Source organism: Talpa occidentalis, unplaced genomic scaffold (assembly GCF_014898055.3).
Source record: "Talpa occidentalis isolate TD23 unplaced genomic scaffold, MPIMG_talOcc4v2.1 talOcc4.4, whole genome shotgun sequence".
NCBI lineage: Eukaryota > Metazoa > Chordata > Mammalia > Eulipotyphla > Talpidae > Talpa > Talpa occidentalis.
Window position 1 is genome coordinate 88,674,911 of NW_023604295.1, and position 144,179 is coordinate 88,819,089.

Here is a 144,179-nt window from a genome sequence, read left to right on the forward strand (position 1 = left end):
TACTGACAGGACCCTGAAAAAATAGTTGATTTGTTTGCCTCTGTTTTTGTCTCCAATTAGCCTATCTGAGGGATACGCAATCCATGCTATATATGCTTTTAATGTCAGATGAGTAGTGAATGGTTTTAGGGAAGGTTAGTGAAGAGGTTCACTGTCTCTGCTTAGAGGATCTAGAAACCCTGCAACCAAAAGTCTGTCCCAATGGTGGACCCTAACTGGGACTATATTTGTGGGGGAATGGAAAGGATAGAACACTCTAAGAGGTCCTTATTAGTAGGGCTGAGTCAGGGAATGATTCAGCAAAAGAGCTTTGGTAAGATGTTGGAGATTTTAGCAAAAGGCCAGTGAGGATTCATCTGAGTTTCTTGAAAGGATTATCTGAACTTAGAGTGCTTACACAGATGTAAATCAGATGCACCATAAAATGCTCAGATGATTAACATGACATTCAGTAGGCACAATACCCTGGATATAAGCAGGGAATTAACCAGCATATAAATTTCTGTAGTGATGAGGCCTTCCCACTTGGTAGATATAGTCTTTAGAGTTTTCAAAGCGAGAAAAGAAAGGCCTAATCCTGGAACTATTTTGTGTTGCTAGAAGACAGGACAGGATTTAGGATGAACAGAAAAGAGGCACCAAGAAGAAATAGGAGAAGCAAACCATTATGGAAGAATCAGTATGCTTATTGTAAGGAAGAGGTACATTGGAAGAGCAGGTGTCCAGGCTGGAATTAAGAAAAGGAAAAAAGGAATGAGAAAGTGCATAAAAAAAAGAGGAGGCAGACAACAGTTCAGAATGAGGATTCAGGTAAGAGTCACAGAAGGGAATAGAGGTAGAGTAGAAGGCATGAAGGAGCAAGGAAGGAGGAAAGGACACAGATAGTCCAGAGTGGTGGCTCAGACGAAGAATAGGAGGCCTGGAGCTCCACTCAATCTGAATTTAAGATTAGTACACATGGTCAAAATCTTAAATGAAAATTAAGATATCCCTGTGTTTGTTTCTTTTGTCACCATATGGTAATATCAGAATTAATTCATATATAACTAGATTATAAATGGTGCCATATATATTTTTATATAATGTAGAGTAACCCAAAAGTTCTTTTTTTTTTTTTTTTTAAGATTTCTTTATTTATTTATACAAGCACTGGGTACAGTCAGAAGTGCGGGAGGGTGAGAGAATTCACCAGAGCCAGAGCGGGGAACAGAACAGGCAGACTGACGAAATACACTGCTGAAGGGAGCAGAGGGAGCAGCAGGAGAGGTCTGTTGCGCCATGTGGGACCCTCTCTGGGGGCAGGGATCGAACCGGCGATGCAGAGGCTGCGGGCAGCTTCGCAGCCCAGCGCTCAACCGCTGCGCCACCGTGGGAGGCCCCCCAAAAGTTCTTTTTGAAGAAACTGTGATCTAACATAATTTTTGGTTAATAAGAATTAATTCAAAATTTAACAGATTCAACAGAGCCCTGCCGACCTAAACATCTGTGTACAGCTCTGGTCTGAAGTTTGCACCTTGCTTTTAGGGCAGTACATGCTGCCTCCAGTGTTTTGATCACTCCTCAGTCTCTTTGTATCTCATTTGCCCTGGATATAATTTCTTCTCTATCCTCAGGAATCTTACCCTTCATAGCAGTATCTAAAATTCTCTGGGATTTTATTCTTTTCTCACTGTTTTTGTGAACTATGTGAATGTGTATTCTCTGCTTTGGTTGCCCTGTTATTGGTAAAAAGTGTCCTACTACGCAGTTACAGAACTGAGGATTTGTGGTTTCAAATCTCTGACTCTTTCCATATCTTGGCATTTAAGATACTTCTCATTTGACTCTTTCACACTGTCCTCAGGTTGACCTGGAGTTTTTTTTTTTTTTCTTTTTTTTAAAAGAATTATTTATTTATTTATACAAGCACTGGGTACAGTCAGAAGCGCGGGAGGGTGAGAGAATTCACCAGAGTCAGAGTGGAGAGCAGAGCAGGCACAGTGACTAAGTACACTGCTGAGGGGAGCAGCGGGCAGCAGGAGAGGTCTGCGCACCATGTGGGACCCTCACCTGGCAGCCAGGGATCGAACCAGCACTGCAGAGGCTGCGGGCAGCTTTGCAACCCAGTGCTCAAGTGCTGCGCCACCGGGGAGGCCCTGACCTGGAGTTTGTTGGGCAATTTGATCCTAGGTAAATATTCCTTTCTGCATAAATTTTAAAAAATATTCAAAAAAATAATGAGTCAATCTAAACTCCAAATATGTTCATGAAGAATAAATCATGACATCTTTTCCTAACATTTTGGCAGAGTCTCAACTTCAATATTAAGTTGATCTCACTAAAAAAGCAATAGTAATCATCAGGTTATCAATATCTTTTAACAAAATAAGATGGGGAAAATCACAATGTAACTTGATGAAGTTAAAATGAAAATGAGACTTAGAACAGGTAATTCACACTAGTTAATAAATACATAAGGTAGAGGCTATCTAAATACAATTATCTACCAGAAATCTTATCAACTGTAACTTATCAAATGGTTCCTCAAGTTTGAAATACATCATCACTTAGATTAGCATGACAATTGAAATAACAAGTCTCATAAAACTAACTTGGAGGGATTTAAAATAAGGTAAGTTTGCACTATAATTTGGAAGGAGAATTTATTTTTTAGAGGTGATTATAAAAATAGCAAAGGGCCTTTGGTGTTAATGACTAGCATTATATAGTGAACTTAAAAAAACATAAGAGGGAATTATAATAGAAGGTATATGTAACCAAATTAATTCACAAAATAACTCTATTCTCGGGAGTGTACGTGTATTAGGCTGACTTGTGGAGATTCTGCCCAGTTCATCAGGCCTCTTTGAATGGCTCCCTTCTCGGACACTCCTCTCACCAGTTATTTTATGCATCATCCCAACCCTTTGACAGCTGTTTATTGAGCCAAAAGAATACCTTGGCCTGCTTTTGTGAACACTAGGAGCAATGAAATCCTCTACAGAGAATGAGGCAACTGTCCACAGGGAGCAGAAATGCTACAGCACTTTCTTCAGAACGCTTGTATCCCTGCTCTTGCATATGACAGCTGAATCCTGACAGTAAATTTCCCTTTTCTGATTAAATTTAGTAAACATTCAATGCTGCTGAGCCTGTGGTGAGATATATTTATACATAATTGGCAGTATTATAAACTGGTGCAAATCTTAAGAAATATTTGACAAAATGTATTAAAAATATTAAAAATATTCGTATCTGTGTATTTAATTGTACCACTTCTAGGAGTGAATCATGAGGAATTTATCAGGTTCATGTACTTGTAGGTTCATTTAAATGCAATTTATGATACTGAGAAGTCAGAATAAAACTAAATATTCTAATTTGGACTAGTTAAACATAACAAGATATGACTGTGTTTTGTAATGCTATGTAATCATTAAAATGTCTTAGGAAAATATTTAATGGTATAACAAACCATTATACTATCACATAAAGTGAAAAATGAAAATAATATTCACATTATGATCCCAATATCATGATTTATCTTTGTACTTATGTGTAATGAATATTAAAAATGTAGACCACCCAAATGCAAAAAATTGCTACTTTTCAGCAGAGGAACTAAACATGACCTTTTAATGCTCTCCTATGCCTTTTCAATTTCCTATAATGATCATGTATATAAATGGATATGTCCTATTAAAATTATGTATAAAATGATGTATTATTTTAGTGGACGGAATACGTTTTTTTTCTTTGTCATACATAAATTTTGGAAAACGCAAAGCTATGTGATTATTCCATGTTATATAGTGGATTAAAATGTGTTCTTTGTGGCAGGATACAAAATCTATCACCAACAGTATTAAACTACCAATTGTATCTCAATTTAAATGGAAAAATGTTTATACTTAATCACTGTTATCTCACTTTAAAATTAAACCAGCATCTATTTTAAGAAATGGAGAGTAAGTACATTATAATGAAATTATTTATTTTAATGTAAATATAACTGTTTTAATCAACAGTTTAGAGATATACACATTATGTATGTAGGTAGACTATATACTTTCTAAAACAGTAAAGTATACTTATACGGTCTCTTTCACCACAAAACATATATACTTCTCAAATATGATGAGGAAGACACAACTACCTAGGGACAGAGTAACAACTTTGCTAGTAATTTAACCTTTATACGTGACTTTAGTAAGATCCCTATACAAATAAACCAGTTAGCTGGCAATTTTTGGCAATGTGAATTTGTAAGACACTGGGTGAATTTCACAAAAGGTTGAAATTTGACAACTGCTCAGTGGGTCTTTGAACAAAACATGTGATTGCAAGTGGACCACTGCTGCTAATGGCTACATAGGCATGAAGCTTTACTGTCCTTTGGGAACTAGGCAGCATGATCTTGCACTCTGATCTCCTGTGGCAGCACTAAAGGTATGTAATATATTCTAAATATCTGCATGTGGAGATCAAAAAGAAAAGAACAAGAAAAGACTGGGGAGACTGCATTTCTGCCCATAAAACTTTCCAAAAGAACACATTCATTCAACTTTTGACATCCTCCTTGGAGCAGCCATCATGCATGTAATGCAAAATGAGACAAATGTACCTTTGCTTAGTTTTATTGCAAAGGGAAAGAAAAGCTTTTGTTTAAAGATTTAGAAAAATAGGTAGAGACCACATAATCCATTTTCTTCTTAAATTTGGGGAAAAAGTAGCTAACATTCACTTCATAGTGAAGTGCTGTAGAGGAATGTTTTTCTTGTTCCTTGTTTCATAAGATAAATTCTTAGACAGGTTTGAAGTCTGTCACTCAATCTCAAAGCGTGGGGCTGGCTTCTTGGAGGATGAGCTTCCATTATCTGAGGGGCGGTAGGAAAGTGTGCTCATTTTTGTTGATAGGTTTGAGTGGGATTTGGCCTTTGGAGGAATGTATTTCAGAAGCTGAAGAAAATATTTTTTAAACTTTTTCCCCAAAAAACCATAAAAAAGAGGATTCAGGCAATTGTTAAAATAAGCTATGCAAATTGTGATGGGCATGGCCGTGTCGACAATATCTGCAATTTTGCAGTCATGTATGATGCCCAGCTGAATCAAGACATCCAGGAAAGTGAATATTTGGTGGGGAACCCAGGAAAAGAAAAAGAAAAGCACAATTGCCATAATTATCTTGAAAATATCATCATTTCTTGGCTTGTTCTTCTGAATTTCATAAGCCTTCTTGAGGGCCTTCCAAATAAGTGTATAACTTGTAAGAATGATCAGAAAAGGAAACAAGAAACCCAGAATATTCTTGGTTAGGCCCAGTCCAATGGGGAGGGTTGAATTTTGGAATTCGTAATGGAAAGCACAAACTGTAATATTGGTATTCTCAATGAAAAATACATTTCGATGGATTATAGTTGGCAAACTAGCCAAAGCTGCCAGCAGCCAAATAATGATGCAGGTGACTTTGGCTACAAGCATTGTGCGACGAAGACGGGACTTCATGGGGTGAACAATAGCCAAGTAGCGGTCTATACTAAGGCATGTGAGTAGAAACACACTGGCATAGAGGTTGAAACTGACACTGGCTGAGGCAATCTTACATAGGTAATTGCCGAAAGGCCAGCGGTATTCCATTGCAGTGTATACAGCCCATAGAGGCAATGTCAGTAAAAAGCATAAGTCAGCCAGTGCTAAATTTAAAAGAAAAACACTGGCCACGGTTTTCAGCTTCATGTAAAAGTAAATGACAATCACCACTAAGCTGTTTCCAAATATTCCCACCACAAAGATGATACTGTATAAAGTAGGGATCATGACAAATATGTAGTTGTGTCTTCCAGCTTTGGGGCAGTCATCTTGGATTCTTTTAATGCCATCTTCAGTGGAAGAGTTGAGAATCATTTTGATCTCCTGGGTTAATTAGTATCAGACACTATGCCACATACACCTGGGGAAATAAAAAGGAAGAGAAAAATTAACTTCCAGTTGCAAACAAATCATTTTAATTCTCAATTCAAACAGTAAATTTTAGTCTTAGGAAAAAAGCTAACTCATATTTTGTGGAGTAAAACTGAGAACTCACAAAGTCTAAGATTATACATTTACATTAAATTTTAGAACATACTATTTTCTAGGAAAGATAAATATTCCCCAGACAAGTGGAATCAACGATATGTTAAAAAAAACTTACCTAGATCTTTTGTATTTTTTTACTGCAAACAAATCCTAGCTTCTGAATTGATTTAAAAAGTAACTTAATAATGAATTATTTGACAAAGTAAAACTCTTAAAAAATGAGCAGACATTAATAAAAGCAGTGAGGACTCTGAGGTTAGCAGGAAAGGCAGAGGGAAAAAGGGACAAGAAGATATAAAAGATGATGGAAGGAAAAAAGATCTTACACTGTTAACGAATTCTGTAGGTTATTTGGAAAATGTTGATTCAAGTTATGTTTTGTATATTTCATTAATTTCCCATTAAGAACCTGTCATATATATTTGTCATCATATCCTACTCTGAATTTAAATCTCAGAAAACAAAACCAAATTAAGTCAGTCATTCAGAAAAGAGGAGTTTTCCTTAGGTTAAAAAAAAGGCTAATTAGTCTTTAACATCAAAAGTGTGACATATCTATATCTTATTCTTTAAACTATTTTTTTCATCTCACAATCTTTACTTAAGTAAAATTATTAGTATCCTCCCTCAAGTGGTCAGATTAGCTGCCTGTAGCTTACTGAGCAATTGGCCATTGTGGGAAATGATTTAAGATGGATAGGAGAGAGGGCAGGCCTGACTTAGGGAACAGCATTCTCTCCGTGGTTTTCCAGGCTGCTGCAGGCTGTAACCACTTACTCTAAGTTCCAATTGGGCAAAAAGGCTTGTCTCTGTTTTGTGGCTCTTAGCTATTTTTGGAGTTAACTGTGAGATCAACTTTTTTTTTTCCCTACTCTTACGGACTTTGTTTTCTTTTTTATGTTGAAAAATTAAAAAAAAAACATAAATGTATAGAGAAAAATATAACACCTGCTTTTACAACTAGAAATTAACAAGTATTCAAGTTCTTTTTGTTAAAGATTTTAAAATCATTTTTATGATTTACCCATCATTTATGTAACTAATGTTAGGAGCACAACTTCACATGCACACATGCTTCACTCACCCACCACCAAAGCTCCAGTGCCAAAACACGACTCCCTGTTCCTCCCCACTACATTTTTCAGAGTTTAAAAATCGTTTTTGTTGTGTTTTGTCAGTTTGTTTTCTTTAGCTATTTATATTCCACAACTGAGTGAAACCATCTGGTACGTGTCTTTCACTTTCTGATTTATTTCGCTTAGCATAATCACCTCTAGATTCATCCATTTTTCCCCCCAAACCACTATTTCATTTTTTAAAATCAGTGAGTAGTATCCCATAGAGTATATTCCACAATTTCTTTATCCAGTAATTTGTTGATGGGCATTTAAGTTGGTTCCGTGACTTGGCTATTGTGAAAAATGTTTCTGTAAACATAGGTGGGCATAAATCTCTTCTTATTAGAATTTTAATATTCTTTGGGTAAATACCTAGCAGTGGTACTACTGGATCATATTGTATTTCCATTTTTATTTCATTTGCGTAAAGAGATGAACTATTTGTATAATAGGCATGTTAAATAACTAGATTAGTTCAAGATTATCAACAGAAGATATCTTTTGCAAAGGCTCAAAACAGCAACAATTCTTCAGGAATTTAGGACTTATAAGGAATTTAGGACTTATAAGATGCTCAGAAATGCACTCCACAAAGGCTTCTACAAATAATTGCTCCAATATTTCACATAATTAACAATAAAGCTATTCTTTTATGTGATTTTAAAAAATCAACACTTCCTAAGTGTTCATCAGTAAACTCTTAGGAAGGAGGATGAAAATGCTGCGAAGGGAATACCTCAGGGCGTGGCACAGGCTGACTCTGAGGTTAAAGTCAGCAGTGGGCACAGGCAAGAATGGTCCAACTAAGGAAAGGTGTTTAGCAAAGACCCTATTTCAGGGTCCCAGCAGGAACATGGCTATGCATTCCACTGTAGCAATGTGTCTTGAGGAAAAAGAGGGACAGGAATATATGGTCTGCCCAGCAAAGCTGTGTTTACAGCTGGATAAACACATGCACTTAAGGAAGAGTCCATCTTGCCGCAAAATGGTGCTGGGAAGTCATTCGAGGAGCGAGCTTTTAAGAGAACTGGGGGGAAGAAAGGGTTTGTCATGTGGTCTATTTGTTCCCCCCAAGAAGGTAGTTATTCTCCTAATTCATTGTCTACTCTTTTTGTATTCAGTTTGTATGAATCTAATCACTTTCTTCTTTTTTTTTCATTCAGGGAATATTAGCATTCATAAACAGGTATCATCCTCCCCAAAGATCATATGCTTTGTGGAGCCCCTGACTTTTCTGGATAATTGGCTATTCCATTTTCTGTGCTGCTTTGCTTGACATTTTGGATGTGAATTTTGACACTACACTATAATGGTCTGTTGATCCATCTTCTTCACTGGTTTATTCATCAGTTGTTTGAGTGTAAAGGCTGTTTTAAATCATTTTGTTAACTAGGGGTGCCTCCAGAACATTATAGGGAGAAGATGATTAATGATGAAAAAGAAAGTAAGTGAACAAGTAATTGAGTGACTAGCATATAAATTATGAACTATGAGTATAGGGTATTGAGACTAATTTATCTGGGGCTACCAAAATAAATTTACATAATAATCCCCAAATAATCTCATAGACTACACTCAGTGTCAATCTGGGCTTCCTCATGGACAGGAAGCCAAAATCAAACCAAATGCAAACAAAGCCAAAAAGACAAAAAATATCCTTGGTACTTTCAGTATTCTTTGGTATATAAAACAGAAAAAGATGAAAAGAAGGAATTATATAATAGGAACTGTGGCTAGACTCTCAAGGAGGTGTCACCTATTTCTCCCTCAACTTGAAGGATTTCCCTACACTTTGCTGTTCTTTCAATTTATTTTACTATTGTTACTTAAATTATGCCAATTTAGAAGCATGAATTAATTTAGGTAAACAAATGCTTTCTATTAAAAATTTAATACCTCAAAAAAGTTTATGGGCTAACAGTCATTTATGCCTTAATATAGATTAATTTACTTATTTGCTCTTTTTGTAATATCTAAATGAGATCAGTTGGATTTTGCCTAGGAAAAAATTGGAAATGTCAAGGTTAAATAATCTCAGAGATTAAAAAGGGTCTGGTGAACTCTGTAACTGAAAACTAGAACAGAGGTAAATATTTGCTCAGCTTGGATGCAAGGGCACTAAAAGATAGGGCAAAATTAACTTTATACATTAAGATCTCTTGGGTGCCTGAGACCAGGGAAGAAAGTCTCTTCTCTTTTATCTTTCTTTTCTCAACCCTACTTTGAAGGGCACATAATTCAGATTGGTTCCATCAATCCTGTTTCTAGAGTGAACAGAATTTTATTGTATTGTTTGGAACTATTATTTGTAATAAAATGCTGTGGGGAAAAGTCTGCATTTGAAAGGACTCATTTATAAACATAGTTTTTCAAAACTCTAAGATTTTTTTATTTTTGTGTAGAAGAACTGGGGTGTAGGCCATAGATTTGGGGGTGTGAGGATTCACCAGAGATAGAGTAGGGGGTAGAACACAGGAGGATTTACTGAAATACACTGCTGAGGGGGGCATTAGGTGAGACAGGAGAGGTCTCCTATGCCATGTGGGTTAGCTCCCTGGCCAGGGACATGGAATTCAAGCGGTAGTGGTGATAGCACTGAGACTTAGCGCTGAGATTTAACCCCAAGACCACCTGGGAGGGCCGTAAACATAGTTTTAATCTCCAACTCCTTCACAAGTTGAGGTTCCCATCAATTTATGTTGATGAATAATTAATATATAGAAGGCTGCTCAAACCACTAATGGAGCATCTCTGGAATTTTAGTCACATATTTATTATTATTCTAATGAGTGTATCACTTGAGCTTGATATTGCATATACTAATTAAAAGAACATTTTACATAAATGCTTATATAAGTAATGTTCAATAATTCTTATCTAGTAAAGACACACACTCTCTCATACTTGTGTGTGGAGGGAAGCGGGAGAGGAATTTTAGGTAATAAAAACCGGGGCAAGCATAGGGAAATATAAATGTAAATTGTGACTTCAACAGGCAGTCGTCTATCCATCTTTGCTGACCATATTCCTGTGTTGAGTTCTGGGATGAAAACGGAATGAAGTCACATCCTTCTTTTTTTTTTATTAAAGATTTATTTTTATTTATTTATACAAGCACTGGGTACAGTCAGAAGCGCGAGAGGGTGAGAGAATTCACCAGAGCCAGAGCGGGGAGCAGAGCAGGCAGAAGGACCGAAGTACACTGCTGAGGGGAGCAGCGGGCGGCAGGAGAGGTCTGCGCACCATGTGCGATCCTCCTCCAGTGGCCGGGGAGCAGCCAGGGATTGAACCTGTGCTGCAGAGGCTGTGGGCAGCTTCGCAACCCAGCGCTCAACCGCTGCACCACCGGGGAGGCTACATCTTTTTTTTTTTTTTTTTTTTTGAGGCATCTGAATCTAGATAGGTGGAGGAAGGGACAGGAGCTTAAAGACAGAACACCACCACCACTGCAGTGAATATACTGACACAGTAGAGGCTGTGGAATGGTCATGTCAGTGACGTCATTGACCCGGCATGGTGGTGGCAGATAAGGGAATGAATAAGGATACTTCTCAAGAAGATGACACCAAGACTTTGAAGATGTGTGGGGAACAGAGTGGTCAGAACTAAAAAGCTACTAATTAGTCAGCCACTGTGTCATCGATTGAACTTTTCTTACAAATGCCAACAGTATCAATTCTGGGAAACTACTCTTGTAAATTTAAAGATTGTTGCTCAACTCTTCTGGATAAGACAAAGGGTCTAAACATGCACTGGACAGGCGTTCGAGAGGCCGTACTGGCATGCAAGGAAAATTCTTCTCTAGTCTGCACCATTGCCACTGGTAGGCTTCCCTAAATTATAAACTTGGTTCATAGGAAATATGGAAATGAGCGCTTGTGATTGGTGACTTCCTTAGATGATAAGTGAGTGGGAAGGAGAGGGGTTCTTTTCTCTTTAAAGCTGAAAAAAGATTTTCAGTTAGGTTCTTAAGGAAAGAGAGATGTGACTACTAAGAACACCTAACTGTGAGCCCCAGAAAGGAGCTACATTTTAGTTTTATTCTGCTTCTTCTCCCAACAAGGTCAGAGGTGGTAGAATACTGAAATATTTCTAGGTCTATTTCTAGGTCTCATCAAAGCTATTACCTTTATCCCATAGTTTGTATAAATTCCATGGCACCATTTAATTGTGAATGAGAGAAGATGGAATTTCCAGTCAATATCCTTGTAAAGAAACCTTCCTTTACCATGTACAAATCTGGGTGGCTCTGAGTAAGTCACCCCATTTCTCTAAATATGAGTCTCAGTTTCCTCATCTATGACAAAAGGGGTCAAAGATTCTTATTGCACATGAATGTTGTTGAAACTAAATGAGATAATGTGAAAACACTGGGCCTATCTTTCCAATATTAAGTGTTTAATAAATGTTTCATTTGAAACATTCTTTACTATTATTTTTTAATTCAAAGCAAGCTCTGACTCAGTCATCAATCAAAAAAGAGAGATTAAAGGGTTTATCAATATTAAGCAATTTCTCTTGTGATAAAAGGATAAAAATAACAAGCTGTTGTTCAAGGTATGAGTAAAAAATATTCATCAGCAGCTGAATAATTTTACCATTAGTCAGGTGGGAACTTTCAGTCAGATGCAAACACAGGGTTGGCTCATGGTGACCATACTACATTTATCAACTGCTTGCTTCTGTAGGAGTTACCCTGCATTCTTTGAAAATTTCCATGGTTCTTAAACACAAGTCTAAGAAAGAAAAAAAGATTTTCTTTTTTTCTTTTTAAATTCTAATAGTATTTCCCCATGACTTTTGATTAGAATATTAATACCTTTTTAAGCTTTTAGGCAAGCCAAAACCAATCTAATTAAATTGTTCATTACAAGCTTTTTAATGAGTTTGCAATCTGCAGGAAAAAAAAAATTACCCCACAGTTGCCTATGATAATAAAGAGAGAACTAAAAGACTAAATAATTATATTTTAGAATAATTTTCTCTCCATGGGTAATCATTCTCAAATATCAAAAAGAGTAGGCCGTGTTTATAAGTCATTTGCTTGTAGTACGGGACAGCTCAATAAACCATCCTGTTCAAAAGTCATTCTTTTTTTCATCCTATTTTACAATTTTGACTTTAGAAATCAACTGTTTCTTTGTATTTTTCCCCTAGTAATGAACAAGATATTCTATAGGGAACACTTGTTAGAATGCATTTGTGAATTCTTTGAATCATAGTTGTCACTCAAATTTTTAGAATTTCCACTTCTTTCTTTTTCACATCCACTTTTTTTTAAACTTTAATTCTAATTTTATAGGTGTCTATTTTTGCTTTAGCTCTTTAAATATTCTGAATAGCTATATTTTAAGAGCTCTTATCCAATTGCTTTCATGTTTTCAGTTTTTCAGGTTTAAATTCTATTTGTTTCATCTGTGGATGTTCTTTCTTAGTGTTTTCTTTCATTGTGGGTTTTGCATTCTTTCACTATGAATTCATCTGCAGTAGGAATGAACTTCCTCAGGAGGCCCAAGTGTCTGGATAGTGACATTCTGTGAAGTTTCTGCTTGGGCATACAATACTCACTCTGAAAACGTTTTTAATTCCAATTCTTGGCCTAATTTACAATCCCATACTTTGCCTGCAGGTGCTGTAATTAAGGATCACCACCCATTTTCAAATTTTAGTTGTTCTATAGTTTTCTAGTCTTTGGTCACAGTAGACAATAATTTTCCAGTTCCTGCTTTAACAGAAAACCCAGTTTCAACTGCCCTCAGAACATGAGTTCAATGGTCTTGACTTCATCACAGCTGTGTAGCTGGTACTGGTTTTTCTCTGGCACATGTAGTCTCAATTCATATTGAAAGCTGTGATCTGATAATTTGATGTGTTCAAAGAAAGAAGGAGAATTTCCATAGCTGCTTAATCCACTGTCTTTGTCTTGACTGGAAGTTGTTTGGCACATTGTCTTTTTTTTTTTTTTTAAGATTTATTTATTTATGCATACAAGAACTGGGGCATAGGCCAGAGGTGTGTGTGTGGGGGTGAGAGGATTCACCGAAGACAGAGTTAGGAACAGAACAGGCAGACTGACTGAAATACACTGCTGAGGGGAGCAGTGGGCAAGTCAGTAGAGGTCTGCTGTGCCATGTGGGTTTCTCCTTGGCCGAGGATCGAACTTGTGCTGCAGTGGCTGCGGCAAGCTTCATAGGATGTGTCCCAACACCTTGCGCCAACAGGGAGGCCCTGAGCACATTATTTGGAGATAATAGTTCAGTTGTGTGGATCCTATAAGCTTTGGATTATAGTCCTGCCCCATCATGCCTACTGATAAAGCATGCAAGCCTTTCTGGGTGGCACTCCTCTTCATATGGGTGGTCGTGGGAGCCTGACAGAAGGGAGCATGGCAGAGAGCCTGGCATCCTGGGGCAAGGGACCAGGACTGCTTGAATTCACATACTCATAAGAATGCCATGCTCCTGGCTAGCAAGCTGGTGTAACTCCTCTATGCCAAATACTTTCCTTGGAGATGATTTTGCTCATCTATGTAATTCTTGGATGAACATTTCTCTTAATACAAACATTTTATTTCAGCCATACTAATTAAGTATTTGAGAGTAAATCTCCTCAAGCTTAATGAATGGCTACATGATTTGTCTAAGTGGTAAATACTGGTTTATAACCCTCTCCTCAAGTCAATATCATCTACTGTGGCTGCCCTCGCAAGAAATGAAAACAGAGCAAGTTACTTTTTTTATTCTTGCACATACCAATTATAACCCACTGTGGTGATGGTAGTTAACTATTCTGTCATCTTCAAAGTAGCACAACAACCTAAAGCACTCAGCTTTATGAAGGGAAATTCAGAAGTTCCTTCTAAGTTAGAGTATATAGTTCACGGAAAATACAATGTTAATTTAAAATTTTAGCATCTTGGGAATTATTCAATACTTTATTTTTTTTAACATTTATTTATACAAGCACTGGGGTACAGTCAGAAGCGCAGGAGGGTGAGAGAATTCTAGAGCCAGAGCGGGGAGCAGAACAGGCAGAATGATGAAGTACACTGCTGAGGGGAGCAGTGGGCGCAGCAGGAGAGGTCTGCGCACCATGTGGGACCCTCACCTGCAGCCAGGGATCGAAGGGTGCTGCAGAGGCTGAGGGCAGCTTCGCAGCCCAGCGCTCAATCGCTGCGCCACTGGGGAGGCCCATATTCAATACTTTAAAGTGTAGCAATAGGGATTCCTTGGTGGTGCAATGGGTTGAAACACAATCTATGATGCTGCCTGCAGCCACTGCAGCACGAGTTTGATCCCTGGCCAGGGAGAAACCCACATGGCACAGCAGACCTCTCCTGACTCACCCGCTGCTCCACTCAGCTGTGTATTTCAGTCTGTCTGTTCTGCTCCCCACTCTGTCTCTGGTGAGTCCTCTCACTCCTAACACCTCTGGCCTGTACCCCAGTTCTTGTATGAATAAATCTTAAAAAAAAAGTGTAGCAATAAATTATGGTTAAATTTCTGTCCATTTCAGAAATGCCTACTTATCATAACTGTTTAAATAACTCAAATGTGATGAATATCCCAAGTTCTCCCCCAACTCTCTTCATTCTTCTATTCTTTTCTCTCAGTTCTCTATCCCAAACTCTTGAATTTTTATGGTATGATTTTTTTTTAATTTCAAAAAGAGAAACAGGCAAGGATAAAATATATGTGAGTATGTGTTATTACACATGTTATTACATGTTTAAAAAAGCTTCCTTCACATGTTGGTGTTAACAGAAAATCTTCTTGTTATGTTAATATAGAGAGGACCATGAAAAGGTTCTAATGAGTCTGGAAAGAATAGGGTTCCAGAGACCAGGAAAAAGGAAAATAAAACTTAACTTGGAAAAAAAGCTAGTATATAAATGAACGCTGGCCATTTGTCATTCCCAAATTCTTTAAACTTACGGACTCAAAGAATTTCGCCAAGGGAATCATTACAAAGGGTCAGCTTCTTGACTATCAAGAAGAAAGAATCAGTTTTTAATAATATGGCTTTAGTGACTGTTCACAAGCTCTTCTCTTTCAACAGATGAAAAAGACAGTACCTATGTGGGCATCTCAGTCAACAGCTACTTTAAACAACTTGTGTGTAAAACTCCAGTTTTCATACATGATATAATACCAAATTTCTCCTTTGAGACTTCCAATCAGCAGCGTGAACTGCTTATCTCTTTTCAAATTCCACTTTAAGGAGTATTAAGTAGGTTGTTGGGCAGGAGAGGAAGTGTTAATTACTTTATACCTTTGAGAAATTATGATACTATGATGGAATATGTAAGTTTTATTTTAGAGATTACTGGGTACATGACAGTGTTAAGGTTTTTAACATTATACAAACCACATAATTAAAATTTTAAATGAAGCTAGAAAGATTGCATACTCAATATATTATACATGTTTCCCTAAGTTTCCAGTGTCTGATAGGACTATTCTTTGAATGATAGTCTTCAAATTAGTCTTGACAATGTAAAGGGGACTGCCCTCTATTTTTACTTTCCTACTCAGGCTAAGTGCTCTTGTGTTACATTATTTCTCTAGGCTTTTGTGTCTTCAGTGAGTGGGTACATGCTTAATAAAATTTCTTAAGGGGGCCTCCCTGGTGGTGCAAGGGGTTAAGACGCAGCCTATGAAGCTATGTGAGTCACTGAAGCATAAGTTCGATCCCCGGCCAGGGAGGAGACCCACATGGTGCAGCAGACCTCTCCTGACTCATCCGCTGCACCCCTCAGCAGTGTATTTCAGCTGGTCTGACTGTTCTGTTCCCCACTGTATCTGGTGAATCCTCTCACCCCCCACACCTCTGGACTGTACTCCAGTTCTTGTATGCACAAATAAATAAATATTTTAAAAAATCTCTTAAGATATTGAAATTTCAAAATCTTTCTTTAGACTGAGATTATCATTTGAAGGCAATAATGACAAGAAACAAGAAAAAATGATGTGACATATTAAATCATTAAACCAGCCAAATGATTTTATCTATGGATACATACATTATTAATGCCACAATTATTTAACGTTCTATAACTAAATACAAGAAATATTTTTACTAAAAACAAATGAAAAAAATTTTACCTTTCACTGAAGATGAATAAAGAAATCCCACATAAAATTATGATGTTATAGTTACAGGTATTCTTTCCACACTTCTTAGATAATCTACCTACTCAAAGAATTATTTCCCCAACATAGCATTTGGATAGCTGGTTCTGACTTTAGGTCAATGAGGTCACATTTTTGCACTTAGTCCCTACCTAGATTAGCTGATTTTACTTCATTTACAGTCAAAGACTGTAAGTCTGTCAGGCAACCCCTGTGTAATTCATTGGCTATACCAGGTGAGAGGGTAAAGAGAGATTGATTCATAACTACACATCAAAATTAAGACAAGCAAGCCCTGAAGTTATTGAGTCAAGATTACATCATCTTATGAAAAAGGTGGCAAAATATGTTGTTGTTACTATAACTCATACAAAAGGAAGCTATTCTCAGATTTTTTGTTAGGAAAATGCATCTTTTTAATTTAGCAATTAATGAATGTGGTTCAGGTGCCCATGTAAATACACAGAAGTGAGAGTAGCGCAATATAAAAGAACTTCACAGTAACATATTATTTAGTATATTTTGAAGCATTACATTAGTTATTGCTTTTTTTAATTTATTTTTTTATTTATTTATACAAACACTGGGTACAGTCAGAAGCGAGGGAGGGTGAGAGAATTCACCAGAGCAGAGCCGGGAACAGAACAGGCAGACTGATGAAATACACTGCTGAGGGGAGGAGTGGGCGCCACAGGAGAGGTATGTCACGCCATGTGGGACCCTCACCGGTGGCTGGGGATCGAACTGGCGCTGTGGAGGCTGTGGGCAGCTTCGCAGCCCAGCGCTCAACCGCTGCGCCACCAGGGGAGGCCCATATTAGTTATTGTTTTGAAGAGTTAAAAGCACTTTGGTTCCAGCAAAATGAATTCTGTAAGGGTAATGTTTGATTTTACCATAGTTACAGTTTTATCTATAGTTCTATCTGCTTTATATATCCTTAATTTTTTTATTGCATTTAAATTTTGTAAAAACTGAAAGACAGGAGAAAGTCTGGCAGAGAAAGTATCGTTCCAAAGGCCTGTCCAAGAATCTACTCTGTCACTAACAAGAGACACAATTATGCACAAGTTAATCTCTTTGTTATCACTTAAATATTACAAAAAATCAGAATGGGAACACCAACACCTATACTTACCTGTATTTCACTCTTAAAAGTAAATAGTGAGGTCGCTGACGATGTAAAAATACTTTGACAATCTATCCTTTCTATAATGTAAGGATGAATGAAATTAATTTAATGAAAGAAAATCCAGTACTTTAAAAAGATTAGTAGAGTTTATAATTCTCAAATTCAGCAGAAAGTGTTTTAATTATTCTAATGTTTTTACCTTAAGTATTATAATGATGAATTCATTTAATGCAGAAAGAAAGGTAAAATGGTAGATTGCATAGCTTCTACATTTAATACTTATAGCAGCAAATATTTGGGGATGATGTGGGGCCCTCAGTCCAAATCTATTCTCTATTTTCTGAATCTTTAGGTCAATGCCATTAAAAAAAATCTTAAAAAAAATCTAATATGAACCACATATAAATTTTAATTTCCCAAATAGTTAAATAAAAAGAAAAATAAAAAAAATATTTAAAATAGTTAAATAAAAAGAAAAATAGATAAAATAGATAAAATTATTATGATTTATTTCATTATAATAAAATCATTATCTTTTATTTATATAAATATAGGGCCTCCCCAGTGGTAAAGCAGGTTGAGCACAGCACTGTGAGGCTGTCCGCAGCCTCTGCAGCATGGGTTTGATTCCCAGCTGGCCAGGGAGATACCCACATGGCATGGCAGACCTCTCTCTCCTGACTCGCCAATTGTTCCCCCTCAGCAGTGTTTTTGGTCCGCCTGCCTGTTCTGCTTCCCACTCTGTCTCTGTTGAATTTTCTCACCCTCCTGTGCCTCTGGCCTGTACCCCAGTTCTTGTATAGATAAATCTTAAAAAAATATATAAATATATATAATTATTTCCAATATATCTAAAATTCTGTAATTTCAGCATGCAGTCAATATAAAAACTATCAAGATACTACATATTCTTATTGTGTGTGTCCTGTCTTCAAAATTCAGAGTCTGGATTGTTTCCAGCACATTTCACATGAAACCAGCCACACTTCAAGTGCTCAGTCACCACTTAGGGCTGACCATGAAACTGGACAGTGCAGCATGAGGTGCATTCTTCACCTAAGTTGCCTCCTAATGCTTCTAGCAATGGTTCTGAAAATGTAGTGCTGGAAAAGCAGCATCAGCATCGTCTGGGAACTCCTTTGGAATGCAAACTCTGGCTACATATCAGCCCTACCTAATCAGGACCATCATGGATAGGGTCCAGTAGGTTATGGTTTAATAAGCCCGCCAAGTGATTCTGATGCACAGTGATGTTTGAAAACTACTACCTTAATTGCATGTTAATTTGCAACTCTGGTTTATATACTGATAATCATGATTCATAAACAAGCCAACTCCAACAAAGTGCCTTCAGCTAAAATTTTATCATTTGGCTTCTAAGGCATTAAAACCTGAGCATCACAAACTCCCAATCACAGCCTGAGAATTCCTCATTAAATTGTGTATTTCTTTTAAATAGTCAGAACTGTTGTAGTGAAGAGGCACCCAATAGGATGTCATGTAGTAAAATACCCATTGTACCCATTTAAAGATATCTCCACCTGTTTAACTGGGATGGAGTGGGTGATACCCACTCTATAAGATCAAAGAACTAAGATCTACCTGCAAGAAAACACACTGAACTCAGGTGAAACCAGAGTTAAGGTACTGTGAGAACACGACAGTGCTGGGAACCAAAAGTGTCAACCTGATGTAGTTCTTATGAATTATGGGGTCTTCAGCTTTTCACTTAACCAATAATTCATTTACATCATCTGGGAAATGATGATAATGATGCTGACAGTACAGATAAAGTAAAAAATACTTATCTGGTCTAGCAATACTTGTTAAGAAGATCAAATGAGTGATCATGTGTGAGGAGATACTATGAGTTCTTATAGCTCTGAGAATTTTGTTAATGTTATTAAATTCACACTATGATGGAAATGACTAACTGTCCCCTGTAAACAAATGTGGATAAGAGGGATTTGGTGCCCCAAGTAGAAGCTAAAGTGCTAGGAAGAGATGGAAAGGCTCAGAGAGGGAGGCTAAAGTCACTGCTGACAAGAAGCCTGAACTGGACAGTTTTGTCAACTCTAATCCTTCTCTTGAATACCCATGTAATTACAAAACATAAACTACAGTGACTCTACACCACTATTTTAATGGAAAGTTTAGAGCATTCTATTATTGTTTACCACTCCCTTCATTTCTTATGTGGGTTTACTTGTATTTTCTAATAAAAAAGCCTGGGATAAAAAGTGCAAATTCTAGACCAATATAAGGTAAACAACACTTTGCCAACTGAAAAATACAATGAGATACTGGTGACTGCTGCTTCCTGTGAAAACTTCATTAGCAATAAATGAGTTACCAGATGTCACACATCAGATTTGAAATTAAAATATATTCCCAGTATTTGTGTGCATCTGAGCAGGAAGAAAAAATGAACTCTTTCCAGGAAACCTACATAGGATAATGCACCACTTTTGCTTTTGATTGTTTGCCTCTCTTCTAAATGTAAAATAAAATGCAACCTTTGGGTTGTAAAGTGGAAATACAGCATTTCTGCATAGACTCTCCGGCAAAGTGGCACATTCCTCATGCAGCAGGACTCTTTAATGACATGGCAGTATTTTTGAACATTCTGTGCCACACCAAGACCATCATCTTCTTTTGTTTTTAACATTGCCATAACACTTTCTCCTTTTCTCATTTTATTTTCAGCAAGCGATTTCAGCTTTTATTACCGACCACAAAACTGTTCAAGTCTGCACCGACAACTTCAATTCCATTCTCTCTGAACTTGCTTTAACAACAACCCTGTTAGTGCTTCTTTTTCTTCATGAGATATTAAATCTCTCCTCTTGTTCTTCAGCTAGCTGAGTTGATTCTGCTCTTTTCCTCAAATTTACAAGCCTCCAATCAGAATGCAATTGTGGTTAGGGAGGAAACCCACAGTAGGAAATAGGACAACACAATTTCCCTTGAACTAGCAGAAATTTCAGTGATAAGCCAGTATGATAGAAATATCTAATACCCTCTAGTTTTTATAAACAAATATTTTTGGCTGAAGAAGGCCTATGTTCTTTTGCAGTTTCAAAATCTCTAGTTTCTTGGTTCTAGCTGAAGACCACTGCTATTTGAAACTATTTACTTTTTTCTCCCTAATTTATTTTTGTTCTTATCACCCAAGAGATTAGTGAAGCTTATACATTAAATTAAGAGGGTGAAAGTGAATTAAGCTTCTTCTTGGAGTTATATTTACACAAAACTTCTTCATACACAGAAAGAAGTGCCCCCCACCCAGCACTTAAAAGTTTATTTCTGGTTAATTATTCATCAGAGGCTGGGGATGCAGGAACTACTTACTGCCCTTTGACCTTCACATAAAGAACACAGCATCCTTGAAATGATTAGCTATATCAGTGAAGGAAAATGTCAATTTAAACTTTTTGGAGGAAGAGGGATAGGAATCAAAGGGAGGGTGGGAAGATCACAAGGGACTGTGGTGATGGTGCAGGGGTGAATTGGTGGAGAGAATTCTATGGGACTACACCTGAGGGGGAAAAAAGCAAACAAAGTTTAAAAATGAACAGTGGTGTAAAAAATATATATAATATATATATATACATTTAAAAATAAATAAACTTTTAGGCTACATAATTTCAGTACACAGTAACATACCAGTGTTCAACTAAGCTTATTTAATATACAATTGTCTTGTATTCCTTTGTGATCCTGCTACTCTCTGATCCACAAAGAGGACTTACAGTAGTGACAATATTAAGAAGCATAACCTTTATGATTACTTGAATGCTTACTATGTGACAAGTGTTGTGCTAATTGATTTTATCTGTTATGGACTCAATTGTGCCCTCCTTCCTTCCTGCTCCCATTTATGAAGTACTAACTCACAAAGTGACTGCAATTGCCTTTGAAGAGGTAATTAATGTTAATTGAGCTAATAAGGTTGTATCCTAATCCAATATGCCAGGTATGGTATACTCATAAGAAGAGGAGACATAGAAATGTGCTCAAACAGAGGAAAAAATCATGCAAGCTTTGTTGTCTGCAACTCAGGTGGAGAGGTTTCACTGGTAACCAACTCTGCTAGCACCTTGATCTTCAACTTCCAGTCTCCAGAATTATGAAAAAAAAATCTGTTGTTTAAGCTACCCTGTGTGAGGTATTTTCTATGGCAGTCCTAGCAAACCTATTTGAGGTCTATGAGTGATGGGAACATGATTCCTAGGTTCTTCAGGTGAGGAAACAGATGATCACATTTTTGACATCCTAAAGTTTTAAGGTTCACTTTTTTTTCTATTTGTGAGGTCATTGGTATCTCTTCATACTCTAGTTTAGTACTTCTAAATTGGAGGTAATTTTACCTTCCAGGACATTAGGCAATGCCTAGAGATATTTTTTGTTCTATCAACAGGGGGAAAGAAGGATATTACTAGCATCTAGTGGGTAGAGACCAGAGATAATGTTTACTGTCTGACAATGCACAGCACAGGCCCCCATAATGAAGAATCATTTAGACTAAGATGTCAACAGTACAGCTGTTGAGAAACCTTGTTCTAGTCGCCCTCCCCCCGCCCCTTTCTTTTAACATCCCTTGATAATCTATAGTTCTTATCTCTGTAGATTACGTTAAGGGCATACTATATTTTATTGGTGATGTAGTTTCATGTATTATATTCATATCTTTGCAGGAAAACTATAGATCCCTTGTAATATTATACTATAGATCCCTTGAAAAATAAAATATTGTTAATCTGAGGTCATGATGAGCACTTAGTGGAGTTCTGAAATGGTGAATAGACTAAATATCTGTTTCTCAGATTATTCTAGAAAAAAGCATTTTCCCAGAACTCCAGGATCCTGCCCAAGGGCTCTGAAAGAGAGAATTGAACTTAGATTCATTATAGGTCCTTCAGGGATCTGATGGCTATTGTGATGGGTTCAATGTTGTATCTGGACAGAGGAAGCCACCATGTCTGAAAGTCAAACCCTGCCCTCTGCTGGTATCATAGACATTGCTGGGAATATGACAGAAGGCCAGAGAATCAATCTACTTCTTAGGATCTGGAGTCACTTTGCAGTATTTGAATGTCAGTTCAACTCTGCATTTACATTAGACTTTTTCTACCTATGGAACATCACATTAACTGTCACCTGTCATCAAAGCTCTCACTAGAATTAAACCAAATAGAGAAAAGTGAGAAAGAGAAAAACAAAGGACAGTCTCTGCAAGTTTAGAAACCAAAGTGTTTCAATTACTTAATTTTAGCCTCTGTTACTTGCCTCCTCTGCCCAACTGATTTGCTGATCCATAAAGGCACTGTGTAGTTACTTTTGTAGCCAAAGACCATTTCTGGAAAAAGGTTTTGTGTAGGAGAAATATTATTAGAGTTCTATGGCCCAAATTTTAATTGTTTATTTGTTCCTGTGACATTTTCCCTACAAATTTCTTATAAATTAGTTCTAGAAGAAAAAGAAAAGTATCATTATATTTGAAATACCAGCTATCTATGAAAAAAAAAAAAAAACAACAACTAGATTCCCCCCTTATAGGAACTTAATTGTCTCACTAGGAAAGCACCATTGTGCTTCTTATCACAGACTGCAGACTTTTCTATATACTGATGCCAAATGGGTAACATTTTAGTGGGACATTTGAAGTCCTGATATGCAACTGCATGGAAGACACACAAGGTCATTTAGAAGGTCTTTTCATCAGGAACATCAGAGTTTTCAAAAGATTCAGGCAGACTTTCCTGGGTAATGGAATAAAACAGAATTATTTTTTTAAAAGCCCATAAAGTATAAAAATAAGCAATCTGATGGAAACACTCAAAATTAGGAGTGAAAGATAAGGTAAATGCTAAAACCAAATCTTGATATTTAACACCAAAAGCAATGAGTAAGAAAGGAACATAATAGGATAAATTGAAGAGTAGAAACTAGTTGATTGTAGGATTTAGCAGGTGAAAAGAAGACGTAGAACAACTCTAGCCTAGAATTGGGGGTGAAGAATTTGGGGGGCTTTTTCTTTTCCTCTTTAAAAAAAATAAGACCTTAAGTAAATCATTAAAGTTTCACTGAATTTAGGTCTCATAAAAGTGATACTATAAAGCCTCTATTTGTCCTCGGAAGATACATAAGATTATCTATTTAAAATTGTTTCTTCAAAAGTCAGTATATTATAGCCATTCAGTATGAATAGTCTACATACAATAAAAAAGAGCTTAATATATGGCTGAAGTAAAAAGTTAATCTATATATCCATTACTTAGAATCTTAAGAGGGAACATTAATTAACATTAGCAGAGTTTGTTGACTGCCAGGCATCACAGGAAAAAACAAACCATAAACTTTGCAGTCACAAAGGTCAATTAGATCCCAGCTCCACCTCTGATTAATCTTGTAACTGACTGATTAAGTCATCCTCTTTGAACTTTAGTCTCCTCACCATTAAAAGGGGATAAAAACTGTATACTGATAAAAACGGATAAACTGTATACTGTTTGTATGAGGGTTAAATAAAATATGGGGCAAAACCTGGGTTGCTATATATTGGCCACTCAATAAATGTTATCATTATTCATATTCTCAACATATTGTCAAGTGTCCCCACACCAATACTAAGTAAATTATCACATAAAATTTTACTTTACATGTGTCTCTTGTCACACTGTCACACAAGGTCAAGAAACAAATTGGAATGACATTAGGGACCCTGTCAGTGCCACACAGTATGGTAATATGATTGTTACTAATCTCATCAAGCTTTCCACGAAGGATCAATTTTTAAGAAGTGAAAGTATGAGCATCTAAAGGGAAGATGCCTTTAAGAAAACCTTAAATTAGAGAAGGAAAACAATTATACTATAGACTTTTACTTGATGAGTCATATCTCAATTAATAGCAAAAATTTACTTCAAAATGCAGGGTTCGGGGAAATAAACAACTACTCTGCCAACCATTCTAGTATTCATTTAAGTCTCTTCCTTGAATTATCTAACTTAATGTGGTAATTGCTGTTTTTTAATATGATTTTATGAGATTCACATCCTAATAATTATACAACACTGTATTGTTTCTGGTAATAACCTTTTTGGTATTACTTTATTACTATATAAAATAATGGAAAAACAAATTAGGCTAAATATTTTTGCACTCAGAATAGAGCAAGCAGATTTGTGAAGTTCATTAGAACTTTGTGAAAATAACACAATACGCTAATAATTTTGTACATCTTCACGGAAGAGAAAAGTCTTTAAAATCTATATCAGTCTATTTTAGAAGGAATAGTAATGCACATGTATACTGACTGTATTCAGTCCATGATCAACTTAATCATTCTCTAGACTTTAAGCTATATTTATGTTTATGTTACACCATAAAAGATGTTCCTTACATAAAAAGTCTGTAGTTATGGACTTTCAAGTTAGGTTCGGAGAGTAACTTTATCTTACTGTGGATCAAACAGTCACAGAAACTGCTACTATAGAAGGAAATTTATCAGTCAAATTTATTACCTTTCTTCAGAGACATACAGGAATTAATGTTTGTCCTTTATCTTGTAAACATACACAATTACTATATTGTTACTGGTGCTTTTATTGTTGGGTTATCCAAGTCAAGTCTATCTTACTCTATAATGTAGTTGAGCTATTATTCTCTACAGTCTCTGTTGTTTATTGAAACAACGTAAGTCAGAGATTCACAACATTTAATTGCTGAAATGCTTCCTAGAAATTACATGCTCAGAGTTCACATATTCAAATACGGAGAGAGACTTGGAGTAAGAGAGTTGGGTGAAGACAGCATGGTGGTGAATGGAGGGCACTTCCTCCTTTCTCAGAGGAGATGGGTGAGGGGTTTGGGAATGGAAAGAGAGTCATTTCTTAGCTACAATTAATTGCATTAGTTATGATTACAGGGAGACACAGGACTTGATTTTTTAGGTAAGCTGGAAATTTCAAATTTTATATGAGATACCTACTTTGAAATGTTTTTAACTAATGCAAATGAAAACAAAACACTGTGTGTTATTAAACAGAACTTTTCTGCAAATCAAATCTGGTCCAAGGGCTGCCAATTTATGGCTTAGGATCCATGCCAATGACTTAATTTTACAACTGAGAAAACAGATTCCAAGTCACTACCAGATGCTGCAGATTCCCTTTCTTATGTTTTTATATTACACTAAATGCTTGAAGCACACCTTTGTTAGATATCTCTCCCCTCCCCACCCATTTCCAAGTTCAACAATAATCCATGACCTAGAAGTCAGAAACAGTGAAAAAATTCAGAGGTGGTAGGGAGGTGCTTCTGTTCACTGCTGCCCTCAGAGAGTCTGACTGTGGTTCACAGAGCATGAGATTAGCCTCTCTGAGACTAAGAGCTGTCTCAGAACAGCAGCCTGGACCTCACCTCCCTGCTTCATTGTTCCTGCCTCATTGTTCCATATGACCTAGCAATTCCAACTTTGAGTGATGAGATAAGACCTCCACTTCTATCTCTGTTTTCTGTTTGACTTTGAAAGGAGCTGCTCAAGTTCTAGCTTCCATTTTATTTTTTTTTTAATGTGAAGAGACCACATTTTTTGCTTTTTCAAATTACCGAGTTTTCAATGTCAAACAGAAAACAGAGATAAGTCCTCCACTTCTATCTCTGTTTTCTGTTTGACTTTGAAAACTCGGTAATTTGAAAAAGCAAAAAATTTGGTCTCTTCACATAAAGAAAATTAAAATGGAAGCTAGAACTTAAGCAGCTTCTTTCAAAGTCAAACAGAAAACAGAGATAGAAGTGGAGGTCTTATCTCATCACTCAAAGCAAAGATAGTCAAGGAAAAGATAAACACCTGGGATTACATCAAACTGAAAAGCTTTTGTACAGCAAAAGAGACATTAACCAAAACAGAGAGATACCCTACTGATTGGGAAAAAAATCTTTGCACCCTAGTCAACTGATAAGGGACTGATCACAAAAATATACAAAGTACTCACACAACTCAATAAAAACAAAATAAACAATCCGGTCAATAACTGGGCAGAAGAACTTAAAAGACATTTCTCCAAAGAGGAATTGCAACTGGCCAACAGGCATATGAAAAAATGTTCCCAATCCCTTATAATCAGGGAAATGTAAATTAAAACCACACTGAGATACCACCTTACACCAGTAAGAATGGCACATATCAAAAAAAAAAAAAAATAACAACAACAACAAAAAAAAAAAACAAGCAACAACAAATGTTGGCGAGGATGTGGTGAAAAAGGAATTCTCCTACACTGCTGGTGGGAGTGCTAACTGGTCCAACCACTATGGAAAGCTGTCTGGAGTTCCTCAGTCTACTAAAAATGGAGCTACCATATAACCCAGCAATTCCACTCCTAGGGATCTACCCAAAGGACACAAAAACACTGATTCAAAGGAACACCTGTACACCTATGTTTACTGCAGCACTAATGATGTAAAAAAATTAATCAAAAAAAAATAAATACTTTGTATTTTATATGTACTATAAAGGAATTCTTAGAATAAAGAAAGCTAGAGAAAAGAAAATGATAGTAAAATCATAAGGAAGAGAAAGTACGTTTACAGTATTATGTTTATCCAGATGGTAAGTTTATATCTATTTATAAAAGATCTGCATGCAAATTGGCCTGTGAAGTCAAACCTATGTCACTTAAGGGTCAGGTCATACAAGGATTAATCAAAGAAGTCATATAGAGGGGAACATGTTATAGTCCATAAAATTAGGCAAAGGTATACCCAAACACTAAGTGGACTTTTAAAAATGAGCCAGAAAGAAAAAGAAAAATACTGGATGGTCTCACTCATAGCAGGAATTTAGAAAACCTAAATAAGGGACCAGGAAAAAGACTAATTATAATAAAGTAAAAATCAAAATCAACAAGCAACTATAAACCAGAGACACACTACGGGGAGGAGGAGAAGGAGGAGAAGGGAGTAGGATCAAAACAAGGGGGCTGGGAATTGTATGGGGACTATAACCAAGATGAAAATGCAGACATTGTGCAAAAATGAAAAATGATGTAAAATATATATATAATATATAAAATAAAATATAAAATATATATAATAAAAAATAATAAAAAAATGAGCCTGCACTGGTTGAACTTCCTTTCTAGCAGGAATCATCTGAGAACTTTCTCTTCCCCTACAGAGATATTTGCCTCATGACAACCAATGACCCTGACTTTACCCTCTGGGCCTGCTGGTCAAGGGCTATATACCAAAGAACTATTTGCCTTGTCTCAGAACCCACCAGACAAACACATTTGCCAAAGCTAAATCTCAAGTTTGTAGTACCATCAGTAGATCTATGTGATTTGTGGTTTAAAATAATTTTTTCTTATTTATACCTTAATTTATAATAATCATTTTTGCCAAATTCCCATGAGGCAGAATACATAAAACTATTAATTGAAAACACCTGCCTAAAACTATAAGTATATGGAAACTCACCAGCTTAGAATCAATACATTAGCATTTGAAAAGAAAGCAATTTTCAAAGGAAAGATATCATTCTTTTGACATATTAAAATTTCAATTGAAGTTGTTACGTGAGTGAAAAATAAAATTTGATGTATTTTTATTGCATGTTTATTTTGGCCAAACCAGTACGAGGCAGCTAGATTAATTACTTTTATACTGTTAAGTACTGTACATAGTTAATTATTTCATCTAGTCGTGTCTGAGCCAAACCTGTGAATTACTGTTCATGCAGGGCAATGATGATAATTTATGTACTTCCTCCCTGCCACAGCTTGTTAATATATTATTTTTGATTTGAAACTAGATGTTAAAAGTTTGCAAAAGGCTTTCAAAGACTGCTACATGACATATGTTCTAAAATTATAGATTTCAAAATTAAGGTTGAGAATATGCTATAATAGGAGGTTATTTAAATGATGAAATTATAATAGATTTCATTTTAAAAATGTTTTCTCATGTTTTACTCTGATCTGTTTACTCTTATGGTTTCAGTTTGTGCTTTTTATTCTGTCTGATTTTAATAAGGGGACATTACTTTGGTCCTTACTAGTTTTCAACTTGTAGAAAACATGAACTTATCCCAGTCTTCCGATATGTCTTCCAATATTTAATTGTGGCTACAAGAGTTGAGGTATTTACAACCATCATGAAGTCACCAAGCTAAGAAGATGACATTGAAACCCTTTTTAAAATGTAAAATCACATGACAAAACTTGAATGTTAGGGTCCCAGTCATATTTGTACAAATTCAAATGAAAGAAAATTTTAGATCTTTTATATATTCCAGAAACATATTTTAACAAATGCACTAAAGGGAAAAAAATGAAATCAGTAAAACAAAATGAATCATAAAAATGGAGTGATGGGATAGCCTCTGGCTGATCTCTGTGTAGACAAGGAGGAACAGGATTAGCAAAGCAATTTCAGACCCCACCCCAGCCCTACTGATGCAGAATCCACATTTTAACAAGATTCTGCAGAGGTTTGTGTACCCATTCAAGTTAGAGTAGTGCTAGTCTAGAAGGGGGTTTTGCAATCGCTTTTGCTTATACATGGATCTAGTAATTTGCTCCTCATGTTTACTGAAAACTGCCCCTATCACGGAGCACTCCACTGGGGTGTGTCTGTCCCTGGAGAGAACCTGAACCAGGACAGGCAATCTACCGCTATGTGAGGGTCTCTTGCATTTTTCACAGGGATTCTTTGCAATACAGAGGAAGAAGAGTCCCAAGAAGGCAAAACTTTTTATCAAGGGAAAGAAAATCTATTTTACATCACACAAATATCTGTCAACTCCATTCATACAACAGCGGAACGGGATGCAAATCTTTTAGAAGAAAAACAATACAGATCCAGAAGTGGTGCTGGGACTTTGGTTGGGAGGGTCCTGGCTTGTTTGAGAAGAATTGATGGAAAGTTTCTCACTTTTCCTCTAAGCACATTCTTAATTTTTTTTTTATTTTGTATGAAAAATGTGAATTTGGCACTGTGATTAGTTATAACTAGCATTTTTTTTTCCTCCTTTGCCAAACAATTTCCTTTCCTTGCAGAGGTTTTCAAACTGTTCAACCACTAGAGGTCTGTATTACCTATATTAAAACATATCCAACTGACTGAGATTTTCAGTTTTCAATTTCAATACCCACTACTATGTTCTAAGATTTAAAAACTGTAAATACATAACACAGAGACTAAGAATCAAACACTTCAGGAAAGAAAGGAGAAAAGATAATAGGAATGCTTCCAATAAGAAGAGAACTGTGTCACCCCTATTCCTTCTGTAAGACAGTTCAGCACATGTTCATGTTCTGAAATTTTGAAATCAATGGCCATTCATAAAACAGAGGAACAAAAATAGATTTTTTCCCCAATGTATTTTAAGATCTTTGTGTCTTGAATTTTTAAAGCGTTTCCTATTGCCACAAAAGTTTAGTTTAACTTCCAGTTTAGTTCATTAAAACACCAATTTTACTACTTATATGAGGGTTTTTAAATGACCTTTTTTGCTCATCCAAGATTAAGTTTAAAAAATAATATTTTGGGGGCCTCCCTGGTGGTGCAAGGGGTAAAGCACCACATTATAGAGCAATCTGCAGCCTCTGCAGCATGAGTTCGATCCCTGGCCGGCCAGGGAGCAACCCACATGGCAAGGCAGACCTCTCCTGTCTCACCCACTGCTCCCCTCAGCAGTGTATTTCAGTCAGTCTGCCTGTTCTATCCCTCACTCTGTCTCTGGTGAGTCCTCTCACCCCCGGCATCTCTGGCCTGTACCCCAGCTCTTGTATGGATAAATAAAAAATCTTTAAAAAAGGTGATGTTGAACATTTTTTCATATGCCTGTTGGCCATTTGCATTTCTTCAGAGAAATTTCTTTTTAGCTCTTCTGCCCATTTTTTGACTGGATTGTTTTTTTTGTTTTTGTTGAGTCTCATCAGCTCTTTGTAGATTTTTGTGATCATTCCTTTATTGTTAGTGTTGGGAAATGCAAATCAAAACTACAATGAGATACTATCTTACACCAGTGAGAATGGCACATATTAAAAAAACTAGCCACAACAAATGTTGGCGAGGTTGTGGAGAAAAAGGAACTCTCCAGCATTGCTGGTGGGAGTGCAAAATGGTCCAACCAGTATGGAGAGCTGTGTGGAGATTTCTTGACCTACTAAATATAGAGCTTCCATATGATCCAGCAATTCCACTTCTAGGTATTTACCCAAATGACACAGAAACATTAATTCCAAAGGGCACCTGCATCCTTATGTTTATAGCAGCACTGTTTACAATAGCTCAGCTATGGAAACAACCCAAATGCCCAAAAATAGGTGACTGGATCAAGAAGATGTGGTATATATACACAATGGAATATTACTCAGTAATCAAAAAAGATAAACACATGCAGTTTGCAGCAACATGGATGGAGCAGGAAGGGATCATGCTCAGCGAAATGTCAGAAAGAAAAAGAAAAATACCTGATGGTCTCACTCATAGCAGGAATTTAGAAAACCTAAATAAGAGACCAGGAAAAAGACTAATCAATACAAAGTAAAAATCAAAATCAACAAGCAACTATAAACCAGAGACACACTACGTGGGTGGCGGGGGAGAGAGAGAGGCGGGGAAAGGAAGGACTAGAGTCAAAATAAGGGGGGGTGCAATTGTATGGGGAATATAACCAAAATGAAAATGTATACATTGTGCAAAGATGAAAACAGATGTAAGAATTATGTAAAATAAAATATTTAAATTAAAAAAATCTTTAAAAAAAAAGAAATACATTAAAATATTTTTTTTTCAGGTTTACTTTATAGGGCTCTGTTGCAATTTTATAAACTATATGCAACTGGGCTTGCCTGGTTAAAGCTATATTAGAGTTGATGATTATTAGTGGTATCTACTAAATTTGGTCCTACAAGTTGTCACTATGTTCCCTGTTTACCTGAGGATTTTCACTAAAGCAGTCCACTGGGGTCTGCAACCTGAGAGTTGCTATGTAGGCTCTGATCCTCCCAGAAGTCTAACAATGAGGTGTCCTGTTTGGATCCCTGATTAATAATGATGGGACGGGAAGAGGATGGATAAATCAGGTAGGGGGGATCAACTATATGGTGGAGAATATAATTAGACTTTCAATGGTGAACTTAAAGAAATATATATACACACACATTAATTTTTAATGATGCACGTTTAAAACTTACAAAATGTCATAATGCAATGTTACTTCAATCAAAAATTAAATTCAAAAAAGAAAAAAAAATGTAGTGATGAAACATTTTCATAGTATTAGGAGCAGGCATCCTAAAGCACTACGTCCTCATATATTCACATATTTAAATGGAATGGTTGAAAAGACATAAAAGCTGTAATTTACTGTATTGCACCAGGGGTTTGGGATTCTGATGCTAGATTTTCATAGATTCTAATTACTTCTGCATTTGGAGTAAATGGCTACATTTGTTGCCAGGCAAGGTGTAGTCTACAGCTCCCTTCTTTTAAAAGGCATCATTGCATAATGTTCCTGTCCTATATGCCTCCAAAAGCATAAGCAGATCTAGTGTGGCTTCTCTGTGCCTGTCACCTTATTAAAACACAACAATTTGCAAGTGTTATTTAGCAGATAAGCTGGCTTCATTTCAAAGGCTAATATTTAACAGGGGAAAATAACCTATCCTGATCCTTTTAAAAAGTGTTTTCTATGAATTTGCAGGCAAATAGCCTAGTGTTTTATATAGATCTCAAAGCTTGAATTCAAGGATAATTTCAGTAATGTCTTACCCTGCTTGTCTCTATAATCCAAATATAAATTCAACAGCAGAAGAAAGCTAATTCCACACTAAGAAAACAGCACCATATTTGTAATACAGACCACATTATTTAAAGTAGTTAAATTTTTCTTCATTTCTTATTGCATTTCTACATAAGGCTAGTGGCATATAAATTAACAATTTTCTCACCGATATGTGACAGAAAAAAAAAAAAAAACTGCTTTATCCAATCCTGAACATTCTAGCCAGAGATATTGTTTCTTCTACTAATATTCAAAATGACAGTAGCTTATACTTGTACCCAATATCAGTATAAGACTGTAATTGAATATCAGCAATGTTCCCTTGTGTGTGTGTGTGTGTGTGTGTGTGTGTGTGTGTATATATATATATATATATATATATATATATATGTAAAAAATGCTAATAATGCTGCAGTTAAATAAACAGCAACAGGAAGATCCTGGACTAGGAAAATCTGATGGCTTACAGATGGGAGAGAAATTACCAGAAACCAGGGTTTTGGATTCAGCCCCAAATTCCAAATCTGATCTTGGCATTGGTTAGCTAGTAAGAGAATCTAGCCTATAGAGTTTGTGTATATTTGGTAATATAATTAGGTAAGAAAACATAGATAAAGCAATTTACTTGATATCTGACCCAAGAAGTGTTCAATTATGCGGTAGGGTCCCAACTGATGATGCTGGAAGACTGGGGGTGCCTTGGTGTGTGTCTGCATACATGTGAAGGGGTATGATCCTATACCTTTGAATTTTATAGTGTTGCCAAACAGTGTTATCACAGCAACAACAAAAGAAACAGATGTTAACTAGTATTTTCTTTATATCTACATAAAACAGCAATATAATAGAATGATAAGAATCACAGTTACAGAAAAGTAGTGCTGTGAGAAGTAAGATTCTGTGGAAGAAGCCATACCTAAATTGGGAGAGTTTCACCAATGATTCATATCTGGATTTGAGAAATTTTTATTTTTGTGTCTAAGTGAGAAGATTCTGCTTTTTTTTTTTTTTAAAGATTTATTTATTCATGCATACAAGAACCGGGGTACATGCCAGATGTGTGGAAGGGTGAGAGGATTCACCAGAGACAGACCGGGCAATGGAACAGGCAGACTGACTGAAATACACTGCTGAGGGGAGCAGCAGGTGAGCCAGGAGAGGTCTGCTGCACCACGTGGGTATCTCCCCACAGGCCAAGAAGAACCCATGCTGTAGAGGCTGCAGACAGCTTCACAGCGCTGCGCTCAACCACCTGTGCCACCAGGGAGGCTCAGGAGATTCTGCTTTTTTAGATTTTTTTTTTTTCTGACCAGGAAGATGACTTACATTTGTGACCCTATCAGATTAAGAAGACAAGGTACTGCATTGAAATAGGAATCAACCAAAGACAGAAATTATTTTCAGAGCAGTTAAAATACTGAAGTTAAGAATCTGTCTAACCTGACTTGAGCCTGAGGAAACTAGTACCCATGCTACCATCTGATATTTTGTTTGAGAAATTTACTATTCCAAGAAACTAGTTTTGGAACAGAAGACCCAGTTTGCTGGGGGCACCTGGAGGAAGAGTTAATTCTGTTGCAGGAATGCAACGATTTGTTGAACAAGTATGTAAAACAAAAGAAACAAAAGAAAAAAACAAGAGGGGGCGGAGCAACATGGCGGTGAGGAGACGCTGCGAGTAAGATCTCCCATTAAAAAAAGTGAATAGGGAGGAAAAGCGGCAGGTCCCAGTGAGAAGTGGGACACGGAAGATAAACGGGTGACGCCAGCGAACTGCCCGAAGAAGAAAGTGGCCATAAAAGAGGACTAGAAGGGAGGGAAGCGCAGAACCCTGCTCCCCTCCCCCGCCCACAGAGGCGGCACTCTCCGACCAGCAGAGAGGAGGAAACAACACACCAAAATGGCCCACAAGAACAAAGGACGCAGCAAGCGGGACTGTGAGTGGAAAGGAACTATTGCAGCCACCACACCCCGGGAACGGGAGCTGAGGCGAACCCTGCAGGATCCGCCGCAGCGGTGAGCGAACGGCTCCCGGCGCCATTAGAGAAGAACAAAGACCCCGGGAGACCCGCACACAGCCCAGGCTGCCGGTAAGCTGGCGCTGAAATGCAGCGCGCTAGGGGAGCTTGAAAAGCAAGTGCAGACCGGGATCGCAGCTGCCCAGGTCCCCGCGCCTGCGACCTAGGCTTGCGGGGAGACGCGCGGAGGTCCTCACTGAGGTGAAGGTCCCTCCCTGAGTGAGCAGGAACCAGGTGCCCAGGAACGGGAGCTGTGCAAAAGGCGCCATTCCCGCGCCACTGAACTGGGCTACAGCCCGAGTCCTGGAACTGAGGGCTTCGAACTGAGACCCGGGGCACGAAAATTCGGGGCGTGGGTTCTCCACAACGGTGGGGCACAAGGCAGACACAGCACCCCAAAGCTGTTGAGGTGTACCCTACCATTCCCGCTCTGTTCTCTGTCCCACGGGGTGGGGGGAGGCGAAAAACAGCCCCCCAAGGACAATAGGAGAGATCTCTGGCGCCACCTAGCGACCAGGAAAAAAAATTCACTAACACCCTATAAAACAGGACATTTCTTAAGACTGCTTGAAAAGGGCAGAAGGTTTCTGGCGGACCCAGTGGCCAGCCGGGAAGTTATTCCACGCCAGGCCCCTTCCGACCATCAGTCTGAGCCCACAGAGGGAGCAGGCACCCACGTCCGGGGCAGACCGGGTGCGCAGAAGAGTGTGCCTGAAACCGGAGGCGCAGGGACTGCATCCCGCTTCGCCATTTGAGAACAGGGACATTTCTTCAGTAAAAACTGCCTAAAACCAGCAGAAAGCTCCCCCAGAAGACAGAGATGGCTCCTGGAAGAGCCAGAGGGGAGCGGAGAAGTTCACCCAAGATGTCAGTCAGTCCGAGCAACACAGTGTCCCAATGCATACGACAAATTAGAAAACAGACAGTAGGGAGTAGAAGAACCACACGCAACCTAAAAACTCCTCAGGAAAGAAGCACACCACAAAAAGAAAACCACTCCCCAGATTGCAACGACAGCAACTTGGAAGAACTTCTGAGCCTTCCAGAAAGAGAATTTAAAATTGCCATGATTAAAAAAGTGATAGATCAGAAGAAGGAAATTGAGTCCCTAAAGAGGGAAGTAAGAGAAATGCAGGAGATCAAAGAATTAATGGAGGAACTAAAGAACTCTGGGAAAAGCAATGAAAGCAGAATAGATGAAATGGAAGAACGAATAAGTAATCTTGAAGACACAGAAATAAAAAGAACCAAAACAGAAAAGGAAAGAGAAGTACGAAGGAAAAAGAATGAAGAAAGACTTCGGGAACTATCTGACTCCATGAGGAAAGGAAATATAAGAGTTATAGGAATTCCAGAAGGAGAGGAGAGAGATGTAGGAACAGAGAAAATATTCATGGATATAATTGAAGAGAACTTCCCAAATGAGAAGAAGGAGCTGAAAATTGATATACAAGAAGCAAGAAGAACACCAAACTTCCACGACGAAAGGAAAAACACAGCAAGACACATAATAGTAAAGCTCCCAAGAATCCAGGACAAGGAAAAAATAATGAAGCTGACAAGAGGGAAGAAACAGATAACATTCAAAGGAAAACCAATCAGGCTGACATCAGACTTCTCTGAAGAAACACTACGGGCAAGGAGAGAGTGGAGGGACATAGTCAACAGACTCCAAGAAAACAGATGCCAACCAAGAATACTCTATCCCGCAAAGCTCTCTTTCCTCCATGAAGAAAGAATATGGACCTTCCCAGACAAAGAGAAACTCCGGAATTTCATTGCGACTAAACCCCCACTCCAAAAAATACTACAAGGAATCCTAAAGCCAGAACCTCAGAGGGACGAATAACAACGAAAGAAGACCAAAAAAAAAAAAAAAGTTATTAAAAGAATAAATAAATAAAATCAAAGGAAAGACAAACATAATGGCAAATACAGATGCTAACATATCAATATTAACTCTAAATGTAAATGGACTAAACTCTTCAATAAAAAGACACAGAGTTGCAGCCTGGATTAAGAAACAAAACCCAACCTTTTGCTGTCTCCAGGAAACACATTTAGCTACAAAAGATAAAAATAGGCTCAAAGTCAAAGGATGGAAAACAATCCTACAAGCAAATGGGCCAAAAAAGAAAGCAGGAACAGCTATACTTATATCAGATAAAACAGACTTCAAACTCAAAAAAATAAAAAGAGACCCCAATGGTCACTACATTATGATTAAGGGGACAATACTTCAAGAAGAAATAACACTCATTAACATATACTCACCAAACGAAAGAGCACCAAAATATATCAGACAACTGTTGTCCTCTCTGAAAACAGACATCAGAGAAAACACATATGTAGTGGGAGACTTCAACACACCACTATCAACAATGGATAGATCAACAAGACAAAAAATAAGTAAAGAAACTAAAGCTCTAAATAAGGACCTAGAGCATTTGGGCTTAACAGACATCTATAGAACACTAAACCCAAAAAAAACGGAGTACACATTTTTCTCAAGCGCACACGGATCATTCTCCAGGATCGATCACATACTGGGGCACAAGACAAACATCAACAGATACACCAAGATTGAAATCATACCAACCATCTTTTCTGACCACGAAGGCATCAAACTAGAAATAAACCATAAAAAGAAGGCAAGGAACTATCCTACCTCATGGAGATTAAAAGCCACACTACTGGAAGACCACTGGACTAACGAGGAGATCAAAGAAGAAATTAAAAAATTCTTTGAATTGAATGACAAGGAGGACACCAATATCCTAAATGTATGGGATGCAGCAAAAGCAGTAATAAGAGGAAAATATATAGCAATAGAAGCTCACATCAAAAAACAAGAAAGAACTCAAAGAAACAACCTAATCTCGAAGCTCAAAGATCTAGAAAAAGAACAACAAAAAAACCCCAGAACCAGTAGAAGAAAAGAAATAATAAAAACCAAAGCAGAAATAAATGAAATTGAAACTAAAAAAACAATCCAAAAGATCAATGAAACCAAGAGCTGGTTCTTTGAAAAAATAAATAAAATAGACAAACCCCTAGCCAGGCTCACAAAGGAAAAAAGGGAGAAAGCACAAATACACAGAATCATAAATGAAAGAGGAGAAATCACAACGGACACAGCAGAAATCAAAAGAATAATCAGTAACTACTATGAACAGTTATATGGAAACAAGTTCAACAATCTAGAGGAGATGGACAAATTCCTACAACTCTACAATCACCCAAAGCTAGATAAAGAAGAAATAGAACACCTAAACAGACCAATTACAAGCAGCGAAATTGAAATGGTAATTAAAAACCTCCCCAAAAACAAAAGCCCAGGACCTGATGGATTTACAAATGAATTCTACCAAACATTCAGAGACGAATTAGTGCCTATCCTTCACAAACTCTTCCAAAAAATTGAGAAGGAAGGGACAATACCAAACACGTTCTATGAAGCCAATATTACACTAATACCAAAACCGAATAAGGACAACACAAAAAAGGAAAACTATAGGCCAATCTCCCTAATGAACACTGATGCAAAAATCCTCAATAAAATTTTAGCTATCAGAATCCAACAATGTATCCATAAGATAATTCACCACGACCAAGTTGGATTCATTCCAGGGGCACAAGGATGGTTTAACATCCGAAAATCAATCAACGTTATCCAACACATCAACAAAAAGAAATATAAAAACCATATGATAATATCAATAGATGCTGAGAAAGCTTTCGACAAAGTGCAACACCCATTCATGATAAAAGCCCTTGAAGTTCTTGGGATACAAGGAACATACCTCAACATCATAAAGGCCATCTATGACAAGCCAACAGCCAGTATCATTCTCAATGGTGAAAAGCTGAAAGCAATTCCATTAAGATCTGGAACAAGACAAGGATGTCCACTCTCACCACTGCTTTTCAATATAATACTGGAAGTCCTAGCCAGAGCAATAAGACAAGAGAAAGACATCCAAGGAATCCAAATAGGAAAAGAAGAAGTCAAACTATCACTATTTGCAGATGATATGATAATATACATAGAGAACCCCAAAATCTCCACAGAAAAACTAATTCAACTCATCAATCAATTCAGTAAAGTGGCAGGATACAAAATCAACACGCAAAAGTCAGTAGCCTTCCTATACACAAACAATAAATCTGAAGAAGAAGAAATCAAAAAACCACCCCTTTTATTATCGAAACAAAAAAAATCAAATATTTGGGAATAAATCTAACAAAAGAGGTAAAGGACCTATACAAAGAAAACTATAAAACACTGTTAAAAGAAATAGAAGAAGACACAAAGAAATGGAAAGACATCCCCTGCTCATGGATTGGAAGAATAAACATTATTAAAATGGCCATCCTACCAAAAGCAATATACAGATTCAATGCTATTCCAATCAAAATCTCAATGGCATTCTTCAAAGAAATAGAACAATTATTGATGAAATTCATATGGAATCACCAAAAACCCGAATAGCCAAAGCTCTACTGAAAAAAAAAGAAGGAAATGGAGGCATCACACTCCCAGACTTCAAACTATACTACAAAGCCATAATCATCAAAACTGCATGGTATTGGAACAAGAACAGACATACAGACCAATGGAATCGAATAGAAAATCCAGAAATAAACCCACAGATTTATGGTCAACTAATCTTTGACAAAGGAGCAAAGACTATGCATTGGAGCAAAGAAAGTTTGTTCAATAAATGGTGCTGGGAAAACTGGGTCGCTACATGCAAAAGAATGAAGCTTGACCACTACCTCACACCATACACAAAAATCAACTCAAAATGGATTAAAGAACTAGACATAAGACCTGAAACCATAAAATACATAGAAGGAAATATAGGCGAAACACTACGGGATTTGCACATCAAAGACATCTTTACAGACACATCACCCAAAGCAGTGATAGTGAAGAGAAAGATAAACAGCTGGGACTACATCAAATTAAAGAGCTTCTGCACAGCAAAAGAGACAATAACAAAAACAAAGAGAAACCCCACCAACTGGGAGAACATTTTTGCACCCAACACTAATGATAAAGGACTGATCACAAAAATCTGCAAAGAGCTGATGAGACTCAGCAACAACAAAGAAAATAATCCAGTCAAAAAATGGGCAGAAGAGCTAAAAAGAAACTTCTCTGAAGAGGAAATGCAAATGGCCAACAGACATATGAAAAAATGTTCAACATCACTTGTCATCAGGGAAATGCAAATCAAAACTACCATGAGATACCATCTCACACCAGTGAGAATGGCACATATTAAAAAAAACTAGCAACAACAAATGTTGGCGAGGATGTGGAGAAAAAGGAACTCTTCTGCACTGTTGGTGGGAGTGCAAACTGGTCCAACCACTATGGAGAGCTGTGTGGAGATTTCTGGACCTACTAAACATAGAGCTTCCATATGATCCAGCAATTCCACTCCTAGGTATTTACCCAAAGGACACAGAAACATCAATTCCAAAGAGCACCTGCACTCCTATGTTTATAGCAGCACTGTTTACAATAGCTAAGCTTTGGAAACAACCCAAATGCCCAAAAATAGATGACTGGATCAAGAAGATGTGGTACATATATACCATGGAATATTACTCAGCATTCAAAAAAGATAAACACATGCAATTTGCAGCAACATGGATGGCACTGGAAGGGATCATGCTCAGCGAAATAAGCCAAAAAGAAAAAGATAAATACCGGAGGGTCTCACTCATAGCAGGAATCTAGAAAACTTAAATAAGGGACCAGGAAAATGAATATAAGAAAGTGAAAATCAAAATCAACAAAAAACTATGAACCAGAGACACTTTTTGGGGGGTGGGGGGCGGGAGGGGAAGGATTGGGGTCAGAATGGGGCGTTTGCAATTGTATGGGGGAATATAAAATAAAATTTAATATTTTAAAAAAAAAAAAAAAAAAAAAAAAAAAAAAAAAAAAAAAATCTGTCTAACCTTAGCAAACTGAAGAAGTGTGATCATGCTTAAAATGCTGTTTTCAATCCTTTAATTAATCCACCCCTAGTGATGGAGAAAAGTTTATTTTCCCTAAAATACTATATAGTGTATCACCATTCAGAGGAAAAATCTGTGGGAGTTGGGTTGAAGGGAGCTATGACTAACAGTTCTTTATTAGGGACAGAATGGTGATTAAACTACAGGTATTATTTTAACTCAATTTGTCTTCCCAATACCAGTGGAATTTAGAATGAAAACTGCTTATTTTATTTTTGAAAGATTTATTTATTTTTATACAAGAGCTGTGGTACAGGCCAGAGGTGCGGAAGGGTGAGAGGATTCACCAGAGACAGAGCAGGGAGCAGAACAGGCAGATAACAGAAATACACTGCTGAGGGGAGCAGCGGGTGCACAGGAGAGGTCTGCTGCACCATGTGGGATTCTCCCTGGCTGGCTGGGAGGGAATCCACACTGCAGAGGCTGTGGACAATTTCACAGCGCAGTGCTCAATCCACTGCGCCACAGGGGAGCCCTGAAATTGCTGTATTTTAAATGACACTGAAGAGAACCACGATCAGATTCTGAAGACAACTGAAAGGTTTAACTCACAGAAGAAGGGCTAGGCTTTGGCTGTTTGGCCTTTATGCTGCAATTTCCAAGGACATACACCAGAGTTACAAAAGAGGCACAAACTTCCTGATATCAGAGGCACTTGTCTGGGCAGAAGTTTGTATCAAGTCAAACCAGCTTTCATGTTTTTATGTGAGAAAAAGAAAACCCTCATTTAGAGTAATGTGTATTCTCAAAATGTTCCAGTTCCTTACACGGCAGATTGTACAGGATGCCAGTGACATAAGTGGTACTGGGAATAAATTCCTATATAATTATAAATAACTCTTTATACTAGTAACCAGTCCTAGGCCTGAAATTATACCAGAAGTAGTTCTCTTTAGGTTCTGTTTCAGTTTAGAGAGCTTGTCATCCACCGGCAATTAAGGACTGAACCCCATGTCTTTCTGTCAACTCAGCATGACCCCATTTCAGGGGACTCCTTTTTAGTTTTATGAGACCAGGGCTTTTAGGAGGTAAGTGTGGTTCCATTGTGGTGTTAGGGGAGAAGAAAAGGAGTACCACTGAGTCGTGCTATAGAGGAGGACAAGAATCCCCTGGTGGAGAACTCAGAAAGGGGCACCTGCCACACTGTGGGTCATCTCTTCTCTAGCTTTGCTCAGACCAACCTGGTTCTCTGAATAGAATCCAGTTCAATTTGCTGATAAAGCCTTTTGACATGACACAGTTTGGGGTTAAGAGCCATTGTGGCATAGCTATTACTATATTGTTATTGTTGTCATCTGGGTTAAAAGTGTTCCGGAGTCAAGTTGGCATACTTGTTGTTTAGAACTAGTCATAAGGTCTCTTAAGCTCAGGGGAATGTGATTAACTTAGAATAAATGCCATCATATATAAGGGTCATAAAGCCATACGTTTTTATACATGATATCTATTTTTAGTGAATTACTCAAATGTAAACCAAGTTTTCTAAAGTCTAATTTTTTAATATTAAAATGTTTCCAATGAATAACAGTATCTAATTACTGATTAATTTAACCAAGTTTAGAATGACTTAGAAAACACTGAAACATGGGCCTCCCTACTGGTAGAGGGTTTATGTCTCAGCACTATCAAGCTATTGCCAGCCAATATGGCATGACTTCAATTCTTGGCCAGGGAGCTAACCCACATGGCACAGCAGACCTCTCCTGTCTCACCTGCTGCTCCCCTCAGCAGTATATTTCAGTCAGTCTGCCTGTTCCCTACTCTGTCTCTGGTGAATCCTCTCAACCCCCCCACACCTCTGGCCTGTGCCCCAGTACTTATATGCATAAATAAATAAATCTTTAAAAACAAAAACAATAAAATCTTATTTGACAAAAGCAGTGAGAATAACTAAGGATAATGACATTTGTTTTATTGGAAATCAAGTTATTTTCAAAACCTTTCAGGCCATGAAATTTCTCAGTCATTGGGTAATGCTTTTCTAAGATAAAGGAAGCTGCTTTTTTTTTTTTTTTTTCTTATTCTGCTCATGATTACGTCTCATTTCTTATTCTTGGGGAAGTCTCTAGTGAAGGTGTATAGACAATCAGAACATTAGGGGGAAGCATAATATTATAGATGCTTGTTTTTCCTTGGTCCCATCTGCTGGAAATAGTCACTAAGTCCTTGGTCAAAGCTGATATGAAGGGAACTATACAAAAATCAAATTAGCAGGAGAGAAACTATTAGTCTTCATTTCCTTATTTTCAACCTGCAAACACAGATTGTTAAATATGCTTATTCCCTAACTCTCTTGGGAAATCTTGAAGAACAGCAATACCAGGAAAAAGCATTGGTATTATATGAAAACAATACCAATAAAAATAATACAAAGTTAGGATTAGTCCTTCTTATTCAGAGAATCAATGTTTAGACTTGGTTGAATTTGAAACTTTTCATTAAAATATTTTATTCCTAGTTATATATAGATAGATGCCCATATATAATCCTAAAAGTATCTGTTTAAAATTTTCATTTTGTTGGACTAGAAGATTAAATAGTTTAAATGGAATAATACAAATGAGATTATTTTGCATTCAGTAGTTCTCTAGCACAGTGAAGTACTGATATTCTTTAACTAAAAATAGTCTACTAGCAATTTTGTGCTTCCCTAACTCTCTATTATTACTTGAGAAATTCTATTTTCAGGTCCAGAGTCATGGGATTATAGGTCAGTGATAAGCAAAGTGGTTCTGAAGTATACCAAAGGTGCCGAACAAGGCAGCTGGTTGTCCAGGAGAAACTAATGGCAAACACAGATTTCTAATGACTAGAGTTTGAGTTGCAGCTACAGAATCGGCCATTAGGAACTGACTCATGAGCCTGACATCTTTTTAAAATTCTAATTTTGAAACATGTCACCATATGGTGAAACATTTAAGTCCTTAAACCACTTAATTTTTTATTATATTTCTCTCTTTTTTTAAGATTTATTTATGCATAGAAGAACTGGGGTACAAGCCAAAGGTGTGGGGAGGTTCACCAGAGACAGAATGGGGTGCAGAACAGGCAGTTATATTGAAATACACTGCTGAGGGGGGCAGCAGGCGAGACAGGAGATGTCTGTCGCACCACGTGGGTAGCTCCCGGGCCGCCTGGGGATCGAACTCATGCTGCAGAGACTGCAGATAGCTTCATAGTGCTGTGACTTAATACCTTGTGCCCCCAAAGAGGTCCCTGTTATATTTTCTCTTTCTTTAAAGTTTTGTTAATTGAAGTAACATTGTATTATAACAGTATGTAGGTTTGGAGTATGTATCATTATAAATCAATTTCTGTATGTAATATATAATGTTCACTACTAAAAGTTCATTTAGCATCCACACTAAATATCTCATTTCTGCAATTTCTAGTTTCTTCTATGTCAATTCAGATGTTAATACTTGATGTCTTTTGTTACCCATTCTTCCTTTGTAAATTCTGAGGATACTGACCTATTAGCTGAGTCTTGAATATAAATATACCAGTATATATTGTCTGGTACAGTCTCATGGCCTTTGGTTACGTGTGCCTTTTGCAGAGAGCAAGTTTCCCCCAATGTCCACATAGTTCTTTCCTTATTACCAAGGAGACTGTCTCTACAAACCATTTTAAAACCATGCTCTCCCCTTCCACTGCTTCCACAATCAATTTCCATTCTATATGTTAGCCAACATATTATAATTTTACTTTATTGTTTTTCTGTCTACATGAACTAGGATATATGTTCTATGAGCCAGGAATGTTGGTCTGCCTTGCTCACTTTGTCCTCTGTGCTGGGAACAGTGACAGGCTGTAGGTGTCCAATTTTTATTATATATATGAATCACATCAGAATCTATTGCAACTTGCAACCCTAAATAGGAATATGTTGTGCTTAATTTCCTTCACATTCAGATGGATTCAGACTCTGTTTCTTTTATATTCCTATTTTAGTCAGAGGAAAAATATCCTTTAGGATTACTCCATGCCTGCACAATAACAAACTTATCAGTTCTGATAGCTTCAAACTAAAATTCTACCAGACTGCTTAAATAGATGTGTAAAGTATACCCAATACAAGTATTAGGGAGTGGCAGGGTCTGTAAAAAACAGGAGAGTCACATACTACCCTGAAGATATTCCAATTTGGAAAAGGCATTTAAAACAGCTCTTTCTGAAGAAAACCTGTCTACCCATGGTTTCAAAGCCACTCTATGACTACCAGTTTGTGACCAATAGGATCATGAAGACAAATTCTATTGAATAAGTTATGCTGTTTTTTTTCCTACCTCTTTTCAACTATGTATACTCAAGATTGGGTATGAGTGTTCTATATTAAGACAGAAATACTCCACTGATCAAATCTAATTACATTTACTTCCCAAATAATTGTATATTATCTTCCCCTCTTGTGAGAGAAATGGCCCCTCTTGGGTCCTCAGCATCTGATTATTGCAAACCTAATTGATTTGCGACATTTCATTAATAAAGTTAACTAAAACTAATTATACATATTGAATAAAAGTTTCCTGTGAAATGAATTTTTCTATTTAGCTTAAGGGTTCTTAATTGTTAGAATGAATTGGTGAAGAGGATTACAGAATTACTTTCTCCTGATAAAATCAGTATGGACAGATTGAGTGACTCCACAGAACGAAAAAAATGAAATTGATTCAATATGAAAGTTAAAGATATCAAAACAACCATCTTAGAAGATAAAATCATAAAATAGATTACTAGATCTCTTCATTTTAAGATGTCAAATAAAATCTGTTAAACTTGTCATATATCTCATGGGATCTAACATAAAATACTAATTTATTGACATTCACTATTTTACTCATAGTATAAGTGCTGCTTCAATGGGACATAGTGTTTATTATTCTTTAATTCAAATTGTATGTTTTCTCTAATTCAACCATTTAACTAAATCCAAATTCCATCAGAAATACAAGGGAGACCCTACTGCTACTTCATTGCCCCAAACCAATCTGATGCATTATGAGTCATCGGGTCATTTCCATGGTTCCTTATTTGTTCATTTGTGTATAGATAATTATGCTTTATGTGAAACAAAAAACTACCATTTATTAATGATTTATAGTTGAATCAAGTGTGGCTATCCCATTATATAATTTAAAAATTGTATTAGTTCTTATTGAACTAATGATGGTTTATAATACTTTCATACGATTTCAACGTATAGGGTCACATCTCTTCAAATGTATTTTATCACACCATATCTACCACCAAAGCACCCAAAATTCTTTACAATAGTATCACCTACCCCATTGTTACTCTCATCCAATCCCCCATTCTCAAATGTCCCCATCCACTACTCTGGTAGCCTCAGTTCTGCCAGAATTATATTTCTAAGGCTTGTTTTGGTATAGTTTCTTCTGATTCTTTGCTTTGCTTCTTTATAGTCTATTTAAAGATTGATTTATTTATTTATTTATACAAGCACTGGGTATAGTTAGAAGCACGGGAGGGTGAGAGAATGCACCAGAGCCAGAGCGGGGAACAGAACAGGCAGACTGACGAAATACATTGCTGAGGGGAGCAGCGGGCGCATCAGGAGAGGTCTGTGCGCCATGTGGGACCCTCGCTGGTGGCCCGGGATCGAACCAGCACTGCAGAAGCTGCGGGCTGCTTCGCAGCCCAGTGCTCAACTGTTGCGCCACCAGGGGAGGCCCCTCATTTTTTTATTTGCATTTCTCTGATGACAATTTTTCATAAGCATTTTTTTCCTGTGGCTTTTGACTGACTGTATTTTTTTGAGAAATAGCTAGTTAGTTCTTCCACCCATTTTCTAGTTGAGTTGTTTTGTTGCTGTTGAGTTACATGAGTACTGAGTAGATCTTGGATAGTAACCATTGTTAGTTACATGATGTGTGAATTTTTCTCCCATTCAGAAGGGTGTTTTTTTGTTTTAATGACAACATCTTTATGTAGAAGATTTTTGATTTGATGTAGCCCCATTTTTTGGTTTTGTTTTTTCTTTTGTTTCTCTTATCCTAGTTCAGTCCCTAAAGACATCTTTGGAGCCAATGTTGAAGTGTGTTTTGCCTATGTTTTCTTCTATGTATTTTATGAAGTCAGATCTTAATACTAATATTTAATCTATTTTGAACTGACTTTTGTGTTTGATGTGCAAGTGGCTGGCCAGTTTTTCCAACGCCATCTCTTGAAGAGATGTTCATTTCTCCATTTCACACTCTGGATTTCTTTTCAAATTAACTATCCATGTAAGTATGGGTTTATTTTTGGCCCTCAATTGGTTCAAGTATACCATACTCTTTTGACTACTCTAAATTTGTAGTACAGCTTGAAGCCTGGGATCACGATACCTCCATTTTTCCTTTTTTTGGTCAGGATTTCTTTGGCTATTTGGGGTCTTTTATGAGTTTACATAAATTTCAGTATGTTTGCTCTGTTTCTTTGAAGAATGCATGAAAATTTTGGTAGGGATTGCACTGAATCTGAATATGGATTTGGGCAAGAAGGTCATTCTAACAATGTTAATTCTTCCAATCTATGAGCAGAAAATTATCTTTCAATTTCTTTGTATCTTCTATTTTTTTAAACAGTGTCTTATAGTTTTCATTTTACAGTTCCTTCACCTCTTTTTTACATTTATTTCTAGGTATTTAGTTCTCACTGATGTGATTATAAATGGAATTGTTTTCATATAGGAGCACAACAGATTTTGTATATTGTGAACAATGTTTTTTTGGAGTCAATTGTTTATGGGGGGAAAAACACAACAACCCACAAATGGATAAACTTTACTCTTCTTTTTTTTCATTGGTAAGACTCTAAACTTCATATTCTACAATTCAAAACTCATCTGAACTTTGATTTGATTATATGTTTTTATTGAAAATGATATGATAAAAATGTGTAAAGGGATACTGGCTGAACATTTATATGCCTTTCTCAATTCTAGTTACATTGTCATTTTAAATCCTTGATGGTTCAATGACTGAAAGACAAATTTGTTTTCATTTTTTGCCTGTGTAACACACAACCATTAGTCAAATGTAATTGAAGCAGTAGATATAAGAGACTGGAAACTAACTGAGATTGGCATTTTACTAATGGGATCATACTGGTGGAAAAATGGTGACCATGAACTTTAAAAATATCAGGTAAAAAAGTAATTGCAATAAAGTAAAAATCAAAATCAACAGGCAACTATAAAACAAAGACATTCTGCAGGGGGTGGGCAGAAGGGAACAGGATCAAAACAAGGGTGGGAAGGCACAAGGGACCAAGGTGATGGTTCACGGGGGAATGGGTGGTGGGTGGTGGGAATTTCATGGGGACTATAACCAGGATGGAAATGCATACATTGTACAAAAATGAAAAATAATGTAAAATATATAAATAATAAAAATTAAAAAATAAATAAAAAGATAAAGATCTTTGAACAAAAAAGAATATATTATAACAGGGTGATTAAAATAATTAAAAATTAGAAATGGATTATCTATTTTTGGTACTACATTACTTTGCAAATGAGAATGGGGACTACTAATATTTTGTGCATTTCTATAAAAAGTGAGAAAAAAGAAATAATATTTATTTCTGCCTGGCACCGCAATTAAAAAAACAAACAAACAGTTGTAATCACTGTAGGAAAAAAATGAGAAATATCTATCATTGAAGGAAAAAATAAAATCTCACAGAATATAAAGAAGCAAACACAAGCTCTGAGAAATGACCCTACATCATCTTTTTTAGTTTTGCTTAGTTTGAGATGTCAATGATGAAGATAAAAAGTCAGTGGTCATTTTTATCAAACTGTAATTATGTGTACCTCTTCATGATTTATTATAAGAAAATAAGAGGGCCTCCCTGGTGGTGTAGGGGTTAAAGACACAGCCACAGCACTATCAAGTCACTGCAGCACAAGTTTGATCCCTGAGTTTGATCCCTGGCAGCCCAGGGAGCTAACCCACATGAATTTTTAGTTCCACGTACTTGTAACTACTCTATATTTAAATTAAAAAGCCACAGTTGCAAATGGCTAACATATTGGCTAGTACAGGTTTACAGATTGTAAGCCATTGAATACAGTCTTTATTACTTTAAATGTTATAATTGGGTTTTCCCCCTGTGTCATAAGTAGATTTCAGCCTAAATTATTTTGGTCTTACAAAACAAAAATGCTATTTATATTTTACTGGTTTAAATCAATGTGAGGACAGAGTTTGGTAGTCCTAAATTTATAACAGCTTTTTATTTTAGGTAATTTTTTAAAAGGTATATTAAAATGCCTTCTGAACATACTTTTCATATCTCAATATAGTGTCTTTGGATTGGGATGGGATGTTGGAGATTGTTTACAGGAAACTAAAGGTAAAGCTGTTTGTAAATGGCAGAATTGATATAGCATCAGTTCTTAAAAAATAATTTCTTAGAATTAAGCATATTTTGGCCTCCCCTGGTGACGCAGTGGTTGAGCACTGGGCTGAGAAGCTGCCCGCAGCCTCTGCAGCGCTGGTTCGATCTCCGGCCACGGGCGAGGGTACCACATGGCGCGACAGACCTCTCCTGCCGGGCCTGCTGCTCCCCTTCAGTAGTGTATTTCATCACTCTGTTCTGTTTCTCGCTCTGGTGAATTCTCTTGCCCTCCTGCACTTCTGACTGTACCCAGTGCTTGCATAAATAAAATAAATAAATCTTAAAAAAAAGAATTAAGCATATTTTGCTTATTCATCTGAAACTTAAAGGCTTGAAAAAGTTAAAAGTTTTACACTGTTTTCTTCAGTGATATGTTATTTGTAAGCAAATTGTCAAAGTTATTTTGAAAGCTTTGCTACTCATGTGTGAAAGTTACTCAGAAACAAAGGGCTTTCAGAATACAGGAGAGGCTGTTGTAAAAATCATTTACACCAGGAAACCCCTGGATTAGCGTCTTGTTTCTTGTGCTATAAACATATTACAGACATAAGCAGCTTCTTTCTGTTCAGTCCTCTTTGGATATAAATTAAACTTTCCAGTCTTAAAATCTTCCTGACTAGGACATATATATTTAATGTAACTTTTTCAGAGCTGGAATTTTACTGAAAACACACACACAGTTCAGCTTCTTTAGCTTAACTACACCTAAAACACCTAAAAAGCACCCTTAAAGATTCCTAGTCACAGAGTTCCATTGAATGTTACTATTTTAGTCACCAAGTTAAGGCCATCCTAAATCGTTTCCTAACACTACCACGGAGTGCCTGCCAGCAAGTGTTTCCTACTTGCATTGGAATAAAGAAGAATAATTGTCACCTTTAGATGTGTATGCCTGCCACCACTTAGGTTATGTGTCTTCTACCTTGATACAATGCAGTCACAACATATTTAGGATGGGACAAGCTATTCTTTTCATTCTGTATGGACAGACTAGGGAGTGTTTCCCCTGTTAATTTGGAAAGCTGAGGGTTTGTTTGTTAAGATGAATTTTTGCCAGTAGAGAATAATCTTGTAAGCTGGGTAAATCTAAGAGTTTTTATAAACAATCTCCAACAGGAAAACTGACAGAGTGGGGCCAATAGAGCAGTCCGTGGCTGCCCAGGCTGCTTGCAGGTTCTGAGTATAATGTCCCATTGTGTGACTCCAGAGGACCTGTGCCTACTAAGACTGAATGGGGCTTAAAGGGTGCATCAATGTCATGTTGTCCTTTTCCCTAGGAGAAAGGGAGACATTTGTAAGAGTGATACTGAGATGCGTGGGTTTTCAGGAGGGGAGCAGGTCAACTTTTAAGGTTTATGTGCTTCTGAAACTGAGGGCTGGGGTATTACAGAACCCAACTCCTCATTTGGTGACTCATGAGGAATCACAAACATTTTCATGAAACTCTATATAGTAAGGAGAATATTGCTCAGAGAATCACCTGTGGCCATAAGATCTTGGCAAAAGGTTGCAAATCTTTCACAACATTTATCATCAACATATAACTAACTACCTTGGTAGTTAAAACATTGCTTACATTTAATATAAATATATATGTTCTTAAACTGTTGGAGGGAATTTCATTCTTTTATGCTTCCTGTGTTTCTCTCACTAGACAATGGTGTGCGTAGCTTGTGTTACCTCCACTGTTGACACATTAGAGATAAATACTGACAGATACTATGCCATACATGTAAGACATTTACCTGCATGCAGACCTTCTGGGATGGCTTCAGGGACTTATTCAGATAAAACCTCAGCTGTTTGAGATCTACTTATCATGTATCAAATCTGAAAAGCAAATAGATTGTGATTCAGTGAATATGGTCACATTTTAATTTACAGGGAAAACATTAAAATCATATTTTAAGAGTGTTTATAGAGGGAACGGAACCATTTGTTCCATATAAAGAACATACTTTTCCTCATAGAATTAGTTGTGCTAAGTGACTGTCAAGGGAGCCCTTCCTCTTCCTGTTCACAGTCAGTGTCTCCCCACACCCTTGTAGACACAACCGTAGAGAAGGAGAAAATGAGCAATCTTTTAGGAGCACAACCTCCCACTTCAACATGCACACTTGCTTCATTCACTTGCCACCAAAGCTCCAGTCACCCTACACTATCACATTAGCACCTCTCTCCAACCTTAACCACAGTTTTCAGAGTCTAAAAAATTATTTTTATTACATTTTGCCAGTTTGCTGTCTTTTTTTATTTATATTCCACAGCTGAATGAAAACATCTGGCACTTGTCTTTCACTTTCAGATTTTTCACCTCAAGAAACATCCATTTATTCCCCAAAAGACAGTATTTCATCTTTTAAATGGGTGAGTAACACAGGTGTATATATCACAATTTCTTTACCCAGTCATCTGTTGATGGGCACCTTAGGCTGGTTCCATGTGTTGGCCATCGAGAATAACTGCCATGAACACAGAGGAGCACAAATCTCTTCATGTTAGTGTTATCATAGTCTTTTATCAATATTTTTCATTATATATTTGGAGGATTTTTTTAAAGTGAGAAATGTTTTAAAGTTGAAGAGTTATTCAGGAAGATTGTGGTTACTTTTAAAAACAACAACAGTATACCCCAACTGTACTATGTACTCTGTATTGCTATACAGAAGAATTTGTACATCAGAAAGATTTATTTTTGGCCTTATTTCTTGTTGGTTTTGTCGTTATAGAAAATAAGTTTTCCATAAGAAGATTTCTCTATAAAATATCATTGTGATTTGAATTCTGTGGACCATTGTGGGTTACAGTATACCTTATGGGAAAAAAATAAATTAGAGAGAAGGTCACATTTGCCAATATTATTTTCCATAAAATTAATAGTTTTTCTTTAAGTGCTGAAATCTAGAGTGAGTCAGCAGGAAAGCAACAGAATTCCAAGACAAAGTAAGAAGTATAAAAGCAATAAAGGGTTCATTATAGGACAATTTAAAATCACATGCAAAAAAAAATAAAAAGAAAAAAGTCACTTAATGGCTAATGACAGATGAATAGATTACATATTAGATTAGATGTGAAATATTTATGTGATATAATACTACTCAACTATAAGGTGATGAAATCTTGCCATTTATGACAACATAGATGATACTGGAGGGGATTATAAGTGAAATATGTCAGAAGGAGAAAGACAAATATCCAATGATTTCATTCATATGTAGAATGCAAAGAAACAAAGCAAAGGCACAGAAGAAACCAAACCAAACCAAATCCTAGAAATCTGACTGCAGGCATAGGGGGTAGGCAGGGTAGGGTTAAAAAGGTAGGGGGTCCTGGGCCTCCCTGTTGGCGCAGGGGGTTAAGCACCACACAATGAGACAGTCTGCAGCCTCTGCAGCATGAGTTAGATTCCTGGCCGGCCAGGGAGGAACCCACAGGGCGAAGCGGACCTCTCTGTCTCCCCCGCTGCTCCCCTCAGCAGTGTGTTTCGGTCAGTCTGCCTATTCTGTTCCCCACTCTGTCTCTGGTGAATCTTCTCACCCCCCCCCTTTGGCCTGTGCCCCAGCTCTTGTATGCATAAATAAATAAATCTTTATAATAAAAAAAGGTGGGGGTCCAATGAACTATAATGGAGGATTAGGGGTATTTTGGTGTGGTTTTATAATATATATTTGAAGATGTGTAAACTGATATCCTAAAACATATAGTGTTTTAAGCCAGTCACCTCAATAAAAATAATTTAATTTAAAAATTAATTTCTCTTATGAATATTAAAAATAAATATTATGATAGGTTAAAAAAGTCACCCTATGAATTGGAGGACAAACACCATATTTCACTCTTATGTGAATTATAAAGAAACAAAACCAACAAAACAAAACAACAAAATGTCCAAATTCTTAGATATGGAGAACAGAAAAATGGCTACTAGAGGGAGAGGGACTTGAGGGGGTAGGTGAAATGGAGAAAAGGGGTCAATAATACAGTGTGGATGGAAACTAGACTTTTGGTGGTGACTATTAGGTAGTGTATACAGATGTTAAATTATACAATGTAAAAAAATATACCCCAAACATACATAATGTTATAAACTAATGACATTTAAATATAAAATTATTTTAATAAGTCATTTGTTATCTCAGCCTTGATCATAATAACCCTCAAAGGCTTTTAATATTTGTTATATAATTTTCCTTGTCTTTCCCATCTGTTTCAATTATGCTGGTTTTAAAATATATGTTGGTTACTTTACTCAGAAATCCATGCTTATATAAATTATTTTCATTAGAACATCAATAAAGTCTTCTTGGTGGCCAAAGGGTTAAGTCTCAGTGCTATCACCACTACAGCCTGGGTTCGAATCCTGGCCAGGGAGCCAATCCACATATTAAGCAACAGACCTCTCCTGTCTTGCTCACTGCTTCCCTCAGCAGTGCATTTCAGTAAACTGCCTGTTCTGCTCCCCACTCTGTGTCTGGTGAATCCTCTCACTCCCTGTACCTCTGGCCTATACCCCAGTTCTTCTATGCAAAAAAAGAACATAAATATAAATAACTTAAAACCTAGTGGCACTTTCATAAGAATCTATCAAACACACACACACACTGACTCATACTCATGATCTATGTCTATTTCACTTATAATTATCTTTCCTTGCCAGTAAATATATATATTAAATATGTACTTACATATTGTATTTTAAACATATATTTATAGAAATATATAATGACTATATAATGTTCCATCATATGGCTTAGCCTAATAGGAATTTAAAAGAAATAGGATAGATTTGTGCTTCTCTACTGATAACCTGGTAGATCTCATGCCTGAATACATTCAAGAAATCATTGTGTGGGAATCACATCCCATTCTTTTTCATGATTGATAAAGTAGTAGCAATTAACTGTGTGAAGGTTAACGGCTGGGAGATATCATGGTATGATATTTTTGTAAAGTGACATCATCTGAATGGAAAGAGTATTAGATTACCAGAGCTGTGTTAATGGAACATCCCTGTTCTAGGAGCACAGCACATAGATTTAGAAGCATATAAAATGCATTTGAATTGGATAAACAGAAGAGTTTGAATCAAAAACTGAAGAAAAGTGATGATACAATTGTAAGTGTATGATGATTACTAGAAGAAATACTGTGAGATTTTAAAAACTATTTAGCGAAATATTTAGCCAGATTATATGTAACCCCAGCAACAAAACATGTTGGCTAAGTGAGATCACAGGATTCTAAAGGATTGTACAAGAATCACTGGTACGTTACCAGTTATTCGCACTAGAAAAGTTTGCCTGTAATGTTCAGGGCGTTTCCTGGGCACTGCTTCCCCTCCCCAGCCCCACTTCTTGGCATTACAGCATTGTGGTTTGATTTTGTCCTACCCTGTAACAACATGTTAGACCATGTACTGTCAGTGTGCCTCTACATTTTAAAGTTCTAGACTGAAGTAGCTGGTGAAATTCCTTTATCACTGAGAAAATCAGGACCCCTCAGTTCTCATCATCACAAGGAACCCATACTTGCCTTAGTCTTTTGAGTAACATCGTGAACTTTTGTCCAAAAACAGACATTTGGCTGGATCCAGCTTTCAGAAAAGCTGCGTGTATTGGAGAAATTGCTCAGGGACTGAATCACTGGGGGCAAGACACTGATTTAAAATAAATCATGACTTGTTACTCAACTAACTGGTTAATAATTACATTTGATGATAATTTTTAAAAGATTTATTTATTTATTTATTTATTTATTTATTTATTTATTTAGCACTGGGTACAATCAGAAGCGCGGGAGGGTGAGAGAATTCACCAGAGCCAGAGCAGGGAGAAGAATAGGCAGAAGGACAGAAGCACGCTGCTGAGGGGAGCAGCGGGCGGCAGGAGAGGTCTGCGCACCATGTGGGACCCTCGTCTGATGGCCAGGGATCGAACCGGCACTGCAGAGGCTGCGGGCAGCTTCACAATCCAGTGCTCAACTGCTACGCCACTGGGGAGGCCCTTGATAATTTTTTAAGTCACATTTTTAGATAAATAAGAGTTTCTATTAAAAGCTGAAGAATGATCTATTATTTGAGTTGATGTACTAAAATGGAATGGTTTGTTGAATTTAAGCATCAGATCACCAAAAATAAAAACAGTAAATTTAGGTAAGTTTTGGGGAAAACAGCTATCAAACCTAAAGTTTAAAATAATCGGCTATCATAGTTTCAGTACTTACTTTCCAACTAAAGAAGGAATTTCTAAAATTTTTCATTATTTTGTGTAATAAAAAATAAAACAATAACAGGGGCAAATGTTATAACAAAATTGGAAAACACTTTGATTTTTCTATGAGATGAACAGAAATTGATTTCAAATTGTAACTTTCAACAAGTTCTCCAATAATTATTTGACCTAAAAAGCAGGTGGTAGGGTGCAGAACAGAGAGCGTGGGGCTGGCAGCAAAGAGTATGGGAATCAGATCCTGTGTTTAAATCTTGGCTCCACCTGTGACCACTTTTGGTAACTCTACCAGTTAATAGCTACTTAATTTGTCATTACTCAAGCTGTAAAATGAGGATAAGACAGTGATTATTCACAGGGATGTTGTGAAGATTAATGAAGCACAATATTTTAAGGCTGAACACTGTGCTCAGCACATTATATGTGCTCAATAAATGTAAGCATTATTGAAAATTTTAGATAACTAGAAATCCAAGAAATCAACTTCCAGACATAGGTACCATGCACTTCTGTTCTCCCAATTTTAATTTAAGTTTGAATCTGCTGTGATTTTGTTAAATACATGTTCTTATTAGCCCATTGGATTTGGATGGGAGCTGCGAGTCTGTATTTCTAACAAGTTTACAGGTGATGCTCATGGTGCTGTGCTCTATGGACCTTGGCACCTAAGGTAACTGTGAATGGTTGCTCCCAATTTGTAACACAGGGATTCTCAATAGGGGGAATAGGGGAAGAGAGTGGAAAACAAATGCAGACAATATATATAGATTTAAAATGCTTTCTGGATAATAGTAATTCAAAGATATATACGGATGCTTATATTCATTGCAAAATATTTTTAGTAGTCAAGATATGGAAACAGGGCCTCCCTGGTGGCACAAGGATTAAAGACAGCCCAATCAAACTACTGCCAACCACTACCACACAATTCGATCTCCCCCTGGCCAGGGAGCAACCCACATGGCACAGCAGACCCCTCCTGCCTTGCTCACTGATCCCCTCAGCAGTGTTATTTCAGTACATCTGTCTGTTCTGTTCCCCTCTCTGTCTCTGGTGAATCCTCTCACCTCCCACACCTCTGGCTTACACCCCAGTTCTTGTATGCATAAGTAAATAAATCTTTAAAAAAAGATACGGAAACAACCTAAGTTTCTTTCTTTTTTTTTTTTTTAAAGATTTATTTATTCATTTACACAAGAACCAGAGTACAGGCCAGATGCGTGGGAGGGTGAGAGGATTCACCAGAGACAGAGCGGGGAGCAGAACAGGCAGACTGATGAAATACACTGCTGAGGGGAGCAGCAAGCGAGACAGGAGAGGTCTGCCTCACCATGTGGGACCCTTGCCGGCCGGCCGGGATCGAACCAGCACTGCAGAGACTATGGACAGCTTCACAGCACGGCGCTCAACCTCCTGTGCCACCAGGGGAGGCCCGAAACAACCTAAGTTTTTATTGATGGATGAATAAAGAAGAAGTAGTGTATATGTACAATGGAATACTATTCAGCTATAAAAAAGATGGGATTCTGCCATTTTCTACAATATGGATGAACTTAATGGGCATTATGCTAAGTGAAATAAGTCAGACACAGTGAGATATACTGTATGGTTTTGTGCATATGTGGAAAATAAAGAAACAAAACAAATGAGAAAATAAAATCAAACCTTGGTTACCAGAGGGGAAAGAGAGTGAACAAAATGGATTAATTATACGGTGATGGATGGAAACTAGACTTTTGGTGGTGTTCATGTTGTAATTATACGGATTTTGAATTATAATGTTGTATACCTGAAGCCTACATGATATTTTAAACCAATGTTACCTCAATAAAAATTAAAATATGTGGGAATCCCTGGTGGTGCAAGGGTTAGTTAAGATGTACCCTATGAAGCTATCAGCAGCTACAGCACGAGTTTGATCCCCAGCCAGGGAGATACCCACATGGCGCAGCAGACCTCTCCTGGCTCGCCTGCTGCTCCCCTCAGCTGTGTATTTCAGTCAATCTGCCTGTTCTGTTCCCCACTCTCTCTGGTGAATCATCTCACTCTCACACCTCTTGTCTGTACCCCAGTTCTTGTATGCATAAATAAATAACATCTTTAAAAAATTAAAATATGCTTGTCAGATGATTATTATAATATGCTTGCTTTACTGCCTACAGAATGCCTTAAGAATTACTGATATTACTGATATTTCGACCTTTTATTCTTTTTCATTTTTTCTTTTCTAACTTTCCCCTCACCAATACTGCTTTAAAAAATGGAATTAATAGCTAGTTACCCAATTAGTAAGACTAAAGCATCAATTTTATGTCATTTTCTTGTGTTTGATATGTTTAAATGAGACTAGAAAACTGACTTCTTTCTAACACTTCTCTTCTAAAACACAGATTTGAAAATATATTTAGCATTTTGCATAACTTTAGCTGAAAATAAATGAGCAACAAATAATTAAGAAAGTGATCTTTGGAGCATATAGTAATAGAATATAAGGAAGCAGTGATAACCATCAAAGGAGTTATCCCTTAGGGAGGGAAAAATCATGGTTATTGTATAAGTAGCTAGAATCAAAAAATGTGGTCACATTAGATATTCCACCTGGCTGAAACAGTAGGTCTGAAGGACAGTTGTTTTTAAGTGTCTCCCTACCCCCAGTGGCATTGACAAGATTAGGAGAGGCCCATAACTAAATATGTGCTTAGCTTGATCAACATGTCGCTAGGACAAAGACCATTTTTACATTTTGCTATACCCTCAGGGCCTAATACCATAAAGATATATAGTATTCTCTTCATAAATATCTTCTGTTACTGAAAAATTTCAGATATAATTCTTCATTTTCCAAGGTGGATAAAAAGTTATGATTAATATAAAATAAGAAATAGCTAAAGAAAATGTAGTGAGCAAATCAGCAATCATTAACTTTCTCTAAGAGCGCATAATCATATGTGTATCCTTCAATATTCTTAATTTTAAGTTAACCATTGAAAGCACTAAATTCATTGATCTAAATAAGATTTAAATAACATTTGGTAAGAACAAAACAGATTCTATATGTATAAAATAAGTAGTCACATAAAAGTTAATCTGACTTAAATGATAATTAATTCTATGATTTAAAATTTTAAGGAAACCTAGAATTAGGACTTCAACTCTGAAGGCACAATGTCATTATGATAAACAAAACATACCCAGTTCTCATACTTTCCAAACTTGTAAATGATAGAAAAGTAAACATAAGCCTAGCAATGCAATTTAAAATATTTTTGGGATAAGGAAAAAACTCTGATAACCAGCACATTGCACCTATTTAGGAACAAAACAAAAACTCTTCTAAATTGAGCTAAAACAATAATAAATTACGTAAAATAGTCACACAGCATTTACAGCAATTAGTGAATTCTTTGTTAACAAGTTACTTTCAAAGACAGTTTTGGTCTGCATACTCAATGGAATTTTCTCCCTGTGTCTATATGCTATGAAAAGAAATAATCAAAATCAACAGTAAATCTTTTAATGTTAATATGGCAACAATAACTAGCAAGATTCATTTGTATGACTGTTCTAAATAAACACTTTGTTTCTGTTTCCACTTGTCAATTTTATCATGAAAGTATATTTCAAAATGCTAATTTGCTAGCTGGCAAATTTATAACTTAATTTTTTTTTACTGTAATTGAAATATATTTTAGAGCTTTAATAGAACAATGACGATGACTAGCTAAATCAGTTAATATTACCTTAAATCTCTTTAGATACTCCTTGATTTAAGATTACTATATATTAAGTCATTGACAAGGTAATTTTTGGTAGAAAAATTAATAAAATAGAAAATGTAAATAAATAGATAAATTTAGGTTGGAAATGGAGCAAAATTTATAGTGGTTTATGGGACCTTTACTATTCAGATTTAATAAGAATCTACAAAAAACACAAACCACTGACTGGGCAATCCAATGACTGGGCAATTTTGAAAGAGAAATCTTTGAACATTTTGAAGAAAAATACTAGCAGTTTCCAATGACTGTGGGTTTAAATGCTGATTTGTCCAGTTTGTTAGATAATATGAGAGAAACGAGTTCCTAACTCAACCTTGGATATTTTGTTCCTCTGGCTCCATATTTATTTATTGCCAGTGTTTCTATAAGGCAGTTTTTTAATCTTTAAAATACTTGGATTACTTCAAATTGCTAAATAAAATTCTTAATTTGCTAGCCTACTGTGAGACTCTGGCATTCCCCAGGGATTATTGCACATCCTGCATTTAAATTATGAATTTCATATTCCTTCTCAGCTAAGTATTTTATCTGGGCATTGGGCAAGTAGTAGATAAAATTTCCTTTCATTATTTTTCGCTAGCACAGGGCTAGAGTAGCAATGACAACATAGTCGTGTTGGTAATAACAGCAGTGATAAGCAGAAGCAGCAAATTCATGTACACACATACATACACACAATTTATCCCAAACTGGAAAAAAAAAAAGAACAAAACTAAAAGGAAACTAAAAGGAGAAAAAACCGCACAATCCATCAAGTATCTCTCCTGTTTTGAACACTAGACCAAGGTTAGGGAGACTGAGAAGTAAGATTTAAGTTCAGAGCTCTCTGGACAGGCCACATTGCCAAAGCAACAGTGAGAGAAGACATTTTTTAAATCTCAAGGAAGACAAGTCTTCTGTTGGAATCAGTGGAACCAGTGGAAGAAAATCAGTTTTCTTCTGAGCTGGAAGATGGAGCACTGGATTTAGTTTAAGGTCAAAGAAGAGCTGAATCAGAAATCAAGGCCTCATGATGGGAACAAAGAACAATGAAATCAGAAAAAAAGGTGGGGGGGATAAAGTAAATAACAGACCTGACAACACTCATCATGAAACTTTAGCAAATATAGAGACCTAACAATTAGGGGCCACTACTGAGCCTTTTTGGGGGATGGGTACTTGGAGTCACCACTGGAAAATCCAGTGACAATTTAAGAGAGAAGTTATTTATACAGCTTTGAGGCCCTCAAACTTTGGCTAAAAAGGATAATTATTTATACTTTTATTTTTAAAATAATAACCAGGAAATAAGAGGAATCTAAGAATTTTATCACTAGAGGGACTACTGGAACCTGAGGGTCAGAGTTATTAAATAATTCTCCTAGTAGCACACAGCTAGTTAAGTGGGAGTCTCCATTCCCTGTTCCCTGTGCTACCCTTCCCTGAAATATCTGCCAGGATGGGTGGAAGGGTGGTAGAATCCACCACAGCCAGAAGGATAGAGTACACATTTGGGTAGCCTTAGCAGCTGGGGATACACCCCAAGAGACAAGGGAACATGCAGATTCTTTTTGAAAAAAGACTTCAAAGGGGTTTACTGTGTATGCTACAAGGCATGAATGCCTGGGGATCAGGGCTTTCAGTGGTAACTACCAAGAGAATTTTGTTGGGAATGAGGCAGCTCTAGAGGGGGGTACAAGATGCTCAATAAATTTATAAAACAGAACAGCTGGGTGTCAGCTTTCTGGTTTTCCTCTCTAATTTTCTCTTCCCCAAATTACACTGGAAATAAATGTAGACCAGTTCCAAATGTTCCCAGGGAAAAGTTAACACCCAAAGTTCCATGAAGAGAGCGCTCTAGGGAGCCAATTGTGGATATGGGATACTTATGAGACCACCAGCAAAAAAAAGATTAGGTAAAGAGACCCCAGTTGGGTTCAAGAATCAGGTCACAATTGCCCAAAGGCAATGAGGCAGAAGGTACTTGAGAAAGTTGAGAATTTCACGGGAGAGACTGCAATTGGCACTGTGAAAAGATTGAGGTGGCCATTTAAGAGAACTGGAGAATGGGGTGCTAGACAGAGAAGTGGGGGGAAGGAACAGGCTTAGGTTCAGATTCGTCTTGGAGGCAGAAGAGCTTCTAAAATCCGGACTCTGTTACAAATGTGCGCTAGGCCAGACTGTGGGGATTAGAGTGTGAGCTACTCCAACTTCTCTCCTCCCCAATTTGACTAATCATAGGGCACCTGGGAACACCTGAGTGTGCAGTGACCTCAGGCAGTTTGCAGAGAGAGGTGGGAAGAGAAGGGTGGTACTGAGACTTCGCCTAGAAAACAGCAGGGAAGGTACAGGACACTCTTCATCTCTGATGACACAACTTTTAAAAGAATGCCAGAGTCAACAAGCTTCCCACTGTGGTTATGATGTAAAGGTAAGGTTAGGTTGAAAAGAAAAGCGTTAGCTAAAAGTCTTTGGGAAAAGTTCACTTAACTGCATCCAATTTCTGCAGATTTCCCGCTTATACTAGAGTTAGGTCAAGTAGGAATTAAATTTTGGGGGACGCTGTCAAAGAGTCAAAATTGTTCCTTCCTACTCCAAAAATCCCTCACCTGATTTTGGGCAGCTCCACGAGGGCGCGGTTCAAAACTGTGCTCCCTCCCTCCGTCCCCCGGAAACCAACTACTGGAAGAGTAGGGCGACCGCAGTGAGGACACCTTGATCTGAAAATGACCGCCACTGTCATCGCTGCTCCCCAGCCTTACTGTACAGAGCACTCACCCGCGTCCTGGGCGCCGCGCCCACCTTGGGCGTGAGTCGACGAAGCTGGTGCAGGAGCCGGACGTGCTCGGCCCTGGCGTCCAGGCTTTGCGCCCTCACTGCCGGGGTTTATTAATCAGGCTGTTTCCCATCGATGGTGATGCCCGTTAGCCCATTCCGCCGCTGGGGCCCATTTGTTGAGCGCTGGAATCATCGGCAGTGAGGCTGCTCGGCTTTTATACGGAGGGGCGTTGCTGCTTCGTGGCTGCTAGGGACGAGGTGCCGTTTTGCATTCCCTCCTCCTCCGCCCCGCCCCTGGAGACCCTCTCGACCCAACCCCCGCCCTCTCCAGATGCTGACGGAAACGGGGTGATAGCACAGTCATCTCCAGTGTCACCTACCACATCTGTGCGCATCTGGTCTGGAACTCCTAGTCCCAAGGGCTAGTGAAAGGAAAGAGAACTTGGGGGTGGCGGTTGCGGAGCAGCAGTACACGCCAGACATTCTACATTTTTTTTTTTTTTAACTTGGAAAACTTCTAAGGGCAAATCAGGGAACTTTCTTTTTCCTTTAACTGAAATTTAGATCGTACCCTTGTGGATTATAGATTCCCATAGATTAATTTCAGAACTACAGAGTTAAAGGGTGAACATTGGCTTTCTCCTGTTCGACATGACTCAGAACTGCTTTTTTTAAAATATAAAAATAGAAAAAGTTTAAAAATAAAATGTGACCCAATGTTTCAGGAAAAATTAATAAAAATTCCTTACAATCTCTCCGCAAAAACACAAGATTACTTCCAAAATTATGGTATGAGGTTAATGTTTACTGATAGTAAAACAACAGCAAAAAAAAAAAAAAATGCGGGCAAATGTCTCATGAACATAGACAGAAATCCTCAATAAAATATTAGCAGATCAGATCCAGTAATATATAAAAAGGACTATACCTTTTTATGATCCTTGACCAGGTGGGATTTGTCGCGGGAATGCAAAGTTAGTTTGCAAAAATAAATTGATGTAATACACCATAATAATAGAATAAAAGGAAAAATCCCTCACAGAATTGTCCAATAAATTAGTAAAAGCATTTGACAATCTCCAACACCCTTTCATAATTAAAAACTGTCAACAAATTAAGACAAGGAACTTCCTCAAACTGTAAAGTGTATCTGTGAACTACTAACATCATACTTGCTAGTGAACGGTGAAGTGGTTTTGCATCTGAGATCAAGAACAAGGAAAGTATGTTGGCTTTACACACTGCTATTCAACATTGTACAGGACAGTTGGACAAGGAAGAAATAAAATGCATGGATTAGAAATGAAGTGAAGAAAACATGGTATTGTACTTAAAAATATTCTAAATCAATCAATTAAAGTTGATTGGAACTAATAAACAAGTTCAATAAGGTTTCAGGATATAAAATCAATATACAAAATAAGTTATAGTTCCATACACTAACAATAAACAATATGAAAAAATGAAATTAAGGAAAAAACTTTATGTAATACAGCAAAAGAATAAAACACTCAGGAATACATTTGATAAAAAGTCTTTCAAAGCTTGTATCCTCAAAATTAGGAAACTTTGCTGAAAGAAATTAAATTCAACCTAATAAATTGAATGATATCCCATGTTTATAAATTGGAATTGTTAAATTGGTAATAATGCCATACAAATTAAGCTGATTCCTTATCAAAATCCAAACAAGATTTTTTTTAGAAATTAACAAGATAATCCTAAAATCTTTATGAAAATATGAAGGACCCAGAAGAAACAAAACAATCCTGAAATAGAACATAGTGGGAGGAATCTTAGTTCCTGATTTAAACATTTATTACAAAGCTATAAAATATGCAAGTCAGTATATGTTACCGGCATAAGATGTGAATATATATATAATATATATGTGCAATAGAATTGTGTCCAGAAATTAAAAGAGCACATATGATCAACTGATTTTTGACAAGGATACCAAGATAATTCAATGGGGAATGGGTAGTCTGTTCAACAACGATATAGGAACAAATGAATATATATGTAAAATAAAGAAGTAGAACTCCATATAATATAATATAATATAATATAATATAATATAATATAATATAATATAATATAATATAATATAATATAATATACAAAAGTTAATTTGAAATGGATCTGAGACCTACGTGTCAGAGACAAGATTATAAAACAACAAAGAACAGAGAAGTAAGTCTTTGTGACTTTGGGTTAAGCAGTATCATATATGAGATGGGAACTTGTATTTAGAACATATAAAGAACTTTTTCCAATCAATAATAAAAGCACAAATAACACAATTAAAAGGGGAAAAAGAATCTGAATTGATATTTCTGCAAAGAAGACTGACAAGTGACCGATAAGCACATGAAAACACTCAGGATCATTTAGTTCTCAGGGAATTGCAAATCAAAAATACAATGAGATATGTCATACCTACCAGGATACTTTTAACAAAAAGTCAGAATAACAAGAATCAACATTGATGTTGAGAAACTTGAGGTTTTATACATTGTTCGTGGGGCTGTAAAAATGGTGCTGGTACTTTGGCAGTTTCTCAAAATGTTTTAAGCCCAAAGTTACTCTATGGTTACATATTTTCCAAACTATCACAAAATTAAAGATACCAACTTTACTGCAATGAAATAAAATATCCAGAAAGCATAAGTTCATAGGAGGACCTGGTGGGAGTGCAAAGCTGAGGAAGTAATGGTTATGTGCTAACCTAGGCGGGAGATAGTATCTTCTTTCCCTCTAGATTGTGTCTGAAGGCCAAGGCCCTGCCTACATTCACACTGTTGGGTGTCTGGCACTTGGTAAGAATCTCCACAAATGCAAACACATTACTTTCACATAGGACTCACTTTGACTATATATGACCAACATATATTGGAAGAAAAATATGAGATGGGTCTTGAAGGATGGATAGGAATTTTTAACTAGAGTCTGGGAGAATAGCATATAGAAAAGTACTTTGGCAAAACATACTTTGTATGGGAAAGAGTGTAGCTAGAATTTTTTAGACTGTATTATGAATAAAAGCTATAAGTTGTTGATACTTACTATATACATCTGTCACCTCTTAAGCATTTCATATCTATTAACTTGCTATGATTAATCATAATCACAGAAACCTATATATGAATAGGTGCATTTTTATCCCCATTTTATGGATGGGGAAGCTAAGGTACAGATGTTAAACAAGTTGCCCAAGGTAACATGATTTGTAAGAGCCAGAGAAAAATGTCAGGTTCTCTAGCATCAGAGCTTAAGCATTTTCTACACTAAGAGGGAATATTCTTAGAAAGATCCAAAACAATAGGCTAAGCTTGAATAGTGTCCAGAAATTAGTAGACGCACTTGAATTTATTTGCTATTAAGGTAGGGTTGACATTTAGGATATGTCAGAGTATAGAGATGCCAGAGACAATTATAAGTACACCAGACTGGAAGTAACAAGATCTACTGTGTTAGGGCAGATGCGATGCCAAAACAGAATAGAGAGAGATTACAGCAATAACTGGGAGCTTTGGTTGGGGGGAGGGAGAGATAATCGAACAGTTATGAAAGATATTTCATCAAGTTTAATGTTTTAACCCTGCACAGATGTCAATTATAATTGGGAGAGAGATGGCCTCTTCTGGACAGCTTATTCTTGACTATTTATTTTAGGAACACCTGATTCAGTTGAAATCATTGGAACAGATATTAATGAGTTTTTGGTGCTTTAAATGATGTCTTTATAAGACTAAGGTGACTGAGAAGTAAATACGAAAGTTGTCCTGTGGGAGAGAGAACACCAGGATCAGATGAACCACCTGAAATAGGAAGCTATGAAGACTGCAGGAGTGGGCCTTTCCAGGAGTTTGGCAGTAAAGAGAAAGCAATGAAATCAAGCAGAGATTTTGACCTTCAGTTAACATTTGGGAAAATGTAGGCAGAGGGGGAAACACCAGATGGGGCCACAGTACAACAAGGGAATTATGCCAGAGATATGAGCAGAACAGAGAACTAATGGTATGGTGGGCGAGTTGCCCTACGTGGGGTAGGCAGCATGTGTAGGCAGTGCTTTGGGTAAAAGAGGAAAGGTGAAGGCACAGGGATGGTCAAGGACTTTTTGTAGGACTCACTGATTTTCAACTCTTGGCATATTCCATTTGCAATAGATACCACTTTCTTTAATGCACAACCAATTACCCTTTCTACTATGCTTGTCAGCAATCAAGAACTCACACTGCCAAGCGTGTTTTTTTTTTTTTTTTAACATCACTTCGGTGTATATAGATTTTAGTTCTCTCTCCTGGGTTATTTACTTAGCAAACATTTATCGAGGTATTTGTAGTTGACTCTATGCTAAGTGATTGGAAAATAGAGATCAAAGCACTCAAAGCAATTCTTTTTCCTACTGTTTCAGAGGAAGTTTGGGGAGGAGGTAGCCTTGTTTGCAGGTAATTCTGATGCAATCTGGAAATGCTGGGGTAGTCCATGTGAAAGGATTATAAGACTCAAGAGGTGCATCATAACAACTAACTCTCCAATATAGTGTAAAACTTGCCCTAGGCATTAATTTATTTGTTTACTTTGTTTTGAAATTGAAACCTCTCTGATTTGCTTCACAGCAACATAGATATTTAGAACCATTTATTACAAGAACTCTGTAGAAAAGACAGAATTGGGTGACAAACAAATTACAGATTCTGCGAGTGAAATTAGGAAATGTTCTGTGATTACTATTTACTATTTAAGATTTAAGAATGCTTCATGTTTTAAAATCACTTATTATTATAAATTGTTAACCATAAATCATAACTGTACTAAATTCCATCTTAGATATAGAAGTGATCAATTTTGAGGACTGGAAATTTCTTAGGGCTGTTTTGGATGAAACCTCTCAAAAGGGTGGGATTAGCTTTTAGGGATATTATATCATCTGAAACAAACAGATGAGAGGGAAAAATTTCCAAGGAATTCATGGCATTGTTATTATTATAATTATTTGACTGAATAATGGTATGTTTAAACTTTTGGATTTTTTTAAACTATAATAACACATGGATCCCATGTAAAAGGGTATGTTGTAGAGTCATGACTAGAGAGAGATTTGAAGCCCAACTTCAAATATATGGAAAACACACACAGAAAAAAAAAATAGATACATATTCACTAAAATGCAGAGTAATTTTTTGAATGTAGGGATTATGGGTAATTTTATAGTTTTTTTTCATCCTTGTCTATATTACTGAAATTTTATATAAAAATCAGCAGACTGAACAAGAAGGCAGAGAACTTAGCACAGCAATTGTTCAGAGAGCAAGGAACATCGGGTGGCATCTCTTGTGGACAGTTTTTGCTGACATTAAATTGAAGGACAAATGCTTCAACTCTGTGAATGTGCCCATATCTGTACTTTAGAATGTTCCTATGATTCAAAATATGCAATTTGTTCTCCCACAGTTTGTAGTAATTCAGTACCTAGTAACTACATGAGAAAGGGTGTTAAAACACGTAAATATTCACTGTGTTTATTTATGTTTCTAAGTGGAGGTCCATACTAATGACTGTAGAGCTGCTGCGGGAATCAAGCTAGGCTTTCAGATGGACACTATGGCAGGCATTAACCTAGCCCATTACTGCACATACTTCGTTTATTGCCTCAGAAAGAGTGCTGGTTAGAATGATTCCATTAGAGTCTTATGCATATGATCAACTGAATTCATTGAGATACCCACAGACATTGTAGATTGGAATTCATGCTTAAAATGAAATGAAACATTTTCTGTATTTCTCTTGTTCTAAAATTTTTCTTAAAGAATGTCATTAAGCTTCATAAACTTTAAATTTACAGAGAGCTTCATTTTTTTTTTTTTTTTGAGAGCTTCATTTTGATTCTTATGTCTCTCTCCCTTAAATAGTTTCACTCCAATATCTAGATTCTCTCAGTCAGGCCTTCCTTGCATAGCTCTTTGTTTTTTTATTTTCATCCTTTACTCTATGCTGATTCATTTTGGGACTACTTCGTAAACTGGGACATTTCAAAAATTGTCCTCAAATATGCATATCAAATGCCATTTAAAATTTTTTTTTTGCTCACAGCTGCCCAAAGTTATCATTCTCTCCTTTGAACTTTATGTCCTCTCTTGAAAATATGAATTAGCATAATTTTATAGGAATAGATATTTCCTAGGAGTTCAGAAACCTGGAGTTCATTTTCAGTTCATTCTCTCAAGAGGCATAATGACCAAGTAGCTGACATCTAGATCTTTCCTCAAAATAAGGGTTTTTTTCAAAGGGCAGTTAACCAGTTATGTGAACTTGGGCAAGTTATTTAATCCTATGGGTAGTTATAGCACCTAATTCAATGTGAATTAGTATTAAATGAATTTACATATGTAAAACAAATAGAACAGTGCTTCCTCTGTAGCTAGTGCTCAAAAAATGGTAGCTTTTTAATAAAACTTAACCCTAGTGATTCTAGATATCTGTATTTTCCAGATATGGGTATTCTAAGAAATTTTGCTAATGAGTTAGGGGTCTATCTTATTTAAAATACTTTACCAAAATTGATATCCCTGCTTTAAATAGTTTTATATGGCAATAAAATAACATTGTTGAAATTATCAAATGGGACATGTCAAGAATAGCCTCATTAAGTAAAATCAAGTATTACACGCAATGTGTTATAATGAGGGTCTATGTCTCAGGTGATTTATTTTAACATGAAATAATTTCATTTTCTTAAAAAAATCAAGGTAATTCTATTCATGAAAAAATTTTATAGGTGATAAGAAAGAGTGAAAAATAGTCCACACAGCAAAATTATTTAGTCATACTGTGTATTTTAACTTTTAATAATCATTGAATAAATACAGCATGCTCTGCACCAAGAAACTGACAAAATTGTATCAGTTTCTTAAAGATTTAACTGTACGAGGCTGTTTGACATAATAAAAGTTAAGAAATGAATTATCTTGGAAGAACAAGGTAGTTATTCAGAATGGCAAAGAGAATCTATTTTGACCCATATAAAGACTCATCTGTAGTTCATCTATAGATTTTAGGTTAAACATTCTAGAAAATTGGATGACGTGCAAAATTGTGTTTGAAATTAACTGAGAAATGGTTAGACGGCCCCGGTTATAGTTAAATTTCAATTTTGTCTTCAGGATGTAATCCAAATATTTTCCGTCACATTTCTTCTTTTGGTTCAGTTTTTGTGGATGACCCCTTACTTACTGTCAGGTAGTTTATTCACACAGTCATGTGGCCTCTTACCCTTGGCCAAGGTCATGTCAGGCTGTCCACTTAGCAGAGGTTTTGCTGGCACCCAGCTGTAGGGTAAAGAAAATGTCAGGCTTTTCTGCTTCCGCCATCAGGATAGATGATGGATCCTTGTCCTGAATGCATGCCTGATGGCGGGCACCTGGATAGGGTGTGGGCATAGGTAGATGGGATTCAGCTGAGTTAAGACTGTGCTTTTAAGGGCGCGTCACGGGGGGACCCAGCAGCCCCAGCCAGCAGCAGCAGAACCTGAAGGAAAGCCGACGCAGAAGCAGAGAACGCCAGAGAGCCCAGATAGAGTGAAGACTTGCTGGGGCTGGAGGCCTGCCAGCTCCAAGCCCCCCAGCCAGCACCCCTGCCTGCCATATGCCTGGTGAACCCAAATAAAAACCTGCAAAACTACTGAGACTCTGACTCCTCCTTTACCCGGTCTGCATGGGATCAGAAACCTGCCTTGTGCCTGTCCTGCCCTTTACAATTGGCGTATGTCGGCAAGATCCATGCAGACGGGTATTGGAGCCCTCCGAAGACCTGAGAGGACTAAGGAGAACAGACTTTGCCTGTGACGACGCTGGAGGCACCATGGCGGTATAGAAGATGGATACGTCCACAGCTACAGGATGAGACCTGGCGTGAAGGAGACGCCCGAAAGGACCAGCACGACACCGGAAAGGACCAGCCACGACACCGGATAGGGCAGCCAACGACACCGGAAAGGACCAGCCAATGACCCTGAGGCAGCAGGCCATTGCTGAAGCAGGGAGAGGCAATGGACTGATAGACTGATGACTGATGATTTTGGACTGATAATCCGCCAGAGGCGGGACCTTAGCAGTTATGTTTATTTTTTGAGAATCTGGGGGTGGCCAGTGGGCTAGATGGCCAAAAGCAGCTGTGTATGCCAGTGGCAGGTGGAGGAGAAAGCCAACTAAGGTGGCAAAGCTGGTACTGATGCTAAGTTGAGAAGCCCTAAAGCGGCTGTTAAGCAGCCTGGGTATGCTTAGCCCTGTGAGTCTCGTAAAATCACCTATGGGTGATGCCCTGCTATTCTTGAGTGAGGGTGAGGAGCTGAGGAGCCCGTCCTTGGGGGACGGGTGGGGAATGTGGCTTGGGGTGGAGCCCAAGCCAAATGCAAAGTTTGGATCCCCAACCCATGTGCTTGTGCAGTGGTTGGCTTGAGAGCAGGGGTCTGTGAGTCGCATGGATGGATATGAAGGCCGAGTGTTGGAGCGACTGCAGACAGAAACCTGAGGGTTGGCGATTACCCTCAACAGAATGAAATCGCCAATCCCAGAGCTAGTGCTCCTGGGGTGGATGCTGTGTGTGCCTTGTAGCCGAGACTACAGCCAGAGAAGGCCAGGAAGCCTGACGGCTCCTGGTGTGATATAGTAGATGCCGTGAGTGATTCCCTCCCTCATATGAGCAGTGCCTTCGGCAGCAGATTTGGTGGTCATCTGCTGGTACCAATAATTGTCTTTTGCACTTGGTTGGTGCCCTGCCTGGACTTATTGTGTTCTGTTGTATTTTGTTATATTGTTTTTGTTATTTGTTGTATTTGCTTTTGTGGGCCATGGCTGCATTGTTTGTTTTTAGAAAATTGTATATATGTATAGACTGTATGGCAGAAAACCCTAGGGGGTGGACTGTAGGGTAAAGAAAATGTCAGGCTTTTCTGCCCTTCCGCCATCAGGATAGATGATGGATCCTTGTCCTGAATGCATGCCTGATGGCGGGCACCTGGATAGGGTGTGGGATAGGTAGATGGGATTCAGCTGAGTTAAGACTGTGCTTTTAAGGGCGGCGTCACGGGGGACGCCAGCAGCCCCAGCCAGCAGCAGCAGAACCTGAAGGAGAAGCCGAAGCAGAAGCAGAGAACGCAGAGAGCCCAGATAGAGTGAAGACTTGCTGGGGGCTGGGAGGCCTGCCAGCCTCCCAGCCCCCCAGCCAGCACCCCTGCCTGCCATATGCCTGGTGAACCCCAAATAAAAAACCTGCAAAACTACTGAGGACTTGACTCCTCCTTTACCGGTCTGCATGGGATCAGAAAACCTGCACCGTGTTCAAGTCTGACTTTACACCAGCCAATTTGTGAGTGCTTCTGTTGACCAGCACCTTGCTGTTGAGCAGCATGGTTTCTGGGCAGAGCAAAGTGTCCTCCCTTCTCAGTGAATGGCATGTCTTTGATAGAGGGGATCTGAGTTGATCTGAGCTCCATTAGGTTAGAGACAGATCTCAATGAGTGAGCTTTCTCAGGTCCATTTAGAATCTTTAACTTGACTCTGAAGTGCAAGTATTTCCTTACACGTATATGAATTAGCTTTTAAAAAGTAAAACTTAATACTTTCACCTATAGCACTGATTCCTAATAGCTCTCATCTTGTCAGGATTTCATCTAGTTTTCATGGTGAAGACATTCACAAAGACAGACTGCATAAACAGTCTATATTTGACAGGTTTGAAACCACTATTGGCAAGTTTTGATCGATTGTTGGGAGATGGGTTAAGAGTGCTGAAGTAATACAATTACCATTGATATGTACCACTTGGGAACACGGTTCCCAAGCAGCTATCTCCCAAATAGCAAGTTTTTCTAATTAAATGCTGTCTTTTCTAGTGTATCAATCAATGTTAATTTTATATTTATCTTTATAGGATTATTTTAATTTAAAATTCATTTTCACATGGTTATTGGTGTAATTTTTTAAATATATATATAATTTAAATTTATTTATTTATACAAGCACTGGGCACAGTCAGAAGCGAGGGAGGGTGAGAGAATTCACCAGAGCCAGAGCGGGGAGCAGAACAGGCATATTGATGAAATACACTCTGAGGGGAGCAGTGGGTGCGGCAGGAGAGGTCCACGTGCCATGTGGGCCCCTAGACCTGGCCGGGGATCGAACCAGCGCTGTGGAGGCTGCGGGCAGCTTCACAGCCCAGCGCTCAACTGCTGCGCCACCAGGGGAGGCCTTATTGGTATAATTTTAAATAAATAAATTCAGCTTTGTTTGACTCTGCTTGTACTCACAGCTTTTGTCTGTTGGTATTCTATAATCTTTCAACATGAATTTATGCACAAGTTGCTCATTAAACTCTTGCCTAAGTATTTAAGTATTTCCTGATAAGTTCTTTTATTATTTATCCTTATTCTTTCATAATGTTGATGTTAAATGCCTGTTAATTTCCTGACTCCTTCAGATATCTTAAAAATTAGAATGATTATTGTTCAATTATTTTCTTGAATCTTTCTGCTATCCATCTATCCTATACTATTCTATGCATTTTTCTACTACTTGAAGAGCTACAGAATAAAATATATTATTCACATAAAGTTAGTCTTATTGTAGGATAATAGTCTCAAATAATTCTTAGCAAGGAGATCTACATTTCCCTAAAATGTGTTTTCAATATATTGAAATAAGAAACAAAAATAAAGGATAAAAAATAAGCATTAACAATTGAATGTTGTTTTTGTTTTGGAAATCATTTGGCTTTTACTGAATGAAAAAATGTAAAAGTCCAACTATTGAAATTAAATATTTAGAAATGCTAATCAAGAATTTTATTTCTATTATTTACGCAAGAGCAGCGTACATTGTCCTCTCTTGTTTTTGGATGAAACATGGTTTGCAACACTGCTTATGATTTTAAAGTATAGGATTACACACTTAAATGTATTTTATTAAAAAATACCCACCTCAAGTCACCTGTGTCCTCCACCACAGTCCATTGTGCCTCTACCCACTTGGCTCTCTCCTTTCTGCTCCCTCCCTGTTAGCCTCAATTCCAGAGCCAAATTTCTAAGTTTTGTTATTGGCTGGTTTTGTCTGACAATTCTTTTGTTTCTCCATATTACACATATATGTGAAGCTGTCTGGTATCCATCTTTCTACATATGAGTTAACTCACTTAGCATCATCCCCTCCAGTTCCATCCATGTTATCACAAAGGGTCAAAGAGTTCACCTCTTTTTATCAATTACTAGTACTGCATTCCAATATACGGTATATATATCACATATTCTTAATAAATTCATCCATCTCTGGAGATGTAGGTGGTTTCTATAAAATGGCTATTGTAAGTAGTGCAGCAATGAACAAAGGAGTGTATTTATCCCTTTGAATTAGTGTTATTGCATACTTTGGATAGATCACTAAGACTAAAACTGCTGGATTATATGGTAGATCTATTTTCAATATTTTGAGAACTATTCATACTCTTTCCATAATGACTGGACCAAGATACTTTCCTCCACAAAGTGTACAAGAGCTATTAATCTCTCCACATTCTTGCCAACACCTACTTTTTCTGGTCTTTGTGATATGGGTCATACCCATTTGATATGGGTATCCCCCTGTGTTTTGACATGCATGTACTTGATGATAAATTATGATGAGCATTTTTTTTTTCATCTGACTGTTGGGCATCTGTATGTCTTCTTTGTAAAAGTGTCTATATAGCTCTTTTGACTTTTTTTTTTGGTGGGACCCTCGCTGGCGGCCAGGGAACGAACCCGCGCTGCAGAGCCTGCTGCGGGCAGCCTCGCAGCCCAGCGCTCAACCGCTGCACCACTAGGGGAGGCCCTCTTTTGACCATTTTTAAAAATTGGGTTATTTATTTTCATTTTGTTGAATATATGAATTATTTGTAGAATTGGATATAAGCCCCATGTCACATATATGGTGTACAATTAATATCTTCCATTCAGTTGAGAGTCTTTTTTTTTTTTTTTTTACTGATAGTATTTCACTGTGTAGATTTTTAGTTTGATGCATTCCCATTTGTTTATAGTCTCTCTTTCTCTCTCTTTTTTTTTTTACTGTTAGAAATCAATCCATAAAGATATCACTAGAGCCAATGTTATGGAGTGTTTTGTTTGTTTGATTATTTATGTTTTCAAGCACACAATTCTCTAATCCTTTTAAAATTAATTTTTGTTTATGTTGTACAATAGTTACCTAGTTTCATTCTTTTTTTTTAAATATTTATTTGTTTGTTTATTTATTTATTTATACAAGCACTGGGTAGAGTCAGAAGCGCGGGAGGCTGAGAGAATTCACCAGAGCCAAAGCGGGGAGCACGGAAGTACACTGCTGAGGGCGGCAGCGGCCGTGGCAGAAGAGGTCTGTGCACCATGTGAGACCCTCACCAGAGGTCGGGGATCGAACCAGCACTGCAGAGGCTGTGGAAACTTCGCAGCCCAGCGCTCAACCGCTGTGGCACCAGGGGAGGGCCCCTAGTTTCATTCTTTTAGCTTGGGTTGTCCAGTTTGCCCAACACCATTTGTGGAAGAGTTTTTCCTCTCCCTAAGGTACAGTTTTAGACATTTTGTTGTACATTAATGATCCGTATCATTGTGGGTTTAATTGTGGACTCTTTATTCTACTGGTGTGTGTGTGTGTGTGTGTGTGTGTCTGTTTTTCTTCTAGTACCATGCAATTCTGATTACAATAGTTTTGTAATATAATTGGAAGTCTGGGAGTGTAATTCTTCCTTTTATTTTTTTAGGACATCAATGCTGGTCATGTGCAACAGAGGAAATGTGGAGGAAAGTGTGAGTTGGGAAGGGGAATCCACTGGTGTGAGAACTGCAGTTCATGACAGTTCTAGGGAAGAACTGACGATTGCTTTGGATCTAATCATATACAGGTGAGTATGTTAGTGAGAGTGCTGGAGTGAGTCAGGCAGACAGGGTGCAAGTGAGGAAGACAAAGCTCAGACAAGCACAATTCCCACCACTCACTTCTTGTGGGGCTGAGTGGACAGGGGGCTTGAGTAGATAAAGGGGAGTGATGTTAAAAAGTACTGGGAAGCTATAGTAAACCCAACCCAAAGACTGTAGACCTATGGATCTGAAATCCAGATAGGAGGACTATCAGTGGTTCCACAGCCAGGAGCCATTCCCATATACAACCATTTAATTAGTGACAGATGCCCCCAAGACCCTCCTCTCTCACACAGAAAACCCAGGTACAGATTATTTCTCTGTGGCTTACAGTAACATCTACTAAAAAAGGGAAAATGCTGAATCTTTAATAGTTAGAAAGCAAATTAAGTGAAGATTGAAATATACAAGTGGCAACTTGGGTCCTCAGAGGAATACTGTACCAGAGAAAGAACAAAACCCAATAGTAAAGACATAGAAGATATTTCTTACTATCAGATATAGTGTTCAAAATTTCCAAGAAAAAGAAATTCAATTCAAATGGAAGAAACTACAGAAAAGATGATAAAACACAAGAAAACTCAGAAGAAAAATGAATGCCCTGTGAAATAAAATAACAAACACAATATTGAAATCGAAGCTTTAAATACAAAAATGAGGGAGAGATAGGATGTTAAAACATCAGTAGAGGAGATTAAAAAAAATTCTGGAGAAAGCTATGGAAGTAGAATAGATCAAAAGAAAGAATGAAACAGTGATCTTGAAGATGATAATGCACAATGAATCCAGGTGGAGGAAGAAAGAGATATTTGGGGAAAAAAAGAAAAAAAAAACAATGCAAATGGCCAACAGACATATGAAAAAATGTTCAACATCACTTGTAATCAGGGAAATGCAAATCAAAACTACCATGAGATACCATCTTACACCAGTGAGAATGGCACATATTAAAAAAACTAGCAACAGCAAATATTGGCGAGGTTGTGGAGAAAAAGGAACTCTTCTACACTGTTGGTGGGAGTGCAAACTGGTCCAACCACTATGGAGAGCTGTGTGGAGATTTCTGGACCTACTAAACATAGAGCTTCCATATGATCCAGCAATTCCACTCCTGGGTATTTACCCAAAGGACACAGAAACATCAATTCCAAAGAACATCTGCACCCCTATGTTTATAGCAGCACTATTTACAATAGCTAAGCTTTGGAAACAGCCCAAATGCCCAAAAATAGATGACTGGATCAAGAAGATGTGGTACATATATACCACGGAATATTACTCACCATTCAAAAAAGATAAGCACATGCAATTTGCAGCAACATGGATGGCGCTGGAAGGGATCATGCTCAGCGAAATGAGCCAAAAAGAAAAAGAAAAATACTGGATGGTCTCACTCATAGCAGGAATCTAGAAAACTTAAATAAGGGACCAGGAAAATGAATAACTATAAGAAAGTGAAAATCAAAATCAACAAAAAACTATGAACCAGAGACACTTTTTGGGGGGTGGGGGGCGGGAGGGGAGGGATTGGGGTCAGAATGGGGGGTTTGCAATTGTATGGGGAATATAAAAATAAAATTTATTATTAAAAAATAAAAAAAAGAAATAAAAAGAAAATTTGAGTACTAAAAAAAAAAAAAAAGAATTATTTCACTCCATGATGAAAGTCAATATAAGAAAAAAAAGAGTATCCCAGAAGAGAAACAGAGAAAAGAGATGAAAAACTTATTTAAAGAAACAAAGAGGAAAACACAAATAATGATAAATAAAATAAAAAAAAATGAAAGAGGAGACGTTGCCACAGAAACTTCAGAATTTCAGAGGATAATAAGTGACTACTATGAATATTTTTATGCTATAAGTTAAATAACCCAGATGAGATTGACAGACTCTTAGAGTTATATAATCATCTGAGGCCAAATAGAGAAGAAATAGAAAACCTGAACAGATGAATTACAAGTAAAGAAATTAAAAGAGTAGTAAAAAATCTGCCAAAAAATGAGTCTGAGGCCAAATGATTTCACTAGTGAGTTCTACCAAATTTTCAAAGAGGAACTAATACCTATTCTTCTCAAACTTTTCCAAAAAAATTGAGGAAGATGGAATGCTCCAGAACACATTCCATGAGGCCAACATTATCCTGTTACCAAAAGCAGACATGGACATCACAAAGAAAGAAAACTATAGACAAATATCCCTGATGAGCCAAGATGTAAAAATCCACAACACATTTTAGCCTACCTAATTCAACAATACATGAAAATGATCCTACATCATGACCAACTGAAAATTAATTCTGGGATGCAGGAGTGGTTCAACATATACATATTAATTAATATAATTCACAATATCAACAAAAGGAAAGAAAAAAATCATATGGTTTTATCAATAAATGCAGCAGAAGCTTTTGTCAAGATTCAACACCCACTTATGATCTTATGATAAAAACATGATTGAAATGGGCATAAAAGGGCAATGTCTCAATATATTTTTTTTTTTTTAAAGATTTATTTATTTATTTTTTATTTTTTATTTATTTATACAAGCACTGGATACAGTCAGAAGCGCGGGAGGGTGAGAGAATTCACCAGCGCCAGAGCGGGGAGCAGAGCAGGCAGAAGGACCGAAGTACACTGCTGAGGGGAGCAGCGGGCGGCAGGAGAGGTCTGCGCGCCATGTGGGACCCTCCTCCGGTGGCCGGGGAGCAGCCGGGGATCGAACCGGCGTCGCAGAGGCTGCGGGCAGCTTCGCAACCCAGCGCTCAACCGTTGCGCCACCGGGGAGGCCCGATGTCTCAATATATTAAAGGATGTCTATGATAACCCTACAGCTAGCATTACACACAATGGTGAGAAACTGAAAACTTTCCTCTAAGATCAGCTGTATAACAAGGATGTTCAGGCTCACCACTACTATGCAGCATATAATTGGAAGTCTCAGCTAGAACAATTAGATAAGAGAAAGATATAAAAGGAATCCAAATTGGGAAAGTTACAAATTACATCATTATATTTATAGAAAACCCTAAAGACTCTATCAAAAAAATTAGTAAATTTATAGGCTACAAAATCAATATACAAACATTGGTTGCACTCCTATTTGTAAATAATGAACTAGAAGAGACATCAATCAAGAAAACAGTCACATTTACATTAGCATTAAAGATATTAAATACCTAGGAATACATGTAACAAAGATGAAAAATCTATTCAACAAAACTACCAGCCATTGTTAAAAGAAATAGAATGCACAAGGAAATGGAAAGATATTCTATGATCCTATGTTCGTGGGTTGGAAGAATTAACATAATTAATATATCCATCTTACTCAAAGCAATTTGCAGATTCAATGCAGTCCTAATCATAATTCCAATGTACTGCTTCAAATAAATAGAGCAAACATTATTGAAACTGATATGGAGCCACAAAAGTCCCTGAAAAGTCAAAGAAACTTTGACAAAAAGGAAGGGAAATGGACGTATCATACTTCTACACTTCAAGCCATCTTACAAGTTCACAGTAATCAAAACAATATGACATTAGAATAAAAACTAACATACAAATCAATGAAATAGAATTGAGAACCCAGAAATAAACCCACGTTTATGTGGATAGTTAATACATGCCAGAGGCACCAAGCCGTACACAATGGAGAAAGGAAAATCTTCAACAGATGATATTAGGAAACCTGTAGAGTCACATTAGACAAATGAAACTAGTCCACTGTCTCATGCTACACACAAAAATCAACTCAAATACATTAAAGACTTAGATGTAAAACATGCAACCATAAAATACGTAGAAGAAAACATTGGAAACACAGTCCACAACATTGGCTTCTTCTGTGATGTCTTTAGGGATTTAACTCCAATGGTAAGGAATATAAAAACAAAAATAAACCAATGAAATACCATATCACTCCGGTGATAATCCCATATTAAAAAAAAAACATAAAAAACAAATATTTGTGAGTGTATTATACTGTTGGTAGGAAGCAGACTGGTCCAGCCCTTATGGAAAACAGCATGAAGGTTTTGCAACATATTTAAAATAGATACACCATATAATCCAGTAATTCTACATCTTGGCATGTTTTCAAAGAAACATTATCTAGAAATGACCGCAGTATTGAGACCACTACTGGGAGGATGGTTGAGGAGGTGGGAGCAAAGTGGTGAGGGTTTCTTGTGGCATATGATAAATGGATGAGGGTGATCTGATGTGAGTGGGTTGTGGTAATACACATCTGAGAATTTTGACCCTTTCTCTGAATCATATACAATGATGTAATTTCATTTTACCTCAAATAAATAAAAATATAAAAATCAAATCAAATCTCCTTTTGTAATAGGCTGGGGAGTATTTAGAAGTTGAGAGAAGTGTCAAGAGTTTCTTCACCAGTTTAGATGGTCACTGGTATGTGGAATAGAAAATAACTCAATTAATAGTTGATAAAAACAAATTGAAAACTAACTCTTGATAGCTGGCTTTAGAACTGAAAAACCAACGAGGAGGGGGTAGAGGAGAAGAACAAAAAAGGAAGGGCACAATGGTTTATGGTGGTGGAATACGGGTAAGTTCATGGTGGGTACACTAGGGTAAAATTTGATGGGGGTATCCCAATATTACCTCAGTTAAAATAAATTATTAAAAATAATAGCATTTACATGTAATCAAAAGACTAAATTATGATGATTCCTTAGGGGAAAGTTAATAGTTAAAAGCTATTTTTTGTTTGCTTTATGAGTTAGACAATTTGGCAATTTTTGAGGAAGGAAGGATGCAAAGTGAGTTGGCAGGTTTAGAAGAGGAGAGTTCATTGCCATAATAAGATCCTATGAAAGGTATGAAGGCATGGGGTGTAGTAAACAGGGGGGCAGAATATCTTTGATTCTCTTTGCCCTTTAGTTGAAGTTTGGACTAAGCCATCATTTCAAAATGGTCCCTGTTTTGGAAGTTGTGTCTAAAATGGCTTATTAGATGTCTAAGGGGAAGTTTATTTGATTCTTAAAATAATCCTAACAGTTGAGTCTGGTAAAACAAGCCATGTTTTACAGATGAAGAATTTGAGGATCAAGAGTTAAATGTATCGGGCCTCCCTGGTGGCGCAACGGTTGAACACCGGATTGCGAAGCTGCCCGCAGCCTCTGCAGCGCAGTTTCGATCCCTGGATGCTCCCGGACCACCAGAGGAGGGTCCTGCATGGTGCGCATAACTCTCCTGCTGCTCGCTGCTCCCCTCAGCAGTGTGCTTTGGTCCTTCTGCCTGCTCTGCTCCCCTCTCTGGCTCTGGTGAATTCCCTCACCCTCCCGTGCTTCTGACTGTACCCAGTGCTTGTATAAATAAATAAATAAAAATAAATAAATAAATAAATAAATCTTAAAAAAAAAAGTTAAATGTATCAAAGACATGAAACTAAGAGATGGCAGATTAGAACCTAGACACTAATTCTTATTTCAATTCCCTTTTCACTGTATTCTGTTCTTTTTCTACTTCTTCATAAGTTTGCAACATGCAAGAAAGTTTTGGGGTGATATTTTAAAAAGATTTGAAGAGAGTATTAGTCTATTGTATTTAGAGGTCTTTTGATTTAAGGACTTATGTCAAAATGGGTCATATCCTTTTTGATTTCTATTCTGGAAGTCTGAAGTAAATATTTATTGATGTCTTTTATAATTAAGTTTTATTTTTGGCTTCTTGTTGTTAAGACCTTTTAGAAAACTCAAATTATAGCCTTTAGCTACATAACTGTATATATATCCATAGGGACCTGCTCTAATGATGACATCTGAAAGACGATTGATTTGGCGTGGCTGTCCTTCAGTCTTGTCTTGACACTATACAATCAGCAAGTAGATGCTTTCTTTCTTTTTTTTTTTTTAAGATTTATTTATTTATTTATACAAGCACTGGGTATGGTCAGAAGCGCGGGAGGGTGAGAGAATTCACCAGAGCCAGAGCAGGGAACAGAACAGGCAGAATGATGAAATACACGGCTGAGGGGATCAGCGGGTGAGACAGGAGAGGTCTGCGTGCCATGTGGGACCCTTGCCCGGAGGTTGGGGATCAAACCAGCGCTGAAGAGGCTGCGGGCATTTGCAGCCCAGCGCTCAACTGCTGCGCCACCAGGGGAGGCCTGGTGCTTTCTTTCTTTTTTCTTTTTTTTTACGATTTATTTATTTATTCATACAAGCATTGGTACAGTCAGAAGTGCGGGAGGGTGAGAGGATTCACCAGAACCAGAGTGGGGAACAGAACAGGCAGACAGACAAAATACACTGCTGAGGGGGAGCCGCGGTAACAGGAGAGGTCTGCACTCCATGTGGGACCCTTGCCCGGAGGCTGGGGATTGAACCAGCGCTGCAGAGGCTGCGGCAGCCTCGCAGCCCAGCATTCAACTGCTGCGTCACCAGGGGAGGCCCATCAGCTGCTTTATTTCTGAGGGTGAAAAAACTTTCCCCTAGCTTAGGTGTGTCTGTAAGTAGTTGAAAACTAATTGTGATAGCTAATTTATGCTGAAAATATTAATAACCACATCAAAAGTTTCATATTTTCTGCTTTCAAAATAATTAAGGAGGGCATCCCTGGTGGCGCAAGGGGTTAAGACACAATCTATGAAGCTATCAGCAGCCACTGCAGCACGAGTTCGATCCCCGGCCAGGGAGAAACCCACATGGCACAGCAGCCCTCTTCTGACTCACCCACTGCTCCTCTCAGCAGTGTACTTCGGTCAATCTGCCTGTTCTGTTCCCCACTCTCTCTCTGGTGAATCCTCTCACCCCCACACCTCTGCCTATACCGCAGCTCTTGTATGCATAAATAAATAAATCTTTAAAAAAATAATTAAGGAATATTGTGTAACTATAACTAAAAATAGTGGAAGATCACACACAGTAATGCTTAAAAACTAAACTATACATGTAATTTGAATTTGAGCAAGTCCTGAATCTTTTCAGAAAAGTTTGGAGGCAATGCTACCTAACCTAACAAAAAGGAGTTTCCTTTGGGCACTTTATTCCCTCCTCCTCCCAGTGCAACAAATTCTAATCCCTTTGATTATATGAGACCTTAATAATAATGAGGATCCAGTGAATGTCATTTAAAAGGAAAAGGATCAAGAATAAAAATGTAGTTAGTACATAAACAAACATTTCATAGCATGAGGAAAATATGTTGGGAAAAGAAAATGGACAGGGCCTCCCCGGTGGCGCAGCGGTTGAGCGCTGGGTCGCAAAGCTGCCCGCAGCCTCTGCAGCGCTGGTTCGATCCCCGGCTGCTCCCCGACCACCGGAGGAGGGTCCCGCATGGTGTGCAGACCTCTCCTGCCGCCCGCTGCTCCCCTCAGCAGTGTACTTCGGTCCTTCTGCCTGCTCTGCTCCCCACTCTGGCTCTGGTGAATTCTCTCACCCTCCCGCTCTTCTGACTGTACCCAGTAAAAAAAAAAAAAAAAAAAAAAAAAAAAAAATGGACAGAGGAAGAAAGTGTTAGTACCATTTCAGAACTTCATTATTTAAAAATGGAAGAAAAGTTAAAAGAAAAGTGGTGAAAAATTTAGTACTCCATTCCCCTAAATTGTTATTTATATATTTCATATTACATATGATAGATGACATCTCCAATATGACTGTATGTGAAAGAAAAAGTGTCGAGTTATATAGAATTTTCCTAAATGTTGAGAAACCATAATAAAATGTTATATCAAGACCAGATTTCTCTTTGAATAAATGATTTCACAACTCTAATTAGGAATCTATTTTAAGTTACATTTAATCCCAGAAGTCTTTCCTCTGTTTCCCTAGATTTGCTTTAATTTCACTTCTCTGTCCTATTCCTGAGGACAGCCCTCTCAGCATTAGCCTTGACCTTTACCCTGAAAAATTCCTTAGTCCAAAGTCACCCAGAATCCAACTGTAATTCTTTTCTTTTGAGATCAAACTCTACAGTTATATTTCTATGCTGTATTTCCTTCCAAAAACAGATGTTTGTACATGTGTTCTGGGACAAATTGTCCTCACCCACAGAGCTATACCTAAGATGTCTTTTCTAAAGAAGTTGCAGAAACACAATGTTTTGAATTTGTCCTTCCAATTTATTATATCCTGTGAGGGTTATAATTAAAGATAAGAAATAAAAGGAAATTGTTCCAAAGCACAAATTCCTGGAAATGAATTAGTGTCTAATTATCAAGAAGGTGCCTCATTGTAAAACTCAAAAAATTCAAGTACAAGAAACTCAGGTAATGATTAAAAAAATTTCATAGTGAAATGTTACATACATGTAGAAAATATAAAATGTACTATAGTAAATTATTATAAAGCAACTATCCATGTAAACACCATCTCCCAAAATTTGTATGTTGAAGGCCTACCCCTGTAGGACTGTATTTGTAGACAGGGCCTGTAAATATGTAGAAGAAGGTTAAGTCAGGTCTTAGGGTCTTCACCCTATAGAACTGGTGTCCTTAGAAGAAGAAAGGACACGATCTTTCTCCCAACCCACAAGCACACAAGGAGAAGACCAAGTGGGGACACAATGGGATGGAAGACCTCCAAATGACAGGAAGACAGACTCAGTCCATACTGATGGCACCTTAATCTTCCAGAACTGTCAGAAAACAAATGTCTGCTGTATAAGTATGTGGTATTTTGTTATAGTAGCCTAAGTGACAAATACACCATCAAAGTCAAACAATACAACATTATTACAATGTCAGAATCTATACCTCTATCAATTAAAAAAAAGCTATCTGAATTTTTGATATTTCCATTGGCATATTGAATTTTTTCTGCCTATTTATATTACATACACACACACTCACATTTCTCAAGGGTATAGACCAGATTTGATTAGCTTGATCACAAGGACTATTATAATAATAAATTCCAAGTATACATTATTTTAGAGATGTAATTTCATACTACTGTTATTCACTGCAAAAGACATGATCATATCTTTTTAAATAAACTTTAAATTAACCACCTTGTATAGCTTCACAACAACCACTTTTTTTAGAGAGTACATTTAAATGCTTTTTCTTTTCATATTCCTGTGTTTGGTGAAATCCAGAAGCACATTGCTTACTTTCCCAATTCTGTCTTAAATGTAAAGGACATTTACAGTGCTTATTTGCTAACTTAGATATATTGTTATGCTAAGTAATCTTTATTTCAACCCTATAGCTCCTAAATCCATCCTCTATCTTTCTGTATCTTGCTCTATTCTTTGGGAAATTGACTACTGTTGAAGGCATCACATGGCCTCTGGTTGGGTTTAGCCAATGGAAGAGTGGTTGGGTTTCTGGTTCTCGAATCTTGTTGGTGTGGCTAATAGGTGGCAAAGGTAAGAGATCTGAGGGGCTTGAGGGTGTGGTGCTCTTCCTGGCTTCCTCCCTGATATGGCATTGAGTCTCTGGCAGTAGATATCAGCCTTCACGTATCTGGTTCCAACTGGGAGTTTCATTCTTCTGGGCTGTGTTGCTTCTCAGTGGATTCTTCTGAGTGATTTCCACCCCTGGTGACTTTAATGGTAATAGTTTCCTGCAGCTGCTCGTAGCACCTTACCAAGTACCTTGTTTGTTTTCTGTAAAGTTTTGCGAACATCTTGACTGGTTTTCTGAAGTAGATTTTTTGCTTCCTGGAACCTGACTGATACCTGGATTTTGAATTTCAACAAAAAAGAAATGGCAAGCGTTTCTTTGAACATATGACTACTCAAATCTTCTGAATAGTTGTTATATTTTAAGTATGCTGCTAAAAATAAAAACATCAATCTAAGTATGAAAAAGAGATATTCAATACTGACTATTTGAAAATTAGGCGATATGCATGAAAGTGAATTGAAATATGTATTATATTAATTAATCTAGGATCATAAATTAGAGCCCAGATGCTTTTCTATAAGATGGTGACTAGTTAAATTTATGTTTTTCTAAATCTGTTATACTCAGGAGTTTCTTGCATACCCCGCTTTTATAAGTGTGCTAAACAGATTCTTTCTGTAAAACCAATTAAACTATTTTTCTTTACTTATTTTGTTGCGATCTCTCCAGAGAGTACACTATATTTTCAATTGAGGTAACAAGGCTGAATTGCTGAAAGAACTAGGAATTTCAACATTCCAATTACCTATTTCTACTTCTATTTTTCCAATGTTGAAGTTTGGAAGAAGAAAATATGCATAACATTTTCAGAATTCTGACATCATCAAGCTCAGAACTGCATCTAGTCCTAGCCAAGCTTGTGTAGGCATTGTGCCTATTTGCTAACTCTAAGCTTGGTATGAAGTACTAAATCTACACTGCGGAAACACCTATATTTGCTAATCTACTTTGGTCTTGGGTATTTTGATTTAGACATTCCAGTCGAAATGACTAAAGGAGTATATAATAAAAAAATCAATTGTAGTTTAATTTGAGCACAATACAATAACTGCATCTCCTTAGGACATTTTGTGTTGCTTCTCGATGTACAAACATGAAATAATTAAGTAGTAATACCCGAAGACTCACATCTATACAGGCAACAAAAAAGCAAACATAAGGATCAGCACATTCAACTGACCCCAATACTGTATTAATGTGACATAGATATAAATAGTAAAGATTTAATCTGGTGAAATATTTTAGTTGGCTTCCTTTGAATATGTACACCTGAGTATGCATCTCAATTAATATAAGAAATTTTCGCCTTGGTATGTTATTTCCAAATAAAAGAATAATATAATATTGCTCACAGTATTCCCATTGTTCAGAACAATGCCTGGCACTGATAGATGCTCAATAAAGATCATATATTGTTGTAGAGAAAGCCAAATGGCCTCCATTCATTCATTAGAGAGATCCATTTTGATTCTTCACACCTGCCAAGTATTCATTAGTATATTATCTTGATTTGATTTTCTAATAATCCTGTTGCTTATGACTTTAGTGTTTTTTATGCAACATGAAACAGATTGTAAAGATGAACTCCTATGGAACATGTTGTGTTTTAGTCTCATTCCAAACCACCAAGATGCTGTTTGTATTACTTAATAGCATCTGAAATCAGTATGAGACTAATGTACGGTTAATTTTACAACTGTCCTGTCTTAGCACAAAAAATAAGGGTTTTAAATAAAAGAACAAGTTTAAATGTAATTTGCATCAACACATTATTGTAACATTTATACCTAGGGAAAAGGAAAGAATGCAATGAGTTTTAATGCATATTTCAGTACAAGTAGACACTCATCATTATTGGACTGTGCAGTGTTTTTGCAGGTTTTTTTTTTTAAGATGTTATTTTATGTATACAAGAACCCAGGTACAGGCCAGATGTGTGGGAGGGTCAGATGATTCACCAGAGACAGAGCAGGGAACAGAACAGGCAGACTGACGAAATACACTGCTGAGGGGAGCAGTGGGGGAGACAGGAGAGGTCTGCTTGCCATGTGGGTTGCTCCGAGGCTGGTGGGGATCTAACCAGCACTGCAGAGGCTGCAGACAGCTTCACAGTGCTGCACTCAACCGCCTGCGCCACCAGGGAGGCCTCTGTTTTTGCAGTTTTAAAAATTATTTTTCCTTTTTCATTAACTTAACTTTTAATTGACTAAAGTTTGTAAATAAGTGAAGTTTCTGAGACTTTAGAATAAATTTATAGTTATGCATAGATGTATGTATACATGCATATTAATGTATATATACATATATACAGTGTATACATACATACATGTATACATGCATATATGTATGATGTATATATTAATATATAATGCTTATATCATATCTGTATATATGTGTGTGTGTTATATATGTATATGTAATAAAAATAATAGTTACAGACTCTAGCTTATGACTCTTAGCTATAATTAAGTGAACGTGTTCAATATATGGAAAAATACTACAGGAAAACAGCACCATGGAAAAATAAAACAGTGCTCTGAAAAGACACCAAAGCAAAAATTGAGTATAAGCAACATTGGCAGGAGCCAAAGAGGAGCAGGTTTAGCTGTACCCAATCAACATTTTTGGGTGAATTGATTGAAGTTCTCGGGGTGCTTTTGAAATGCTTAACAAGATATTATGTGTATGAAACATCTAGCTTGGTGTCTGGAACATAGAAAGAGCCAAATGCATTATTAGCAACATTCATTTCCCCTCTCCTAGGGAGACAATACACCATCTATGTTACACTGTAATTCACCCATGCATTCTTTAAAGCCTCCCTGTTGAATGAAATTTGTATAGCTTTCTCTCTTGCCATAGACACAGGGAAGTACATGGAAAATATCCTATAAAGAAATACTGATTTATCATAATTCCTAGAGTTGTAGAGCACTGTCAAGAATTTGAAGGATCCTCTATTTGTGTAGACAAGGATATTGAAGCCTAGACCCATTTAATAATTCATCCAGATTCACTTGTTATGATAAAACCAGGACCAGAAGCCAAATCTTCTAACTCCCCAGCGAATGCTCTATTATTTAGTATATCAAATAATGAAATTAATTGATCAAATTAGATCAGAAAAAGAACTATTTTTATAATATAGGCTTCATTTCTCAACCTGATATTCCTATGAATTATTAGAGAACAAATGTCTTTCATACCTGCAAAAACTGAGTGTTAAGTTTAAAAAATAAATTCTGGATATTTTAATGGATATTGTGATTTGACAAAATAGCAAAATATTTTACTTTTGCTGTGCATTTTACAGGCTGATCATTTTAATCTATAGGAAACAGAGTATAGAAGGAATAAAAATTGAGGGAAAATGAGATTTCTTATCCTGGATTTATCAAGTTATTGGAAAAAGTATATAACTTCTCTGAGGCACGGAAACTTGGTTTTGGTGAGAAAATCATGTGATAGATTTTTGTAATTTGCAAAGCATCACATAATACAAAGTATTATCATTACATGGTAGAACATAGTATTTAAGAATGATGATCCACACCTTCTCATAGTGTTTTGGCCACTTATTGGCAAGTTACCTCTCTAAGGCCTAATTTCCTCATGAAAAAAATGAATATAATAATAGCACTTACTTCAGAGATTTTGTAGAATATTAACTCAGTTAATTTACATGAAAGTCACATAATACTGCTATTTTTTCTACTATTGATAACAACATTAAAATTCTTTCATATTATGAGATCAGTATTTTTACATTATATAATTAACAATATGATATAATAAGGGTAATTATTAAGAAATGAATATATTAAATTATTAAAAATGACCCATCCATTAAAATGTATAAAATACTAATAAAATTAAGCCAAGAGGAAGTCCTTGGAGTCACTTAGGATGAACATGGCTATTTAAAAATCAGGTAATTAATATCCTTAGAATTCTTCTCGTTTCTTGCCTTAACTGGCCATTATAACTTTGTCTTAATGATAATTCCTTATTGTATTCTCAGCTGTACACCATGTCCCATAATGATAGGAGGAAAAATTGACAGATTTTGGCTTTAGTCCAGGATTCAGATAAAGCAATTAAATATGTGAAGATTAGTAAAGCAGATTGTACTTTGCATGTGAAAAAGAAGGAAATGCAAATCAATAATCAACAGGTAGACAGGATTTTAAATAGATCTGTAAGATTTGTAATTATTGGCTAAATTCCTTTCCAAAGTTTAACACATTTATTTGACTTTTTGCATATAAAACATAATTTGAATAGGCAGAAAGAAATTCCATTTGCAAATGGAAAAATATGAAAAATACAGACGGACTTTTCAGTTAAGAATAGATTCTTTAATTTGGGAGAAATTCAATAATTGGTTGAGATATTTTCAATGAGCAATCATAACATTTTTATTTTTAATTGCTTCATTATCATTCACTAATTATGAAATAACACAGGGTTGGGCAAACAAGGGGAAGTGACCTGAGCACACAAGAGGCCTTACAGAAAAACATTTATTTCAGGAAACTAACAGCAAGTGAACACTTACAGGTTATTTAACCACCACTCTGGGGAAACACGGGTATCAGCAGTACCACATGCCAGTGCCAGCCTCTGAGAGGGAATCCTTGGACTGGGAACTTTTATTCTGAATTATCAGAGGAAGACTAGCCCTCACTCTGCCGTGATTAGAGTTGGATGGATACCCCTTAAAGATGGAAAAGCGCCTTCACATTTTTTCAGTGGTATAGGAGATAGATATATTAACTGCAAGCACGACTTTGCTACTATCTTTACTTGGGAGTTAAATATGATTTCAAGACATATATAGGGCCTCCCTGGTGGCACAAGGGGTTAGGGCGCAGCCTATGTAGCTGTCCGCAGCCTCTGTGGCACAAGTTCGATCCCCGGCCAGCCAGGGAGCAACTCACATGGGGCAACAGACCTCTCCTGACTAGCCTGCTGCTCCCCTCAGCAGTGTAGTTCGGCCAATCTGCCTGTTTTGTTCCCCGCTCTGTCTCTGGTGAATCCTCTCACCGCTGCGCCTCTGGCCTGTACCCCAGCTCTTGTATGTATAAAATAAATAAATCTTAAAAAAATAAAGGCATATATAAGTGCCATGTTGGGACAACGTGTGGCTTTGTGATATACCAATTTGGTCAAACTTAACTTCATTTCTCACATTCCCTTTACTACATGTTTCCTACTGGCCTGGGCCACAGGAGGTTTTTTTGTATGTGTAAGATTCGGAGAATGAAAAAGCAGCAACTTCCATAATGTTTTTACACCCAGAAAGTCGGTGAAGGTACTATTGCAGCTCACTCAAGTCCTCAGTTGCTGGGGCAGGAGTGGAGTGGAGATAACTGACCTGTAGCTGCTTCATTTTCCTCTGAATCCTCTTATTCCTGGACCAGGGACATATTTAGTTCCATGATGAAGAGTACCAGCTTTCTTTTGTAAGACATGAATGTCACGAAAGTCAGAGGTAGTAAAAGCCTGATTAGGCTGCAGCATGTCTTTGTGGATTTCAGTCTGTCCTTGTCTAGTTTCAGCCTGGAATTACAACTTATGCTCTTTTTCTTCCAGTTTACATCAACCTTCTTAATTACTTGCCTCAATATCAGTGTGAAGAAGCTTTCAAAAATACTTACACCAGCTCCTGCAATTCTATGTATAATAATTCATTCATAAATTAAAGCTATCTATCTACCTATCTATATCTTTAAGTGGTTTCTATTTCTCTTATTGAATTCTAATTAATTAATAATTTGGGGCTAAGAGTGAGATACACTTTGGAAGAATTTTGCTCCATGTGAGAGTCAGAGAAATGGTTTGAATGGAGGGAAAGTGAGATGTAAAACAAATATTTAATCAAGAATGTTCCAAAAAGTGAGTCACTAGTTTGGGTGGGCACAAGACAATACTTCTTGGAAAGGGCCATCAATATAGAAGCTGTTCCTGACATATCTATATTTAGACATGTGAAATCAGTGGAGTGCTGCATTCCTAAGAGAGAATAACATTTGTAAAGCCACAGAATGGTTCCTACTTTTCCTTTTATATTTTCTGCTATATATCTAGTCACACAAACTAGTGGGAATTATCTTTAATATGTTCTTCTCCATCAAGAGAAATGAAATGATCATGCTCAGAGGGGGAGGGACAGCAAACATTTCAGATCAAAGGGAATGAGTACAGAAAGATCAATAATTGCAGCCGTCAATGCACTCAGTCTACCACTCCTCATACATAATGTAATTAAGCCAGATTGATTATGCCATCTCAAGCTCTCTAAAACTTATTTCCTCCTTTTTGGTTCCTTATAACTATCTTTGGTTTAATCCACCTTTATCTTTCAACTGGGATATTGCAATACCTCTTCTACTGGGTTGAATAATGAGCCTTCCAAATTGATGCTCAACCCAAACCTCAGAATGTAATCTTATTTGGAAAGAGTATCTTTTATGGATAGAATCAAGTTAATCAAGTGAATTCTTACCACACTAGGATGGCCCACAATCCAGTGATTGATGTCTTTAGAAGAGAGAAATTGACAGAGACACAGACAAGACAATGCCAATGAAGACAGACACGATGGAGAGGAATACTATGTGAAGATGAGGCAGAAGTTGAAATTATGCATTTATAATCCAAGGAATATCAAGGTATGCTGATAATCACCAGAAGCTAGGATAAGACAAGGAAGAATCCCCTCCTAGAGTCTATCTCTGATATCTTGATTTTGAACTGCTAGTCTTAAGAAATATGAAAGAATACATTTCTGTTCTTTAAACATGGCTATTATATGGTAATTTGTCATGGCAACCCTAGGAAACAAACATAGTTCCCAAACTACTGTACTTCCCTCCAGTTTTACCCTAGAGTTGATGCTAATCCATATTTTGGTTTATCTAAAATGGAAATTGAAAAGATACAAATCTTTTCAAGGGACCCCCTCCACTTCAACATTTCTTTGGAGACTTTAGGGTAAACTATAATACCCTTAGTATGACATGGAAAGACCTTCATAATTAGTTTTCTGCAAGCCTCTCCACTTACAACCTTGTCCACACTTATGCAAATACTCTAAGACCAGTCATTCTTCAAATTATTACAAGTTTATAACATACTCTCAACTCCTAATCAATTTTAAAGACTCAGTTCAGGAAGTCCCTTACAACTTTCCTTTATTCCAGGATTTTTATACCTTTTAAAATGGAACATTTCATATTATACTTTAATTGTCCAATCACTTCTCTTTCTCCCAAACCAAATATTAGGCATTTTGGCAATTGAATATTCTTTGAATATTGTACTAGTTCAATAAGTAATTTTGTTTGAAGGTACATGAATAGATGGATGGGATTAAATGGGAAATAGAATATAATTTGGTTTGACTGAGGAATCAGAAATTTTCCTTGGGAACTGAGAGATAAGTCAAAGCAGAACATCTAAATGTGGCAATAATACCTTGCTGGTGCTATATTTAAATTCATGTTAATTAATATATGCAGCTTGTCAGCACTTAAAATTCAAAGAAAAAGAAATTTTTTTCTTTTGTTCTGATTAATTTGTTCATTTTTTGATATGGTCTGTTTGAAACTAATTCATATCATTTCAATTTTCTCATGTCTTTGGAAATTGGACTGTAGTATTTTCTGGGAACTAGGACATTATTGGAAAGTTATCAGTAAAATTTAGCCACCTACGATGCTAGTAATTCATATAATTTATTCATAAAACCATAAGGTATGAGTTTATGTGTAAGGTTTCAGAGATTTCAATGAAGGAAAATTCCTTAGAATACAGATCATTACTTGTATAGCAGCAGAAAACCCTGGCTTGATTAAACATAATAAATGAAGGAAAATGAAGAAATAAAGGCCATTATCAAAATTTTCTCCCTTGTTGATTTCTTAGGATTCTCTCTTGCAATGTCATCACTCATCATATAGATCAAATGGTGTTTCATAAAATTAAAGTAAATGGCAATATTCAAAGACTATGTTTTGCTGTATCTATTCTTTCATCCATCTAGTCATCTGTCTAGCCATTCATCTTGCTTGCTTGTTAGTTATCTGCAAGTATTTATTAAATACCTGCTATATGATGGGCTTTGCTTGAGGAGCTTTATTGACTTTATCTTTTTTAATATTTATAAAAACTTACTACCAATTCATTTATTGATGGGGAAAGTGAGGCTGAAAGTGGCCAATAATTTGTCTAAGTTTCTACTTTTTAAGCACTTGAGCTAGGATCAAATTCTGGTATATCTGATTCCAGACTCTGCATGTAAAATTTATTATCTCTCTCGATAATTGTTTTCTGGAACGGAAGGAGTGGAGCAAAGGGTAACAGAGGGAGACCAGCTATTGTTTGAAAGGACTGACTTTCTTTACAAATTTTGTAGTTGGAGACTCAGCATTGGAAGGGATGGAATAACTGTAGTTTGCATTATGCCTTTGTATTAATTAGAAAAAAGTACTTCTTCCAAGCCAGAGCACATTGATCAGAGATCAAAGCTCACACACTCCATTCTCACTTCCATTCACCCTCTGGCTAGCTGTCTTTTTTCAGGGTATAACCAGCACAACCATTTGTGGTGGCCCTGAAAGCATGTACGGAGAGCTTATAGGGGTTGAATGCAGGGATACTGGCAGAAGACTTCCCTTGCTGCCTTCAACCACCCAAAGTTTGTACTCTCACCTCCAACTCTTCTGCTTTCTATATACAAGGAGATAAAAATATATTATAAATTTAAGACAAAAAATTAGTTAATTTCCCCCATATTGCAAAGAAAAGAAGTACTTAGTTCAAAATACTGGGCTAGGCTTGTATCGGGCTGCAAACCATCTTACTTATTGTGTATTCTCAGCATAAATTCTGCTCTACATAGTATTTTCAGGTACAAAGTATTTTATACTAAATAGTATTAAGATGATACTAATAAATTATGAATGGAGAAACAAAAAAGAATCTAAAAATATAATAAAACCCAGCAGAGCAAAAAATGACATGTAAGAAATACACGATGTTGTTACTAAGTTAAATACTGGAATAAAACAGTAAAAATAAAGTGGATGCTTTGGACATGGGTGCTTGTAGGGTAAGGAAAAAATGTCAGGCTTTTCTGCCGTCCTGTCATCAGGATAGATGATGGATCCTTGCAGTCCTGAATGCATGCCTGATGGCGGGCACCTGGAGTAGGGTGTGGGCAGATGTAGATACGATTCACCTGGGCTAAGACTGGGCTTTTAAGGGCAGCGTCACGAGGACACCAGTAGAAGCCAGAAGAGAAGCAGAAGCCAAGAATGAGCAGAAGCCAAGAGAGAAGCAGAGAACGCTGCAGAACCCAGATAGAGTGAAGACCTGCTGGGGCCTGGGAGACCTACCAGCCTCCTAGCCCCCTAGCACCCCTGCTTGCCGTGTGCCTGGTAATCCCAATAAAAACCTGCAAAACCACTGAGGACTCTGATTCCTCCTTTACCCGGTCTGCTGGATCAGAAAACCTGCACTGTGCTCTTCCTGCCTCTACAGTTTAGTAGCAGGAAGACACAGGGCAGGATCTCTATGATCCCATGCAGACGGGTAAAGAAGAGTTCTGGAGCCCTTGGTGGCTTTTTCAGGCTTTTATTGGGATTTTACCAGGTACACGGCAAGCAGGGATGCGGGGGGCCAGGAGGCTGGCAGGCCTCCCAGGCCCTGGCAAAACTTCACACTTTCTGGGCACTCTGGCATTCTCTCGTGGCCTCTGCTGGTCCTCTTCTGGTGGTTCACACTCCACTGGCATCCCTGTGACGGCGACCTTATAAGCCCGGTCTTAGCCCAGGTGTGCCCACCTTTGCATGCCCACATCCTACTCCAGGTGCCTGCCATCAGGCATGCACTCAGGACCACAGGGTTCCATCACCCATCCTAATGGCGGGAGGGCAGAAAAGCCTGATACCATTTACCTTACCCTACAGTCCACCCCCGCAGGGTTTTCTGCCATACAATCTACATATATACAATTTTCTTAGCAAACATAAACAATGCAGCCATGGCCCACAAAAGCGAATGAAGTACATAACAAAATGACTAAACTCAATTTTCCTAGGAGCAGAAAGACAGAGAAGTTATCGGTACTAGCAATGGGAGATTCCTCCCATCTGGTAATATACATGCTAATTTGGCATCTGAGGACAATATTGTCGCTGGCATCAGTGGCCTTCCAGGTCGTGAGTACCACACTCGCTTTGCCAGTGAAGAGGCATCAGTGGGTTCTACACGCAGCAGTTGTGGAGAGCTCATAATGGGCCACAGAGTTATTACAAATGTCCCCTTGAGGATTGCCCACTGATCTGCCACCCCAGGGTGGGTAACACGCATCCGTGGTGGCCACTACGCAGTCACCCATGGTGTTATCTGTAAATCGGTCTCCAGGCCATGACCCCAAGGGGCTATCAGAGCCACCCACCGCATGTGGGGAGCCTTCACTGTCCAGGGCCATTCCCAGTCCACAGTCTGCCCTGGGTCCACTCCAGTTGGGGCTGGCAATAGGATGTTGCCCTGCTGTCCAAGTCATGGTTTTAATAAGATGTCTGAAGTCTTTCTTTGTAATTGGATGGGAGCAGCGGCACGATGCAGCAATGCCTCCACTGGAGCCAGGCCGCCTTTCCTGCTCCTCTCATTTAATGTCTGCAACACCTCCCATAGACCTCCCTTGCTTCAGCAGGCCATTATACCTCTCTATAATCCCTGCAGCTTCGGGATTATAGGGAGTGTGAAACTTCCATTCAACACCCATGTTCTTGGCCCACTTCTGCACCCGGGCTCCTGTAAAATGAGTCCCTTGATGGCTCTCCACTACCAGCAGACGTCCATATGCAGCACATAGGTGTGCCAGTGCTGCCAAAACTGCCTTTTGGTCCGCATGTGGAGCAGGGTAAGCTGGTAGCAGTGTCCACACAGGTGACCGCATATTGTTGTCCATCGGAGCGAGGTAGTGGTCCAATGATATCAATCTGCCAGCGTGTCAGGGGTACCTGCTCCCGCAACACCTGGCCTGTGGATCCAAAAGGTCTCTGGGGGTAAGTCCTGGAACATACTACACATGTTTCACAAACAGTCTGAATTTCTTTTAAAGTTACAGGTAGACCCCAGGCACACATCGTGGCCCACATTGTCTTCTGCCCTGCATGGAGCAAGCATCTGTGTAGGCACTGCACAACATCCTGCCCTGGAGCAGTTTCAAGCCATGGAACCTGGGCTAGGGTATCTGCCTCATCGTTGCCTGGTGAGGCTAATGGGGCATGTCCTGTGACATGATAAACAGTCACCTGCTTCTGATGCCTCAGATCCCATAGATCTTTCCATAGGGCCTGGCCCCACAATGGCCGATGCATAACTGTCCAGTCATTTAGATTCCACGTGGAAATCCACAGTGTCAGGCCCCTGTACACAGCCCAACTGTCAGTATAGATTACTAGAGGGGAAGGCTCATGGGCCACTACCATCCATACTGCTCGCAGTTCAGCCCATTGGCTGCTCTGTCCTGTCCCGGTTTCAAACCAAATAGTGTCTGTTTCTGGGTGTATAGCCATCGCTGTCCAAGAGGCTGGCTGGCCCTGGCTGGAGCCATCCATATACCAGGCCTCTGCTGGAATTGGTGCTCAACCCTCCTTGCAGGAACTAGCTTCAGGTTCGGCTTCTAAACAGGCTTCTGAAGTTGGTTCCATACTAACATATGCCACAGGACCAATAACCTCCTGCAACTCTGCCCTTAAGGGGCTAGTTGACAGGGTGCAGCGCTGTTCTAAGTATGCCCCCCACTTTGCCAAAGTGGGCGTTTGAGCAGTACCACTATGGGGCTTTGTTGTCCAGTCCCGTACCCATCCAGCTATTGGGTAAGTGGTTCTCACTGAGACTGGGGCTGTGGCAGTTATACTTTCAGTGGCTAGTAAGGCTGTATACACCACAGCTAACTGTTTCTCAATTAAGGAATACCTAACCTCAGCCCCCTTCCAGAGTTGGGACCAGAACCCTATAGGCTGTCGTAGCCTCTCTGATTTCTGCCAGAGTCCCCACCCGAACCCTTCCTGAGTAACATGCACATCGAGCTCACAGGGCTGGGCTGGGTCAAAAACCTGCAAGGCCTGAGCAGTCTTTATAGTTCGTTTGGCCGTGGCAAATGCTGTGTCTGCCTCAGCTGACAAATCCCACCTGGCCCCCTTATATATCAACATATACAAGGGTCGTAGGAGCTGAGGTATAAATGCCCTCCAGTAACCCAGCAGACCCAGAAAGGCTTGCAGCTGCTTCACTGTGGTTGGAGTGAGGTAAGCTAGAACTTTGTCTATCACAGCTTGAGGGATAACCTTTGTCTTACCCAACCAAACAACTCCCAGGAACTTAACTGACAGTCCAGGCCCCTGCAGTTTGCTTTCGTTGATTGCCCAGCCGCATGTTTTCAGGTGTGTTAATAAGAAAGGTACTGCCTTTTCCAGATCTGTAAGAGAGTCACTTGTCAATAAAATATCATCAATATAATGGTATAAACACACTGAAGATGGCCTTTCCCACCGGGCCAGATCTGCTGCCACCAGCCCATGACACAGTAGGGCTGTGCAGGTATCCCTGTGGCAGCACAGTGAATGTCCATTGCCGGCCTTCCCAGGTGAAGACGAACTGGTCTTGACTTCCTGGGGCTATATCTATGGGGGGCGGGGGGAGGGAAGCATTTGCCAGATCGGCTACAAAATGATACATTCCCAGCTCATGGCTCAGACGATCCATCAAATCTGCCACTGAAGGCACTGCAGCATGCAAGGGGGGAACTACCTTATTCCACTCACGGTAATCTATTGTCATGCACCAAGAGCCATCGGGCTTCTTCACTGGCCACACAGGCGAATTGTAGGGGCTGTGGGCAATACACACAATGCCCGCTTTCTCCAGCTCTGATATTGTGCCTGTAATTTCTTTGTAGCCTCCGGGCAACCGATATTGCTTGGTATTAGTCACTCGCCTAGGGACTGGCAGTTGTAGGGGCGGATGCTTAGCGTGTCCTCTCACCACTGCCTTTACCACACACACTCTAAGGCGAAACTCTCCGACTGTGGTTTCTAGACTTAAGCCACGTAGTACATCCACCCCCAGGATGTACTCCGGGATGGGCGATACATATACTTTATACTCTTTCAGGGGTAATCACCCAATCCCCAGAGATAGTCTCACTGCTGTCACCTTGACACTCTGGCCTCTATAGCCATCAATATAACAAGTAGACCCATGAAATCTTTCTGGATTTCCATAGAGCAGAGTACATTCTGCTCCTGTATCCACTGGAGCTAAAACCCTTTGTACATTAGTCGGGGACCAGTGGATGGCAAGCTCCATATGTGGCCTCTGGTCCCTTCCTGTTCCCAGTGGACGGGTTCCTTGGCCCTCACCCTATTCAAAAGATATCAGGCCATCACCTGAGGACAGGGTTGGCAGCAAGTGGTCTTCCAGGAGCAGGGCGCGCGCCTGAGGCCTGGAGTTTCCAGGTCACCCCTGAGCAGCAGTCCTTCTCATGGGTGTGAACCTCTGGTCTTCTCGCAGCTGCTGCCATAATTCCAATAAATATGCATTGGGCTGTGCGTCTATTTTAGTGCCATCTATACCTGCTCTTATTAAATCCATCCACATTTGATTACGGGTGACTTTTATAGTTTCTGTGATGCCAACAGGCTTCCTTGCCCTCCTTGGCATTCCTTTTGACCTTTCAGAAACTACCCGTATTCCTTTCTGAGAGCGCCGGCTCTCAACTTCTCCCAAGCTGGCTATCATTGTGGTGACGTCAGGTATCTGACGTCCCACATAGGGTGCTAGAACTGCCATGAGGGATCGAAATGAGGATGAGGGGCATTCTTTAATACCAAGTCTCTCATCCCTGCTGTGAAACACTCGTCATCAGGACCACGCATATTCACATTAAACACGGCCTGCCGCATCCCCAATTCCCGAAGTACCTGCACCAGCTCGGCGTACGTCTGCCATCCGCTCACTGTCTCCGGCACGTCTCCCGCATCAGCCCAGACTGTCCGTACGGCAGCCATTATCCACTCCAGGAGGGTGTGGTCGCCCCGGCCATACTGCTGGCTGTTCTGCAGCCTCTGTCGCAAGGATGGGTGTGAAGTCACAGAGGCCAGTCTCTCCATCTCTTGTGCCGTGCAAATAATCCCATCCACCCCCAGGTCCCATAAACGTAGCAGCCAGGCTGCCAAGGGTTCCCCTGGTTTCTGGCGGAACTGTTTGCCCAAGTCCACCAGTTCCGCCTGGGTGTATGGCCGATAGGTAGTAAATTCCGTCATCTGTGGTGGTCCCGCAGCCTGACCCCCTGGGGCCATGGGTTGCTGCCGCTTCATTTCTGAGTCACCCCCGGGCGGGCCCGGAGTATGGGACCAGCCTCCTCCTCCTCTCCAGAGGCGTCCGGCATCTCCGGGGTGGCAGGTTGGTTTGCCATTGCAGGTTGAGGCTCAGGCAAAGGGCCAGCCTCCCTCTCCTCCTGTCCTGAGGAGAGGTCTGGCATCTCTGGAGTCGCAGGTTGGTTTGCCACCACCGGCTGCAATTCGGGCAAAGGGCCAGCCTCCCTCTCCTTCCTTCCTGAGACGGAGTCTGGCATCTCCGGAAGGGTGGGTTGGTTTCTCCGAACTTCTTCCTCCAGAATCCTCAAATGTTGTTGCAGTATCCGCATCTCTTCTCACATCTCTTTTCGCATCTCATCGTGTATGTGCTGGATTCTAGATTGTTCTTTCCGCCTGGACTCTCGCAGAGCTGTGAGAAACACCCACCCCACGGCTCCTGCCGCCTCGCGGGCACTGCATCCACTCAGGGTTTCTTCTATTTCATACAGGGCCTGCTCCAACTGCCCTGGGGATCCATCTACCTCTGGCCATTCCTGGGGAGGTGCCCACTGGGCGAGGAGGTCGGCCACCGAGTACCAACTGCTCGTGGCAGGCCACCCGGCAATCCCTCCCCAGGTTCCAAAGGGTTTTGTCTGCGTAGAGCCGTCCTGCTTTGAACCATCCTGCCGTCTACGCCAGTTGTAAAGAAACCAACCCATTCCGGGCAGGTTTATGAACGGTTCGAGCAGCCACATGCTCTTCGCTGTGGTTTACTAGTCACCGTTCTCCTCCGTACACTCCACTCCTCCACCCTTAACACCGCTCTACCACCACACCACACTCTGCTGCACCACCCTTATAAATCAGTCTCTTAGCTCAGGTGTACCCACCTACACATGCCCTCGCCCTACTCCAGGTGCCCGCCATCAGGCATGCACTCAGGACCGCAGGGTTCCGTCATCCATCCTAATGGTGGGAGGGCAGAAAAGCCTGATACCTTTTACCTTACCCTACACTCATGATGAGAAATGTCAGTTTCTGTCAGGAAGGCAGAAGATGAAATGTTCAATCAAGAAGCTGAGGTCGCAGGACACTTTGTTTATGACTCCAGAGAGGTTCCAAAGGGGACAGAGGGAAGATCTGAGGGGAAGAGTGAATCTGAGGGTAGGAGCCCAGAGAAATGTAGGGACTAACAAGGAAAGCTGTGAGAGATGAGGGCTTTTGGTGCGCTTCAGTTTTCCACCCAGTTGTTTCTTGGTTTCTGAAGAGAGGAGAGGAGTAGCAGTCCTCTTGAAAAGGGTCAGTTGTTCATGAGATCAACCACTTGCCCTGGAAACTCCTTGGGTGATGAAGTTGGTACAAGGAACTTGCTGCTCTTATATGCAGTATTGTTTTAAGTTTTTCCCTGGAGATTTATACTTTCTACCTAATGGAATGTGGAAGATAAATCAAGGTAAATACAAGCAAGAATAGCTAATTCTTGATATATGAGTGAATTTCAACCATGTGTAATAGTCCACGGGAAGGCAAATTAACTTTGTAGGTTAATCTTGGACTAAAAATACATCATCTGAACAGAAAATGAAAGAGGGGCAGTAATTCCCCTACCTGGGTATTTCCACTCCTGGGGTTGAAGGAATTGAACATGTGTGTCAGGTAGGTAAAAAGTATCAGGCTTTTCTGCCCTCCCGCCATAGGATAGATGAGGGAACCCTGTGGTCCTGAATGCATGCCTGATGGCGGGCACCTGGAGTAGGGCGTGGGCATATGTAGATGAGATTCACCTGGGCTGAGACTGTGCTTTTTTTTTTTAAGGGCGGCGTCATGGGCACGCCAGTAGAAGCCAAAAGAAAAGCCGAAAGAGAAGCCGAGAAGCAGCAGAACGAACAGAAGAGCATAGAGAATGTGAGAGAAGGTCGGAGAGCCCAGAATGAAGACTTGCTGGGGGCTGGGAAGCCTGCCAGGCCCCAGCCCCCCAGCGCCCCTGCCTGCCAAGTACCCGCTAAATCCCAATAAAAACCCTGCAAAAACCACTGAGGACCATGACTCCTCCTTTACCCGGTCTGCTGGATCCTAGAAAACCTGCTCTGTGGTATTTCTGACCCTACAATGCGCAAGTAAGATGATGTGACACTGGGATAAGACTGTGGACTTGGTATTGAAATGTAGAAAAGTGACCAGATCTGGCTGTGAAGAGTAAGGAGAAGGGCTTCCCTGGGAGTTTTACCTTGAGTTGTCTGAATTGAAAATGATTTGGGGAAGGACTATGAGGGAAGTTCTGTTGACAAGATGTAGATTGAATGGGAATAAAAGCATTTCCTTTTTTTTATAATGTATATTTTTTTAAGATTTATTTATTTATTTATACAAGCACTGGGTACAGTCAGAAGCGCGGGAGGGTGAGAGAATTCACCAGAGCCAGAGTGGGGAGCAGAGCAGGCAGAAGGACCGAAGTACACTGCTGAGGGGAGCAGCGGGCGGCAGGAGAGGTCTGTGCGCTATGTGGGACCCTCCTCCGGTGGCCGGGGAGCAGCCGGGGATCAAACTGGCGCTGCAGAGGCTGCGGGCAGCTTTGCAACCCAGCGCTCAACTGCTGCACCACTGGGGAGGCCCTAAAAGCATTTCTGAAATACTAATGTTACCCACAAAATTTGCTATTTCTGAGTACAATGGAGACGAGGGATGAGGTGCTCAGTCATTGTTATGGTTCACCTGCTAGAGAAGGGAGCAAGGGCACTGTATCAGAAAAGCAAATGCAGTACTCTTCAGGGAGAAGTACTCCTGGGTGTCTGGAAATAGTGGAAAAAGCAGAAGTCACTCTGGGAACATAAATCAAGTAACATGGTTGGATGCCAGATGGTGAATCTAATCCAGGGTTCTGAATTTTATCCCTGAAATTTATACTGGTGTTTTTGTTGTTGTTTTCTGTAATGCTTTTGATATTTTATTTTTATTAAAAATTTTTTTTTGAAGTGCCAGACATTTACATCAATGTTAGTGTTTTGGAAGTATAAATTCTCCCTCTTCACGTGTAGTCTCTGTTAATACCTATAACCAAAGCACCCAAAGCACCATAGTCCTTTGTGCTCTCTCCCCACCCTTTTCTTGCCCTACTCCTATTTTCCTCTGAGTGAGTCAGTTCTATGGCTGGCTTTCAAGAGTTGGTTATAATGTTTGTCTTTGGCTGACCCTTTATTTGGTTTCTGTATATTCCACATCTAAGCCACACCATCCAGTATTGATGTTTTCCCTTCCGGCTTTTTTTCTTAGCATAATCCCTTCCAACCTCTTGCAGCTTATGACATGAATTTATCTTTTTGATCACTGAGTAGTATTCCATTATATATTATAATATATATACACACACACATATAATCTGGGGGATTGCTGTTGCTTGGGGCAGGTCGAGGGGGGAGACTTTGGCTGGGGGCTTGTATTGCCTTCCATGACCTAAGCCCAAGGTCCAGGGTCTTTTTGGTGGGACTGGAGTTGCTGGTCCCCATCAGGACTTGGCTGGGTGATTGAGCCATCTTCCACCCACTGGGGCTGGGGTCTGGTATTCCTGCCAGTGGAACTTGTTTGTGACTTTTAAAGAAATTATGAAGTGGCATTCAGTGTGTTTGCTTATAAACCTATGGAGCTGGCAGGATTCTAGGTCTCTAGAATCAGAGCAAAATATGGAACACCTTCTCAATATTCTCAAGCAACAATTTGGTCACTATTATTTCCAAAACCCAGAGAGTTTCTTATGTTGAGTGCCCCTTCCAGTGAAATTATCATTATCCTAACAGTCTCAACTCACTTCTGCTATCACACACACAAAAAAAAAAATGGTATTGTAACGGGCATTTGAGAATCTATCAAAAATGTTTTGGGTAGTTTAGCAAGCCAATAAGGAGGGAGAAATGCAACATAGCTATGCAAGAGCAGGGAAAAATTATGGATAATATAAAGCTTGGACAAAGTAAATTTGAAAGGAAAGAATGTATCAGAAATTACTCACTTTTCCAGGCAAATTGATAATTTTGATAATTTTGAAAGTTTGGAGGGGCCTCCCCTGTGGTGCAGCGGGTTGAATGCAGCACTGTGAAGCTGCCCTCAGCCTCAGAAGCATGGGTTTGATTCCCCACTGGCCAGGGAGAGACCCACATGGTGCTGCAGACCTCTCCTGTCTTGCTGGCTGCTCCCTGCTGTTCCTCTTAGCAGTGTTTTGGGTTCGTCTGCCTGTTCTGCTCCATGCTCTGTCTCTGGTGAATTCTCTCACCTTCCTGTGCCTCTGGCCTGTACCCCAGTGAATAAATAAATAAATCTTAAAAAAAAATTTGAAGTATGGAAATGAGAATTTGAAAATTAGCAGCCTGAACATTTCCCCTTGAATACTTGAAAAAAGGCCCAACATATTCAACTATTCTTCACCACCATTGATTGCAAGCTTCTTAAATAGACCAACTGTGTCTATTGATTTTTATAGCAACCCAGAGTAGTCATCATTAATCAGTATTTAATAATTAAAATGAATTGAATTAGAGAAAAATATAGTGGCAAATTTAAATAAAGAACAACACATTGTTTTGTTTAGTGTTGTAACAATATTAAACACATGTAAGATATATTCTGAAGGAAATTGATTATTCAGTTTTTAATGTTAAGATTGTATTTCTCTATTATTATGTGTTTGTGATGTTACAGCATACTCTTAGGTCTTGCTAAAAAAGATGAACTTAATCTGAAATGTTTTTCTTAGCTTGGGTCCTGTAAGATTTTCAGATTATTCATGGGAAAAGGTGTGGTGTGTGGTGTTGGCCTATGGGACACAAGAAAGAACAGGGAGTGTTAAGGGAAGAGCAATCTGAACCCTTACCTGTATTCACATAGTTTGAGAAAAGAATTTACTAAAAGGGATTATCTAAATACTTCTTTATTTATTTTGGAATTTCAGGCATATAGTGTTAATCATAGCACTCATCTTGTCATAGTATATACAGTAATCTATACAAGCTCTACCTTTTGTTTAATTGCTTTCTCTCTCTCTTTTTTAAAGATTTATTTATTTATACAAACAAGAACTGGGGTGCAGGCCAGAGGTGCGGGCAGTGAGAGGATTCACCAGAGAGAGTGGGAGCAGAACAGGCAGATCCACTGAAATACACTGCTGAGGGGAGCAGCGGATGAGACAGGAGAGGTCTGCTGAGCCATGTGGGTTGCTTCCTGGCTGGCCTGGGATCGAACTCATGCTGCAGTTGCTGGCAGTAGCTTGTTAGTGCTGTCTTTAACCCCTGCACCACCAGGGAGGCCCCTCTTTTTCTCTTTTATACCTATTCCTCACAAATGCATTGAATCTGATATACTTCATTTTATTTATATGTGTTCTTGCGAATGAGTATTGTTGTTGACATTCATGTATGTTTAATTTATTTAATTTGTGTCTTGGGTTGAGTTCCCTGGAAACAGAGCCTGAGATGGGAATTCTTTTTCAAGTGAATTACCAAAGGAACATCCTCAGAAAATGGGGAGGGGAGGTAGTAGGACAGGACTATGCAATGATATTGTTAAGTGTAGATTAGTGTCAGCCTGATTCCATAAGGAAGATCTGGTAGGAGGTATATTTTTATTTTGAAGACAATAATCCAGCATGACTCAGATCCCTGGATATCTGAAAACATATTGAAGATCAAATGCTAGAGAGGATGTGGTGCAACAGGAACTCTTACCATACTATCCAGCAATGATAATGCTTGGTAATTACCCAAGTGAGCTGAAAACTTAGGTCCATACAAAAACTGCACGCAGGTATTTATATCAGTTTTACTCAAAGTTGCCAAGAGTTGGAAGCAACTAAGATGTCTTTCAGGGGGTGATGGAATATTATTCAGGTGATGGAATATTATTCATCACTAAAAAACGAATGAGCTATCAAAACATGAGGGAAACGTAGATGCATTTTGCTAAGTAAGAGAAGGCATTGGGAAAGACTAGAGACTATGTGACTTCATCTATGTAACATTCTGATAAAGACAAATCTATGGAGACAGTAAAAAGATCAACAGTTGCTAAGGTTTGGGGGAGGGGAAGGCAGCAATGAATAGACAGAACACAAATGATTATTCAGGCACTAAAAATACTCTGTATGGTTTCATAATGATGGATACATGTTATATTACAGTTTTCCTAACCCATTGAATGATACCAAAGTGAAACCTAATGGAAACTATGGACTTTGGGTGATTATGATGTGTTGGTATAGGTATATCGGTTGTAAAAAATATACCACTCTAGTGGGGGGTATTCATTTGAGGAATACATCTCTGGGGACAGGCTTTATATGGGAAATCTCTTAACCTCCACAAGTTTTCCAAGGACCCTAAAATACTTTAAAAATATAAAGTCTTCATTAAAAAAATCTGAATGCTAATCTGCATTCGTTAACAAAGACAAAATTTAGAAATATGGATTCTTCTAGAGGGAAAGTAATTTTCTGAGACGGTGCTTAGTTCAGTAATTCCTACTTTCAAGGAGTTTGCAATCCAAATTATGGAGTCAATATCTAAACATATGGGAAGTTTACTGAAATCTGTTAAAGAGATTACTTACTACAGTTCACCATAAATGACTTTTCTGAATATTTTTGAGTTTACCAACATTGTTGTGGGTTAAGAAATGAGATCTTCAAAATCTGCTTTTAAGATTAATGCTACTTCTAGCACTATGTCCCACCTATAAAACGTGAGCCCTCTGCAAGATATAAATTATTTTCTCTTTCAATTTCGGTAGCTTTAATTAGAAGAACCACACATAATCACTTTGTAGGAATTGCATGTAACATCTGAAATAGAGTGGGTTAATAATGAGAATATAAGAGATCAACCTATTATGCTAACAGGTAAATATTATACAATCAGCATGGAAAATACAAACTGAATTTTCGCTGTTGTAGGGGTATGCTTCCCCAATATTAGTCATATTCTTTTAGTTCTCTGGAGATACTATTTCCAGGGAAATATTTAGAGGAATATATAGGAGGTAATTTCCATTTTGCTTAAATGATGCACCAGGGATTTTTTAAATCTAAGCTGGAATTGATTAAATTTGCTTTATTTACAGTCTCTCCAAGTAACTTTCTTTAAGTCACCATTCTCTTATTCTTCTCCCACCTCAAATTCTTCCTTAATTACAAAAAGGCAAACAAAATGCTTCCAAATGAAAATTTTTTTCTTAATTATGTTTTGTAATATATGCTATTGTTTTAATGTGAATTACTTTTATTAGTAGTAATGTTCAAATTTTTCACATTTTTTGCATTTTATAGCTTTTTTGTAAATTTCTTAAATTGGATCCATGTGTCATATATGCTGCAAATTAATTTATTTTTTTAAATTGAGGCACCATTGGTTTACAATACAATATATGATTTAGGGGAATAGATTCATATCAACTCAGATCTATGTTATTACACCAAACTCACCACCAATGGGCCCATATTTAGCTTACCACCACCCCCATTTTTAGCACCCCCACATTTCCCCTCTATATAGCCTCAATTATGTAGTTAAAACTTGAACTGTCTCAATGTACTTCTTTTTCTTATGTTTTTTTTAATTGATCAGATTTCTCAGAGTCATATGTATGTGCATGTAGTAAATACAAATATATGATATAATGTATAAATTTGTAGGAAACGACACTATAAAGAGTGTTCCAAATTTCCATCCTCAAAATTATATGCATCTAAAAATTATAATTTAACTTTTTCTAAAACCAATATCCTTAATGAAAATGAAGTTAAACCATGTTCTATCACAATATCTGTTGTATTTGATGTTCTGTTGCACCAGGAAAACTTGATCCATGTTTTATCCTTTGTTAGAATTCCTTTTCTCCTCTTCCCTTTCTTCCCATGTGTCCTTTAATTCTTTCTCTTTCTTTCTTTCTTTCTTTCTTTCTTTCTTTCTTTCTTTCTTTCTTTCTTTCTTTCTTTCTTTCTTTCTTTCTTTCTTTCTTTCTTTCTTTCTTTCTTTCTTTCTTTCTTTCTTTCTTTCTTTCTTTCTTTCTTTCCATGTGAAAGCTCTTTAATAGAATGATTGCACATAGAGAGGGAAAAAGCCAAAGGATATAGTTTCACAATGAAACACCTAAATTTACCCGCCCTGTCGTGGGTAAATAACCAGACAAACAGGGTTAGTCCGGGCAGGGTCATTGAAGCCCACGGCATCTTCTGGTGGAGAGCCATAGGAAAGGGACCAAAGGGGCCAGGCAATTCTGGAACAGAAAGAGCAAAGTGAAGTACAAATCAAGATAAAGGTTGCCATTGTCAGCCTGTCCACATATCTGTCACTCAAGTGTCCCTTTACGTGTCACTGTGTTTTGACTCCATGTCTCTTCCATGTTCCCCCAAGCCCCTGCAGCAAGTCAAAACTGAAGAGCAAGTGGGCCTTCTTCACATGTCTCTCTGTTCTGTGTGCCTTTCCAAGACTTCACCCCTGAACCCAGCTGCATTCCATGTTAAATAGCTTCATCTGGCCACTCCACTTCACCCCCTCATTAGGTGGGGCAGCAAACATGAAACCTCCCACTTTTATGCAAATAAATTTGTTCCAATCCCCCTTTTTCATTTCTACCCACTATTTCTATGGTGGTGAAGATCTGTGGGTATATTCTCAGGAGTCAATCTTTCAAGATTCCAGTGTGTTTGAAAGAAGTAACTATCTGTCATAAGGTATTGTTCATGGATGACCAGTGTGGTAAAGTTTCTATTTCTGCAAAATATTTGATAATCCAAGCCAAAAGGAAAAAAAAAATACCACAAAACCTGGAGACATTAGTCAAGCACAGTATATCAGAAAAACACAGCAAGGGAAAAATATTACAACTGGTTTTATTTGTTTAAAATCATGTTCTCTCCACCTTGATCTCAAATCTTTTTTAAAAAAAAATAATTTAATTTAATTTTATGTAATTTTTATGTCATTTTTCATCTTTGAACAATGTATGCATTTTCATTTTGGTTATATTCCCCATATAATTCCCACCCCCCCTTATTTTGACCCTAATCCTTCCTCTCCTCACCGCCCCTTTTCCTCTCCCCTCCCCAGTAGTGTATCTCTGGTCTACAGTTGCTTGTTGATTTTGATTTTTTCTTTATTATAATTAGTCTTTTCCCTTTCTGGCTTATTTTGCTGAGCATGATCCCTTCCAGTTCCATCCATGTTGCTGCAAATTGCATGAGTTTATCTTTTTTGATTGCTGAGTCCAATAGTAGAGCAAAGTGCTTTAGCAAACTAAATCTACTTTCAATCATTTTATCTACTGTGCATAAACTCAGAGGGAAGAATAACCAAACATGATTTTGTTGATTTTCTTTAGAAATCTCTGTAAGTTTCTTCAAGTGCTTTCCTAACAGCCGTACAATCTGTGCAGGCTTCAGGGAAAAAACCACAGTCTTACCAGACTCTGCCCAGCATTTCCTAATCTCAAGGCTCCCAGGGTTTTCTCTGGGGTTTACCAGTTCTCCCAATGGAGGCATGCTTCTCCACCTTGGTGGGAGTTCTCCCCCTACCCATAAACAAAGTGGAAGGTTTTTTATTGGCAATTTCAATCAAAGCTACAAAATGAAACATGTTTCCAATCTCTAGTTTAAGGAGAGACAGATAAAATTCCCTATTGATAGACACAAATAAAATTCCCAAAGATAGACACATTGTCATGAGAGTAAGAATTCTTATTACCATTTTTTGTCATATTATGATGGTATCAAGGAGAGTGAAAATGTAAACAGGAGTTAGTTTTGCTAACAAAAAAGCAACACTGTTGCAGATCCTGGTAAGCCAAAAGAACAAAATTTTCCTTGAATCAAAACAACACACAAGTGCTAAAAGTATTCTGTCAAATCAAAACTTATCAAAAATTATGTTCATCTCCATTACTCCATTCAGTCTTATTCCTCACATTCTTTAAACCCGGTTCAATTGCCAGCTCATCCAAGAAAGCCCCTGATGCAGACACTGGGCCAACTTGTTCCTCTTTGTATCCCAGGCACTTTGTTTCCCCCACCCCCACACTGGACCATGAGCTCAAGACCCTTGGGGACTTTATGTCTAATGAAATGCTCTTCATACCCTCTGTCAAAGACTAGACTTTCAAAATTCATTGTGTTGTTTTGTGAAATTTATTGCCTTAAATAGCTCCCAGGAATTTTTTCAAAGTGAGCAAGTATCGCTCATGACATCATAGAAATAATTTGGAAAATGAATGTTTTAAAAATATAAAGGCTTGAGAAGCTATAGGAAACACTAGCTTTCACGTGATTTGTTTTTCCCTTTGAGACTGTGAAATTTAGGAAGCCACAAATTCTGTTGTTTTTTCCTAAGCTGTGTTTATGAAATGCTGTGTTTAACACAGATATTTTTCTGAGATAGATAAATTCCATATGGGTTCACCCATCTAAGCACAAAACACTTGACCCTCATTTTATTTCAGTCTGTTTCTAATCAATTTAAATGTACCACCAACCTTACTCTCACATATTTCAATATTCATTCTATTTCTTCAGCCACCCCTTCCCCTCATATAACCCTCAGAGGATGAGCAATTATTTGAGAAAATGAAATCAAGTAAATAAGCTCTATTAAAAGAGAAACCAAGTAGCCAGCCATATTAAAGATATGCTGGGTTTGTGTGCCTGGGTGAAACAATAAATATTTATTGTGAAGCTTTTTTTATGAGCATTTCAGTGCCCATCTGTGGTATTAATGGCTTATCAAGCAAACCTATGCATTAAGAGAAACTGTTTTCATTTAGATAAATGAAAGCAGAGGCAAAGGAAAATGATGCAAGGTTCACCTTGTAAAAGTCACAAATTAGATACAAAGCATTGCCACAGGCAAATTAGACTTCAATAGAATAAAGCTGGCAGCCATAAACATGAGGTAATAGGCTTATCAAATGAGGTTTTGTATTTTTTTATAATGTACATTTTATGGGGACCAGTGTAAAACCAGTCACTAGAATAAAATATAATTTAAAAAGAAAAATTCAATGAGATATTCTCTTTTGAAACTGGGAAACATCTTGTCTCAAATTTGCACCAAAAGGACAGAGAAAAGTTTGTAAATAGGGTCTCAATTCATAATGCCTTATGGTAATTCAGTGTCTCATATTCTGCTCTCAGGTATCACCCTCCAACCCTGCCTCAATAAAAAATTAAGAATATGAAAAACTAACATCAACATTTAGGTTATAAAGTGATATGTATTTGACTTAAAAATAGTTATTGTTTTGGTCATTACATTATTCTGTAATTGCATGTATCACCATTTATGTAATACTATGTTCCAGGCCCTTTTCTAGGTGCTTTTATAGGCTTTAGTTCTTTCAGTGCTGCCAAAATTTCCAGCAAAAATGGGATGTCTTTTACAATTCATTCATATGAAACTATATATACTATATGTCATAGTATGTAACTATAAAGTTCTTATGTTGAGCTATTGGTCTTGACTAAGGAAATCAGACCTTGTCCCCACAACAAGATCTGTGATTCCCTTAAACTTCCAAATTTAGAAATCTATAGTTCATGTGGTTTTCTTGTTTTCTCCTTTGAAAGCCTATGTTGCTACTGCTCATTCAGTGACCAATTAGTAGCACACACCAGATTCCTTCCCTTCATTGCTGTCTCCAATATTACAATGTTCATAGATTCTGTTTTTGACTCACCATGGGTCAGATTAATTTACAATAAAGTTCTAATTGGGTAGCAGCCTAGCATATAGTTACAAATCATATTTTATGTATCACTACTCTGCTAGCTTTAGAGTACAGAAACATGACTAATGTGTTTGTTGTAAAGTTGACACATTTATAAACAGAATTCTAAAATATTGTGACATGTGCTAACATGAAATTATGTACAATCCTAAGGAAGTGCATGCAGGAATGAAGTCCACTGGCTTACCACTTCAGGAACTGGGTTTTTAAAGACTAGCATGAGTTGACAAAGGGCCAGTTGACAAAGCATGAGTTGACAAGGACAAAGGGCCAGAAAGGAGAGGAAATAGGCACAAAAGGAAGGCATTATAAACAGAAGGATTGGTGTGCATAAACACTTGAAAGCATAAAGCCTGGTGGGGTGGGGGAGGCTCTCTACCCAATAAGGCAGGTGCCAGCAGCAACTCCAAAGTGTCTCACTCCCTTTTCATGGCATACCCTAAAATGACCACTCAGCTCTACCCACTTCTCAGAATCCTCCTCACTCAGGTTGTCAGGGGCAAAGATCAGACCATTGCATGGTGCTGGTTTTGTGCCCTCTGGCTTGGGCTTGCTGGACTGTCAGGGAGTGAAGTTAAGCCTCTCATCTGCATGGAACTGCTTCAACAATTCTGCTGTCAAAATTTAAGACTATGTTTCTCTTGTATTCAGCTCTCAAAAGAGGGAAGAGGAAATGAAGAGAGAATACTTTTATTCTTCAAATAGCGTAGAAGAAACACATCTCATTTTTGTTGACAGTCCATTGGCAAGAACTAGTCACATTGGCTCCACCTAGATGTAAGGAGCACTAAGAAATGTGGTCCCTGGTTGAGCAGCTACTTCTAAACAGCAACTCACATTATGGAGGGGAGGGATACAAAATGTCGCAGACAATAGGAATAACTTGTCCCTTTAGCCATGTTGACTTCTTACTGATCAGTTAAATTAAAGGCTGAAATTAGAACTGAAAAAGGATGGCAAATTGGTGGAGGAAACATAGATGGTAGAAGGATGGTTGCCTTTCCACTCATTCTGAAGACTAATTTTTCCAGAGAAAGTATGGATTCATTTAAGGGTCACATCAATGCATCTTGAATCAATCTTCCTTCAAGGAATCCACATTTGCTTTGACAAATTCGGGACTTTAAGAAGGGTTAAAGGGCCCCCCTGGTGGCACAGGTGGTTGAGTGCTGCACTGTGACGCTGTCAGCAGCCTCTGCAAGTGCCCTTTGGATCCCCGCTGACCGTGGAGCAACCCACATGGTGAGGAGGCAGACCTCTCCTGTCTCACCTGCTGCTCCCTTCAGCAGTGTATTTCCATCCATCTGCCTGTTCTGTCCCCCGCTCTGTCTCTTATGAATCCTCTCACCCTCCCACACGTCTGGCCTATACCCAGGTTCTTATATAAATAAATAAAATATTAATAAAAAATAGGAAGGGTTAAGCTGTAATCATCTTTTCCTCAAATGAGATTACAATTGTTGACTAAGCTGAGTACTCATTTAATAGAGATATCAAATAATTTATATTCATTTTACTTATTCACTGATGGAGATCTCAGATTTTTCTGTTTAAGATCAGGATTTATTGTGAGTGACATCACCTGTTCTACAATGATTTTAAGAATATCAGACTATAAGTTAAATGTTAAAAAATTCAGTTTATATGAAAAGCATATTGCATTTATTCATGCATTGATTAATTTATTTGACATTTTCTGAATCTTATTATATATCAGGCATATTATTTGAAGAGGAGTAAGTATCTCTCTGTATCAATTGAAAGTAAATCTCAACTCTTTCTCTATCAACATACAGCATATTCATAGTATCAACAATGACTCATTAGGGTACTGATATTTAACCTGTAGGATCTGCCATTCTCTCTCACTCCCACTTGGCATGAGAAAAAGTGCCAACACTCCAGTCACAGATGTCTATATGTGCAGACTGAGAAAGTATTATAGATAACTCAGATGTAACACTCTATATTGTGTCCCACTGATAATTATTGATTCTGAGATTCAGTAATCACCTCACAAAGGCTGAATGGGTCTCACAGGAGTAAGCTAAGATAATCAGTAGTTAGAATACAAGGGCTCTAGGAAAGAGAAAAGGCACAGGCAATACAGTGTTGTAACGGACAGCTATTTCTCACTACACTAAAATTTTCTTTAAAAGAAATTATACACCAACTCTATCTAAACTACCCAACTGTGCAATAGCTACCTGATTACTAAAGACAGCTTTTTGACAGACAATATCTATGTATTTTTGCACCTGAATTCAAAAGAAAAAAATACATACACTAATATGTAAATTTAAGATAAAAATATACAAGGACAAAGTTTAAGAACTTGATGTTCTTAGCTGTTTCATGATGCTAATGCACTTGAGGTACTGTTGAATAAAAAGATCCAATTACAATGGGCGTTGGAAATGTTCAACCAAATAGGTCCCTGGTGAGTCTCAGGTCCTTTGAAAAGCATGCATTATGCAATCATTGAGAACTGTTTGCATGGAATCAAGTACCTAGTTTGCTTATACTTTGCTACATAAAACTCCCTCACATTATTTAGGTGGATTAATAACCATTACAGTTTCTAGCTTTATTAGAGGCAGAGGCTTATCTTGAATTCTTATAGAAGGAAACATTTGCTGCTATTGTGGGTAGATATCAATTGTCAATTCAGGTACCACAGGCCTTGAATCATTTCTTTTACCTTCTGTCACTTTGAGGTCAGTTTCTTATTATGAATGAGAAGCTGTCATTGCCCTTCAAGGAAATGAAATAAAACTAGAATAACCTTCCTGCTTCCACTGCCTGCATTCACAGCCTAGTATTTCAGCATCTGAAGAGTTTATTTTTGGATGTCATTAAATATAGCTAGTGATCCTTTAAATGAAATGAATTAAATGGCAAATGGCTTACTATCTTCTACCCTTCAGTTTAGTCACCTGAAAAAATTCACAATTCAAAATATGATTGATAAGGTAACCCTAGCTCATCTCTATTTCTATTATTTCTTGGGGGTGATAATGTTGTAGTGTACGTTGATGGGAGTATCTTTCATCAATATCTTCTCATAGTAGAAAAGAAATTCTCTCGCCAGTGTTCTTACTCGAGGTTTGGAAGATGCTGTGATTGCTGATATTTTACTGGGCAAGCAAAAAAAGCAATTTTCTCCTAATATATATTTTGGTAATGGAGAATTCCCTCTCTTTAAGAATTTTCATAGCCATGTAATATTTTGAAAAATTTATTTGTTAATTCTGATAATTTCTTACAAATAGCTCTATATGCAGAGCCTTCCCGGTAGCGCAGCGGATTGAGCGCAGGGGTGTGAAGCTGTCCGCAGCCTCTGCAGCATGGGTACTATTCCCAGCTGGCCAGGGAAATTCCCACATGGCGGGGCAGACCTCTCCTGTTTCATCCGCTGCTCCCCTCAGCAGTGCTTTTAATCCTTCTGCCTGTTCTGCACCCTGCTCTGGTTCTGGTGAATTCTCTCACTCTCCCGTGCCTGTCTCTGGCCTGTATCCCAGTGCTTGTATAAATAAATAAATCTTAAAACAACAACAACAATAACAACAACAAAACCTATAGCTCTATATGCAAAAGTTAAAAATATAGCTCTGACAGTAACTATATATGTGGTTGTGTAAGTATATGTTTTATAAATATAATAAAATTTTTGAGTGTATCAATTATTTACTAGAGGATCATTTTAAGGCTAAAGAACATGAGCTCACACCATTCTTATTTCAAAACTGAAGTCTTTTCTTCTGTAATGAGGTTCTGAATTGGTTGTACACTTGAGCAAATATGGATCTAAATGTCATTAAAGGGAAACACGTAAAATAGCAGGAATGCTTTACCTTTTAAGAGACAAATTTGTTTAATTTGTTTAATTAAAACAAATTTATTTAATTTGTTTGCAGTGAATATCATCTGTAAGTTTACAGTATAAATGTGGATATGACGTATGTGAATTGAAACAAAACAAAGGTCTGTTCCCAATCGCTCAGAAAGTGAGAGTTTACAACTGGGGCTTCTCATAATTTGTGTAAAAATAAATCATAATCTAATGATTGCAATCCTTTTTCTCATTGTTCTCTCCTCCCCCCTTCATGTTCTATAATGTATAGAAATCAACATAATTAGTAACTCTCCCCTCAAAGGATAATAAGCTGTTAACTAGATTTCTTATGTAAACTTGCTATATGGTTTAAGAGATGAAAAGGAAAAAATTTCTAGTTTATCTTTCTTCTTGAAATTTCCCTAGTTATGTGAGATCAACAGAATAGAATTGCAGTTAGGGCATCTGTTGCAAAATAAAATAGTGTATTTTATTAATGAAAATGAATAGACTGTGAAAATTCTGCATCTAAGAATGTTTTTGAAACTGTCATCTACAGTAATAGGGGAGAAATATGTGAATATATTTATAATATAAGCATTTTGGGGGCCTCCCTGGTGGTGCAAGGGGTTAAGCATAAGCACAAAGTTGAAGCAATCTGCAGCTACTGCAGCAGATTTTGATCCCTGGCCAGCAAGGTGACCCACATGGCGCAGTAGACCTCTCCTGTCTTGCCCATTGCTCTCCCCTCAGCAGTGTATTTCAGTCAGTCTGCCTGTTCTGTTCCCCACTCTGTCTCTGGTGAGCCTTCTCACCCCCTGCACCTCTGGCCTCTGCCCCTGTTCTTTTTTTTAAAGATTTATTTATTTATGCATAAAAGAACTGGGGTAGGGGTCAGAGGTGTAGGGGGTGAGAGGATTCACCAGAGACAGAGGGGGAAAAAGAAAAGGCAGATCGACTGAAATACACTGTTGAGGGGAGCTGTGGGGGATTCAGGAGAGGTCTGCTGTGCCATATGGGTAGCTCCCTAGCCTAGCCAGGGATTGAATTCATGCTGCAGTGGCTGCGGATATCTTCAGAGGTTGTGTCCCAACGCCTTGCACCACCAGGGAGGCCCTGTACCCCAGTTCTGGTATGCATAAATAAGTAAATCTTTATAAAAAATAAGCATTTTGCCAGAGAAATACTGATTATGTAAGTATGGGACACCCCATCTCTGCTCCACCCTCTCTAATAATAGAACAATTAGTTGGCTTATGTTTCAGATAAATAAAGCATAAGCAGATAGTTTAGCCTAAATGATTAGAGGAGAGGAGGGTTTGCATGTAGAAACACATGTTCACAGGATCTGATGATAGGAATGTACAACTGTAAGAATTTTTGGAGAGTAATTTGTTGATAAGAATTGAGTTTATAATACTATTTGACCCAAAGTTCCAATAGTAGGAACTTTGCTTTTCTTTCCAGAAAAGAGAAGAATGTGCAAAATAGAATGTATAAAAATAATTATTCATCATAATAATAAAAGTCCTCCCAAACTGGGAACTATATATCCAGAGACAATAAATCAGATGAAAAAGTAACTGAAACTAATTTGGTAGGCTGGGTGTAGGACAGTAGGGAGTAGCTGCAAATAGGGAATCTGATAAATCATACAGGCAGTTCTGGTGGATAGTTGCTATGTGGAGATATTGGCTGAAGGCTGTTAGAGTTTTTTATTTATCAAAATAAACTGAAAATACATATTCTTTGCAAGACATTTTCTGAGTTGTTCAAACTATATGTAGGAAAAAATCAAATACAGTTGTGATGACTGAGTCATGGGCTACTAGTATATAATATCTATCTATCTATCTATCTATCTATCTATCTATCTATTTATTTATTTATTTTAAAAGATTTATTTATTTACTTATACAAGAACCAGACAATATGCATGGGAGGGTGAGAGGATTCACTAGAGACAGAGCGGGGAACAGAACAGGCAGACTGACGAAATACACTGCTGAGGGGAGCAGAGGGTAAGTCAGGAGAGGTCTGCCACACCATGTGGGACCCTCGCTGGCCGGCTGGGTTTGAACCGGCGCTGCAGAGGCTGCGGACAGCCTCAGAGTGTGGCGCTCAACTGCCTGCACCACCAGGGGAGGCCCACTAGTATATAATATTTAAAACATATATGTGTGTGTGAGTGTGTGCGTGCGTATCTCTACCAAATGCCATTTTTTTTAAGATTTATTTATTTATGCATACAAGAACTGGGGTACAGGCCAGAGGTGCAGGGGGTGAGAAAGAGACAGAGTGGGGAACAGAACAGGTGGATCTACTGAAATACACTGCTGAGGGGAACAGCGAGTGAGACAGGAGAGGTCTGCTGTGCCATGTGGGTAGCTCCCTGGTCAGCCAGGGATCAAACTGTGCCGCAGAGGGTTTGCATAGTTTTACAGTGCTGTGTTTAATCCCTTGCGCCACCAGGAAGGCCCCCAAATACCATTTCTATATTTGATGTTATATTGTGTCTTTATTGACCTATAAAGATGCTCCAGAAGTTGCAAAATATCATGTGTAATATGAGCCTATATTTTGCAAATATGAAAACATGCTGGTCCTGGAATAATGTTGTTTCATTCAGCAGCATATCATTATAATGCTGGTGAGGAAAAAAATCCTGGATATTGAACCAGGAGTTGCTTTTTTTACATCTAATTTGCTAGGAAACTATTGATGATATTAAGTGAAGACTTAATACATACACATTTATTGGAGTCTGGTAAGATGGCAGCAGTGAAGATACTTCAGACTCTTCCTCCCTATAGTCACAACTAAATTGCAGCACAGCAAAGACAATAATCCCTAAAAGAAAAATGTATCGCTATAGTATATATCAGGAACAACAGTCCAGTGGAAAGAAGTAGGGAAATGTTTAATTGAACTGTGTTTATGGTGATGTTGGGACAGGACAACCCATGGCAGGGAGGAACTGCTATATGAAAGCCCCTACAGTTGTTAACTCAGGGGCTTATTCCCACGTCAGGGACTCTGGACACTTGGTGTGATACTGGATAAGGGTGTGCTGAGAGTTGGCATCCAAGACAGAGAATGCACTACTAGAGAACTATGGAGCAGGGGTACAGAACGATGATTATTAGCTTGAGCCTGAATCTCCTAATAAAGAACAATTGGAGCCTCCACAGTGTTGCAGGGTAGGAGAACAGGGCCAGTTACCTGTGTGTCCTCAGTTTATGACTTGCAATGTGAGCTGACATAATCAAGATATGTGAAAGAGCCCACCCAGGGATAAAATTAAGACAACAAATGAACACTTTCATTAACCAAAGCATAAGCATTTGGTATTAACAGCACAAACACCCCAGCATCAGTTTCTGTACAGGAAAAGAAGGGAGGACAACTCCTGGCTTGGGACTCTGTTTCAACTATAATCCATGTCCTGCACTATATGTGTCACTCAAATAGAGCCTATAGGTGGAGGCTGACACAACACTATTTGAAACATTTAAACTGAGGCACTGGCCTGGATGAGGAAATCACTATGGATCTGCATCACAACTCTGGTGCCCACAGTACAATAGGAAGCTTGAATCCCTGATACTGGAATTGCACATAGTTTTAACAACTCAGAAAGTGTCTTACTGCCCTGGTTAATTTTTACCTATTATCCCTATTGGTACCAATTCTCTAATCACCTCAATAGGTGCAAAGATAGTGGCCTGAGGGTTTATCAGTATTACAACCAATGAACAGGAAGAAGCAGACGGCAAGTGCTGGAACAAGCAAACTCTGAGAGTAGTCTTAACTTAGCAAAATTCTGCAATATGCTTAAAGAGGAGTTCAGGGTAACAGTTATAATACTGCTCATTGAAATAAAAAAAAACACAATAGGTGATCTAAGATAGTAACAAAATGAAAACTCATAAAATATGAGTGAGTTACAATAGGAACTGCTGGATCTAACAAAATCACTATCGCTGAATTGAAAAATACAATAGAAGGCCCAGCAAACACAAACAACAGAGAGAATAAATGAGCTTGACAGTACAATGTCAGAGAACACAGAAAAAGAACAGGAAAGAAAAAGGAATAAGGAAGTTGAAAATAGTGTAAGAACAATTTGGGATAACCTAACAACCATAACATACCATAACAACCATATCATAGGGATCTCAGAAAGATAAGAGAGAAAGAATGGTACAGCCAATTTATTTAAAAAAATAATGTCAAGAACCATCTTAGTCTGGAAAATAAACCAGATGTCATGTTCAGAGAGGCCCAAGAGTCCCAACAAAATTACCAAAAGACACAAAACAAGCTACATAATTAACCAGTTGAACATTAATGACAAAGACAGTATACTAAAAATAATCAAGAGATTATTTACTTGTACTATCTTTTTAGTATAAGCAAGAAGGGAATGCCATGGGATATTTATAGTACTTAAGGAAAAAGATTTCCAGCTTAAAATAATTTTCCCTGCAAAGTTAACATTGACAACAAAAGGAAGGGTAAGGAGCTTCACTAAAAAGCAAAAACTAATAAATAAATAAATAAATAAATAAATAAATAAAAAAATGATTATCAGCATTGAGCTGCATGGGAATCAAGTATTTAGTTAGTTATTGTGAAGCAACAGAACAAGCATAGAGGTAACAGGCACCTAATTTATATAACATGGATGATAAATAGAGTAACAATATGGCCTACCAGAATGAGTTTGAAACCAAACTGTTCAATGGGGTCACACAAATAGTCCACCCACCTCAGCATAACACATAAGACAATGGAAATGGAATTTAAACAAAAATAAAAAAGGAAGTCCTCAAAACATAAAAAGTCAAGACAAAAACAAACAAAAAAGAAAGTGGCAATGAATACCTGTGTCTCAATAATCAACTCAAATGTAAATGTCCTAAATTTATGTGAAGAGTGTAGAGTGGCTAAATGGATTTCAAGACAAAGTCCAGCTCAGCAGTTTATAAGAAACCATTTTGCCAAAAAAGCAAGAACAGACTAAGAGTAAAATTGGAAGATTTGCTACAAACAAATGCACATCAAAAGAGACAGGAACAGCTATGCTTATATCAGATCAAACAGGCTTTCAATTAAGAAATCTAATAAGAAGGATTACATATAATTCAAGGACCAATAGAACAAGAATGACCAGTATGATAATGGAATAGAAATTAACACAATAAATACACAGAACAAAGAAAGAGGAGAACCCCAAAATAAACCTGTAGTTATATGGACAGTTAACTCATATGTATAATGTTTACATGTAAATATATATATACATATATACATATATACATATATATGCATATATATGTATAAATGAATGATAGAGTACCAGGATATACAAGACAATGACTAACAGAACTAAACACAGATATTCATAGATATTCACAACAGCACAATAATGCTAGGGTTTTAATACCTCACTTATATCTATGGACAGATCAACAAGACCGAGAAAAAATAGAACAATCACCTTAAATGAGGAGGTAGGTCAGATAGCTTTAGCATATAGAACAAAATAACCCCAAATTGCTGCATGTGCACTTTTTTCATGTGCACATGAGCATCTTCAAGAATAGACCAGATTGGGACACCAGTCAATTACCAATATAATTACAAATATAAAAATTATACCAAGTATTCTCACTAGAAATCAAGTATAAAAAACACTAAAATATATAAATAAATTGAGATTGAACAATGCTGCTTAATAGTTATTTGGTAAAAGAAGAAATTAAAACAAATACATCTCGATACTAAGGAGAATGAGGTTACATGCTACCAGAATTTATGGGATGTAGCAAAAGTGTTCTTAATGAATACAACTGCATTTCATATGAAATAACAAAATAATTTGTTGAAATAACAACAAATTTCAAATAGGCAAAGCCACCTTGACAAAAAAAGAAAGCAAATGAAGGTATCACACTTCCAAACTTCAGATTATGTCATAAAGCCATAATAATTAAAACAGTCTGGTACTGGAACAAAAACAGACACATTGATTAATGGAATAGAATTGAGAGCCCACAAATAAACCTATACCTGTATGGACAGTTAATCTATGACAAAGGGGACAAGAATATACAATGGAACAAGGAAAATCTCTTCAATAAATGGTGTTGGGAAAACTGGTGAGCTACATGCAAAAGACCACTAGCTCAAACTATACACAATAATCAATTCAACATGGATCAAAGACTTTGGTGAAGGACTTGAAGCCATAAAATACATAGAAGAAAACAGCCAAAAACAGTTCATGACATCAGCTTCAGTTATATCTTTAGGTGTTCATCCGTAACAGCAATGAAAACAAAAGAGAACATAAACAACTGGGACTACTAAAAAGCTTCTGCACAGTGAAAGAAACCATAACTAAAATGAAAAGTCACTCTACTGAGCAGGAGAAAATATTTTCAACATACATCTAACAAGGCACTGATATCAAGGATCTGCAAAGAACTCAAAACTCAACATAAAGTAAACAAATAACCCAATCAAAAAATGGGCAGAAGAACTAAAACAGATACTTCTTCAAAAAAACATACAGATAGAAAATAGGTACATGAAAAATTTGCTCATCATCACTTACCATCAGGGAAATGCAAATCAAGATCACAATAGGATATCAGTTATACCTGTGACAATGGCCGCTACTGAAAAGACCAAAAAACAAGTACTGGCATGGATGTGGAGGAAAAGGAATTCTCCTACACTGCTGGTGGGAATAAAGATTGATCTAGCCTTTAAGGATAACATTGTGGAAGTACCTCAAAAGATTAAAAATGAATATACCATACAACCCAGGAATTTCACTTTTCAGAATCTACTTGAAAAAGTCAAAAATACTAATTTGAAAAGAGACTTGCATTCCCTTGTTTCTTCTGGTGCTAATTACAATAGCCAAATTATGGAAAAATCTATACTGCTCAAAAACAGATGAGTGGACCAAAAACATGTTTTGTTTTTTTTTAAGATTTATTTATCTATGCATACAAGAGCTGGGGTGCAGGCCAGAGGTGCGGGGTGGGGGGTGAAAGGATTCACCAGAGACAGAGCTGGGTACAGGACAGGCAGACTGACTGAAATACACTGCTGAAGGGACCAGCGGGTGAGTCAGGAGAGGTCTGCTGTACCATGTGGGATGCTCCCTGGCTGGCTGGGGGATTGAACTTGTGCTGCAGAGGCTGTATGTGGATAGCTTCATAGGTTGCATCTTGACCCCTTGCAACACCAGGGAGGCCCTCAAAATATGTGGTTTTATACACTATGTAACAATCAAAAAAGATCATAAAACATAAACATGCCATTTGCAGCAATATGTAAGCGAAATACTTAAGAAGATGAATAATAAATTCTGATGTTGTCACTAATATGTGGACTATCAAGAAACAAAACTAATGATCAGAAAAAGAAAAGTATAAAAACTATCTCTTGTAAGCTGACTATAGAACTGAAATATCCTGTAAAAGGATATAAGTATAATATGATGATATCAAATAGATGCAGAGAAATTATTTGATAATATTCAGCATACATTTACAATAAACACTCTAAACAAAACAGTGGTTAAAAAAGCCTACTTCAATATAATAAAGGTTATATGAACCAACAACCAATAAATACTTAATATTTTCCCCTTACTATCAGGATTAAGACAAGGGTGCCTATCACTACTTCTGTTTAATTTAGTATTAGATGTTTTGGCCAGAGCTATGAGATTAAAAACTGAAAATAAAACAGAAATCCAAATCAGAAATGAAGAAGTAAAATTGTCACTATTTGTAGAAAATATGATATTATATATAGAAAACCCTAAAGATGCTACTAAAAAACCAGAAACAGATAAACGCATAAAAGTGAACGTTGATAGATAAGCTCAACATACCAAAATTCATAGATTCTTCAAATTCAGATGAGAAGCACAGTAATTCAAGAAAATAACTCCATTTATAATTGCTTTGAAGGAAATTAAATATCTCAGAATTGGCCTAATAAATGATTAAAAGGACCTAGATAATGAAAACTGCACAATATTACCAAAAGAATTAGTGACATAAGGGTATGGAAGGACAGCAAATGCTTATGCATGGGGAGAATCTATATAATCAAAATTACTGAAATGATAATTTACAAATATCATGCAATCACTATCAAAATATCAAGACATTTTTTCAGATAAATTGAGTAAATTTATTGAAATTTATATGGAACTACATAAGGCCTTTAATTGCATCTGTAGAAAATCTCACAAGAAATATTAAAAACAATTCAAATATATAATAGAGCAATCACTTGAAAAATGAAGATGGATTTATGTGATACAATGTGGCAATGACATAAAATGATATTGGGAACGCAAAACATAAAAGATGAAATAGAAAAAGAAGAAGTAGAAAAAATATGTAAGTAAGTGGTATCTGTCATTCAATATATAGAAACAAAAGATAATGATCTTTGGCACTGTATTAAAAGGAAAGTGCTGTTAAGTAGCCATATGCTGGAAAATATACAGGAGGAAAAGAATCTCTGAGTGTTGGTAGAAAAAGTAATAAAAGTTTTGCATAGGTTTTTCCTAGTCATAAGCCCCCTAAACAACTTTTAGAGGCACTAATATAAGATATAGGCTTACGTATAGGGAATTATGAAGGGTTTTAAAAAATCCTTCACTGGGATTATCTATAGAAAGTTACCTGAATTTTCTTTTACTTTACAAGTAGAGAGTTGATAAAGTTTAGAAAAACAGTGTAATACCAAAATGATAAAAATGAAAGATATTTTGAAAATGAAAAAGGAGATACCTAAAAGAAGTACCACACAATTAAGGCTAAGAAAATGTTTAGGTCACAATTTTGTGCTTTTCAAAGTCTCTCTCTTTTTATCCATCATTTTTTCAATTTTTTTTTCAGTTTTTTTTTTTTTACACTAATTTGAGTGTTGCACTCTCCGAACAGAACAAAACTGGTGCTGAATAAATGGACTCTTAAAACTGTATCCTTAAGCGCCTCCCCTGTAGCTCAGTGGTTGAGCACTGTGTTTCGAAGCTGCCCTCAGCCTCTGCAGCACCGGTTTGATCCCCTGCCCTGGGCGAGGGTCCCACATGGCGCGACAGACCTCTCCTGCCGCCTGCTGCTCCCCTCAGCAGTGTACTTCATCCATCTGCTCTGGCTCTAGTGAATTCTCTCACCCTCCCGCACTTCTGACTGTGCCCAGTGATTGTGTAAATAAATAAATAAATCTTAAAAACAAAAACAAAAAAAAAAAACTGTATCCTTAAAAACTTTACCTGGTAGCTCTGAACTTTCATGTTTATCATCCTGTTACACTATTTTTCCATTTACTTCTTGATCTGGTCCAGTTTTTCTGGCACATTGAACTTGCAGGAATGAGGTCTTGGACTTAGCTCCAGCTGACTGAGCAGAGGCCTGGGAGCACACCCCTGCTGAACCACATCAGACTACAGGGCCCCAAACTTTTTCTTCCCTCTGACTCTAGTTACCACCCTCTCTTCATCTTCCTTCAAAACAAACCTCCTCCAGTGTTAAGTCCAATATGTAGCCACATTTTGCAGGTCCTAACCACTAGGAAGAAGGGCAGAGTCCATTCTGTAAGGACTCCCATCACTGATCTAATTTTATACAAATTGAATGATGATAATTTAAAAGATTATGACTTAAAATATTAATGACACCTTAGTACTATATCAAATTAGAAATCAAATAACATCCCTGTGGTAACTTCTTTTATATTACTTTCTCACAACCCCAAATTTCAGAGAAACTGAGGTCCTGCTTGTGTGTTCTGTATTTATACTGAAAATGTTTATCAGGAGTTTCCATCTATGCTTCAAATTAAAAGCAAAACCAAAACTAACAAAACCATGATTTGTATAATTTCAATATTGACAGGTTCAGTAAATTGCAAACTAGCTCTATACCCAGTAAACAGAAATGACTGCTAACTGTAGTTTAGTCATTATTTTACTCTTCCTTTAACTTTCATAGCTACACTTCAGATCATTACAAATGCCTTCTAACAATATCATGAGCATTTATTAAGTGGTAGAGGTAAAGCCGGTACTGGGAAAATGACCCAAAATAGTTTGGAACTTTGGAACCAGAGTTAGATGTCCCCAAACAAGTGCCATGCCAATTTAGGAGAAAGCACTCTGTAAAATAATGAGAAAAGTTAGGAAGATAAAAATAGCAGCGGTAGCAAAAATACATCCCAAGACTGCAGAGTTATGTGGGCAAGGATGTACTCCTTTTATTTTCCACTATATTCTGTGATACAACCAAACTTGAATAATGCCAATTTGAATTCTGGGAGAGCTTCAGAAATTCATGCCTCCACTGCAAAAGACTAAAGTACTCTCTAACACTGAGGTTGCCAGGAGAGGTAACTCATCCTTTTCTAAATTTTCCCTCATGAGGTTTCAACTTGCCTGGGATTTTTAGTCCCGTAACTCAGATAACAAAAACTCTGGAAAAACTGCAGTATTTAAAATTTCTTTGTAGTGCCACTTATTTTTGCCATAGGGTCATGCAGACCCTATTATTGCAGACCATAATTATTGCCATAGGGTCATGCAGACAAATGTAGATCTATTTTGGTGTAACTGAAGATAAACCAACATGTTTGATCTTTTACTTCTAAAGATATATTTTTTTTTATGTTGAATTATCGGTCTACATTTTCCTTTTTTTGAATATATAATTCACTATTGAAAATCCTAGATATATATCCTGGTATAAACCCTGAGCTTGGTGGGAAGAATAGTTTTTATATAATAATACTAGAGCCTCAGTTACTTAGAATGTGCCTGACTGGTGATTGATAAACTTATGTCAAAGTAATGGAAAGTATAAAACAAGCTTGTGGTCTTGCTTAGCTGTATAAACAATATTCATTTATAGTAAAGTACATTCTGAGTTGTCATAACTGAGTTATAAATGTACGGTTGGAACTTACTCTGTTGATTTAAATTAAGTTTGGTTTATAAACAAAAATTGAGAGCCATTGCTACAAATGGATATTTGTGTCCACAATTATACTACAGAGAGCAAATATGCCATATCTCTTAGGCAGCAAATCCCATTCTATTCAAACTATGACAATCCATGTTATAACTTCCCCGTTTTCAAGAAATAAATCCAGTCTTTTTAGCTATAATCATCTTGGCTCAAAAGACCTAGCATCTTTTTCTGTAAGGTCCTCTGATTCATCATAAGAAACAGAAACTGGCCAAAATAAATCATGCAAAGATTCCTCAGAGAAAATAACTACATAACTATTTGTTTAACTTTCTAGTTGGTGTTGTCTCTAATTTTTTCTTTTTAAAGTTACTCAAACCAAACCAAACAAATAAGCAAACAGGGCCTCCCTTGGTGGCACAGTGGTTGAGCGCTGGGCTATGAAACTGCCCGCAGCCTCTGCAGCGCCGGTTAGATCCCCTGCCACCTGCGAGGGTCCCACATGGCGCAACAGACCTCTCCTGCCGCACCCACTGCTCCCCTCAGCAGTGTGTTTCGTCAGTCTGCCTGTTCTGTTTCCTGCTCTGGCTCTGGTGAATTCTCTCACCCTCCCATGCTTCTGACTGTACCCAGTGCTTGTATAAATAAATAAATAAGTCTTTTAAAAAAAACCCAAAACAAACAAACAAACAAAAAACCAAATAAACAAACAACAAGCAAAAAATGGGCATTTTGTTCATGATAGTTGCATGTCTTAATAAAATGCATGTGAATTCATATCAATAATTTCCAGAGAGTCCACAAAATTGCAGCCTCTGAAAGGACATTTGTCACCATTCTGCTGATTTTGGGGCTTGCATCAGTTCAGACAGATAAATATATCTAATGATTATTGTAGCACTTAATGACCCACTAGATACATAACAAATTTCATAGATCAGTTTCAAAGAATGTAAAAAGAAAAATTGTTATTTGAATAGAAAGCCAAAATCTTTCAATTTTAATAAAAGAAGACTAAAGATTGAGAGCAGCTTGCAAGTTAGTGTTTGTTGCTTATGAATTAAATTCCCCAATTTGATGTTCCAATTTTTTCTTTGTCTAGAAAATGCAGATAGAACTTAAAAAATTTACCAAAGGAACTAATATATAGCAAGACTATAAGCTAACATGGAAGAAGTTAATAGTGCTATTAGCCAGTGTGATTTCTATCATTACCAGTCATTATTCTAAGAATGGTAAGTGGCAGATAAAAAGCTCAGCTAAAATTTCCATCTTTTTTGTAGTCAGCATGTAAAATGCATAGACTCTGTCTCTAAATTGTCACCCTTTTGTCACAAATTGCTCATTATATTTGCTTAGACTTGTGCAATGGAAAATATTTTATTTAAAGGAAATAAAGGCAGGAAATATTGAGTAAAGACCTGTGACTGTTTCCAGAATGTGTATTTTATAATCTTCAGTAGTGGTTCTAGGCTATGAAAGAGTCAATAGAAGCAAGGAATTCTCCTGGCAATTAAAAAAGAAAAAGAAGGGAAAAAAAAGCTGAACTGTGACTAATGCAACCTGGAGAGGAGCTCTTGATTTTTTTTTTTTTAATTAAAAGTAATTTTGAAAGCCTCATTTGAAAGGGGCTTCAATGAAGCAGTTCAGGAAGCTTTTGAAATCATGTGAAAGTGGTTTACTATGATCAGGAATTATGCTAGTTAACATTTGGTCATTATATGCACATACAAGTGAATATAATGCCACATATAAAAGTTAATAATTGCATGTCACATTCAAAGAATAAAATGCAGAGAGAATATACCAGAATTTTAGTCTGATCCAAAGAGCAGAAGAAAGTGAGGAAAAAAAGACAGAGTTTATTATTGTTTTCTTTAGGAGAGAATGAGGCAATATTAATTTAGTTCTAGGATTATATATCACAGTCTTAGACATTTAGCTTTTATTTTTCTCGTGGGCCTGTTTCTTAGATGTTTAACCTCTGGACAATAGCTTGATGCCCCCAAACCAAAAGACAACATGATACTGAGTCGGAATTTATGTTAAACTTCCCTATATGCAGAATTCAGATAGTTTGTTCTCTATAAAATGCCCATGAGATAGATTTTAAATTTATTTATTGTGCAACAAGATTGACTCAACCTTCAAATGATTATTGAACATTATCATAAAAATAATAGTTTCCTGAGTAAAGTTAGTACAAAATACACTTTGGCTAGATTTGAATTTTGTAAAAGTCTGAATATGCATATAACATGTATGAAATCTCTCAGATTATCACAAAAATTCCAAGTTCATTGGAACTTGCTATGATACTATGATCACTAAAAGTGCCATTTAAAAGCAAAATGAGTGGTATACTTTCATAACATAGATGGCATTTTTACAAACATTATTTTTGAAATACATTTATTAAGAATAAATGTTTTAGTTTTATTTACTCCCTTCACCATCAAACCGTAGTTTGATATCCACCAGTTCAAGTCAGTGAGTTAAAAACATTATATCCAGTGTGCACTTTTAAAAATGTGCTTCTTAATCATTCTTGTTTCTTCAAGCAAAAACAACTTACACTCATCAACAGTAAATGACAGAAGTCACAGTTAGTAATTCTCATTGAAGTCTTTTGTTAATACCTCATATTTATCAAAAATTCCCTCTTATAGGTTATAATGTATACTGCAATTGAAAAACACAAATTGTACCAGAGAGCATACGGTTTTTTAATTTCCTTAAAAATAAAAAGCTAGGGAATTAAATGCTTGCTAATGAAGTGTTACATTTCTTAGTTTTCTGCAACTCATTTTAATTGAAAAAAATCCCTTAAAGTGTCTCCCATTTTCCTATTCTCAGAAGAGAAATAAGAATGATCTATAAAAGAACATGCAGTTCAATGACTAAAGAACTGAAGTAAAGGAGACATTCTTTTTGAAATCTTGCATTCCTTTTATATATGTGAGAAAAGGTGCAGAGTTCAGATACTCAAAAATTCATTTTTAACAGATTTTTCAAACACTGAGATAGATATTTCAGTAAAATAATCTCAGTAGTTTATAGGAGTGATAAATGAACATTTTAGGCTTACCTGACCCCCGGCAACACTGAGCTAAATTACCTGTTCTCCAAACAGAGCCCTCTATACATCTCCCTTCCTTGAAATGCTGATTAAAACAGCAAGAGGCTGATGAAAAATATGTTGTGTTGACACCAGGATAAAGCAATAATGGAAATGTGTGAAATCATACCTTGGCTCCAAGACCAGATACAACTTGGCTTGTAAGAGATGGGAAGAGATCCCAAGGCTTCCTGCAAACTGCAGGGCAGGGCAATCATCTGAGGTCTAGGGGGAATCTTGTAATGCTTAGCCTAAGTGAGTCAGGTTGTCTGTAAGGGACCCTGGATGACCTGGGGCACTTCATTTCCCCACTATACTCTGCCTTCATCCAAGGCAATAATAGTGCTATTCATGAGGGCCAGTGTTCAAACAGAACACTTGCTTTAGGGAAATTTTGGCATGACCCAAGAAGTGTTACCTACATATTCAGGATGCTGCTCACCAACTCCCTCTTTAGCTAGAGAAAAGTTGATAAGGAATATGGAAGAAGGGAGAAGGAGAGGAAGAGGCTTGTCTAAAATAGGGGGTAGAAGGAGAAAGCGAAAGGGGTGAAGGAAGACAAGAAGACGTAGTATGTGAGTCATCCGATGTCTTTTGTTTCTTTAAGTGGAGCAGTTCACCTATAATCATGTGAATAAAGTGCCTTTTAAAAGGTAAAATATGTGTACATGCAAGTGCGTGGGCAGGCTTTGCTCAGATATTGTGCTCCTCAGTTTCCTCTCCCAGAATGTTGAGTGGAAATGTGGCCTCATGATGTTTCACAGGGGTATCAGTTGCATAATAAATTGTCCTCCTTCATCTCTGAGAGCACTGTGGATAGGTCTGTGGGGTTTTGCCACCTATCCACCCTGAGCAAATAATCTTTTCACACTCCCCTACACCCCTCTTTAATTTGACTGTCCAGTCTCCAAATTCTGAGGATTCCTATAACATTTCTAATTTTGTTATAAAGAAGTTTTGGTTCCTGAGATAGTTTTGGTTCCTGAGATATCTTGGTACCAAATCTTTTGACACAGTTGTTGTATTTACCTAATCGCTGCCTCTTCCTGGAACGATGCTATATATCATAGAAGAACAGGAAAAATGATAGTATCTGCTTCAAAAACATGAAAATTAATGGAGACTATATCTGAATGAACTTATCTTTTTGATAGGAATGTACTCTTCTAGAAAATATAAAATATTTACAGAGTGCAACTTTTACATATTTCCCCAGAGTACAATTTTTCTTTTTCTCATTTATGTACTTATTTTTTTTGCCAGTTGGGATTCAAAGCAGCAGTAGATACCATATTCATGGAGCTACAACTTTTAGAGATGGGACCAAGAGACTAGTTGAGCAGAAAACAAAATGTGGGTGGGTAATAAAGTCCTATAAAAAGTAATTATTATGCACACACATATATCAGTTCATTAAGGAATTATCTTAAAAGTCAAGTTGATTTAATGCAATGATCATTGGTTGATTGGACACAGATGAAGAGAAGGATGACACCTAAAGTAAAATTTTAGGTTCCATAACTGGATGAAAAGCAATTACAATAAGGGTAAGGAAAGAGCAAAGAATTACAATTCACATACATCCTCATTTTCCATCCTCCAAAGCTAAAATCTGTGACATTTGGAGGAATATATTACACATTAATTGGACTAGGTAACTAGAGGCCTTTTTGCATGGAAGTTGAGAATTCTTCATGGAAAGTGCCTTGAAGAAAAATGCACTGGGGCAAATATTTTGGGTAGAACACTGTAACTACCCTTCAGATGTATATTCTGTCTCAAGCATCTTTACTGCTGATACATGGTGAATCATACGCAGATTAGAGCAGCTACAAGAGAGTAGAATTGGCTTGAAAACTTTATAAATCATCGGAACATACTTTATACATACATACTTTATACATACATCGGAACAACTTTATAAATCATCGGAACATACCTCTAACATAGTGAAGTAGGAAGACAGGCACCTCGTGAGTTCTCCAGTATCTTGGGAGCGATGCTTACTACCAGCGGGAATATCAGTTGGCAAGTTTGATTCCTGATGGGAGAGGGATCACAACTTGTGAAAAACTGGGGTGCTTCACAGGCACCACTTATGAGGTACCCCTTAGACTCCTGCCAACATGATATGGGGGTTTGTAGGGTGCCAGTGGTTTTGACCTGTCAAAAGCCAGGGCCAGAGAAATGTAAGTTATAATTTTTTTTAAAGATTTATTTATTTTTTATACAAGAAACAGGGTACAGGCCAGATACTTGGGAGGGTGAGAGGATTCACCGGAGACAAAGCAGGGAACAGAACAGGCAGACTGCAGAAATATACTGCTGAGGGGAGCAGTGGGCGAGACAGGAGAGGTCTGGGGCACCATGTGGGATTCTTGCTGACCAGCTAGGATCGAACCCGTGCTGCAGAGGCTGCAGAGAGCTTCACAGTGTGGCGCTCAACTGCCTGCGCCACCAGGGAGGCCTACAATTTTTGCCATGATCTCATTCATTCATGAAATTTAGAACTGTAAACTTAAACAGAAGTCTTTATTTTTGGGTAAGATGAGTGGGAAATTTGGCCTGAAGTTTTGTGGGCTTATGACAATACTTTTGGTTTGCAGGTTTTGCATGATCCTTGCGGTACGGAAGAGACTTTGGTTTTAACTTCAGAAACTGTTACAGTGAGAGTGATTTAGGGAACTGAGCATTATGTTCTTGCCAGTGCAATTTGAGACACAAAACAACTCTAGGCTCACAGTTAAACTTAACCCACAGCGGGTATTTTCCTGGAGTATGTCTGGAAGGTGTTTCTACACGGTTCTGTTGTCACACCAGCCAGTCTTGGTGAAAATCTTTTATTACTAGATGTCTACAAAGTGTAAAAACTTTGTAGATGTCCTTCTTAACCAGACTCCCAGCACCCTCTGTTCCCTGGAATACAAACTCATAAATAAACAAAAAGTCCTTGACTACCCAAAATAGCTTCCATGTCCCCAGACTAAAGCAATGGACTTTCCTTCTTAAAGGCTTATGTGCTTTCATTTAGAGTTTGTTTATTCTTACTTTACTGAGGTCATCATAATTGTGGGTTTTCTGGTTTTCCAGCTCAAAGTAGATCATAAGTAACAAATTAGAAAGGGGCAAGGGAATGTTAGAAGCAAGCAAGCTGGCAGTAATGAAGTAGCAGTTGCTAGATAAGGGAGGGGAAGCTGAAAATTAGGAAGCGGAACTATGTGTTTTAGAAAATAATGCAGTGATAGTGGCTCATAATGATGGCACAGTTTTCAAAAGGGATAAATTATGTTCAGCAGTTGCTATTTTTAAAAGGCAGGGAAGAATTTAATATGGTTTTAAAAAATCTACATAAAATGAAAAAAAATATATGTCTGAGCATCCAAAGGGTAAGTTTGAGCTATCTGGATAAAATGAGTGGCCTGCCTCCTTCACAAAGATGATTACTATATTTGAATTCTCAGAGCTCTCTCTTTGTACCTTTCTAATGGCACTAGCTGTTTCATCATTTTATTACAGTCATTTGAGTTCATGCTAAATGCCATTTAACTCACGTGGAGACATAAAGGAAGCTGGAGTTAGTCTCTATCATGCCATGATATATGTGACTTTGATGAGTCAGTCTCTCTGTTCTGTAGCTTTCTTTCTTTTTTTTTTTTTTAAGATACTGGATTTGGAATAAATGAACTTGAGGTTCTTCCTGTGAATTTTATTCTTGTATGTAGTAAATTATAGAAATTTAATGGTAGTTGCAGAGATACAGATTATTCCAATTTTACACATTAAGGACATCTAAGGTCACAAACCAATAACATGGGGCCACAGCCTGACAAATAAATCACCTCATGCAACATAAATAAAGCCAATTTTTTTCAAAGTTATATTTGGAATTTGCTATTACTTGCTTGACAACCATTTTCTTTTACTTTGGAAAAATGCTTTGCTATTATTTCAGTATATGTGGTCATAATTAAATTATTTATTAATTAATTATTCGATCTAGAATGACCAATGATCCAAGCGTGACCAATCAGAATGGTTGTTTCAGTGACACACATAGATCCAAGCTGATCCAAAAAAAGTCAATTCCAGGACTTTCTCTAGAATTATTCACAAATTCATGAAATGTGTAGTTGTACCTTGCTTATGTTTTATGTTTTCAATGAAGAGCTACTATAAAATATAAGGGCATTGAGATATAGATCTCATTAATTAATATATAAACCTGTCAATAATTAGAACATATATTTCTTTCACTTTTTAAAGTAAATTAAATTGTTCAGTAGTTCAAATTGATCATGAACAATCCTAATGAATTCCAAAATTGTAATTTTATTATTGATGTGATTTATTTTGTTAAATACAGCTGTCCCTTGCTAAATAAGGTCCCTTCTAGGCCACGATTTGAAATAGAAACTAACATTAAATATATCCAATGATTTCTTCATAATCACAATATTCACAATATCATCTATCCACAATATCAGGACATTTCACCACCCTCCAAAAAAAACTCCAAAGTTAGTAGGGGTCACTTATCATCCTTCCTTCCCTTAGGCCACTTCCCTTAGTGCTATTTCCACTCATCACCTCATCCCTCCCTCTCCCAACACATGACCCTAAACAACCACCTATTTGCTTTCTGTCTCAATCATTTGAATAATTGGGCATTGTATATAAGTATAATTATGTAATATATGGTCTTTGTTGATGGAATTCTTTCATTTAGCCTAATGTTTTCAAAGTTCATTGGCAACATGTAAAAAATAAGTTCATTCATTTTATTGCTGAATAAATCCCATTGTGTAGACATGCTACATATTGTTTATCCATTCATCAGTGACTGAAAAGTGGGCTGTTTACAATTCGGGGGTGCTATGAATAATGTTGTTAGAATAATTCCTGTACAAGTTTTTGTGCAGATATATGTTGTCATGAGTGGAATTGCTCACTCACACAGACCCAAAGTCTCTCTTTAACCTAGGTCTATCTGATTATGAACCTGTTTACTTCTCTTCCAATTACTTGACTGATTTTCCATCTTTCATATAATTTATAGAGGGATGATTTACTGAGATTTTAATTTCATCATTGCTCTTGCTTCTATGGAAAATTGAATCAATAAGATTTTTTTCCCCTTTGTCCCTCACACTACCCAACATACTATTTTTAGAAGATATTCCTTTTATGTTGTTCTAGATATTTGTACCAAGGAAAATAAGAACTACATTGTGGGTCAAAAGCAATAAATAAACCCCATGTAGACCATTTATGGAAATGATGGGTGAAAGAAAAGGGTTTGAAAGAATGTGAAGTCTGGCTAGGGTGAGCTTTTTTGAGATATTAGGAATATGTTCTCTAAATTGAGAAATAGTTGTGTGTATTTGCTGGGAGGATTATGGGGAGCAGTAGATGAAGGTATCTGTGTTTGTGGATAGCTGCCAAGAGCACCTCTGTGAGCTATCTGGCAATACAATGAAGGTTCAAATATAACAGTGCCATCAAATAGTAAATGAGAATTTATTAAAAGCGGGGTCCACCGAAGATCAGGTCCACTCCCAATCTCCTGGAACCATGTAAATTCTGAGTCTGTGCAGAATCTTGAGGGTAACAGTTTTAATAATAATTTAAAATTTATACCAATCCAGCAAACTTGGTGGGGACAGCCACATTGATTTAGAAAAAAATGGGGGCCTCCCCGGTGGCGCAGCGATTGAGGACTGGGTTGCAAAGCTGCCCGCAGCCTCTGCAGTGCCGGTTCCATCCCAGGCCACCGGGCAAGGGTCCCATATGGCGCGCAGACCTTTCCTGCCGCCTGCTGCTCCCCTCAGCAGTGTGCTTCCTCAGTCTGCCTGTTCTGCTCTCTGCTCTGTCTCTGGTGAATTCTCTCACCCTCTTGACTGTACCCAGTGCTTGTACAAATAAATAAATAAATCTTGAAACAAATAGAAAAAAAATGTGACTGCAGTGCTAAAGAGGGAATGGCTATCTCTATTTTAAGTTTATAAAGGATGCCAAGTTATATACCAGTCTTTCAATAAATATAAATTATTATGGTTTTGAACATTATCAGTAAGACTATTATTGAGTATATAGTTTCCCTTATTTCAAATAAATGTTAACTGATAGGGAAATTTCATTGAGTCATAGGGAAAATGATTACCAACATAAGAATCATCTGGTATTTTTTGATGTCCAGATGTGAAAATTGGCAGCAATAGATATTACTTTTACTCCCATGCTTTTCAGAAGTCATTTTAAAAAAGGAAATGGTTATGAAACCTATTCAACACTAGCTATTTAACAAATTATATTAAAGTGAGCACAACTTTCAATGACTTTTTGCCCTTCTCAAAGTTTATTTTGGCCCCAGTGTTTTTCAAACATCTGCTTATACCTAGATATGTATATTTACAAACAATTGATTTGAGGATAAAATAATCACTAACCATTTGTTAATTACTACTAGTTCTTGACACTTCCTGGATGCTTTCCATAATCCGTCTCTTGTGACTGCTAAGTGAAATTTTTTAGTGGATGCTATTTTCATCCTTTAAAAAAAAATGAAATACAGGACTCAGAAAGTGGAGGAAATTGCTCAGGGTCATGCATCTAGTGGTTAGTGAAGCTGACCTTTGCTCTTAGTCTTTCTGAGAATCATAATTAGTTAGCGTTATACTATTGAAGACCTACTACGGGCCAGAGACCTACACTGAGGTTAGAGTGTCATGGACAGAGCAAGCCCCACTGTGACATTTCATGTTCTAACTTAGATTTTAACAACCTAATGCCTCCCCACCAACAACACACATCTTCTTGGCTTCTTGTTTTTCCCTTCCCATCACCCCGCTTATATCCCATCAGTATCATCACTTTTTTAAGAGTGTCCTGACCGTACACTTCCTGTTCAAGATGTTCTAGTAAAACAAGTTATATGTGACATAAAGTAAGGGAAGGAAAACATTAAAGTGGCAATGAAAATGTAGCACTGTGTTCAGCTGGTTTCCTGGGAATGACTGAATGTGAATTTTGAACATAAGTTTAAGGTTTAATAAATCACAGTGTTAAGCATGATATGGACTTCTATATATTTTATGCAACAGTCAACCAAAACATAGCAATCAGACCTGTAAAGCTTTTATTTATTGAATTATTTTTTATTGGTTTACAATGCTGTATATGATTTAGGAGTATATAGACCTGTAAAATATTAAGGTAATAAAAAGCAATTTCAGAAATGCAGATTTGTGTGAAGATAGATTTAACAATTTGAAAGTGCCAGAATCATTTAAGTAATTAACCCCTAATTCAGTGTAAATCACATGGATTTATCATCTTTCTTCTTGGATGAAACTTATTACTTGTTTACATTTTGTCTGAACACATAAACACCAAGAAAAAAAAATCAACTAAAAATGTGAAAGTGAACACCGGTTCGTAACAGACTAAACTTCCTTTCTATACTTTGTATATACAAAGAATTAGAAAAAATAAAAAGCCTTCAATGCCAAAAATAAACCACATTAGTATTTTTTCCTTTTGCACTAAATGCTTCTGTGGGATAAGTAATTTTGAAGAAATTTAAGTTCTGTTTTGATTCTTTCACCACTTCTACTGCCTACCCCAGGGATCCATGTTTTGCCTGAGTGAGTACCAAGTCCTGAAAATAGAGTGAGCATTTGGTGTAATCACCCACACTCCTAGCCCCATGTTAAGAGTATGGAAGTATTCAACCCTTGGACTAGGACCAAATGCTCTGAAAGGGAATGCCGATAAAGAATGATTTTGTCTGAGCATGTTTATTTTTACCATGGGGGTAATTAAATTTTATCTTGTGTTATTGTATATCAGGAGTGATTAGTAATGCTTCAAAGCAAATGCTTAAAATTCTCATTTTTTATTGCTTATTTTCAGTAGATTTTCATATTCTGTCATATTTTATGTTCCTTTTCCATTACATTTTATGTAACAGAATTGTAAAAACACCTCATTTATATTTTACATTGATTTAATTCTTTATCTAAATGTACAACTGTTCTTTATTATTTTATTATTTACAAATTTTTTCCCTTCATGATTGTTTCCCAAGGTGAAAGAGAAATGCATTAAAATAATTCAAGATTTCTAAGTAATTTTTAATACATGAGTTTCTCTACTTGTATAGAGAGTATTATATTCATTTTATTTTCAGCCTGTTAATATAGAAAAGTGGTTTGGAGATAATCAACCAGGACTGAGGACTACCAATTTTGTGGTATTAATTACCAATCTGTTAATGTACTTGAGATTTTCCCCCATCCCCTACTATTCACCTGCTCTAACCATTCCAAATAATACAAATAATATTTAACATATAACTGTTATTACTTTTTTTTTTTTTAAAGGCATGTATTTATTTATTTGTTTGTTTGTTTATACATGCACTGGGTACAGTCAGAAGCATGGGAGGGTGAGAGAATTCACCCGAGCCAGAGCGGGTGGCAGAGCAGGCAGAAGGACCGAAGTACACTGCTGAGGGGAGCAGCGGGCGCCACAGGAGAGGTCTGCGCGCCATGTGGGACCCTCCTCTGGTGGCCGGGGAGCAGCCGGGGATCGAATCAGCGCCGCAGATGCCGCGGGCAGCTTCGCAACCCAGCGCTCAACCGCTGCGCCACCGGGGAGGCCCCAACTGCTATTACTTTTTAAAACTATTTTTGTGTACCAAATTAGTGTTTTATGTATATATGCACACATAAATATACATATATACATATACTATGTATGTGTGTGTGTGTGTATATATATATATATATATATATATATATATATATAATGAAACTTGTTATTTTACATCCTTATTCATTTTTTCACAATACAAAATTTCTGCCCTCAGGTGTGGTCACTAGAGTTCTCTCACCACCAAATCACCCATAATCCTCTATCATAGCCCATTGTGCTCACCCCTCCCCTTTTTTCTCCCCTTCTCCTCTCCTTCCTCCTCCACTCCTGGATGCTTCATTTCTGTGGTCAGATTTCAAAGATTGGTTTTAAAGTTTGTCTTTGATCCTTTTTTGGTTTCTCTATATTCCACATGTAAGTGAAACCATCTGGTATTTATCTTTCTCCTTCTGGTTTGTTTCACTTAGGATAATCCCTTCCAGTTCCATCCATGTTTCCCCAAATGGCATGAGTTTATCTTTTTTGATCACTGAGTAGTATTGCATTGCATGTGTGCACACACACATGCACATACCACATCTTTTTTTTTTTTAAATTTAATTTTATTTTATGTAATTCTTACATCATTTTTCTTTTTTGTACAATGCCTACATTTTCATTTTGGTTATATTCCCCATACAATTCCCACCCCTTCTTATTTTGACTCTAATCCCTCCTCTCTTCCCACCCCCGCCCTGTTAGTGTGTCTCTGGTTTATAGTTGCTTGTTGATTTTGATTTTTACTTTATTATAATTAGTCTTTTTCCTGGTCCCTTATTTAGGTTTTCTAAATTCCTGCCATGAGTGAGATCATCTGATATTTTGCTTTTTCTCTCTGACTTATTTCGCTGAGCATGATCCCTTCCAGCTCCATCCATGTTGCTACGAATTGCATGAGTTTATCTTTTTTGATTGCTGAGTAATATTCCATGGTGTATATGTACCACATCTTTTTGATCCAGTCATCTATTTTTGGGCATTTGGGTTGTTTCCAAAGCTTAGCTATTGAAAATAGTGCTGCTATAAACATAGGGGTGCAGGTGCCCTTTTGAATTAATGTTTCTGCATCCTTTACCCAAAGGACCCAAAGGACCCAAATACTAGGAGTGGAATTGCTGGATTAAATAGAAGCTCCATCTTTAGCATACTGAGGAATTGCCACGCAGCTTTCCATAGTGGACCATTTTGTACTCCCACCAGTAATGCAGGAGAGTTCCTTTTACTCCACATCCTCACCAACATTCATTGTTGCTAGTTTTTTTAATATGTGCCATTTTCACTGGTGTAAGATGGTATCTCATGTGGTTTTGATTTGCATTTCCCTGATTACAAGTGATGTTGAACATTTTTTCATATGCCTGTTGGCCATTTGCATTTCCTTTTTGGAGAAGTTCCTTTTTAGCTATTTTGCCCATTTTTTGACTGGGTTATTTTATTTGTTTTTGTTGAGTCTCATCAGCTATTTGCAGATTTTTGTGATCAGTCCTTTATCATTAATCTTGTGTGCAAAAATTTTCTCCCAGTCAGTGGGGTTTCTCTTTGTTTTGGCTATTGTCTATTTTGCTGTACAGAAGTTCTTTAATTTGATGTAATCCCAGCTATTTATCTTTGCCTTCTCTATCACTGCTTTGGGTGATGTGTCTATAAAGTTGTTTTTTAGGTGCATGTCATGTAGTATTTTGCCTATATTTTCTTCTGTGTATTTTATGGTTTCAGGTCTTATGTCTAGTTCATTAATCCATTTTGAGTTGGTTTTTGTGTATGATGTGAGGTAGTAGTCAAGCTTCATTCTTTTGCATGTAGCGACCCAGTTTTCCCAGCACCATTTATTGAACAAACTGTCTTTGCTCCAGTGCATATTCTTTGCTCTTTTGTCAAAGATTAGTTGACTGTAAATCTGTGGGTTTATTTCTGGATTTTCTTTTTTTTAAAAAAAGATTTATTCATTTATTTATTTATACAAGAACCGGGTTACAGGCCAGAAGTGTGGGAGGGTCAGAGGATTCACCAGAGACAGCAGGGAACAGAACAGGCAGACTGATGAAATACACTGCTGAGAGGAGCAGTGGGAAAGACAGGAGAGGTCTGGTCACCATGTGGGACCCTCACTGGCTAACTGGGATCGAAACTGTGCTCAACTGCCTGCGCCTCCAGGTAAGGCCCTATTTCTGGATTTTCTATTAAGTTCCATTGATCCATGTGTCTGTTCTTGTTCCAATACCATGCAGTTTTGATTATTATGGCTTTGTAGTGTAGTTTGAAATCTGGTAGTGTGATGCCTCCATTCCCTTCTTTTTATTTTTCAGGAGAGCTTTGGCTATTTGGGGTTTTTGGTGGCTCCATATGAATTTCATCAATATTTGTTCTATATCCTTGACAAATGTCATTGAAAATTTTTTTTTAAAGATTTATTTATTTATTTTATACAAGAACCAGGGTACAGGCCAGAGGTACAGGAGGGTGAGAGGATACACCAGAGACAGAGTGGGGAATAGAACAGTCAGACTGACAAAATACACTGCTGAGGGGAGAGGCCTGTCGCACCATGTGGGACCCTCACCGGCCGGCTGGGATTGAATTGGCGCTGTAGTCTGCTGACAGCATCATAGCGCAGCGCTCAACCTCCTGCGCCACCAGACCCGCCATTGAAATTTTTATGGGAATAGCATTGAATCTGTAAATTGCTTTTGGTAGGATGGCTGTTTTGATAATGTTAATTCTTCCAATCCATGAGCAGGGGATGTCTTTCCATTTCTTTGTGTTTTCTTCTATTTCTTTTAACAGTGTTCTATAGTTTTCTTTATATAGGTCTTTTACCTCTTTTATTAGGTTTATTCCCAAGTATTTGATTTTTTTTTTTGGTTTCAATAATAAAAGGGACAGTTTTCTTGATTTCTTCTTCTTCAGATTTATTGTTTGTGTATAGGAAGGCTACTGATTTTTGTATCTTGCCACTTTACTAAACTGTTTGATTAGTTTAATTAGTTTTTCTGTGGAGTTTTTGGGGTTCTATATATATTATCATATCATCTGCAAATAGTGATAGTTTGACTTCTTTCTTGCCTGTTTGGATTCCTTATAAGCACATACCACATCTTAATCCAGTCACCTGCTCTGGGGCAGGTATGAAGTGGTATCTCATTTTGTTTTGATTTGCATTTCCCTTGTGATAAGTGATGATGAACATTTTTTCGTATTCCTGTTCGTCACCTGAATGTCTTCTTTAGAGTAGTACCTGCCAAGCTATTCTGCTCATTTTTTGGATTGGGTTGTTTATTTTCTTTAGGTCGAGTTGAACCAGCTCTTTGTAGATCTTTGATATCAGTCCCTCCTCAGAGATATGTGTAGTGTGCAAATATTTTCTCTGTGGGGGTAAATGTCTCTTCCTTTTGTTTACGTCTTTTTTTTGCTGTGTAGAAGTTTTTCAGTTTGATATAGTCCCAACTGTTTATATTCTCCTCTATTATCCTTACTGCTGGAGATGAATCTACAAAGACATTTCTGAAGTTTTTGTCATGGAGTGCTTTGCCTATGTTTTCTTCTATTTTATGGTTTCTGATCTTAAACCAGACTTTTATCCATTTAGAACATTTAGAATTAATTTTAGTGTTTGGTGTGAGACACTGACCTAGTTTCATTCTTTTGCATGTGGCAGTCCAATTTTCCCAACACCATTTATTGAAGAAGTTTTCCTTTCTCCAGTGTATATACTTCACTGCTTTGTGGTAGATTAGTTGTCCATATAAGTGTAGTTTCATTTCTGTCTCTCAAATCTATTCCATTGGTCCTTGTCTATTTTTTCCAGTACTGTACTGTTATAATTATTATGTCTTCATAGTATAGTTTCAAGTCTTGAAGAATGATACCTCCATTTCTCTCCTTTCTAAACAGGAGATTTTTGGCTATTTTTTAAAGATTTATTTATCTGTGCATGAAAGAACTGGGGTACAGGCTGGAGGTGCTGGGGGTGAGAGGATTCACCAGAAACAGAGTGGGGAGCAGAACAGGTGGATTGACTGAAATACACTGCTGAGGGGAGCAGCGGGCAAGACAGGAGTGGTCTGCTGTGCCATGTGGGTAGCTCCCTGGCCGGGAATTGAACTTGTGCTGCAGTGGCTGTGGATAGCTTCATAGTTTGCATCATAACCCCTTGCACCACTAGGGAAGTCCTTTAGGCCATTTGTTTTTTCATGGTTCCATATAAATTTCAGTTGTTTTTGTTCTATTCCTTGAAGAATTCCATTGTAATTTTTATTGGAATTGCATTCAATCTGTATATTGCTTTAGGTAGGATGGCCATTATTCCAATCCATGAAGAAGGAATATCTTCCCTTTGCTTTGTACCTTGTTATATTTCTTTTAACAGTGTTTTGTAGTTTTCCTATCCTTCACCTCCTTTGTTAGGTTTATTCCCAGGTATTTAATTTTTAATTTTTTTTTTTTGGTGAGATTATAAATGGACTAACATTCTTAATTTCATCTTCCAGATCATTGTTTGCATATAAAAAGGCTACTGATTTTTGTGTGTTGATTTTGTATCCCACTGCTTTGCTGAACAGGTTTATTATTTCAATTAGTTTTTCCCTGGAGTCTTTGGGATTCTCTAGTATATTATTATATCATCCAAAAATAATGATAGTTTTACTTCTTTCTAAATTTGGATTTCTTTTATGGATTTCTCTTGCCTAATTGCTCTAGCAAAGACTTCTAATAATGTGCTGAATAGTAGTATTAATAGCATTGTTTTTAAGAAATGATGACCTTGAAAGAGTATAGACTCTAATTGTTTTAGAATACTTATTGAAGAAATAGCAGAAAAAAATACTTGAAAGTTGCAAGTAGAAATGAGCACATTTCATATGTTTATGCCTGAATCAAAAGAATATTACTACAGAAACATCCCTCAGTTTAAGAAATAAAATGTTCGGGCCTCCCCGGTGGCGCAGCGGTTGAGCGCTGGGTTGCGAAGCTGCCCGCGGCCTCTGCGGCGCCGGTTCGATCCTCGGCTTCTCCCAGGCCACCGGAGGAGGATCCACCACATGGTGCGCAGACCTCTCCTGCCACCCGCTGCTCCCCTCAGCAGTGTACTTCAGTCCTTCTGCCTGCTCTGCTCCCCGTTCTGGCTCTGGTGAATTCTCTCACCCTCCCGCGCTTCTGACTGTACCCAGTGCATGTATAAACAAAACAAACCAAACAAATATAATAAATAAATAAAAAAATGCCTCTATAAAAAAAAAAAACTATTTAAAAAAAAAAAAGAAATAAAATGTTCAACATCCTAGAAACCCCTATGCCTCCTTCCAGTAATTCATCCTCCTTTTGCTCAAAGACTTCCAACACCAGAATAGTCTTGAATTGCATGAGTTTATCTTTTTGATTGCTGAATAATATTCCATTGTGTATATAAGCCACATCTTCTTGATACAGTCATCTATTTTGGGGCATTTGGGTTGTTTCCAGGTTTTACCTATTCTAAATAGTGCTGCAATACACATATGGAACTAGAGGAGTTATGTTCAGTGAAATAAGCAGAAGGAAAAAAGGAAAATATCAGATAATTTCACTTATGCCAGGAATATAGGGGAACCAAATAAGATATCAGTGTAAAAAAATAATAACAGTACACAACACAACAAAGCAAAAATGGACAATTAGAAATCAGACATACTTCAGGGGAGGAGGAGGGAGAGGGATCAGAGGGAGGGAGGGAGGAGCACAGGGGACTGAGGTGATGGTGCACGGGTGCATTGGTGAAGGAAACTCTATGGGGACTACACCTAAGGGGGTGGGGGGGAAGCAAATATTGCTTAAAAATGAACAATGATGTAAAAAATAATTTTAAAAAAGAATAGTCTTGAATGGTTGTATATTTACCTGTTACTATAATAATGCATGGGTATAGGTGTATTTACTCAATTTATGGTTGAAGTCTTAGTAGGAAAGCATTCTTGCTCTTTGTAGAAGCTATTTATTTACATTTTTAAAAAAAAATTATTTATGCAGACAAGAACTGGGGTACAGGCCAGAGATACAGTGGTGAGAGGATTCACCAGAGATGGAATGGGGAGCAAAACAGTCAGACTAACTGAAATACACTGATGAGGGGCGCAGCGGGTGTCAGGAGAGGTCTGCTGTGCCATGTGAGTCACCTCCCTGACCGGCTAGGGAATTGAACTCATGCTGCAGTGGCTGTGCACAGCTTCATAGGTTGCGTCTTAACCCCTTGAGCCACGAGGGAGGACCTTATTTGCAATTTTATTGTATTCTATTCCAAAGTGAATAATTTATTTTTTGGTCATTTTTACTACTGATGGTGACTTTGAATTGTTTTCCAATTTTTAGTTATTACAAAAGCACTATTATAAATATTTTAGTGTATGTCTTCTGATGAACATATTAGTTTTTTTTTTTTGTTGATAAACATTTTGTTGGATGGAATTGTATTAAAATTTATACATATGCTTTTTTCCAATTTTGCTAGATATTGTCATATAGTTTTTCAAATGGTACTAATTTATGATTCTATCATCACAGTATCAAAGTTCCAAATGTGCTACATTATCAGTATCTCTTGGTTTTGTTATTTTTTTTTTTTTTAAATAACCCATTCTGATGTGTGTAGAATGATATCCTATTTTGCACTTAATTTGCTTTCCTTGCTGATTGATTAAGTTAAACACATTATAATGTATTTATTGTGCATTTGAATATCCTTTTGTTAAATGTCTATTCCAGTCTTTGAAACATTTTTGTTTTCTTTTTCCTGTGATTTCCAGAAAACGTTCATATTTCCAAAATATAAACCCTTTATCAACTTATATATGCTGTAATTATCTTTTTTACTTTTGTGGTTTGCTGATTCATAAACTTAATAATATATTTTGTTGAAAAGAAATTTTAAATTTTCACACAATTCAAATCAAACTCATGCTTCACCACTATTTTCTTCTTCACACTTTCCCCCACTCTTTCTGGTAGCCTAAGTTCCAGATATATAAATTTCTAGAGTTTGTTTTTAGTTTGGCTTTATCTGACTCTTTGTTTGATTTTTCTATATTCCAATGTAAGTATTATATTTCTCCTTCTAGTATTTATCTTTCTAGCATTTATCTTTCTCTTTCCGATTTTTTTACTTAGTATAATGGCAAGAGTTTATCTTTTTGATAGCTAAGTATTAGTCCAATGTTTATATGTACCACATCCTCCTATCCATTCATTTCTATTTAGGCACTTAGATTGTTTCCATTGCTTAGCTATTGTAAAAGGTGTTGCAATGAACATAGAAGAGTATGTTTCCCTTAAAATTGGTGTTTTTATATTCAAGTAAATACTTAGGACTGGAATTGATGAATCATATGTTAGATACATTTTTAATCTTTTGAGAATCCTCCATACTGCTTTCCATAGGGGCTAGACCAGTCAACATTCACACCAAGTGTAAGAGGTTTCATTTTTCTTCACATCCTTGCCAGCATTTGTTGTTTTTGGTCTTTTTGATATGAGCCATTCTCACAGGTGTGGGGTGATATCTCATTATGGTTTGATGTGCATTTCTATGATAATAAATGTGCCTGTATGCATCTGTGTGTCTTCTGTGGAGAAGTGACTACTT

At 37.6% G+C, this 144,179-nt stretch overlaps 1 protein-coding gene across 2 annotated transcripts; it reads right to left on the reverse strand.

Annotated features, from left to right (window-relative positions):
- Positions 1 to 3,477: 3,477 nt before the first annotated feature.
- Positions 3,478 to 61,856, reverse strand: AGTR1 (angiotensin II receptor type 1). Of its 2 annotated transcripts, XM_054700745.1 has the most exons (4): positions 61,842 to 61,856; positions 61,462 to 61,708; positions 50,444 to 50,528; positions 3,478 to 5,929 (listed from the first exon to the last, which is right to left on the reverse strand). In XM_054700745.1, the coding sequence occupies exon 4, from the start codon at positions 5,881 to 5,883 to the stop codon at positions 4,804 to 4,806; it is 1,080 nt and encodes a 359-aa protein (XP_054556720.1). In that variant the 5' UTR covers positions 5,884 to 5,929; positions 50,444 to 50,528; positions 61,462 to 61,708; positions 61,842 to 61,856; the 3' UTR covers positions 3,478 to 4,803. The 2 variants fall into 2 exon arrangements, with proteins under 2 accessions (XP_054556720.1, XP_054556719.1); XM_054700744.1 differs by lacking the exon at positions 61,842 to 61,856 and having other exon boundaries at positions 61,462 to 61,726.
- Between the last annotated feature and the right edge of the window lie 82,323 nt (positions 61,857 to 144,179).

Excerpts from the sequence above, each read along its gene's own strand:
- AGTR1 (XM_054700745.1), bottom strand. The coding sequence starts at position 5,883 with ATGATTCTCAACTCTTCCACTGAAGATGGCATTAAAAGAATCCAAGAT.